Source organism: Oncorhynchus gorbuscha, linkage group LG04 (assembly GCF_021184085.1).
Source record: "Oncorhynchus gorbuscha isolate QuinsamMale2020 ecotype Even-year linkage group LG04, OgorEven_v1.0, whole genome shotgun sequence".
In the NCBI taxonomy this organism is placed as follows: domain Eukaryota; kingdom Metazoa; phylum Chordata; class Actinopteri; order Salmoniformes; family Salmonidae; genus Oncorhynchus; species Oncorhynchus gorbuscha.
Window position 1 is genome coordinate 34,455,756 of NC_060176.1, and position 144,179 is coordinate 34,599,934.

At 42.6% G+C, this 144,179-nt stretch overlaps 4 protein-coding genes across 15 annotated transcripts in view; 3 read left to right on the forward strand and 1 right to left on the reverse strand.

Moving 5' to 3' along the window:
* The first annotated feature begins 5,722 nt into the window (after positions 1-5,722).
* On the forward strand, positions 5,723-40,780 carry LOC124033995 (hamartin-like). 8 transcript variants are annotated; one of them, XM_046346582.1, is made up of 23 exons: positions 5,889-6,197; positions 7,318-7,522; positions 8,129-8,180; positions 9,787-9,890; positions 10,393-10,545; positions 10,832-10,976; positions 11,523-11,677; positions 11,783-11,856; positions 12,062-12,258; positions 12,717-12,829; positions 14,181-14,349; positions 14,539-14,618; positions 15,037-15,094; positions 17,276-17,380; positions 17,653-18,244; positions 18,530-18,600; positions 20,072-20,238; positions 20,577-20,759; positions 24,994-25,104; positions 25,326-25,448; positions 36,610-36,797; positions 37,078-37,254; positions 38,546-40,780. In XM_046346582.1, exons 2-23 carry the CDS (start codon positions 7,475-7,477, stop codon positions 39,189-39,191), a joined length of 3,711 nt encoding a protein of 1,236 aa, XP_046202538.1. In that variant the 5' UTR covers positions 5,889-6,197; positions 7,318-7,474; the 3' UTR covers positions 39,192-40,780. The 8 variants fall into 8 exon arrangements, with proteins under 8 accessions (XP_046202537.1, XP_046202538.1, XP_046202535.1 ...); XM_046346578.1 differs by lacking the exons at positions 5,889-6,197; positions 8,129-8,180 and adding exons at positions 6,358-6,502; positions 6,603-6,674; XM_046346581.1 differs by lacking the exons at positions 5,889-6,197; positions 8,129-8,180 and adding an exon at positions 5,723-5,806.
* A 2,045-nt stretch (positions 40,781-42,825) lies between these two features.
* Positions 42,826-44,153, reverse strand: spaca9 (sperm acrosome associated 9). The gene is given in 5 exon segments (XM_046344917.1): positions 42,826-43,313; positions 43,394-43,563; positions 43,625-43,698; positions 43,700-43,878; positions 44,139-44,153. Coding segments are annotated over 5 exon segments (816 nt in total). The 3' UTR covers positions 42,826-42,935.
* Positions 44,137-114,207, forward strand: ak8 (adenylate kinase 8). Of its 5 annotated transcripts, none has more exons than XM_046346585.1 (14): positions 44,137-44,226; positions 44,603-44,707; positions 45,217-45,301; positions 45,731-45,780; positions 54,840-54,950; positions 56,253-56,321; positions 68,201-68,282; positions 68,409-68,480; positions 72,220-72,420; positions 92,188-92,319; positions 93,046-93,135; positions 95,520-95,661; positions 112,841-112,921; positions 113,842-114,207. In XM_046346585.1, exons 1-14 carry the CDS (start codon positions 44,152-44,154, stop codon positions 114,074-114,076), a joined length of 1,530 nt encoding a protein of 509 aa, XP_046202541.1. In that variant the 5' UTR covers positions 44,137-44,151; the 3' UTR covers positions 114,077-114,207. The 5 variants fall into 5 exon arrangements, with proteins under 5 accessions (XP_046202541.1, XP_046202543.1, XP_046202542.1 ...); XM_046346589.1 differs by lacking the exon at positions 44,137-44,226 and adding an exon at positions 44,833-44,906 and having other exon boundaries at positions 44,610-44,707; XM_046346587.1 differs by lacking the exon at positions 44,603-44,707.
* Positions 114,208-128,939: 14,732 nt separating this feature from the next.
* Positions 128,940-144,179, forward strand: part of LOC124032973 (probable ATP-dependent RNA helicase DDX31) — an 18,252-nt gene continuing 3,012 nt past the window's right edge. Inside the window, exons 1-6 of the mRNA XM_046344918.1 lie at positions 128,940-129,218; positions 129,355-129,486; positions 130,173-130,502; positions 130,804-130,879; positions 135,969-136,012; positions 143,930-144,000. Of these exons, the coding sequence (XP_046200874.1) occupies positions 130,234-130,502; positions 130,804-130,879; positions 135,969-136,012; positions 143,930-144,000 (460 nt within the window). The 5' untranslated portion in view covers positions 128,940-129,218; positions 129,355-129,486; positions 130,173-130,233. The remainder of the gene's footprint in view (positions 129,219-129,354; positions 129,487-130,172; positions 130,503-130,803; positions 130,880-135,968; positions 136,013-143,929; positions 144,001-144,179) is intronic.

Below are 144,179 nucleotides of genomic sequence, written 5' to 3' on the forward strand. Positions count from 1 at the left end.
AGACTAGTCAGGATTGAAGGAAAGATGAACAGAGCAAAGTACAGAATCCTTGAAGAAAACCTGCTCTAGAGTGCTCAGGATCTCAGACTGGGGCCGAAGATTTACCTTCCAACAGGACAACGAGCCTAAGCACACAGCCAAGACAACACAGGAGTGGCTTTGGGACAATTTAATAAATTTTAGAATAACAAAATGTGAAAAAGTCAAAGGGTCTGAATAGTTTTCGAATGCACTGTATACATTAACCTCTCCCATAGGCACTCCTGTGTCTTCAGCTACTGCTGTGTCAAAGGAATGATCTAAGTGAGTCTCAAAATTGGCTAATATATGAATGTTATGTTAGAAATAAAGTTCATGAAATCAATAACTTGCTAAGGCTACATTATCAGAGATAGACATAATATGGAAAAGAACAAACAAATCAAGAGAATAAAAATAACATTTTTCAGAAGTCCATCAATCAGTTGGTGTGTGTTGCAGGGTTGACGCTATGAACCCACAGGCTTGGCTCGGTCATCCCTTTCAGGCTTTTGGAAGGGAGGGTGGACAGACAATGAGCCTGTCATAGTGGATGTAAGATATGTCCCCATGCGCTCTGACAGCTTTCATGGCTGGAATAAGTTCTTTCCTCTTCTGGCGCACAGCTTCAGGACAGTTCTAGACATTCCGCTCAAGTTCTTGGCTCTTTACAGAACAGCTACCTTGTCCTTGATCCTCAGGAACTTGACCACGATCGGCCTGGGCCGGTGTTGGGTTTCCAGTCCTGTTGGCGGACTCCACCTCACTCTTCTTGTGGTCCATATTCTGTTTCTAAATGATAATTTCCCTCACTTTGTCCTCAGATTCTGTCCAGGTCTGGAGGAGATTCTGCAATTCCATCCACAACAATGTTGTTTCATGAGAATCTGAGTTCTCTGTCATTGTTATTATGCATTCACATACAGAACTGATGTCCTCACTCAATGACTTACAGATTGCTGTTTAAACTCATCGAGCTAACCCTGGGAAAACTGCTAACTGTTCTTCAGGTCCTGGACCTCTCTGGTCAGATTGTCCATTCTTTTATTAGTTGACTCCACAAGTATTTGGACACAATACTAGCTATTTTCTTATTATAACAACTGCGTGTAGAACTCATTTTGTTTGTTTAAAATATCCTTCACCTTTAATAGACACCCCCCCAATGTCCTCAACGGTACTCCAACCGGCTTTTGTCTGTGTCATGGTAGCAACGTAGGCTACGCAGTTACTCCTCACAGTTCCAGAAAGGGCAGATGGAAACAGCAACAAACAGCAGGGATTCAAACAGTCACACTCCAGGGACAATCCGTGATTCTAGCCTTATAGGCTGTGGGCTGTGTACAAGCTGCTAAGAAAAGCTTGATAGCTAGCTAACATTAGTTAGAAGCTAGGCTAGCGTCTGCGCCAACAAGGGAATGAGCTATTTCTCTTGAGCAAAATAGACCTATTGTTCACTGTAATACAGTGAACGTCCTACACTTTTGTGATGTTATATGTTAGCAATTATTTGAAAATAAGTCCATTAATTCATAGTTTTTGCAAAAGAAAGCCACAAGAAAGAAACATTTCAATGCATTTACATCAATGTTTTATTAAAATATCACAAACAGCAAATGAGTGAACCCCTTTTTTTAATTCTCTGACAATTTGTGTCCCGCTGCTGTTAAAAACATTTGGACTGATTATGTGCGATGCCATTGCATGAAAGGTGTCAGTGACTGTAGGAAGCCTGTTTAGGAAAATTTAGTTATTTAAAAAGACTGCTTATTGCTTTTTATTTTTTTATTCTGTCAAAAAAAATATGCATCTTCCACTTTTCTCTGTTGGTCCTAACTGTCAAATTGTTCTGAATCCGCTATATTTGCCTGTTGGTTTCCCTTTCACGTGACAAAAGTTACTACTTGCCATATCAACAGCAATGGTAGGCCTTCAAAGTATTCACACACCTTTTTCCATATTATGTTGTGTTACAGCCTGAATTTAAAATTGATTACATTTAGATTTTTGTTATTTTGTCACTGGCAACTGAAATTGTTTCTCAAAATGTTTACTAATGATTAAAAAATGAAAAGCTCAAGTGTCTTGAGTCAATTAGTATTCAACCCCTTTGTTATGGCAAGTCTAAATAAGGTCAAGAGTAAAAATGTGCATAACAAATCATATATGATGTTTAAGGGACTCACTCTGTGTGCAATAATAGTTTAACATGATTTTTGAATGACTACCTCATCTCTGTACCCCACACATACAATTATCTATAAGGTCCCTCAGTCACACAAAGAATTTCAAACACAGGTTCAACCACAAAGGCCAGGTTTTCCAATGCCTCGCAAAGAAATGAAATCCAATCTTATTGGTCAGATACATGTGACCAATACACCCAGTCACTTAAAGAATACAAGCTGAAAGATTTAAAAAATGTTTGTCTAACAATGATCAAACAACCAACTTGACAATGCTTGAAGATTTTTTTAAAGATGAATGTGAAAATATTGCAATGCTCTTAAGAGACTTACCCAGAAAGACTCACAGCTGTAACTGATGCCAAAGGTGATTCTAACATGTATTGACTCAGGGGCTTGAATCTAATCAAGAGTGTTTTATTTGACTTTTTATAAATGTTAGAATTGTTCTTCAACTTTGACAGAGTATTTTGTATTGATCATTGACAAAAAAAATATGAAATAAATTCCAATATATAACAAAATGTTGAAAAGGTAAAGGGGTATATACACACACACACACACACACACACACACACACACACACACACACACACACACACACACACACACACACACACACACACACACACACACACACACACACACACACACACACACACACACACAGTGCCTTCAGAAAGTGTTCACACCTCTTTACCTTTTCAACATTTTGTTATATATTGGAATTTATTTCATTTATTTTTTGTCAATGATCAAACAGGCTGAGATTACTACACACTACTAGGGAGAGAATAGGTTATTTAAAGCAAGTTGCTTTGTTTTATTCACTGCCGATTTGTCTTTAATTTAATCTTTCTTATTGAAAAAGTTTGGCATGTCCATGGCTCACATATAATGCATTTTACAGTAGGCCTATATCATTGTGGATTGATGGCAGCATTCGCGTGAAACTGAAAGCGCGAACCACTGCTTTTAATCAGGGCAAGGTGACTGGTAACATGACCGAATACAAACAGTGTAACTATTCCCTCCGCAAGACAATCAAACAAGCTAAGCGTCAGTATAGAGACAAAGTAGAATCTCAATTCAAAGGCTCAGACACAAGAGGTATGTGGCAGGGTCTACAGTCAATCACAGATTACAAAAAGCAAACCAGCCCCGTCACGGACCAGGATGTCTTGCTCCCAGGCAGACTAAATAACTTTTTTGCCCGCTTTGAGGACAATACAGTGCCACTGACACGGCCCGCAACTAAAACAGGTGGACTCTCCTTCACTGCAGCAGACGTGAGGAAAACATTTAAACGTGTCAACCCTCGCAAGGCTGCAGGCCCAGACGGCATCCCCAGCCGCGCCCTCAGAGCATGCGCAGACCAGCTGGCTGGTGTGTTTACGGACATATTCAATCAATCCCTATCCCAGTCTGTTGTTCCCACATGCTTCAAGAGGGCCACCATTGTTCCTGTTCCCAAGAAAGCTAAGGTAACTGAGCTAAACGACTACCGCCCCGTAGCACTCACTTCCGTCATCATGGAGTGCTTTGAGAGACTAGTCAAGGACCATATCACCTCAACCCTACCTGACACCCTAGACCCACTCCAATTTGCTTTACCGCCCAAATAGGTCCACAGACAATGCAATCTCAACCACACTGCACACTGCCCTAACCCATCTGGACAAGAGGAATACCTGTGAGAATGCTGTTCATCAACTACAGCTCGGCATTTAACACCATAGTGCCCTCCAAGCTCGTCATCAAGCTCTAGACCCTGGGTCTCGACCCCACCCTGTGCAACTGGGTACTGGACTTCCTGAAGGGCCACCCCCAGGTGGTGAGGGTAGGCAACAACATCTCCACCCCACTGATCCTCAACACTGGCGCGGTAGCGCCTCTTCAACCTCAGGAGGCTGAAGAAATTTGGCTTGTCACCAAAAGCACTCACAAACTTCTACAGATGCACAATCGAGAGCATCCTGGCGGGCTGTATCACCGCCTGGTACGGCAACTGCTCCGCCCACAACCGTAAGGCTCTCCAGAGGGTAGTGAGGTCTGCACAACGCATCACCGGGGGCAAACTACCTGCCCTCCAGGACACCTACACCACCCGATGTCACAGGAAGGCCATAAAGATCATCAAGGACAACAACCACCCGAGCCACTGCCTGTTCACCCCGCTATCATCCAGAAGGCGAGGTCAGTACAGGTACATCAAAGCTGGGACCGAGAGACTGAAAAACAGCTTCTATCTCAAGGCCATCAGACTGTTAAACAGCCACCACTAACATTGAGTGGCTGCTGCCAACACACTGACTCAACTCCAGCCACTTTAATAATGGGAAATGATGGGAAATTATGTAAAATATATCACTAGCCACTTTAAACAATGCTACCTAATATAATGTTTACATACCCTACATTATTCATCTCATATGTATACGTATATACTGTACTCTATATCAGCTACTGCATCCTTATGTAATACATGTATCACTAGCCACTTTAACTATGCCACTTTGTTTACATACTCATCTCATATGTATATACTGCACTCAATACCATCTACTGTATCTTGCCTTTGCCGCTCTGTACCATCCCTCATTCATATATCTTTATGTACATATTCTTTATCCCCTTACACTTGTGTCTATAAGGTTGTAGTTTTGGAATTGTTAGCTAGATTACTTGCTGATTATTACTGCATTGTTGGAACTAGAAGCACAAGCATTTCGCTACACTCGCATTAACATCTGCTAACCATGTGTATGTGACAAATAAAATTAGATTTGATTGCGAATCATATGTTTAACAATATATTTCCATAGTGAAGCCATGCTATTATTTAGAACATTGTGGACTGCAAACATGTTAAACATTCTTAGCAAATATGGGATATGTCTGCATTTAGTTACTTAGTTTCTGTAGTCTAATTAACAAACTAAGCTATAACTGACTAACATAATTAGAGTTGCTGAAAATACAATACATAAAATACAATAAATACACATCTTGAAGCAACCACATATTTAGCCATGGAGCACGTTCTGATTGACAAGTGAGGAATCACTCCTCCACACACCTACAATTGTTAATTCATCAAAATCCAATTGTATTTGTCACACCTTACTGTGAAATACTTACAAGCCCTTAATCAACAAAGCAGTTAAGAAAATATTTACTAAAAACTGAGGTATTTTTTTGTTGTTATAAGAATTGCACAAAATAATGAGGCTATATCCAGGGGGTACCTTGGCAATGTGTGGGGGTACAGGTTAGTCGAGGTCATTTGTACATGTAGGTAGGGGTAAAGTGACTATGCATAGATAAACAGCGAGTAGCAGCAGTGTAAAAACAAAGTGTCCTGGTGGCCATTTGATTAATTGTGGGGGAAGATTAAGGAGCCTTTTGAGACTAGTTGACGCTCCATTACCGCAGCCTTTTTTCGTGCATAATTCTGGTTGTAAAAAAATCCGACACACCCCCAAACCTAAATCTTAGCCAGTGCTAAGATTTGACATTGCGTTTGGTTGGTTAAAATAGAGCCCATAGGCTACTATTGAGAGTTTGAATCGTGGGCCTGGAATATACTATTCAAATACAAGGTGCAATTTTGAAATTTGGTAGTGCATCAGCAGTTTTCTTCATGTTATGCAGTGCGGCTTGGTAGGATCGTGTTTCGGACGCATGGTTCTCAACCTTCGCCTCTCTCTAGTCCGGGGGATAAAACCTTTTTTTTAAAATTAATTATGCTCGCTCTCGAGTCATGACTTATGTCCATATAAAAAAACAAGCGTTGTGAGCTCAACTGGTGCTTTGGTTCGATGGACTACAACTTTGCTTGTTGAGTAACCTTGCCTGAGACCAGAATACTTGTCAGCTCCCCAAATATGCCAAGGCTTTACATCAGCAGGTTAAGTATGCAGGCCTAGGCAACTCCAATGTTTCGTTTTTTTTACGTACCTCCACAAATTCACCATTGCAAGTCAACACAATGTAAGTGCGACTTCTGAGCAATGCCAATTCAACAGTGATATACTGCAGCACCATTTACAGTTACTGTTTGTCGAGGTACCGCATATGAATTTAAATCTGTTGGTAGGCCTACGGTCTGGAATGGATAGGTTTACAGAACTTTGCCCTTGTGCGTAGGACGCTTGCGCAGACAGGCTTGCTATGTGAGTCACGAGAAGTCCAACTTGCCTGTCAACCAACAAGGCAGTCCCCCTGCAACAACGCCATAGTCAACGGAGCACAATTATATTATTTTAAAGTGTTATTGTTCCAATAAAAAAGGAATGGTATGTATTATAACTTTCGTGCCAGATTTGAAGGTCAGAATTTAGTCGGACTCGGATTGTAGTTGACAGCTGTGGATAATTTTTCCTGAGTGCTGCGTAGATTTCAGGAGAGGGAGGGGCTTTTCGGTTGCTCAACATGGCTGCGCCCTGTGGAGAACAACAAGTGTAGAAGGTATTAAAATGTATTCCATGCATTTACTTTCGCCGTGACAAATATTTTTGTCTAAAATTGGAACTTTGCTGGTACATATTTGAATTAAAAATAAGTCTCCGCAAAATAGTTGATGAACTAATCGAGTTTGTCAGTACGGTACTAGCCAATGGTAACAGTTGACGTTAGCTAGCCAGCTAGCTGGATGGCTAGCTAGCCTGGTTGTAGATAGCTAACATTTTGGGGCAGCGTTCAATCAAGTTTGTGCATTAACGTCAGCTGTCTTCATTAGCTACTTCTTCTCGATTCATTGCAAGATGTCTTTATGTTGCAATGGTAATAACTTAGAAATATGTTGACACACGTACTGTGCCGGCTACTCATCTCTTCCCAACTACTGTAACTAGCTAGCTCACTTGGATTCACAAATAACGAACTGTACACACGCGCTCAATTCCACCAGGCAGGCACCACTGATCATCCTTTATGTTGTAGTTGAACATTAAATAGTCAGCCTTTGCATAATAAATATTATTGATAGTAACTAGTAAATGGTCATATGATGTAAGTTCCTATTAATAGTATTGATGTGTAGCTAACTGCACAGCTGTGTGAATTATTCCATTTTTTTTTAGCTTGACCACATTTTATTTTCTGTCCAAAGTGCCTGCAGTGGCCACCCCATTACAACAGTACAGCAGGTTGCTGGCAGGCTTTACCTTGAGAGGGAGGACAGTTCCATAGGCATCCCAGCGGCACCATGGCAAAGGAGCAGTCGAATGTGAGCGACCTCCTCCCGCTCCTGGAGTCGTCCGATCTGCATGAACTGGATCAGATCAAAAGTGTCCTCAATGACCACCTCGGCACAGGTCAGTACTCAAAATTCAGCATTATCCCCCCCCCCCCCTCTTCCTACTAGCCACTCAACAACAACAGGCTGAGATTGCTACACGCTACTAGGGAGAGAATAGGTCAGTGTTTGCATGGTTTTCTGTAGTTCTCAAACTAGGTGACATTCTGCCGCATTTACTGCAGAGCAATTAAGTTTTGGTTATTAAAAAAAATAAAATGTAAACAACTTATTTGTTTTTGTTCTGAATCCCTATTAGCTGCTGCCTACTCTTCTTGGGACCCAATTACATACAATACACAACACATTATTGCACACCACTCTACCATAACATATCTACAATACAAAATCAATAATACAAGTAATTGACTAACATTAGTTAAATTTATTTGAATTCCATTTAATTCCTTTGTCTGTGCCCACAATGCGCACGTTGCATAGTTTCTCTAGAGATAAATCAGATCAAGCCCAAACTGTGTGGTGTAATAGGGTGTTGTAGTTTCCAACAGGCCAATATTCTACATAGTTTAGTGCAGAAAAATGTTGTAATTAGCTACAATGACCATAATCCATTGTGAGCCTACTTGTCTGGTCTGTGTGTTTATTTTACGCATGCTACGAGAAGAGACAGAAGAATGCACAATGGAGGGAGGGACAGAGAGCAGTTGCTTCGCAAGGTATCGCTACCTAAAAGTCAAAAGCCCCCAGTTTGGGTATGCCTAAAATGACATGTGTGCAAAGTGTGGTGGTTAATTTCTTTACTATCAAATGAGAGACAAACTTATCACACACGTCAGAGTCATACATCAACTAAATCTTTATTCACTTATTAATAAGGGAGCAGGTCAATACAACACACGGATAAAGTGAATCGATTAAGTGCTTTACGATAATGATGGCTGGTCAACAAATCACTCTTAGGTTATTAATTGAGAGCCCAGAGGTACAAAGGTCTTTTATAGCCAAGATACACCCCCTTCAGTCTACTTGACAAACAGATGTATGGAATGGGTCACAAGGTTAAGATTGGTATGAAATAGAGGTCGACCGATTATGATTTTTCGACACCGATTATTGGAGGGCCATAGAAGGCGCTGCCGATTTCTTTTATTTAGTTGTAATAATGACAATTACAACAAGGGGTCCTGTAGAGGTTTTAAAAAGCATATGGAAATTAAAATAATAATGAATGTCCATCTTGGGCTCATAAATTAGTTTATTATGAAGTTTCGATGCCCACTGAGTTATATATATTTTTGCTTCAAATCCAGATAATTAATTAAATAGTGATCTATTATGGTTACATTTGACATCACACAGGACCATGTGCTGACACAGACCAATCACATGCCGGCAGGCTACGAGGTCACTTGCGCCCTCATGCCATCGACATTCAGATTGACTTGCTCAGGCAGGATGAAAATGACTACATCGACCATGATCCTTTGATAGTTACGGCCACTTTCACCATGTTCCTTTGCGTTTTTTGGGGGATGGGAGAGGGGTGCCATTCAGCCCAATTCAGCAATATGGTGCACAAATTCAGTCACTTCTGGTTTCATGCGCCATTGGGAGTTTTCCATAGGAATGCGTGGATGATGTCAGTGCTATCACTATCTACTGGTTTTGTCTAAAGAAAATACATTATTTTATTAATTGATAGTTGGTATTCAGCAGTCAAAAGTATGCCTTATTTACTTTGAATAACTACTAAAATAGTGATTTCTGTCAGACAGCTTAGAGGTGTGTATCAATTTAACCTTATTTCTCACAGATATGAAAGATAAGGTCATTATGCTTCCCAAACCGTGCAGCAAGCAATGCGTGTTAATATTCAGACCGAGCATTGAGGCTCTTAACAAAGCTCCCCATACAGAAGCTGCCTTTTCCATTACATTATACAAGAGTAATTAGACACTGAGAGTCATGATCAAGGGCTGGGTTCTCTGTAGCTCAATTGGTACTGCATGGTGCTTGCATCACCAGGATAGTGGGTTCGATTCCCGGGCCCACCCATACTTAAAAAGTATGCACGCATGATTGTCACTTTGGATAAAATGGTCTGCTAAATGGCCTATATTATTAACAAATAAACTAACATCTAATGTATTGGCAGGATCTCCTCCTCTCTATGTTCTTGATGTTGTCTCCAGAGCTATATATTGAGAGATATAATAGCCATGTATTTATTTATCTATTAAAAAAAATACATGGCTCTGGTTGTCTCTAGTCATCAACATGTTACATACATTGATTAGTTGATTCTTCCCTTCTGAATAACAGAGCGAGGATCTGTGCTGCTCAATGGCCTTGTGGATTACTACCTTGAGACCAGCTCTCCACAGGCTATACTCATCCTCTGCTCTGTCAGGGAGCCTCATGACAAGGTGAGCACTGTAGGGTAAAGTTGCCCAGAGGCTCTGATCTTGGGTTAGTTTAGCATTTTCTCCGGGGAAGGTGATCCCTGATCTGTACTTAGGGGAATCTTCACCCGGATCACCAATTGATCGGTGTGCTGTCCTGCCAACTCCTATTATCATTGGCATGAGTTGGCAGGATAGCATAAACAGAAATTCAACCAGTCTATCAATCTGGCTTCTGGATAAAGTGTGGTTTACCACAGGGATCTCAAAACATAACATTGTGCTCTGAACAATTGGATCATGGCTGTTTCACCACCAACCTTAAACAGAATTATTTATTAATTGACAATATCGCACGGAAGCCATTGTTGACATGTTGAATTCCATGAGCAGCCATTAAGTGCTCACTGTAGCAAAACGTTTTCCAGCGGGAGAAATACTTTTAGGTTAGTCCCTCTGTTTCGTCCAGTTCATTGTGAATACACCTTTGCACTGGATATGTTAACTTGTCTGCGTTGTCCCACAGCACCTCCTGGACAAGCTGAACGAGTACATGGCCAAGCCAGCCTGTCGGCTGCCCACCCTTACCCTCCTGGGGCACGTTATCCGCAAGCAACCCCCCTGGATGCACAAGATAACCCGCTTCCCTCTGCTCACCTCCTTACTCAAATGCCTTAAGGTACATGAGTTAGTGCCTTGGTCAAAAGTAGTGCACTTTATAGGGCATGGGAGGTTGGTGGCATCTTAATTGGGGAGGACTGGCTCGTGGTATTGGCTGGAGCGGAATGAGTGGAATGGTATTTAATACATCAAACACATGGTTTCCATGTGTTTGATACCATTCCATTAGCTCCGTTCCAGCCATTATTATGAGCCGTCCTCCCCTCCGCAGCCTCCACTGATATAGGGAATAGGATGCAATGTGGTACACAGCCATTGAGTTTGCACTTTTTTGCCAAATCTAGACGGACTCTGATGTGGTGGTGCTGATAACTGGAGTCCTAGTGTTGATCACACTGCTACCCGTGATACCCCAGGCAGGGAAGCAGCACATATACGACTTCTTTGACATCTTTGGCCGACTGGCGTCCTGGAGTCTGAAAAACCCAGGTGGTTTAACATAGATCAGTATTGCCCACATAGAAATACAATTACTAGAGGGCGTAGCCCATCAGACCACAGCAATTTGACACAGCAAATCACGCCTCTGGGACTACCAACCGTTTCACCTATTTGATCTATTCCATCACTAGATTCAGCTAGCTATTCATGGCTTTGATGATTATTTGACCAATTGAATCAGGTGTGTTAGTAATGGGATAGATGACATAAGCGAAATGAATGGAGGTTGTCGAGGAGAGGTTGGAGGAACATCCTAAGATCAAACCCATAACCTGCCCCATGGGAAGGAGTAACTGGGATGAGGGGACAGTAGCTCTCTGTGTACTATCTGATATTAGATTTTCCCATCATTAAATGTGTGGTGAATTGTAGTCACAGCCAAACTATTGAATAGTTAAACTACTAGAGCATCCATGCTCATCTAGCTACAGGACAGGATCTATTTCCATGGGATCTCATTTGGTAATTTCCTTGGAATTGTGAAATGTTGCCTAACCCCTGTTCTTGCCCCACTCCCCGCCCTGTGTGCCATAGGGCATGTGCACGGGGTGTATCTGATCCACCTCCATGCCAGTGTGTACTCCCTTTTCCACCGGCTCTATGGCATGTACCCCTGCAACTTTGTCTCCTACCTGCGCTCCCACTACAGTATGAAGGAGAACGTGGACACCTTTGAGGAAGTAGTGAAGGTTAGTACAACAGGACACGCCATACTCACCCCATCCTACATAAATGTATGTTGTGTGAAGAGATGTCTCGTGGTCATCCGTCTCACCAATTTGTTCGTTTCTTAGCCGATGTTGGGGCACGTGCGGATACATCCCGAATTGGTCACTGGAACCAACGACTATGAGCTGGACCCCTCCAGGTAAGCACTCAGAAAGTAAGATTCCCAAATGGCACCCTATTCACTATATAGTGCACTATTGTTGACCAGGGCTCTGGTCAAAAGTAGTGCACTATATAAGGGTACCATTTGATGCAACCAAAGACTCTTTCGACTTGTAAGGTATGACTCGACAACAGCCAAGTTTACACTAATAATAAGGGGTCCTGTCAAACCCCTTGGCCAGGTGGAAGAGGTTTGAGATCCACGACATTGTGATTGAATGTGCAAAAGTCTCCCTGGACCCCAAGGAGGCGTCCTGCGAGGAGGGTTACTCCAGCATGCCAGACCGCATCACGATCCACCATCACCCCATCACCCCGGACCTGCGGTCCGGTCTCGACTACACTGCCAGTCCCTACACCGACTTCCTCAGCAGCTTCGGTCAGAGCTCTGACACATTCACTTTGATACAACTCAATCCTAATAAAATATGACCATCTCTGTCCTTAGCCTTGTCCCAGGTCTGTTTGTGTCATCATGTCAACTCCTTGGCACTCATTGAGTTGACATGACGGCACAAACCTACCTGGGACCAGGCTACTCCGTTGTTTGTAATGACGTAATGCAGTTACAGGCTAGAACAACATTTGGGCCAAATACCACTTGGTTACTTAGTTGTAAGCCACGCTTAAGCCACTGCTGTAATTCACAGGTAGAAAAACAATGGTTAAATATTTAATTTGCTTATAACCTGCCTTTTTTGTATTTTTCTACCACACAGTGTCTGTTACTTCAGGGGGTCGAAAGAGGCTTTGAGCTGTTCATCAGCGTGCCTGTATTTACAGGTTGTGTGTACATTAATGTTCCAGTTGCATGTTTTTTTTTTCCTCCCCACACAGGTAGCTCTGCCTCTACCCCCCTATCGGTTGGCCGACCACCTCTCTCCCTGTCCTTACCCCAGCTACCAGGGACCCAGTCCTCCCTCTGCAGTCCCCACACCACTTTCCATCACGTAGGTCACTGTTCTCCAAGCGAAAGCAACCCATTAGTGAGATTACATTGAAATCTTTGTTTATATTTATACTTAACAAAAATATAGATGCAACAATTTCAAAGATTTACAGTTCATATTAGGAAATCAGTCAATTGAAATACATTTATTAGGGCCTAATCTATGGATTTCACCTGACTCGGAATATGGATATGCATCTGTTGTTCACAGATACCATTAAAAAAAATGGGCCGATGAACGATGGTTCTCAGGATCTCGTCATGTTATTTTTGTGCGTTTAAATTGCCATTGATAAAATGCAATTGTGTTCGTCGTCCGTAGCTTATGCCTGCCCATACCATAACTGCCACCATAGGGCACTCTGGGTCTGTGGTTGTGACGCCATTTTGAATGTACTGCCAAATTCTCTGAAATGACTTATGGTAGAGAAATTAACATTGAATTATCTGGTAAACGCTCTGGTGGACATTCCTGCAGTCAGCATGCCAATTGCAAGTTCTCTCAACTTGAGACGTCTGTGCCGTTGTGTGACAAAATCGCACATTTTGGAGTGGCCTTTTATTGCCCCCAGCACAAGGTACACCTGTTTAATGGTCATTCTGTTAATCAGCTTCTTGATATGCCACACCTGTCAGGTGGCTGGATTATCTTGACAAATGAGAAATGCACACTAACAGAGATGGAAACAAATTTGTCCACAAAATTTAAGAGAATTAAGCTTTTTGTGCATATGGAACAATTCTGGGATTTTTAAATTTATTATATATATATTTTTTGTTGAATTTGACCCCTTTTTTTCTCCCCAATTTCACAGTATCCAATTGTTGTAGTAGCTACTATCTTGTCTCATCGCTACAACTCCCGTACGGGCTCGGGAGAGACGAAGGTTGAAAGTCATGCGTCCTCCGATACACAACCCAACCAGCCGTACTGCTTCTTAACACAGCGCGCATCCAACCCGGAAGCCAGCCGCACCAATGTGTCGGAGGGTACACCGTTCACCTGGCAAGCTTGGTTAGCGCGCACTGCGCCCGGCCCACCACAGGAGTCGCTGGTGCGCGATGAGACAAGGACATCCCTACCGACCAAGCCCTCCCTAACCCGGGTGACACTAGGCCAATTGTGCGTCTCCCCACGGACCTCCCGAGCTTGGGCGCGAACCCAGGGACTCTGATGCATTTATATATTTGTTCAGTGTATCAAGTATATAACGTAAAACACTGAAGCTCCCACTGAAAAATTAAGTTATTCTACTCAATTGTATTCTATTCTGTATTCCCATTGATTGTGATTCATGTAAATTATCTTGAGACACACATGGCCCTCTTGTCCCCTGTGCACATGTTTCCAGAACCAACACTGTGAAGTCGACCCTGCTGGGAATAAAGTGTCGATGTGGAGTCCGTGCTCGGATTGTGGAATGACCACACCTCCCACCTCGAGGGGTATCTCCCCTGCCAATGTTCCAGAGCTATCTAAAAGTGCCTCCCATGCCCCCAGCCAAACTGCCAGCACATCAGGTCATTTTTGTTCATTTTTTATTTTACCTTAGTTTTTGCTGGTCAAATACCAGCTGGGGAAAACATTTGAAGATCTAGTGAAAGTAAAGAACCGTTATAGTTAGTATACTTTCCGGTGCTACGAGAGTGTTTTGATGGACTGTCATAAGGACTTTTCACTCAGAATTGTGTGTTCTTGTTTCATCGCAGGTGGTAAATGTCTCAGTCCTGCCCCGACTCTCTCCAATGAGTTTGAGCATCTTTGTTCACCCCCCAACACAACCAACCAGGTGTGTACTATAGCACACAATTCTTACTACCATAATCTTTGTACAAGAACCCCTAAGCACTACTCGTAGTAGCTAATTACTGAAGATGTTCTTCAATTATTTAATTGGCTAGTACAGATCATAGCAACGAAAGGAAAGTATCTGCAGAGCCAGAGTGTACACTGAGCACAAGCAGAGCTGGAAATGCCATCTTCAGCAGAAGTGGTAAACTGAACTCCCTCTAAAAGTCATGCAAACAAAGCAATCACTCCACCCGCAGAGGAGTGCCCAGCCTAAGGGAGTTTGTTTGCTCCAGCCAGTGTTGACTGTATTTAGATTATGGTTGTACCCAGTGCTGTTTGTGCGCTGGTTGTATGTTTGAAGCCAATGGTCCACCCGTAAGACTTTTCATCAGCTGAATTTATATCTGTTCCGACAGCTGAAGCAGAAACCGAGTGGAGAGGCAGAGAGAGGCAACCCTGAGGTCATCAGTAAAGGTCAGCAGCTTTGCTCATCTCCGAAAGAGGAGCAGCTTTCGCTGTCACTATTCAGTGTTTTTTTATGGAGCCAACGTTAGCCTTTAACACTCATACCCATATTCGGGTTGAAAATGGCAGGCTTGGACATTGATAAATGACCTTAATTGGAACGCAGTGGCTGTACAGCAACATGCCATACATGATGTCAGAGCTTTGGTCGGATCTCCGCTTCACAGCTCTTTAAGGGTTTTGACTGACAGTCGTTCTGAACTTGAGTACCCCTCCTGCTAATTGGGCTACTTTTGCTAATTTCTTGTTGTCTGAGTGAGATAAGGACTGTAAATGACGTATTTTGAAAGATGAGATGCTGAGGATTACAATAAATACCGTTTTGATGTCATACAAAGAAGCCAAACACCTGTGAGTCCAAATGTGCACTTCACATTTTCATATCATAAAACTCATTGTAATATGCCGTGTCAATGTTTGATCACTATGTTTGATGACAGTGTTATAACCTGCAATGTCCTGAACAGGAAGAGCCTATTGTGAAGAAAATGTGCAATTGACCAAGCATCTGAATGCACTCATAACTCTATTCTATGCTCACCAAAATTAGGATCTGCTTCTCTGAATTGCCTTGTGAAAGCCTAACACTGTAAGATCGTATTTTATAATTTAGATAGTTATGTTGGCAATTGAACCTGTTTTCAAATTATGCCCACCTGACCCAGGTTGCGATTTATTATGGACCGTTTTTGGATTGCGTAAACAACAGTTATTGTGTAAAGGTGGGGGATGCGGTGCTGTGTTCCAAACAAAAATACAAGTGTGCTTGCTCTAGTTCCTCAATGGCACAGCCAGGTTGAGCTCCAAAAAAACACCTTATGGTTAGACTCTTTTGAGTCACAAAGTGCATTAAAATGACATGTGCACACTTTAGAGAGGTATTTGGACACACCAGTTAGTCCTCTCACTCAAACCCTTGTCATTTCTTTGTTGAACCTATCCCACATTTTCCCGGAATAAGAATTCATTCTTATTTGATTTGCCTAGTTAAATAAAGGTCAAATATTTTTTTAAACATTTTTTACATTTTTTAACCAAATGTATCCAGAATATTTTCAGATTTCGTTATCAACAAATGTGTCAAAGTACAGAATGTAAAATGCACGTAACATCAGTTTAATCAACAGTTTAATGTTTGGATTCAGTCTTTTAAAGTGAACTGTTGTCTTCACCTTTAGTCTAATAATTGTAACATAATCTCCAAACTGTTCCTTTTTTAATTGCTACAATTGTTATGCATATACTTTACATAGTTCTTCTGTAAGAAATATTTCAATGTATCCCTGTCCATATAGGCCAATTCCCACAAGTGTAAGGAGTTAAGAACAAATGTCCTCTTCTTTCGAGCGATCGTTCACTAGACCAGATTTCTAGCCTATTTTATTATGGCTGGCAATTGCTAGGTCCCTCATGATACGATATTATCACAATACTTAGGTTCCGATACGATGGGTATTGCGATTCAATACTACAATTTTATTTATTTCTTCCAAACATATGGCTCACAATATGTCTTCTGCAAAGAGATGAGCATGAGGAAATGATTTTTTTCCACTCGGAAATAAGTGTTGAAAACATGTTGGCTCACTATTTAAAACGATGTAGAATAAGCGATAGGATTTAGAATACTGGAGTTTTGGTGCAGGTACAGCCGACTAGCACTAGCTAATGCTACCTACAGTAGCAAAACATTTGATGTTATATATTAAGTTGAAGTCTATTATCAAGATAATATTGTGATATGTAACTATAGACCCCCCCCCCCATCACTACTATTTATTGCCTAAAATGACTCGTTTGTTCTGTTGACATCGCCAAAGTACCTTGCCTCCCCAATTTTTGGGGGCTTTACGTGACCTTTGCTGTAAATAAAGGCATCATCCGAGACCATTATAGAATAGAGGTGGTGTTGACGGGACCTGGGTTGAAATAGTATTGCTTGTCTTTGGAATACTTTTTGTTTGATTGAGCCTGTCTAGAGTACCCAGATGGGCGGGGTTTGCACTTTTGCTACTATTCCATTAGTTTCATTGAGGCAAGCTCAATTTAGCACAGTGGAAATATTTGAAAGAAAACAAATACTATTTGAACCCAGGTCTGGAACTGAGCACACTCTATGCTCTTTGTCAGGTGCTGCTGGTGAGAGTGTGAAGACCATGTCGTTGACCGAGTTGTCGGACTTCATCAAAGAGCAGGATTTGGACATTCAAAGGATGGAGAATGAACATGACGAGGGTGAATGGTCTTTCACAATTCATTAAATGGTGTAGGGTGAAGTTGCCCCTATACCAGTGGTCTTTGGTCAGTTTTTCCATTTTCCTCACTAGTGGTTAGGATTGCAGGAGGGGAAGCCAATCCTTGATCTGTACCAAAGAGAAACTTCACACCAGGGCTCATTAAATCCCCCCCAAACCTACTACGGTATTCATATCTTCCCATGAAAATCACTTGTGTTCAGTCAGTGTGAAAAACATTGATTTGTTCCATACGCTCTTCTCCCTGGTCAGATGCCATCACAGAGGAGCTCCTGAAGTTGACTGAGCAGAAGCACAAGGTAGACCACTCTTTCTACAGCACTACAGAGACCCTGACTGGGCCTCAGGAGAAGGAGATGCTACTCACCACCTCCAACCAGAGCCTAAACAGGGAGGCCCCGTGCCTGGTCTCCACACCCGACAAGAGCGAGTGCTCGGCGGGGGGAGGAGATCAGCAGCTCCCCTGGTCCTTCCGGCCATGCTTCACCCCCATCGACAACCTGCTGACCGGATTTAGCACTTCTCAGAGCCCCTACAGGGCCGAGGAGGAGGCGGGCTCCGGTCTGGCAAATTATGGCCTGTTCTCCTCCCCCAGTATCTTCAGGGACCCTGTTAACCCCGTCTACGAGCCTCTGTTTGAGCTGGCCCTGCCCAGGGCTGCCTCTCTGTTCGTGGGGAGGAAGACTTCGGTGGCACTGGCACAGAGGGCCGCTGGCGACGAGGGGGAGAGGAACGCAAGCAAGGGGGAGGAGGAAGGGGACGAGATGGCGGCAATGTCCCCGCTGGAGGTCCTGGATCGCCTCATTCAGCACGGCAACGAGGCCTATGAAAAAGTGCTCAAGAGGTGAGAGGTCATGGCTGGCTGAGTGTGTTTCGCTACTCTGTCCGTATGGACGACGCCCCCTTTATGGAAGTCTGGGCGGGCAAGCCAATTCCTTCCATAGACTAGTACTCCATCCATGTTATTGCTCTCATGTATTCACTGGTAGTCGGTATATCTGTGCATTGTTATGAAGTGCTCATCACCTGGCTGTTTGGTGTGCCGTACTATGTCTGTCGGTGTCTGTTATTGACCCTTCATTGTTATCTTTCCTCACACTCCTCTGTACTCTGTGTGTTCTTGTTATAGATTGCCCATGCCAGACAAGTCAGTTGACTGGACACACTTTGGAGGTAAACAACAGAGTATGAAAGCGAAAGGTATTGCCAAATGTATTGCCACTACGCTATGATGGGGGAGAGGATGAGCCTATCCTTTTTTTCTGTCTGCGCTCTCCTTCCTACCGCATCCATCACTCTATTTGTCGGTTTGTCTTTTTTTTCTATCAGGTTTCTACCTGTATCTTCTTTGAAAAGCTAGATATCAGCTGTAATATATGGAGTAGGGTGAAGTTGACCCTAAATGCTGATCTTGGGTCAGTTTTGCTATTAACCCACTAAGGCTAGGATTGGGGGAGGGGAAGCTGATCATAGATCTGTACCTAGGGGAACTGCCATGAGTGTCTGTGGATCAACCTGTCCTTCTGTTTCTGTCCTCCAAACTCTCCAGGCTAATATTAATTAGATTGACCTATTCAATCCAATGGGATTTAGCTTACTATGTGATCAGAATCTGAGAGCCTCTGCATCTAATTTCTTCTTGCCCTTTGCTATGGAGTCAAAAGTTTGTCTTTTGAGACAATCTATGCATGCAGTGCTTAGGTTAATGCTTAAAATCTATGCAATAAACATGTACCATTTCATTTGGATCTATACTGAACAAAAATATAAACGCAACATTCAACAATTTTAACAATTTTACTGAGTTACCGTTCATATAAGGAAATCAGTCAATTGAAATAAATAAATTAGGATTTGACTGGGCAGGGGCACAGCCATGGGTGGGCCTGGGAGGTCTCCCACTTGGGAGCCAGGACCACCCACTGGGGAGCCAGGCCCAGCCAATCGAAATGTGTTTTTCCCCACAAAAAGGGCTTTATTACAGGTAGAAATACTCCTCAGTTTCATCAGCAGTCCGGGTGGCTGGTCTCAGAGGTAAAGAAGCCGGATGTGGAGTTCCTGATGTGGCGTGATTACACTTGGTCTGCAGTTGTGAGGCCTGTTGCACATACTGCCAAATTCTCAAAAATGACATTGGAAGCTGCTTATGGTAGAGAAATTGGCATTTAATTATCTGGCAACAGCTCTGGTAGACATTCCTGCAGTCAGCATGCCAATTGCACGCTCCCTCAACTTGAGACATCTGTGGCATTGTGGTGTTTGACAAAATTGCCTTTTATTGTCCCCAGCACAAGGTGCACCTGTGTAAGGATCATGCTGATAAGCAGCTTCTTGGTATGCCGCACCTGTCAGGTGGATGGATTATCTTGTCAAAGGAGAAATGCTCACTAACTCAGATGTAAAAATGTACAAATAATTCTGCACAAAAGTTGAAAGAAATAAGCTATTTGTGTATATGGAACATTTGAGACTTTATTTAAGCTCTTGAAATGTTATATATTTACATTTATTTTTGTTCAGTATAATTTGAATCGTTTTAGATACCACAGTACTAATATATAGTTTTCTGTTGAGATGAATAACATGTCCTTGAAAAAATGAGTTTGAAAAGGTAATAAAATAAACGTAATATTAAATAGTCAAACATTTTGCTCATGTGTCCTCTTGAAAGGCACCACGCCGCTGGACGAGCTGCACACGCTGCGCAGTCAGGTGCTGCTGCTCCACAACCAGCTCCTGTACGAGCGCTACAAGCGAGAGCAGCACGCCATCCGCAACCGCCGTCTGCTCCGCCGCATCATCAACGCCACCGCCATGGAAGAGCAAAACAACTCCATGGTTAATTAAAAACCTTGCACTCCCTGCCCAGTCAGAAGCCATTGAATCCTGAAAAGAACATAACTTATTTTTTTAAATTAAAGCATGCATGTTGTTTACCAGGGTCGTATCCATTAGTGCACCCTGTAGCAAAAATGTTTTGCAACGGAAAAAAGAAAACGAGCGGTTCATATTTGTGCCTAATGAACACGAGTATGAGGTTCTTTCGGTTGATGTGGGAGCGGTGGTTGACATATATATATATATATATTTTTTTTTTATGTATGGCCTGCTTGTTTTTGTATCTCTTGAATTTTTTGTTTTACTCTAAGGTGTGTTGGGGTTTTATTTGGTTGCAGAAGGCCCAGCTGAAGCTGCAGGATATAGAGATCCAGTCTCTGCAGGCCAGTCTGGTGGAGGAGCAGCAGCGCTACAGGCGCCTGAAGGAGGATGGAGACACTGAGACGGCTTGCCTCCACAGTCAATTCCAACAGCTACAGCAGGGCCATGACCTGTATCTATCCAAGGCTCAGAAGCTGCAGGTGAGCACACATGAATAACCACATATAGTACACAGTACCACATTGACACAGGAGTGAATGTAATACATTTAACCTATCTTATTTTTATCTATCAACTGCCTTATAACCAGGACTTGTGTCTTTTCAGCACGGGGTCTGTATACTTATTTACTGATGTCCAGGAGCCTCATGTATAACTGACGCATACATTTTACACTAAATATCTACGTGCACCATTTCTGAAAAGGCTGCGCACGCACAAACGTATTGAGATTTATTAACTTGGCGCACGCCATACATACGCATGTTTCCCGTTATAAATCAGACCTTTCGTAAAACTACCCATTTACCAATCATTGAACATCCCTTTGAACATTGTGAAGTTATTGATTACACTTTGGATGGTGTATCAATACACCCAGTCACTTCAAAGATGCAGTTAACCTAACATACACCAAGCAGAAGCCATGGATTACAGGCAACATCTGCACTGAGCTAAAGGGTAGAGCTGCCGCTTTCAAGGAGCGGGACTCTAAGCCGGAAGCTTGTAGGAAATCCCTCTATGCCCTCTGACGAACCATCAAACAGGCAAAGCGTCAATACAGGACTAAGATCGAATCGTACTACACCGGCTCTAATGCTCGTCAGATGTGGCAGGGCTTGTAAACTATTACTGACTACAAAGGGAAGCACATTCATGAGCTGCCCAGTGACACGAACCTACCAGATGAGCTAAATTACTTCTAAATTTGCTTCGAGGCAAGTAACGCTGAAACGTGCATGAGAGCACCAGCTGTTCCGGACGACTGTGATCACGCTCTCTGCAGCCGATGTGATTTAGACCTTTAAGCAAGTCAACATTCACTAGGCCGCAGGGCTATACAGATTACCAGGACGTGTACTCCGAGAATGTGCTGACCAACTGGCAAGTGTCTTCACTGACATTTTCAACCTCTCCCTGTCTGAGTCTATAATACCAACATGTTTCAAGCAGACCTCCATAGACCCTGTGCCCAAGAACACTAAGGTAAACTGCCTAAATTACTACCGACCCGTAGCACTCACATCTGTAGCCATGAAGAGCTTTGAAAGGCTGGTCAGGGCTCACATCAACACCATTATCCCAGAAACCCTAGACTCACTCCAATTTGCATACCGCCAAAAAACATGGTGACTTTAAAACAATTCGAGTTTAATGGCTGTAATAGGAGAGAACTTATGATTGTTCAACAACATTGTAGTTATTCCACAATACTAACCTAATTGACAGTGAAAAGGAATCCTGGCTTCCTGAGTGGCGCAGTGGTGTAAGGCCATGCTTCGCAGTTGTGCGGCGTCACTACACCCTGGGGTGACCAGGAGTCCCATAGGGCGGCTCGCAATTGTCCCAGTGTCGTCCATGTTAGGGGAGGGTTTGGCCAGGGGGGCTTTACTTGACTCACTGCGCTCTAGCGAATCCTTGTGGTGGGCCGGGCGCCAGTTGAACGGTGTTTCCTCCGACACATTGGTGCAGCTGGCTTTTGGGTTAAGCAGTACGGCTTGCCGGGTCATGTTTTGGAAGACTCATGACTCGACCTTGACCTCTCCCAAGCCTGTTAGGGAGTTGCAGCGATGAGACAAGATCGTAATCACGAAAAAGGGGTAAAAAAAAAAGAAACCTGTACAAAAAAAGCTTCCAAATATGCATCATATTTGAAACAAGGCACTAAAGTAATACTACCAAAAATGTGTCAAAGAAATGAACTTTTTCCCCTTAATACAAAGTGTTGTTTGGGGCTAATCCAATACAGCACAATACCGAGTACCAGTTTACGTATTTTCAAGCATAGTGGTGGCTGCATCATGTCATGTATGCTTATAATTAAGGACGGGAATTTTTCAGGATAAAATTAAACTGAATCAAGCTAAGCACGGCCAAAATTGTAGATGATAACCTGGTTTAGTCTGCTTTCTACAGACACTGAGATGAGTTCAACTTTCAGCAGGACAATAACCTAAAACACAAGGCCTGAGTGGCGAGTTAGTTTTGACTTAAATCTATTTGAAAATTTATGGCAAGACCTGAGTGTTTTTGTTGAGCAATAATCAACAACTAATTTGACAGGGCTTGAAGAATTTTGAAAATAATAATGGGTAAGTGTTGCACAATCCGGTTGTGGAAAGCGCTTAGACTTACCCGGAGACTCACAGCTTTAAACGCTGCCAAAGGTGCTTTTACAAAGTTTTGAGTCCAGGGTGTGAATATTTTAGATAAATTCGATTTTCTGCATTTCATTTTCAATACATTTGCAAAAATGTATAGCAACCAACTTTCACATTCTGGGGTATTGTGCTTAGATGGGTGAGAGCAATTTGATCATTTGAATTCAGGCTGTAACAACAATGTGGAACGAGTCAAGGGGTGTGAATTTCTTTCTGAAGGCACTGTATGCCTGGGATCAAATTCAGCACAGGGTAGGCATAACATTATTGCTTTCAAATATGTGTTATTGGTACTGGAAGTTAAACATGTCAATTCCAGACGTAACAATGCACAGTATATTCGGGCATTGTATTCGCTCATTTTAGTAACATGGCTCTGCGTAGATGCGGTAAATAGACTTGCTTTCTAATTTCACGCTGTTGATGCTCTTTTCTGTCACTTTAGTGCATTCTATTTCCAGTGTGTTCACGGGCGTTTAAAAAAAAAAAGGCTTTTTGTTTGAATTATGCTTGACATGCAGTGCGTTTGGAAAGTATTCAGACCCGTTACTCTACATTTTGTTACGTTACAGCCTTATTCTAAAATGTATGAAATTGTTTTCTGCATTCATCTACACACATTAACCCATAATGACAATGGGAAAACAGGTTTTTAGAAACGTTTGCAAATTTATTAAAATTAAAAAATATATTGAAGTCCACATGTGGTAAATTCAATTGATTGGACATGATTTGGAAAGGCACACACAGTCTATATTATGTCCCACAGTTGACAGTGCATGTCAGAGCAAAACCAAGCCAGGAGGTTGAAGGAATTGTCCGTAGAGCTCCGAGAGGATTGTCGAGGCACAGATCTGGGGAAGGGTACCAAAAAATTGAAGGTCCCCAAGAACACAGTGGCCTCCATCATTTTTAAAATGGATGAAGTTTGGAACCACCAAGACTCTTCCTAGAGCTGACCGCCCTGCCAAACTGAGCAATCGGGGGAGAAGGGCCTTGGTCATGAAGATGACCAAGAACCCGATGGTCACTTTGACGGAGCTCCAGAGTTCCTCTGTAGAGATGCGAGCACCTTCCAGAAGGACAACCATCTCTGCAGCACTCTGCCAATCAAGGAAACCAAGATTGAACTCTTTGGCCTGAATGCCAAGTGTCTGGAGGAAACCTGGCACCATACATACAGCGATGCATAGTGGTGGCAGTATCACGCTGTGGGGATGTTTTTCAGCGTCAGGGACTGGGAGACTAGTCAGGATTTGAGGGGAAGATGAACAAAGCGAAGTACAGATTGATCCTTGATGAAAACCTGCTCCACAGTGCTCAGGACATTAGACTGGGGCGACGGTTCACCTACCAACAGTGCAATGACTCTAAGCACACAGCCAAGACAACACAGGAGTAGCTTCGGGACATGTCTCTATATGTCCTTGAGTGGCCAAGCCAGAGCCTGGGCTTGAACCAGATCAAACATCTCTGGAGAGACCTGTGAGTAGCTGTGCAGCAACACTCCCAATACAACCTGACTGAGCTTGAGAGGATCTGCGAAGGGTAGAAACTCCCCAAATACAGGTATGCCAAGCTTGTAGCGTCGCAAGGCTGTAATCGCTGCCAAAGGTGCTTCAACAAAATACTGAGTAACGGGTCTGAATACTTATGTAAATGTGATATTTCATGATTTTTTAAAAATAAACATTTGCACAATGTCTAAACCTGTTTTTGCTTTGTCATTATGGGGCATTGTATGTAGATTAATAAGGCTGTAACTTTACGTTACAGCCTTATAATGTGGAAAAAGTCAAGGTGTTTGAATAATTTCCGAATTAACTGTATATTCCCCATTTGCACAAGGCTACTTTGGCCTTCTTGAAATGCAACACTTCAACTGTTTAGAAACTAAATTTGTGTGACGATAATCATATTCTCACGTCAATTTCAGTTTTTATGAATGACAACTTCTGCGTGAACTGACGCATGCGTGTTTTTGGGCATATTTTGTGTGTATGCAACATTTTATAAATGACTCCCAGGTACTGACTTCTGATTTTGTCTACAGAGTGAGTTACAAGAATGCCAAAGCAACATGGGAGAGCTGGAGGCTGAGCTTCAGAAAGCCAATAATGAGGCATACAACACTGGACACCAGCTCACCCAACTGTCTCTCAAGGTGAGCTTACTAGCACATAACTATTGCCATTATTAAGCATATTTAATTTCTCTATCTTATTCCTCAGAGAGAATAGCGTCTTAAAGCTAGAAGAAGGTAGTTATAGCCTTGTCGAGCAAAATAAAAAAACATTGTTGGTCAGTGTATTTGAACAAACAAAACAAAAAAGTATTGTGCTCCCCAAAAAATCTTTGCTTCCCTCTTCCTCTTCCCCTGTTCAGCTCACCAACAGTGAGAACCTCCAGCAGCAGATGTACTTGTTGAACAAACAGCTGCTGTTACTGGGAGAGACCAACAAGCTGGCAATACAGGAGGTGCAACGCCTGGGACCGGAGAGCAGTAAGGTAGAGGCAGGATTACGCCCCCACCCCCCCCCCCCCTACCATATTCAATACCAAGTAGACCGGTCCACGGACAACCCAAAGCGTGATGTTTCCCAAAGGGGTGTTTGCCGTAGCACTAATATTCAACTCATCAAGCCTTTGATTAGTTGAATCAGGTCTGTTAATCTGAAACTATTGGATAAGGCATACTATGGTCGTATCCCACTTACCCTCTGAAAAGTGAGATGGAATTATTTTTGCCATATTGCTTATGCCTACCCAAACGTTCTAAGATCTACATAAGTTGTTAACCTCTCCTGGGTATGTGGGACGCTATCGTCCCACCTGGCCAACATCCAGTGAGATTGCAGAGAGCCAAATTCAAATACAGAAATACTCATTATATAAATTCAGAAAACAAAACATATTTTACATAGGTTTAAAGATGAACTTCTTGTGAATCCAACCACGGTATCAGATTTTAAAATGCTTTACGGCGAAAGCATACCTTACGATTATTTGAGAACACAGCCCAGCAGACAAATCATTACAAACAGTAACCAGCCAAGTAGAAGAGTTACACAAGTCTGAAATGGAGATAAAATGAATCCCTTACCTTTGATCTTCATATAGTTGCACTCAGAAGACATTCATTTACTCAATAAATGTTCCTTTTGATCGATAAAGTCTCTTTTTATATCCAAAAACCTCAGTTTTGTTCAGTAATCCACAGGGTCAAACACAGTCAAAACAGGCAGACAAAAAAATCCAAATTGTATCCGTAAAGTTCATAGAAACATGTCAAGCGATGTTTATATTCATTCCTCAGGTTGTGTTTAGCCTAAATATTCGATAATATTTCAACCGGACAGTAACCTCTTCAATATAAAAGGCAAGCAGGGAAGGCACTCGGTCGCGCGCATGAAAAAGCTCTGTGACACGTCAGGGTCCATTCATTCAGACTGGTCTTACTCACTCATTTTTCAGAATACAAGCCTGAAACAAATGTCTTTTTACAGATCGACTGCACATGTGACGTGTCTCACTCTACTGTGTGGGAGTCGTTAAAAGCATATCTAAAAGCCAAATTATTTCATACACAGTGTATGAAAACAAACAGTGCACCAAACGCTTATCGAACCTCATGTGATGAAGGAAACATACAGGAACTCAAATCCTTCTGTTCACCTGATTTAGAATTCCTCACAATCAAATGTAGACCGCATTATCTTCCAAGAGAATTCTCTTCGATTATAATCACAGCCGTATATATCCCCCCCAAGCAGACACATCGATGGCTCTGAACGAACTTTATTTAACTCTTTGCAAACTGGAAACCATTTATCCGGAGGCTGCATTCATTGTAGCTGGGGATTTTAACAAAGCTAATCTGAAAACAAGACTCCCTAAATTTTATCAGCATATCGATTGCGCAACCAGGGGTGGTAAAACCTTGGATCATTGTTACTATAACTTTCGCGACGCATATAAGGTCCTGCCCCGCCCCCCCTTTCGGAAAAGCTGACCACGACTCCATTTTGCTGATCCCTGCCTACAGGCAGAAATTAAAACAAGAGGCTCCCACGCTGAGGTCTGTCCAACGCTGGTCAGACCAAGCTGACTCTACACTCCAAGACCGCTTCCATCACGTGGACTGGGACATGTTTCGTATTGCCTCAGATGGAAATATTGACGAATACGCTGATTCGGTGTGCGAGTTCATTAGAACGTGCGTCGAAGATGTCGTTCCCATAGCAACGATAAAAACATTCCCAAACCAGAAACCGTGGATTGATGGCAGCATTCGCGTGAAACTGAAAGCGCGAACCACTGCTTTTAATCAGGGCAAGGTGTCTGGTAACATGTCCGAATATAAACAATGCAGCTATTCCCTCCGCAAGGCTATTAAACAAGCTAAGCGTCAGTACAGAGACAAAGTGGAATCTCAATTCAATGGCTCAGACACAAGAGGCATGTGGCATGGTCTACAGTCAATCACGGACTACAAGAAGGAACCCAGCCCAGTCACGGACCAGGATGTCTTGTTCCCAGGCAGACTAAATAACTTGACACGGCCTGCACGGCCCCTGACACGGCCTGCAACGAAAACATGCGGTCTCTCCTTCACTGCAGCCGAGGTGAGTAAGACATTTAAACGTGTTAACCCTCGCAAGGCTGCAGGCCCAGATGGCATCCCCAGCCGCGCCCTCAGAGCATGCGCAGACCAGCTGGCCGGTGTGTTTACGGACATATTCAATCAATCCCTATACCAGTCTGCTGTTCCCACATGCTTCAAGAGGGCCACCATTGTTCCTGTTCCCAAGAAAGCTAAGGTAACTGAGCTAAACGACTACCGCCCCGTAGCACTCACTTCCGTCATCATGAAGTGCTTTGAGCGACTAGTCAAGGACCATATCACCTCCACCCTACCTGACACCCTAGACCCACTCCAATTTGCTTACCGCCCAGATAGGTCCACAGACGATGCAATCTCAACCACACTGCACACTGCCCTAACCCACCTGGACAAAAGGAATACCTATGTGAGAATGCTGTTCATCGACTACAGCTCGGCATTCAACACCATAGTACCCTCCAAGCTCGTCATCAAGCTCGAGACCCTGGGCCTCGACCCCGCCCTGTGCAACTGGGTACTGGACTTCCTGACGGGCCGCCCCCAGGTGGTGAGGGTAGGCAACAACATCTCCTCCCCGCTGATCCTCAACACGGGGGCCCCACAAGGGTGCGTTCTGAGCCCTCTCCTGTACTCCCTGTTCACCCACGACTGCGTGGCCACGCACGCCTCCAACTCAATCATCAAGTTTGCGGACGACACAACAGTGGTAGGCTTGATTACCAACAACGACGAGACGGCCTACAGGGAGGAGGTGAGGGCCCTCGGAGTGTGGTGTCAGGAAAATAACCTCACACTCAACGTCAACAAAACTAAGGAGATGATTGTGGACTTCAGGAAACAGCAGAGGGAACTCCCCCCCTATCCACATCGATGGAACAGTAGTGGAGAGGGTAGCTAGTTTTAAGTTCCTCGGCATACACATCACAGACGAACTGAATTGGTCCACTCACACTGACAGCGTCGTGAAGAAGGCGCAGCAGCGCCTATTCAACCTCAGGAGGCTGAAGAAATTTGGCTTGTCACCAAAAGCACTCACAAACTTCTACAGATGCACAATCGAGAGCATCCTGGCGGGCTGTATCACCGCCTGGTACGGCAACTGCTCCGCCCTCAACCGTAAGGCTCTCCAGAGGGTAGTGAGGACTGCACAACGCATCACCGGGGGCAAACTACCTGCCCTCCAGGACACCTACACCACCCGTTTTTACAGGAAGGCCATAAAGATCATCAAGGACATCAACCACCCGAACCACTGCCTGTTCACCCCGCTATCATCCAGAAGGCGAGGTCAGTACAGGTGCATCAAAGCTGGGACCGAGAGACTGAAAAACAGCTTCTATCTCAAGGCCATCAGACTGTTAAACAGCCACCACTAACATTGAGTGGCTGCTGCCAACACACTGTCATTGACACTGACCCAACTCCAGCCATTTTAATAATGGGAATTGATGGGAAATGATGTAAATATATCACTAGTCACTTTAAACAATGCTACCTTATATAATGTTACTTACCCTACATTATTCATCTCATATGCATATGTATATACTGTACTCTACATCATCGACTTCATCCTTATGTAATACATGTATCACTAGCCACTTTAACTATGCCACTTTGTTTACTTTGTCTACACACTCATCTCATATGTATATACTGTACTCGATACCATCTACTGTATGCTGCTCTGTACCATCACTCATTCATATATCCTTATGTACATATTCCTTATCCCCTTACACTGTGTGTAAGACAGTAGTTTTGGAATTGTTAGTTAGATTACTTGTTGGTTATCACTGCATTGTCGGAACTAGAAGCACAAGCATTTCGCTACACTCGCATTAACATCTGCTAACCATGTGTATGTGACAAATAAAATTGGATTTGATTCTAGATGTGGACAACAGATATGCCTCTTATACTCCTGAACTCTACAAAGAGACTGCTACACCAATCGGAATTTGACAGTCTTTCCACCAAACAAACGGAGCGGCTTTTGTTTAAGTAGAGGCAAAAATTATATGAACACTGAGAGAAAGCTGGCAAGTTATCTGAAATCTGTTGCAGCTGATTTAACTTCTACCAATCCCAAAGAAATCAACAATCAATTTAAGCAAATCTATTCTGCCCTTCCATCGTCAGAGGCTCTTCCTGACACATCTCGTATGCATGCATTTCTAGACGTCTGGACATCCCCTGTCTCAATTCAGATGAACAAACCAACATGAATGCCTCAATAAGTGATGATGAAGCTACTCTGGTAATCCAGTCCATGCAGAGCGGTGAAGCCCCTGGGCCTGATGGCTTCCCTCTTGAATTTTATAAAGCGTTCTCCTCTAAATTATCCCCTATCCTCAGCTCATTGTACAATGAAGTCCTTTCTAGTCAAAATCTTCCCCAGACACTTACCCAGGCGACCTCTTTCGGTTTTGCTTAAAAAAGACAAGAATCCACTAGACTGTGGAATATACCGCCTTAAGCCTTTTGCGCTGCGATTTATAAAATTCTCACTAAGGTCCTCTCGTGCCGTTTAGAGACAGTGATGCCTAAAATAATTCACTTTGACCAAACCGGATTTATCTCAGGGAGGCAATCTTTCTATAATATGCGCCGGCTATTTAATCGTTATTCTTCCCACAACTCTACAGCCAAAGGTTGTCATTTCTCTTGATGCTGAAAAGGCTTTTGATCGGGTTGAGTGGGAATATATATTTACAGTACTAGAGAGATTTGGGTTTGGCCTGTCATTCCTTTCCTGGATTAAGATTTTGTACTCGTCCCCAGTGGCTTCTATTCGCACCAACAGTGTTACCTCCAGCTACTTCCCTCTCCACAGGGGGGGACTGTTTATCCCCTTTCCTATTTGATATGGCTAATGAGCCTCTTGCTGTCACCCTGCGGCCGGAGGAGAGTATTAAGGGGCAACATTACTCACAAGGTGACCTTATATGCAGGCGGTCTTCTTTTATACAGTGGCAAGAAAAACTATGTGAACCCTTTGGAATTACCTGGATTTCTGCATAAATTGGTAATCAAATTTGATCTGATCTTCATCTAAGTCACAACAATAGCACGCTGTTTGTCTTTAACTTCATTGGGATAGGGGGCAGCATTGTCACTTTTGGATGAAAAGCGTGACCAGAGTAAACTGCCTGTTACTCAGTCCCAGATGCTAATATATGCATATTATTAGTAGTATTGGATAGAAAACACTCGGAAGTTTCTAAAACTGTTTGAATGATGTCTGTGAGTATAACAGAAGAATATGGCAGGCAAAAACGTGAGAAAAAAATCCAACCAGGAAGTGGGAAATCTGAGGTTGGTCGTTTTTCAACTCAGCCCCTATTGAAGACCCAGTGGGATATTGGTCTTGTTGCACTACCTAAGGTTTCCACTAGATGTCAACAGTGTTTAGAATGTTTCAGGCTTCCACTGTGAAGGGGAGCTGAATGAGACAGAGGTCTGGCAGAGAGCCACGGGCTCGTGACGCGCGGTCATGAGAGAGCTTTTCCATTGCTTTTCTACAGACAAAGGAATTCTCCGGTTGGGACAATATTGAAGATTTATGATAAAAACATCATAAAGATTGATTCTATACTTCGTTTGATATGTTTTTAGGAACAGTAATATAACTTTTGGGAATTTTCATCCAACCTTTCCACTGGATTTAAAAACCATTGCTGCACGTCTGAAGTTTGCGAAAGTGAACCTGGATGTTCCACAGCGCTACTGGCAAAATATTCTGTGGACAGATTAAACTACAGTTGAGTTGTTTGGAAGGAACACAACACTGTGTGGAGAAATAAAAGCACAGCACACCAACATCAAAACCTCATCCCAAATGTGAGGTATGGTGGAGAGAGCATCATGGTTTGGGGCTGCCTCAGGGCCTGGGCAGCTTGCTATCATTGACGGAAAAACTAATTCACAAGTTTATCAAGACATTTTGCAGGAGAATGTTAGGCTACCCCTCTGCTGATTGAAGCTCAACAGAAGTTTGCTTACGCAACAGGACAACTCCCCAAAACAGAAGTTAATTAACAGAATGCCTACAACAGAAGAAAATACGCCTTCTGGAGTGGCCCAGTCAGTCCTGACCTCAACCTGATTTGAGATGCTGTGGCAAGAGAGCAGTTCACACCAGACATCCCAAGAATATTGCTGAACTGAAACAGTTTTGTAAAGAGGAATGGTCCAAAATTCCTCCTGACTGTTGTGCAGGTCTGATCCACAACTACAGAAAACATTTGGTTGTTATTGCTGCCAAAGGAGGGTCAACCAGCTATTAAATCCAAGGGTTTCCGTAAATTTCTCACCCTGCACTGTGAATGTTTACACGGTGTGTTAAACAATTATATGTTTTCATATATTTATTTATTAGTTTAAGCAGACTGTGTGTTTGTCTATTGTTGTGATCTAGATGAAGATCAGATCAAATTTTATATTCACATAATTTTTCTTGCCACTGTACATCTCTAACCCTGTGGAGATGTACAGGTTTATGCTACAAGGTTTTGGGACATTCTCTGGTTATAAGTTAAACCTAACAAAAAGTGTGCTCCTCCCATTAATCAGTTAGCAGTAGGAATTGGGTATGCCAATTTCCCATTTAAGGTGGAGCATCAGGTCTTTACTTATTTGGGGATAAAAGTCACACGCTCTGTTTAAAAACACTCCTGCAACACACTAAGCAGGATTTCATAAGGTGGTCGTCTCTTCCCATTTCATTAACAGGTCGCATTAATTCTGTTAAGATGACTGTACTACCTAGGTTTTTGTACTTATTACAAATGATTCCCATTTTTCTGCCAAAGTCTATGTTCAAACAACTGGACAGCTTCATTTCCAACTTCATTTGGAATAAGTCAAGGCCCCCAGGCCTTACCACTTCTTCTTTTTTTACACTACTACTGGTCAGCAAATATCTAAATATGTTTATTGGGTTTCTACATTTGAATACAATGTTGACCCAACTTGGGCCGTCATGGAGTTAGTCAAGCCTTCCCTCTTCTCTGGTCTCGCTCCTGTGCTCCCCAGTGCCCATGAATCTTGGCACCCATGTTTTGAAACCCATTGTTAAGAGCTCTCTTAAAATCTGGTCCCAATTCCTTCAGTCACTTTAGCCTTAAACAAGCAAGTGGCTTCTCTCCATGAACATCTAATTGTCTCTTCCCAGTGTCACAGATTGACACGGCATTCCAGTTCTGGCATAGGAACGGTCTGGTATTTTTTTTTGTTGTGTGACCTATTTGTTGATAAGTCTCATTTGATACTCTTGAGGGTTGACCTCCCAATACCCACTTTTTTTTTAGATGCCTGCCAACTCGCAGCTTTGCCAAAAAAACCATTTTCTTTTATTTCCATTCGAGCCTACTAAGTGTCCAGTTGAGAGGTGCTTAGAACTTAACCCTTATCTGAAAGGCATAATCTCCAGATGATACAACATAATACAGAACATTAATCCGCCTTCCTTTGCAAATACAAAATCTGCATGGGAGCAAGACCTAGGTGGCGAGCTACCTGGTGATATGTGGCTACAAAGTATTGAGCGTATCCACACATCCTTTTGCATAAGGCGTGAGCTTATTCATTTTAAGGGTTTGCACCGTCTCCATTACTCAAATGACAGATTGGCAAAAATATACCCAAATGTTGACCAAGTGTTTGAGATGCCACCAGAGTCCAGTGACTGTGGGACACATGTTTTGGTCATGCCAATCTTTGAGTGGCCTCTGCCTCAAAAATGGGGCCCCATTCTCACATACGTGTAATACAACTGTTCACCCCAACCCATTCACTGCCATTTTTGGGGTACTTCCTCTAGACCAGAATGCTACCTTGCCGCCCTGTCCTCTTTCACTGTAAGTCTGCAAAGCCACCCTCTTTTATGCAGTGGGTTAAGGAGGTGATGTCATCTCTGCCTCTGAAGGAGGTTAGGTACACTGCATGGGCCCGACAAAAGTTTGACTTAACCTGTTCCCCATTAATACAATACGTGGAGAGCCTGTCTTTTACTTTGTGTAACTTGCATAGTGGCCATTTGTGCTGATAAAAATTTGTATTTAACTTTGTTTTCCCCATTTGGTTTTGTTTCTATTATTGTTTGTTTCTGTTTTTCTTATTTAACTTACTTTTATAGATGCTTTGGTGGGTGGGTGATTTGAAAGGTGGAGTGGAGTGGAGGGGATGAATGAAGGGTTGGGGTTGTACTGTTTTTGTCATTATCTGAAAATCTACTAATCGTTAAAAATACAAATAAAATTTAAGTATGCAATCTGGTTTCAGGGCTGGTCATGGGTGCACCTCAACACAGACGACACCATTCTGTATACTTCTGGCCCTTCTTTGGACACTGTTAACAACCCTCCAGGAAAGCTTTAATGCCATAAAACTATCCTTCCGTGGCCTCCAATTGCTCTTAAATACAAGTAAAACTAAATGCATGCTCTTCAACCGATCGCTACCTGCACCTGCCCGCCTGTCCAACATTACTACTCTGGACGGCTCTGACATAGAATATGTGGACAACTACAAATACCTAGGTGTCTGGTTAGACTGTAAACTCTCCTTCCAGACTCACATCAAACATCACCAATCCAAAGTTAAATCTAGAATTGGCTTCCTATTTCGCAACAAAGCATCCTTCACTCATGCTGCCAAACATACCCTTGTAAAACTGACCATCCTACCGATCCTCGACTTCGGCGATGTCATTCACAAAATAGCCTCCAACACTCTACTGGATGCAGTCTATCACAGTGCCATCCGTTTTGTCACCAAAGCCCCATATACTACCCACCACTGCGACCTGTACGCTCTCGTTGGCTGGCCCTCGCTTCATACTCGTCTCCAAACCCACTGGCTCCATGTCCTCTACACGACCCTGCTAGTAAATGTCCCCCCTTATCTCAGCTCGCTGGTAACCATAGCAACACTCACCTGTAGCACGCGCTCCAGCAGGTATATCTCTCTAGTCACCCCCAAAACCAATTCTTCCTTTGGCCGCCTCTCCTTCCAGTTCTCTGCTGCCAATGACTGGAACGAACTACCAAAATCTCTGAAACTGGAAACACTTATCTCCCTCACTAGCTTTAAGCACCAGCTCACAGATTACTGCACATACCCCATCTATAATTTAGCCCAAACTACTACCTCTTTCCCTACTGTATTTATTTATTTTGCTCCTTTGCACCCCATTATTTATATCTCTACTTTGCACATTCTTCCACTGCAAATCAACCATTCCAGTGTTTTACTTGCTATATTGTATTTACTTCGCCACCATGGCCTTTTTTTGCCTTTACCTCGCTTATCTCGCCTCACTTGCTCACATTGTATATAGAATTATTTTTCTACTGTATTATTGACTGTATGTTTGTTTTACTCCATGTGCAACTCTGTGTCGTTGTATCTGTCAAACTGCTTTGCTTTATCTTGGCCAGGTCGCAATTGTAAATGAGAACTTGTTCTCAACTTGCCTACCTGGTTAAATAAAGGTGAAAAAAAAAAGACTCTGAGCTAGAAAATGGTATATCATACACTGCAGTTGAGCAACAATGGGAAAGTAATTCTGCTTTGAAAGTTGATAAACCTGAAACTCCACTTTTGAGAAAATGGCCCTTAAATGTTTTGGAACAGCTACTGGAGCGCTCTTCTTTGTCTACACCCATTCAGCATCATTCACACCCTCTTTAGCCCCACCCATCTCTTTAAGGATTCACATGTGAGGCCATGTACTAAACAATCAAAGATTTCAAGACTAAAGGCTGGTTTATACTACAGGTGTGTTTTGTAAATTTTGCCTGGAGTGCTCTCTGGGCGTTCGACCCTAACGCTGGCTAGCTTGCTAGCTACTTCCAGACACAAATGAGAGAACAGCTCACTCTGACCATTTTACTTGCCCCAGCAGAGATGGTTAGGCTGTTTTTATGTTATCCAGAGTGCTGGTGACTGCAACTGTGCTGCTGGCAACAATTTAATTACACTTTTTTTGCCACCGTTTTCTGACACTGTCCATATTCAGCAGGTGTTGAGCACTAGTAAATTATTCTGAGCTCTGGCACACTCAGACGAGAGTGCTGTGATAGCTGGTAAATTCGCTCTAGATATCTACTCTGTGTATTGACAGTTGTTGTAATGACATCATGAACATTCTGTTGAAATGGTTACTTGCATTCTGGAGTCTTTTTGTTTAGACATGTAGCTAGCTAAACAATGAACCATAATCCCAACTCATAACGTTACTACCCTGCATGAATCGGCAGGTAGCTAAACAACCAGGTTCAATGTTAGCTAGCTAGCTAAAAGTACACTAATTTGAAATGAAAATGACTTTCTGACAAAATTAGAAACGTGTAATATCTGAAAATGTAGCTAGCTAGATTATCTTGCCAGTATACATGTATGGACGCTTATTCCTCTGTTATGGATGCCATGGTTTCCCTTAGTTTGAAGATGTAATCCAGAGACTGGTGTCAAACGCCAGAATATTCCTAGCTATCATACTCTAATTCCAAGATTTCAAAAATTGGTCCTCCAGAAATTGGAGAGCAACACTTATGTAGTTCTACTATGTGATATCTTAAATAAAAAAAACATGTTAGAAAGGATGACCTACTCCTACTGACCAGCTCATGTGATAGTCAAAAGCGTGCTAAATGGCAGACCAATCCAAACTCATCTCTCGGCATGTCCAGCCCGCTCATTATCTCCAACCAATCATGGATAGCTGGAAGGTTGCGGACTTTTTCCGTGGCTAAACCAACTGGGCTCGTAATTTAACAATTTTATTCGTATTTACAGATGTCATACAAGTTTGTTATTAAGGCACATTAAAGTTTACATGTTCCAGAAGGCATTTCTGCCCAACAAATGCATTTTGATTTAAAAAAAGTTGTTTTCAAATGGCTCTTGTGTAAAGTAGTGACGTGTGACCTATGCCTAAGTTCCTGAAACTAGCCAGAAATGTGCACCCCTTTTGCATTCCCAGGACCAGGATAGAGAAACACTGCAATAGACTAAACCATTTCCTGGTCCTATCTGCAGGGACTGCAGATGCTGCAGTCATCCATGGGCAAGGAGCAGGAGTGTCTGCGTCAGAGCATGCTGCAGCAGACCCAGGGGCTTGAGGCAGCCCAGCAGCGCATCGGAGACCTGGAGGCCCAGCTAGCCAAGAAGGAGCACCTCATTCTGGAGCAGAAGTTGTTCCTGGAGGAAGTCAAAGGCCAGACCAAGTAAGGGCCCAATTCCACTCTACTTTTTTTTAGGCTATTGCGAGCTCTGATTCCCTTATGTATTTTATTATTTTTCAAAGAGGTTGTATTTAAAATGGTGGACAGATTTGAAAGGGGAGAACTGGTGGGGAGGCTGGATTCAAGCGACATCAGCTACGTACTTGGCTCCCAGTACCAAACGCAACTCTTATTATTCCACAATGGATGGACTGTATTGTGTACTTTTCCCCCCCGTGAACTTTTACATTTTAAAGGTGTGTCTGTCTATGTGTAACCCCAGGGGCCAGCTGCAGGCGTCGGAGAGCAGGTACCTGGCTATGCGACGGGTCACCCAGGTGCTGCAGACGGAGATGCTGCAGCTCTACAGCCAGCTGGACGCCGAAATGCTGACCACCAACCAGAGTCTCTCGGAGTCTGACACCATCGAACCCTCCAGCGCTCCTCCTGGCACTTCCAGGTGAGACCCAGCACCTCCTTTGATCCCTTTCCCACAGTGTGAGGGATGGTTCCAGCTCCCACAGAATGGATATAACAGCCAAGGGCCTTCAAAGTATAATTACGCAATATTGACAAAATGCTGCTGGTGTTATTTTTCAACAATGAATGTCTTCTCTCTGGGACAAAGTCAAATGATATAACCGTGCCAAATGCTACTAGCAGGAGATGGTCTTTTAGGTAGGCTATACCCAGTGCAGTGCAATTTGAGCCATCTCATCATCGCTACAGTCTAGAAATACAGTACTATTGAAACTCAGTCAACTCAGTTAGGGGTGTGAATGTTTTAAACTAAATTGTGATCCTCACAAAATTGAAATCACTGTGCAGCTTGCTTGCCAGCTCTTTCTCTTTGCTAATAATGCGACTGTGTGTGTGTTCTGTCTTCGATCTGTTGCCTGTAGAATAACCTAGCCTATTTATTAATGATTGGGCCCTGTTTTACTGAAGTTGCAAGCCAAGAAATGCGAAATGTACATTCCATTGTGACAGAACGCTTTTGATTGCCGATAGATAGGCTTAGTGCACGGTTCTGCCTGGTGGCCGACCTGCCTATACTATGCCCATTCCCCATCTCTCCGTTCCTCGGTAGCTTGCTATGAAAGATGCAAGTGTTTGTTCTCAGAAGTACGCCAACTAATCAGTCTCTTCCGTGCCAAAAATACTGAATCTTAGGAGTCGATTCCTAGCGGAAGATGTTTTCTTTCTACTAAATGTCTTTTTTAGGAGAGCATGGCCTGCATCAGGCAGTTTAAGATTGTGATGGATGTCAGTCCCCATTTCAGAAGCTGCATTCCTTTACCGACAAGTAAAATGCCCATTTAAGTGGGGCTTCAAAACTTATCTCCAGATAAGGTTTTGTTTCTCCATTTAAAAAGCACCCTTGGACAAACAAACATGCTGTAAGCCGAGGTGCTTTCAAGGGTTATATGACTGCGGTAGATATAACTTCATTGCCTGGCCCTAGCGTTTATACATAAGTAACTGGACCATAATTCTGCATTGTGAGTTGACGTCAAAATAATAATCTTGTTTTAACAGAAAACCGTAAATGGCCGTTTTAAACGTCAAGCAAAATGGTAAATTTGTCACAGGATAAGGGAGAGGTTAGCCTGTATATAAATTAAAAGTAGGTACTATGGACTAATCCCAGAGAGATACAGCTCTTGAACAGAATGTTTTGTTTGATGGAGTGAAGCTGAAGACCAATGTAAAAAGATGAACAATAGTGTGTGTGTCTGTGTGTTTGCTAGGCCAAATGGCAGCAGTAGCAGAACTGTGCCAACTGCTCAGGGCAGCTCTGACCGACGCACCCAAGCGTGGCCGCCTGGCAACGGAGGCACTTTACCACCCGGGGGTGGAGCTCAGTCCACTACCTCGGTGACCCTCAACGGCAGTCTGAAACAGCCCCCTCTCCTGTCAGAGATGTCCCCTACCCACCTGGCCGCCTTTCCGCTTTCCCTATCCCCCGCTGGCACCCCCTTCACTGTGGGTACCTACCCCAGTGCCAAGAGCTTCCTGGGAATGCATGCCCGAGAGCTGTTCTGCAACAAAAGCGATAGCCAGTGTGACGGGGATGAGGACACCCAGCTCAGTAGTCTCTCTCACAGCCTGGTCGGCGGTGAGGAGAGCAGCGAGTCGACAGAGAACGTCCAGTCCAGCCCATTTCCTCCTCCTGCCACAGGCACCCCCCCCAATTCTCCTGCTGCTGCTCCTCCATCACAGGGCTCTGCTCAGTCTGCTTTGGCCCAGGAGCCACGCCCGTCAGACAGCCAGCAGCTTAGGGCACACCACGGGCAGGGGGCAAGGCCTCGGGCCAGTGCTGCTGCTGCCGCCCGCCAGAGGAGGAAGGACCTGCGGATCATGGACTACAATGAAACACAGCAGGAGCACATCTGACGACGACGAGAGAGGGAGGGGTGGGGCAACAGCTGCTGATGAGCTGCCACTGTAACAACAGATGTAAGAAGTATCTCTAAATGCAGTGTTATTTTCGCTGTTTCCCCAGTGGATGGGCACATACAGGTTCATACAAAGCTATATTATATAAACAAGAAAAAAAAAACATTTCCCTAAGCAAGGGACAATGAGCAAATTTGGCCTCATAACCAGCCTTTTAATTGATTCTGTCGAAGGGCCACTGCTATATGTATCCATTAGGGGGAGCAAGAGTGAACAAAGTATTCAACAGTGAACTTAACATGGATTCCTTATGGCAAGTCCTATCACACAGAATTGGTCTATTGGGTGTGTAAATCTATATATTGAGGCTATGTCGGTCTGTGTGATGTAAAACGAATAACAGCAACAGGAAAACGAGCAAGAATCTTTTGTTAGATGTTTTAATAAGCTATTTATTTATGGTTTTGGCACACCCCAATCTAGAATGGCCTGAACTTTCTGTAGGGTTCGGAGGGTCCTACTCACAAGTGCAATACTTTTCTCAAATGGATTCATCTTGTTTTTTTGCTGCTTGGTCAAAGGCTTCACAGCCTCAGCTTTTCAGAACACTTTTTGAGTTGTTCCATCACATTTCCCTTCCCAAAACACTGAATGCCTCTTGTTTTAACACATATAGCTCTACAAATAGGTACTAAAGTTATTGCAATAATTAGTTATAATTTAAACCAGCTAAAGAGAGCTTAAAGAGTATCAATTAACAATTTTGTTTTGTTAATTCAATGGGCATGATCCCACCAGCAATAACTCATCTTGCCTAGGTTTAAGCTAAATCTCTAGCCCAGGTCGTGTTCCTGCAGCAGTGAAGGAACGTGCAATAACACCCTAGACCAGAGCTTGTTAATTCTCATACATTCTCTTGAGTTAAATGTGCCACGTGGCATCCATCTTGTTTTTGGGGGTTTATTGATCAAGTTGATGTGGATCACTGCATTATTTTGTCTTAGCTAGAGGCCTGAGAGGACTGTTCTTTTGGATATTCAGTGCCTTGATGGCTGCACACAACTGCCAGAATTCCTGCAGTGGGACTCTGATGGCGCTCTTGATGTCTTGGCATTGAAGCTATGCCAGTTATATGTCCCTCTTCATAGAGGTCCTTCCTCACCCAATGCCTTTAAAGTGAATCGGGTCACATTGTAGTTCTTAACATGGACATATTGTGAGTTTCTGTTGCCATATAGCCAATTGTGATCTAAGGTGACCATCATTATTGTTCCATCCCCTACTCAGGATCAGGGCTTGCAAGCTAGTCAGTTAAGTCGCATATCGATGAAGTCAGTATTACCCATCTCCAGCTGTTATCCTCAAAGCATGGTCTCTGTCCAAGATCCTGGTGTCAATTCAAGTGTCCCCCCCCCCCCCCCCCCACCACATCTTTTGTTATCAAGCATGTAAATCAATGTTAAACACCATCGGGATGAGGAAACTATGGTACAGTGAATCTGACGGTATGTTAAGACAGTTCTGATTACAAATGTTCTGAAAACAAAAAAGGGGGAAAATGAACTGAATATAAATCAATACAAATATTTTGCATTGTCTCTTTTTCTTCAGTTTGCCGAGAGCACACACACATTGCTACATGGTAATTTAACAAGATTTGGTTATGGACGCCGAGATAGTTATTTACCGTCTTATTCTACAATGTCAGTGGGGTTTAGAAATGCCACCGCATTGTTTTGATGGAAATCACTTATGTCTCAAAACGCAAATGGTGTTGACTATTTGTCCAGTTTGTCTGTTGTATGAAACATTGTGTAATATGGTTGCCAAGTTGAGTAATAGTTGATCACAAGTCAAACCAAGAGAAACCAACTTTATTGCAATGCTGATTTATGTAAAATACAGGAAAATCAAATCCAATTTTATTTGTCACATACACATGGTTAGCAGATGTTAATGTGAGTGTAGCGAAATGCTTGTGCTTCTAGTTCTGACAATGCAGTAATAACCAACAAGTAATCTAACTAACAATTCTAAAACTACTGTCTTACACTTGTGTGTATAAGGGGAAAAAGAATATGTACATAAATATATATACATTTACATTTAAGTCATTTAGCAGACGCTCTTATCCAGAGCGACTTACAAATTGGTGCATTCACCTTATGACATCCAGTGGAACAGTCACTTTACAATAGTGCATCTAAATCTTAAGGGGGGGGTTGAGAGGGATTACTTATCCTATCCTAGGTATTCCTTAAAGAGGTGGGGTTTCAGGTGTCTCCGGAAGGTGGTGATTGACTCCGCTGTCCTGGCGTCGTGAGGGAGTTTGTTCCACCATTGGGGGGCCAGAGCAGCGAACAGTTTTGACTGGGCTGAGCGGGAGCTGTACTTCCTCAGTGGTAGGGAGGCGAGCAGGCCAGAGGTGGATGAACGCAGTGCCCTTGTTTGGGTGTAGGGCCTGATCAGAGCCTGGAGGTACTGAGGTGCTGTTCCCCTCACAGCTCCGTAGGCAAGCACCATGGTCTTGTAGCGGATGCGAGCTTCAACTGGAAGCTGCTGCGCCTTCTTCACGATGCTGTCTATGAATGAGTGATGGTACAGAGCGGCATAGGCAAGATGCAGTAGATGGTATCGAGTACAGTATATACATATGAGATGAGTATGTAAACAAAGTGGCATAGTTAAAGTGGCTAGTGATACATGTATTACATAAGGATGCAGTAGCTGATATAGAGTACAGTATATATGTATACATATGAGATGAATAATGTAGGGTATGTAAACATTATTAGGTAGCATTGTTTAAAGTGGCTAGTGATATATTTTACATTTCCCATCAATTCCCATTATTAAAGTGACTGGAGTTGTCAGTGTGTTGGCAGCAGCCACTCAATGTTAGTGGTGGCTGTTTAACAGTCTGATGGCCTTGAGATAGAAGCTGTTTTTCAGTCTCTCGGTCCCAGCTTTGATGCACCTGCACTGACCTCGCCTTCTGGATGATAGCGGGGTGAACAGACAGTGGCTCGGGTGGTTGTTGTCCTTGATGATCTTTATGGCCTTCCTGTAACATCTGATGGTGTAGGTGTCCTGGAGGGCAGGTAGTTTGCCCCCGGTGATGCGTTGTGCAGACCTCACTACCCTCTGGAGAGCCTTACGGTTGTGGGCGGAGCAGTTGCCGTACCAGGCGGTGATACAGCCCGTCAGGATGCTCTCGATTGTGCATCTGTAGAAGTTTGTGAGTGCTTTTGGTGACAAGCCAAATTTCTTCAGCCTCCTGAGGTTGAAGAGGCGCTGCTGCGCCTTCTTCACGATGCTGTCTGTGTGGGTGGACCAATTCAGTTTGTCTGTGATGTGTATGCCGAGGAACTTAACTTGCTACCCTCTCCACTACTGTTCCATCGATGTGGATAGGGGGCTGTTCCCTCTGCTGTTTCCTGAAGTCCACAATAATCTCCTTAGTTTTGTTGACGTTGAGTGTGAGGTTATTTTCCTGACACCACACTCAGAGGGCCCTCGCCTCCTCCCTGTAGGCCGTCTCGTCATTGTTGGTAATCAAGCCTACCACTGTTGTGTCATCCGCAAACTTGATGATTGAGTTGGAGGCGTGCGTGGCCACGCAGTTGTGGGTGAACAGGGAGTACAGGAGAGGGCTCAGAACGCACCCTTGTGGGGCCTCAGTGTTGAGGATCAGCGTGGTGGAGATGTTGTTGCCTACCCTCACCACCTGGGGGCGGCCCGTCAGGAAGGAAAAGGCCTAATCCTGGTGGTGAGGCTAGGAGGTCTCCAGGCTGGCTTGATTGCATGCCACGCGCCTGTTCTCTTAGCTTGGGTCTTCTTAGTGTTATGAGCACCAGTAGCATACCCAGTCGGGCTGAAATACACGTCTCCCACACCAGCCGTCCCACCTCGCTGTCCTGAGGACTCAAGCACATCCACATTAGGATTCCCAGCAGATGTGGTGTCCTGGCCGCAGTAGGTGTAGGAACTGGCCATCCTTTGCAGTAGCTCCAGTGCTAGTGGGATAAGGCTTACTACACCACTGTAGTAGTTCCTGGCCTCGTCACAGCTCAGTCGATTCACTTTATCATGTGGGTAACTACAGACAAAATAAAGGACCTGGGTTAGAAAACAGGCAAAATAGTCCAACCTCACAACTCCAGTTTAAAATGCAACTGTTATTCTGCAACATTTACCACGTCTATTGTCAAACTCGGTCCTTGATGTAACACGAGCCTGCAGTTTGCTGATGTTGTAGCTGAGAAGCCCTTCAGGAGCCTCAGAACAGCCCTCTACTCCTCCACAATTTTCAAGAAGAGGGTGAAAATGTGTAGATCTGTGGCATTAATACAATGGTGCTCCATGTACCCTTGAATGTGTGCAATAAGGGATGGGTATATATATTTTTTTAAAGGACCTGTGAGGAAAACTGTTGAGAGATTGTCTCACCTGCATGACTGTTGCCACTGGTTCTGTCCTATCATGAGCATGCTTGTGTGACCTCTAGGGCTGCTATGAAAAGGACCTGCTGCAGTTTGAAGAGGTTGTGAGTGTGTTTAATGGCCTTCAACCTCTCCCTTGCCAGTTGTGCACACGTCAACAGGAAAATGCCATTTGAGATGGTTAAGTTTACAATATGGAGCTGCAGCACAATACATATACTCTGCTGCTCTGGACAAAGTCTCTAGACAGACAGCTTTGTACCAATGTAAGTACTGGATTTTCGAGACAACTCTGGAAAGGTCCTGATAAATACAATTTACCTGCGGGTCTATGTGCCGAGTCAGTCTAGCAGTATCAATATTTTTTCCTTGGATACAAAGTTACAAATAGCACAGAATGTTGCTAAATGATAGACACTAATGTGTGTAGTACATGATTGACAACGAAGCATTGTGGTCTCAGAATGTTGTCTTGAGAAGTCGAATCACCGAGCGTTCTGACGTTGCTGGGCAACATGACACCAATTACGTTTTCCTTAGCAACGTGTGAATCCGCTTTGGCAAGCGACTTGGATTCATGTTATAAGCGGGTAAGAAAATATTTTACAGTTTTCCCAAAGACAGTTCCAAACTAAGCTATCTACTTAGCCACATTTCATTAGATATTGTACAATAATTGTACAAGTTAATGAGTTTTGTCTAAACGCCATATTTATTACTGAGTCAGAATTTGCTAGTTAGTTAGCATTTTGGTTAGCAAAGAGCAAAAAAAAAACACGTAACGTTAGCTTGTTTACTTCGACTAGCTTGGTCAGTCAATCTCTCAGCCAGGGGGCCTAGAAGTAGGACCAACGGGGTCTCAGAGGGCTTTCAGGGGGTCCCTGAAAAAACAGAGCTAAAAAAGTTGTTTCGTATTCATTTTATGTTACTTGTTACGCAATACCCCACCTTTTCCCCATCAAACAGACTGCAAATCACCTTATTGCAATGGATGAAACGGCAAAACCCCTAAGAATTCCACCTGAAATGGCTATTTATGCAGAGAAGCATGAAATATTTGATTTAGTCCAGGTAAACCTATTTTCTATTTCATTTGACAATAACATTGCAAAAGTTCCCACTAGTTACCCACCACCTCACGAGTCTGGTCTCAGATCTGTTTGCTATCATGTCAATGCCCTGTCATGCCAAAACAGATCTGTAACCTGACTACCGGTTTGACAAGAGGGAGTACAGCTACAACCGGAAGTGACTCTTTGTAGCAGGTTAGGTGAGCATTTCAGCTAACCCTAACCTTTTCCTAACCTTAACCCTAGTCTCCTAACCTGCTGTGTAAATTCTCCTAACCTGCTATGAAAAAATAACTTCTGGTTGTAGCTGTACTCCCTCGAGTCAGAGCCCAGGCTACCTCTGCTCTCCTTTTGCTTCTACTCCCTTCATCCTGACTGATCTGTCATCTTACTCTTTTTCATCAGAGCTGGTGATGAAGACTACTGCTTTCATCCCTTGTTTACATTTTAAGAAAAATACAAATAAAACATGCTCAAATGGTAGAAAGTTATTATGATTTTTTTTTTTAGACATTGGTGACAAATCTTATGGTTGATAAGCCAGAGGATCCCATCCAGTATCTAATTGTTCTTCTCAAAAGGGGGAGTGTTGAGGGTAAGTGCTCTCTGGTCCACATACAGTAGGTATTTCATGATGGTAACAAATTCAGGTTGGACCCTACCCGTTTGGTTCTTAAACGATTTCCGTAATGAATACACCTGTGATGTGCATACTGATTTCGTGTAGTGTTGTTATTCTACCACTAGGTGACACTATATGAGAAGTTTGAGCCAATAGCTGTGTTTACATTGGCAGCCCAATTCTGATATTTTTCCCAATAATTGGTCAATTGACCAATCACATCAGCTCTTTTTCGGAGCTGATCCAATTGTTCAAAAAATATCAGAATTAGGCAGCGTTTACACAGGTACCGATGAGGCGCCTGGCGTTCACATCCCACATGTCAATATCATGTCTTTTCGTTGAAGATTGTTTCCTGAAACTAAATTGTGGTCGTAATACATGTTTATTTTATTTTTGCAGTACCCAGAGTGATGTTGTTAGGTCCACCTGCATCAGGGAAAAGAACTGTTGTGAGTAGATGTTTGTTCTCAACTGATTTTAAATCCTACAGTATTAGGATGAATTGAGATGTCATGAAAATTGATGGAATTGATAAGACAGTAGCTGTGCTACTCCACACCTTGGTTTACACCGGATGAAAGGGAAGCTCCAAAATGCTAAGCCATAAGGTTCCCAACACAGGCCCACCAAATGAATGACAGAAGTACACCAAAATACAAAAAAAGCTTTTATTTGGAATGTAACACTAATGAACAATGGTAAACTGCTCATATTTGATCAGGGCTATCTTTTTACATGACAACTTTGTTTCAGTACTAAAAACGAAGAGCAAAGAACAGGCTGGCATTTCACTTCTAAAGAGAAGGATGATATGACAAAAAAAAATGAATACATTTGACCATTGACAAAATTCAAGCTTGCAAATGTTAAGAAAAATTTGAAAATAAGTTCTTTACAGATATGAGTCCCAAGATATCGCTAATGTCCTTTACCCTATATATATATATATATATATATATATATATATATATATATATATATATATATAGTGCATTTGGTAAGTATTGAGACAGACCCCTTCCCTTTTTCCACATTGTGTTACATTACAGCCTTATTCTAAAATTGATTAAATTATTTTTCCCTTAAATCTACACACAATTCCCAATAATGACAAAGCAAAAAATGTTTTTTATAAATGTTTGCTAATGTATTACAAATTTAAAAACAGATACCTTATTTGCATAAGTTTTCAGAACCTTTGCTATGAGACTCGAAATTGAACTCAGGTGCATCCTGTTTCCATTGATCATCATCCTTGAGATGTTTCTACAACTTCATTGGAGTCCACCTGTGGTAAATGCAATTGATTGGACATGATGACACGGCAGGGATGGTCCCACAGTTGACAGAGCAAAAACCAAGCCATGAGGTCGAAATAGTTGTCCGTAGAGCTCCGAGACAGGATTGTGCCAAGGCACAGACTTGGGGAAGGGTACCAAACATTTCTGCAGCATTTAAGATCCCCAAGAACATAATGGCCTCCATCATTCTCAAATGGAAGAAGTTTGGAACCACCAAGACTCTTCCTAGAGATGGCTGCCTGGGCAAACTGAGCAATAGGGGGAGAAGGGCCTTAGTCAGGGAGGTGACCAAGAACCCGACGATCACTCTGACAGAGCTTCATAGTTTCTCTGTGGAGATCGGAGAGCCTTCCAGAAGGACAACCATCTCTGCAGCACTCCACCAATCAGGCCTTTATGGTAGAGTGGCCAGATGGAAGCCGACGCTTGAGAGGATCTGCAGAGAAGAATGGGAGAAACTCCCCAAATACAGGTGCCAAGCTTGTAACAATCATACCCAAGAAGACTGTAATCGCTGTCAAAGGTGCTTCAACAAAGTACTGAGTAAAAGGGTCTAAATTCTTATGTAATTGTCATATTTTGCGGTACTATTTAATGAAGCTGCCAGTTGAGGAATTGTGAGGCGTCTGTTTCTCAAACTAGACACTCCAATGTACTTGTCCTCTTGCTCAGTTGTGTACCTTGGCCTCCCACTCCTTTCTATTCTGGTTAGAGCCAGTTTGTGCTGTTCGGTGACTGGTGTAGTACACAGCGTTATACGAGATCTTCAGTTTCTTGGCAATTTCTCGCATGGAATAGCCTTAATTTCTCAGAACAAGAATAGACTGACGAGTTTCAGAAGTAATTTTTTTTCTGGCCATTTTGTACCTGTAATCAAACCCACAAATGCTGATGCTCCAGATGCTCAACTAGTCTAAAGAAGCCCAGTTTTATTGCTTCTTTAATCAGAACAACAGTTTTCCTCTGTGCTAACATAATTGCAAAAGGGTTTTCTAATGATCAAGTAGCCTTTTAAAATTATAAATTTGGATTAGCTTAGACAACACAGTTACACATGGAATAAACAAGCGTACAATCAATAACAATAGAAAAAAAATAGTCTATATACAGTGTGTGCAAATGGCGTGAGGAGGTAAAGGCAATAAATAGGCCATAGTAGCAAGTAATTGCAATTTAGCAAATTAACACTGGAGTGATACATGTGCAGATGATGATGTGTAAGTAAAAATACTGGTGTGCAAAAGAGCAGAAACGTAAATAAAAACAATATGGGGATGACGTAGGTAGGTTACATAATTTTACAAAGTAACTAGCTAGCTACAGTTAATAGGTAAATTAGCTAGCTAATAATTGTAGCTAGCTAACGTCATATCTGTCATTGACTTGGTACTCCCCTTCATAGTTGTCTATGTAGCTTCCTATATATACATCTTGAACCCCTTTTCATTCTTGCTAGCTGGAGTCTCGGAGGCTGATTTAACAATTTGATGTACATCATTAATATTAATTTGAGGCAAGTCCGGAAGACACCTAGTAAAAAACTTCGACATAGTTTTAGTAACGTTATATCGTCGACAACAACTAGACTGACCGGAAATTGCCAAACCGATAGGAAGTGTGTTTAGAACGTTCGATCATTGAATGTGCATAAGGGCTATTGGGCTACATTGGTCATTGTCCCTATACCCATCAAACAACGCCAAGCTGTATATTTATCAATAGCAATTAGACATGCAAAGGCAAGTAGCCTAATGACATTAAGAATCACAGATACAACTAAAATATCCATTGAAGTAAAAAGCAAAGGCCTAAACTACATTACGTATCTTTTTTTTGTCAAACAACTAGTAGGCTTACATGCGGAAAAACCAAGGAATAAATCATTCTTGCACGGCGGCCAGGGCCATAACCTGTTTGGGCGCATGAACCGCTAGCACGACACATATGACAACATCCGGTGAAATTACAGAACGCGAAATTCAAAATACAAAAATTGTAATATTAAACATTCATGAAAATACAAGTGTCATACATCATTTAAAAGCTTAACTTCTTGTTAATCCAGCCGAGTTGTCTGATTTCAAAAAGGCATTACGGCGAAAGCATACCATGCGATTATCTGAGGACAGTGCCCCACATCTAAATACTTTTTCAACCAGCACAGGCATCACCAAATTGCAAATAGCGATTAAATAAATCACTTACCTTTTGAATATCTTCCTCTGTTTGCAATCCCAAGGGTCCCAGCTACACAATGAATGGTCGTTTGTTTGATAAAGTTCTTCTTTATATCCAAAAAAGTCTGTTTAGTTGGCGCCAATGATCTCAGTAATCCACTTGTTCAACATTCATACAAACTCATCCAAAAGGTTACCGGTAAAGTTCATCCAAATAAGTCAAACAATGTTTCTAATTAATCCTCAGGTACTCTAATATCTAAATAAACAATAATATTTAAGACAGGGAATAGTATTTCAATAGGGAAGATGAATAACGAAGAGTGCGCACCTCATTCTCACGCCAACAAGACTACTTTTCTCATGAGAGAGACCTTGGAAAAACTACAACTACTTGCTAATTTTTCAAAAGCTTGGAACCCTATCTGAAAACTTGACATTGAGTGGAAGCCATAGGAACTGCAATCTGGGTCCTATTTATTTGTATTTCCCATAGGCTAGCATTGAAATGGCCAGTGACCTTCAAAAAAAATCTGGATCGATTTCCCTCGGTTTTTCGCCTGCTATATCAGTTCTGTTATACTCACAGCAATTATTTTAAATGTTTTATAAACTTCTGAGTGTTTTCTATGCTACCAAGTATATGCATATCCTAGCCCTTCTGGGCCTGAGTAACATGCAGTTCATTTTGGTCACGTCAGTCATCTGAAATTCCAAACAATAACCAGTATGCTAATGAAGATAAAGTTTGTAGCTTACCATTTAGAAGAGTTGCAGCCTATTTGATGCTGTCTTGAACCTCATGAGAGGTTTCTTATTCCATTCTCCTTCCTGGCTAAATGTACTTGTCAGGTCCCTCTCAATTGCCAGCTGGACAATCTGAGCTTTTCATTGATGTAACATTTACATTTACATTTACATTTTAAGTCATTTAGCAGACGCTCTTATCCAGAGCGACTTACAAATTGGTGCATTCACCTTATGACATCCAGTGGGACAGCCACTTAACAATAGTGCATCTAAAACTTAGGGGGGGTGGGGTGAGAGGGATTACTTAACCTATCCTAGGTATTCCTTAAAGAGGTGGGGTTTCAGGTGTCTCCGGAAGGTGGTGATTGACTCCGCTGTCCTGGCGTCGTGAGGGAGTTTGTTCCACCATTGGGGGCCAGGGCAGCGAACAGTTTTGACTGGGCTGAGCGGGAGCTGTACTTCCTCAGTGGTAGGGAGGCAGCAGGCCAGAGGTGGATGAACGCAGTGCCCTTGTTTGGGTGTAGGGCCTGATCAGAGCCTGGAGGTACTGAGGTGCCGTTCCCCTCACAGCTCCGTAGGCAAGCACCATGGTCTTGTAGCGGATTTCAACTGGAAGCCAGTGGAGAGAACGGAGGAGCGGGGTGACGTGAGAGAACTTGGGAAGGTTGAACACCAGACGGGCTGCGGCGTTCTGGATGAGTTGAAGGGGTTTAATGGCACAGGCAGGGAGCCCAGCCAAGAGCGAGTTGCAGTAATCCAGACGGGAGATGACAAGTGCCTGGATTAGGACCTGCGCCGCTTCCTGTGTGAGGCAGGGTCGTACTCTGCGGATGTTGTAGAGCATGAACCTTTGCCTTGATGTTAGTTGAAACGACAGGGTGTTGTCCAGGATCACACCAAGGTTCTTGGCGCTCTGGGAGGAGGACACAGTGGAGTTGTCAACCGTGATGGCGAGATCATGGAACGGGCAGTCCTTCCCCGGGAGGAAGAGCAGCTCCGTCTTGCCGAGGTTCAGCTTGAGGTGGTGATCCGTCATCCACACTGATATGTCTGCCAGACATGCAGAGATGCGATTAGCCACCTGGTCATCAGAAGGGGGAAAGGAGAAGATTAATTGTGTGTCGTCTGCATAGCAATGATAAGAGAGACCATGTGAGGTTATGACAGAGCCAAGTGACTTGGTGTATAGCGAGAATAGGAGAGGGCCAAGAACAGAGCCCTGGGGGACACCAGTGGTGAGAGCGCGTGGTGAGGAGACAGATTCTCGCCACGCCACCTGGTTGTCAGGTAGGACGCAATCCAAGCGTGGGCCGCGCCGGAGATGCCCAACTCGGAGAGGGTGGAGAGGAGGATCTGATGGTTCACAGTATCGAAGGCAGCCGATAGATCTAGAAGGATGAGAGCAGAGGAGAGAGAGTTAGCTTTAGCAGTGCGGAGCGCCTCCGTGATACAGAGGAGAGCAGTCTCAGTTGAATGACTAGTCTTGAAACCTGACTGATTTGGATCAAGAAGGTCATTCAGAGAGAGATAGCGGGAGAGCTGGCCAAGGACGGCACGTTCAAGAGTTTTGGAGAGAAAAGAAAGAAGGGATACTGGTCTGTAATTGTTGACATCGGAGGGATCGAGTGTAGGTTTTTTCAGAAGGGGTGCAACTCTCGCTCTCTTGAAGACGGAAGGGACGTAGCCAACGGTCAGGGATGAGTTGATGAGCGAATGAGGTAAGGGAGAAGGTCTCCGGAAATGGTCTGGAGAAGAGAGGAGGGGATAGGGTCAAGCGGGCAGGTTGTTGGGCGGCCGGCCGTCACAAGACGCGAGATTTCATCTGGAGAGAGAGGGGAGAAAGAGGTCAGAGCATAGGGTAGGGCAGTGTGAGCAGAACCAGCGGTGTCGTTTGAAGCAAACGAGGATCGGATGTCGTCCTTCTTTTCAAAATGGTTGACGATCTGCAGAGAGGGAGGAGGGGGGAGGGGCGGAGGATTCAGGAGGGAGGAGAAGGTGGCAAAGAGCTTCCTAGGGTTAGAGGCAGAAGCTTGGAATTTAGCGTGGTAGAAAGTGGCTTTAGCAGCAGAGACAGAGGAGGAAAATGTAGAGAGGAGGGAGTGAAAGGATGCCAGGTCCGCAGGGAGGCGAGTTTTCCTCCATTTCCGCTCGGCTGCCCGGAGCCCTGTTCTGTGAGCTCGCAATGAGTCATCGAGCCACGGAGCGGGAGGGGAGGACCGAGCCGGCCTGGAGGATAGGGGACATAGAGAGTCAAGGGATGCAGAGAGGGAGGAGAGGAGGGTTGAGGAGGCAGAATCGGGAGATAGGTGGGAGAAGGTTTGAGCGGAGGGAAGAGATGATAGGATGGAAGAGGAGAGAGTAGCGGGGGAGAGAGAGCGAAGGTTGGGACGGCGCGATACCATCCGAGTAGGGGCAGTGTGGGAGGTGTTGGATGAGAGCGAGAGGGAAAAGGATACAAGGCAGTGGTCGGAGACTTGGAGGGGAGTTGCAATGAGGTTAGTGGAAGAACAGCATCTAGTAAAGATGAGGTCGAGCGTATTGCCTGCCTTGTGAGTAGGGGGAAGGTGAGAGGGTGAGGTCAAAAGAGGAGAGGAGTGGAAAGAAGGAGGCAGAGAGGAAAGAGTCAAAGGTAGACGTGGGGAGGTTAAAGTCGCCCAGAACTGTGAGAGGTGAGCCGTCCTCAGGAAAGGAGCTTATCAAGGCATCAAGCTCATTGATGAACTCTCCGAGGGAACCTGGAGGGCGATAAATGATAAGGATGTTAAGCTTGAAAGGGCTAGTGACTGTGACAGCATGGAATTCAAAGGAGGCGATAGACAGATGGGTAAGGGGAGAAAGAGAGAATGACCACTTGGGAGAGATGAGGATCCCGGTGCCACCACCCCGCTGACCAGACGCTCTCGGGGTGTGCGAGAACACGTGGGCGGACGAAGAGAGAGCAGTAGGAGTAGCAGTGTTGTCTGTGGTGATCCATGTTTCCGTCAGGGCCAAGAAGTCGAGGGACTGGAGGGAGGCATGGGCTGAGATGAACTCTGCCTTGTTGACCGCAGATTGGCAGTTCCAGAGGCTACCGGAGACCTGGAACTCCACGTGGGTCGTGCACCACCAGAGTAGGGTGGCTGAGGAGCGTTTGTATGGTCTGTGCAGAGAGGAGAGAACAGGGATAAACCGACACATAGTTGACAGGCTACAGAAGAGGCTACGCTAATGCAAAGGAGATTGGAATGACAAGTGGACTACACGTCTCGAATGTTCAGAAAGTTAAGCTACGTAGCAAGAATCTTATTGACTAAAATTATTAAATGATACAGTACTGCTGAAGTAGGCCAGCTGGCAGTGGGTGCGTTGTTGACACTACACTAATCAAGTCGTTCCGTTGAGTGTAATAGTTTCTGCAGTGTTGCTATTCGGGGGCTAGCAGGCTAGCTAGCAGTGTTGTTTACGTTACGTTGCGTTAAAAGAACGACAATAGATGGCTAGCGAACCTAGAAAATCGCTCTAGACTACACAATTATCTTTGATACAAAGACGGCTATGTAGCTAGCTAAGTAGCTAGCTACGATCAAACAAATCAAACCGTTGTACTGTAATGAAAATGAAGTGAAAATGTGATACTACCTGTGAATGCGACCGGGTAGTTGAGTTCTATACAGAAGACGTTGGCTAGCGTTGGCTAGCTGTTGGCTAGCTAGCAGAGTCACCTACGTTAAGGACGACAAATAGCTGGCTAGCTAACCTCGGTAAATTAAGATAATCACTCTAAGACTACACACTCTAAACCTAAACAACACAATTATCTTGGATACGATGATACGATGATACGAAGACAGCAAAGACAGCTATGTAGCTAGCTGACACTAAACTAATCAAGTCGTTCAGTTGAGTGTAACAGTTTCTCCAGTGCAGCTAATCAGTGGACGTTGCTCTCTGTTCAGAGTCTGTGTTCACTGAATATGTTATTCAGGGTGGAGAACACATTTTGACTTGTACAATTTATCACCTGTGCAATAAATGCAAAAAATAACCACCTTCACTATCAGTACTGCAAGATCCCTCAACTGATGAACAACACTTTCTGCAGGCTGCAGGGCATGCATTACTATTTATTTCTCAGTTGCTCACTCCCTTTGCTATGAAGCCCCTAAATAAGATCTGGTGCAACCTTCAGAAGTCACATAATTAGTTAGAGTGCACACACGTGGACTTTATTTAAGTGTCACATGATCTCAGTGTGTATATGTATATATATATATATATATATATATATATATATACCTGTTCCGAAAGGCCCCAGAGTCTGCAACACCGCTAAGCAAGGGGCACCACCAAGCAAGCGGCACCATGAAGACCAAGGAGCTCTTCAAACAGGTCAGGGACAAAGTTGTGGAGAGGTACAGATCAGGGTTGGGTTATAAAAAAATATCAGAAACTTTGAACATCCCACAAAGCACCATTAAATCCATTATTAAAAAATGGAAAGAATATGGCACCACAACAAAACTGCCAAGAGAGGGCCGCACACCAAAACTCACAGACCAGGCAATGAGGGCATTAATCAGAGAGGCAACAAAGAAACCAAAGAAGGATCTGCAAAGCAGTTTTGGTGTTTTGGTTTTGCCTTGAAGAATGGGCAAAAATCCCAGTGGCAATATGTGCCAAGCTTTTTAAGACATACCCCAAGATACTTGTAGCTGTAATTGCTACAAAAGGTGGCTCTACAAAGTATTGACTTTGGGTAGGGAGTTGAATAGTTATGCACGCTCAAGTTTTCTGTTTTTTTTGTGTTATTTCTTGTTTGTTTCACAATAAAAAATATTTTGGATCTTCAAAGTGGTAGGCATGTTGTGTATATCAGATGATACAACCCCCCCAAAAAATCTATTTTAATTCCAGGTTGTAAGGCAACAAAATAGGAAAGATACCAAGGGGGTGAATACTTTCGCAAGCCACTGTATGTACAGTATTCCCCAAGGTTTACATATTTTCTTTTTACACGTCACCGCACAGCAGATCATGCTGCACTTGCCTGGGTCTGTGCTGTGCTGTGATGTGCACACAAAAAAGACTGCATCTGTACCAGGTTTGGTTGTCCGGATATTTATGCTACTCAGTGTATCATACAGTAGAAGCGTGTAGCACACCTAATTTTCCTAGAGAGTAGCACAACTATCTCAACAGGTGGTAAATTCAACATGGATGGCAAAGTTATATAAATAGCCTCTATGAACTGATAGCCTATTTGTCCTTTCATTTTGAAGCCATTTCTTTTTGTCCCCACAGGCCAGGAAGTTGTGTGAACACACTCAAGTGATCCATATTACAGACAGCAACATTCTGAAGGAAGACACTGACCTAACAAAGAAGGCACTACAATACAAAGCCAAGCAACAGGTACAGTTCAGGTGATTTTATTGTGTCTGTGAAGAACTAGAGACACTATCCTTATTTCTGAATTATCATTCCTTTAAAAAAAAGTGGAATAGAAAATTATTAGATAGAAATAACACTACCATGATCTTACTTCGTATGGAATATGGGATTGAAGTATGACAAGTATTTTTGATATATTTCCTGTGCTTCTGAAGAGGTGAGAAAAAGAGTAGCTGGCAACATTGTTCGACTTATGTGGATGCAAATATCTCAGCACATTAGAAAATAAGTTAGATAGGAGAATGGGGAGGAAGAATTCACAGGGCCTGCAAAAGTATGTCCTCGTGGTATTATTATTTTAATTATCCTTTCCCCTCCAGTCTTTCAAGGTCCTTCCCTTGACTATGAACTGCCCCTTAAAAGGCCTATTTGGGTGATAATATTTAATAGCCATGGTGGAGAGAAAGATGAAAGGTAATAAGTGTCTCTGAATCAGGGCCCGTATTCATAAAGCACCTCAGGGTAGGATCTAGGATCAGACCATACTTGTCCATATAATACTATTCATTATGATCGAAGACGCTTGATACATACTCCATGTCTTTCGTAGAGGTAAAACTGCTTTTAATTGTTTTAATATATGTATTTACTAGAGTAGTACTGAAGTCATTATCTGCTAATGGAAGTGGGAGATGGTTGAAAACTTGTATCTGTCGAGCAGGAGATTTCAAATATACTCTCCTCTTGAAGCTGTGCAAGCATTCTCACACTTTTGGCTGCTGGCGCTTCTCTCTCGGTGACACTTCAAAGAGTATGTGCAGACACTGCATGCTGTGTGGCAGAAACTAATTGACTTGAGGGCATTTTGGGAAAATGCTCGGTGAGGCGGTCCATGTTAATTTGTCGAAATTGTTAGTTTTGTCATATAATGGTCATATTTTGGCTTCACAATGGGAGCCCTGTGGAAAAAAATGTGCTGTTGTGGGGGCCTTGAAGAAGAATAGTGGAGCGGTGTTATTAGAAGTGCCCGGGACTATTTCTGGTCACAGTCCAACCCTGCCGTGTCTCATAGCATACCCTGCTAGCTCAGATCAGAGCCAATATTTACTCCCCACAAAGGCCCATTGGTGTTGCCACAACACATCTAGCATAAGAGAAATCTGTCTAGAGGAAGACCAATCAGAGATACAGTAGTTGTTCCTGTGCCGTTTGCGATGTGTCCTGGATTCACTCTGAGGCAGAGGGCAACTTGGGTCCCTTTTGAAGTGAGTATTGGAATGACAATCAAGAGATTAAAAGGTTTTGTTGGATTTGTTTTTTTAGGACATCCCAGGTGATCTTTGGATCAAGTTGATTCAGCAACGGCTGTCGAAAATAGACTGTGTCCGACGGGTAAGCGTGCACATACGCACGAAGGCATGCACCCACGCATGCATGTGCACACACACATTACATTTGTAGCTCTTTATTGAAAGTAAAGGTAGGCCATAGTTTGACATTGGAGATATGCATGTAACCGCCAAAATAATGGAAACACTTGAGTAAATAAGGGATACAAAGTATATTGAAAGCAGGCGTTTCCACACAGATGTGGTTCCTGAGTTAATTAAGCAATTAACATCCCATCATGCTTAGGGTCATGTATAAAAATGCCCTGTTGCCCATTTATTTTGGCTAACATAACATGATCTCATTGACTTTGAAATAGGGGTCTCAAAGGAGCATAGGGGTTTAAAGGGTTTGTTTGTGTGTCTCAGTCACCAGATCTCAACCCAGTTGAGCACTTATGGGAGATTCTGGAGCGGCGCGTGAGACCATGTTTTCCACCGCCTTCAACAAAACACCAAATTATTGAATTTCTTATGGAAGAATGATGTTGCATCCCTCCAATAGAGTTACACATACTTGTAGAATTTATGCTACGGTGCATTGAAGCTGTACTGGCGGTTTGTGGTGGCCCAATGCCCTATTAACCTCTTGCTACCTGGCACGCAGGCGTCCCATCTAGAGCTCTGGAAATACAAATGCGCTACGCTAAATGCTAATAGTATTAGTTAAAACTCAAACGTTCATTAAAATACACATGCAGGGTATTGAATTAAAGCTACACACGTTGTGAATCCAGGCAACAAGTCAGATTTTTAAAATGCTTTTCGGCGAAAGCATGAGAAGCTATTATCTGATAGCATGTAACACCCCAAAAGACCCGCAGGGGACGTAAACAAAATAATTAGCATAGTCGTCGCTACACAAACTGCACAAATAAAATATAAAATATTCATTACCTTTGACCATCTTCTTTGTTGGCACTCGTAGATATCCCATAATCACTATTGGGTCTTTTTTTCGATTAAATCGGTCCATATATAGCCTAGATATCGATCTATGAAGACTGTGTGATAAACAGAAAAAAATAGCGTTTCATAACGTTACGTCATTTTTTTAAATTCAAAAAGTCGACGATAAACTTTCACAAAACACTTCGAAATACTTTTGTAATGCAAATGTAGGTATTAGTACACGTTAATAAGCGATAAAATTCATCAGGAGGCGATGTAAATTCTATAGCTGTCCATCTCTAAAAAATGTCTGGAGAGAGCTCGACCAAAACATCCGGTCGGAGACCGGAGGGAATCGATTCCCTTGATTCGGTTTGACCAAGAATCAAAGCTGAATCAAATGACAAGACTCTAGACATCGTGTGGAAGCTGTAGGCACTGAAACCTCGGCCTCATGTAATTCGGTTCACTTTGAACAATTCCTGGAAGTAGCGCAAGGATATTTATTTCCATTTTCAGTGATCAGATTTTTTTGCACTTTTCGATGAAACGCACGTTCTGTTATAGTCACAGCCGTGATTTAACCAGTTTTATAAACGTTAGAGTGTTTTCTATCCACACATACTAATCATATGCATATACTATATTCCTGGCCTGAGTAGCAGGGCGCTGAAATGTTGCGCGATTTTTAACAGAATGTTCGAAAAAGTAGAGGGTCGACTGAAGAGGTTAAGACACTTTGGGCACAAACGTCAGTTCAATGTCTAGTTATGATTTACATTTGGTTAAGTTGTCAACTAAAGTGAATTCAATGTGAAATCAACCCAGAAAATTCACATAATTGGATTTAGGTTAAAAGTCCAGGAGAAAAAAAATACGCAATGCCCTTACTTTAATGACTTTTTGAAAATCCAATTAGCTTTCCACGTTGATTCAATGTCATCACATACTGCTGATTTTTGGGATTGAAATGACGTGAAAAAAACAAGTTTTTGTCCAGTTGGTTTATGTTGGTGTTTCCTTTATTTTGGTAGTTACATACATGAAGGGAACATTTTGACATTTGCCGTATGGTTGATGAGAAACTCCATATTGCAAATGTACGGTCCCATACTAGACACCCGCAAATGTTCCTAAAATTCCCGGACGGCAGCGGGCTGTGCATGGGGGCCAGATCTTCCGGGAAGTCATCGAACGAAGTCTCTCTGACATTCATTTTCCGTTTTATAATTTTGGTCATTTTTCTGCTGTCCCGGTAAATCCCACCAAAGGGCGAATGGAATCATATTGCAAATGTACAAAACATCACCAATCACGACGTGGCTTTTTCTCCTAAACGGAAAATACTTCAAAGACGAAACTTGGTGAGCATAGGTTTGGCATAATGGGCAGTTGGCCCCGAACAAGATGGTGTCGAGGCTTCAACGCTTTTTGAGTTATGGCCGTTATTCTGGGATTAAAGGTCAAAAACTAAAATAGAGCGCAAATTTGACCGCTTCACGTCAAAGTACATGAACCTACGGTGTCAGAAAAAAAAGAACCAGTCATTTATCATAATTTAAGAGAAACATTTCAGCGCCCTGCTACTCATGCCAGGAATATAGTATATGCATATGATTAGTATGTGTATAGAAAACACTGACGTTTATAAAACTGGTTAAATCACGGCTGTGACTATAACAGAACGTGCGTTTCATCGAAAAGCGCAGGAAAATCTGATCACTGAAAATGGGAAAATATATCCATTCGCCACTTTTCTCACGGGACTGTGAGCTCTATGATGTACACAGCCTTTCGTGAAGGGGACCAGAGTACCATGTCTGGCCTAAGGTTGGTAGAAGCAATCTCAGGTGGAAAAATGAATTGCTGGCCAATATCGTCAAACATCTTCAAATCCCGGGCCATGGCTAGGTGTCCAGTTTCTGGCTTTGTAGGAGGATCCTTGGGCCTTTTCTGTCCCTCCCGGATGAATGTTGTTGTGTGGACGGGATTGCTTGTTTTTGGAGGTAATGAATTGGTTGTACTTGGTCTCAAGTGCTGCAGCCAGGCTCTTGAGGACCTGATTGTAACTATGTGTTTTATGTTTTTATTATGGTTTGAACAGAAGGCGCTGGGCCTGCTCTGAATTTTGGGCCTGCTCTGAAATATGTGATAGTTGGCTTCTAAACAGGTTGGAAAAAGTGGGTGTGGTGTTAGTTTTTGTATCAGTTTGGTGTCAGAATGATATCTAATTTACTGATGGACTGTGACTTGCTGGCTTACTTTTGTCCATTTGCAATATGTTTAAACAGTGAAGTACCATCACCAAAATGACATTCTGAAATCAACACCAACGAGCGATGGAGAGGAACCAGAATCACTGCCCGGTCATCCCGAGTTCATCGGCCCAGTCAATTTTGCATTTCTGCAGTATTTTTGAGCATGTCAAATTCGTGATGGTAAATGCCCATTGAAACATATTGCAAATGGACAGCCGTGCACCTGGTGATTGGAACGGGTTACCAGGAGCACATTTTTCAAATGTTTTCTAACCTCTTATGGTATAGGAGACTGTTGCGTCCCACTTGGAGAAAAAAAACAGGGAAAATGCAGCGCGGCAAATTAAAAAAATGATATAAAAATCTAACTTTCATTAACCTCTTCAACCTATGGGGGCGCTATGTCATTATTGGATTTTTAAAAACGTGCCCGTTTTAAGCGCAATATTTTGTCACGATAAGATGCTCGACTATGCATATAATTGGCAGCTTTGGAAAGAAAACACTCTGACGTTTACAAAACTGCAAAGATATTATCTGTGAGTGCCCCAGAACTGATGCAACAGGCGAAACCAAGATGAGACTTCAAACAGGAAATGAGCAGGATTTTTGACTCTGTTTTTCATTGTCCGCTTATATGGTTGTGAAAGCGCCACGAATTAGCCTGCCCTTTCTATCGTTTCTCCAAGTTGTGTGCAGCATTGTGATGTATTTGTAGGCATATCATTGGAAGATTGGCCATAAGAGACTACATTTACCAGGGGACCGCCCGGTGTCCTTTGTTGAAATTGTTGCGTAATCTCCAAGCTGCTCGCATGCATTCATCCATGTGATTGAGACAGAGAGGAGACTTCCAGGAATGATATATCATGAAGAGATATGTGAAAAACACCTTGAGGATTGATTCTAAACAACGTTTACCATGTTTCAGTCGATATTATGGAGTTAATGTGGAAGAAAGTTTGGCATTTGGATGAATGAATTTGTTTTTTTTTTGGTAGCCAAACATGACGCAGAAAACAGACCGATTTCTCTTGCACAAATAATCTTTCAGGAAAACTGAACATTTGCTATCTAACCGAGTCTCCTCATTGAAAACATCCGAAGTTCTTCAAAGGTAAATGATTTATTGAATGTTTTTGCTGGTTTTTGTGAAAATGTTGCATGCTAATGCTAAATGCTAACGCTAAATGCTAGTTTGCTATGGTTGAGAAGCATATTTTTTTAAAATCTGAGATGACAGTGTTGTTAACAAAAGGCTAAGCTTGAGAGCTAGCATATTGATTTCATTTGCGATTTTCATGAATAGTTAACGTTGCATTATGGTAATGGGCTTGAGGCTGTAGTCATGATCCCGGATCCGGGTTGGCTCAACGCAAGAAGTTAAATCACACATGTAAGATACTCAATTAAAGCTACACTCATTGTGAATCCAGCCAACATGTCATATTTTTAAAAGTTTTCGGCGAAAGCATAAGAAGCTATTATCTGATGATAGCACAATGTCAACAAAGAGAGTAGCATATTTCAACCCTGCTGGCGCTACACAAAACGCTGAAATAAAATATAAAACATGCATTACCTTTGACGAGCTTCTTTTGTCATTCCAATATGTCCCATAAACATCACAATTGGTCCTTTTGTTCGATTAATTCCTTCCATATATATACAAGTCCTTTTATTTGACACGTTTGATCCAGAAAAAAAAAACAGTTTCCAAAAAACTCAATGTCACTACAAAATATTTCAAACTACTTTTGTAATACAACTTTAGGTATTTTAAATGTTAACAATCGATCAAATAGTAGACGGGGCAATCTGTTTTCAATACAGGAAGAAAACAAACCATGCCCCGTCTTGCGCAACTCTCAATAGTGTAACGTTGTTCCTGGATGTGCTTCTTCTTCGTTGCACAAATTAATAACCTCAACCAAATTCCAAAGACTGGTGACATCCAGTGGAAGCGGTAGTAACAGAAAACAGGTTCCTAAGAAATATCCCTTGGCAATGACAAGTCGGAACAGTCAGAGGCAAAAATAATAATCATTCTGAACAGTTAGTCCTCAGGGTTTTGCCTGCTACATAAGTTCTGTTATACTCACAGACATTATTCAAACAGTATTAGAAACTCCAGCGTGTTTTCTATCCAAATATACTGATTGGGGATGAGTAGCAGGCAGTTTAATTTGGGCATGCATTTCATCCAAAATTCCAAATGCTGCCCCCTATCCGAGAGAAGTTAAGGGGGGTGATAAGTTTTTGCAAAAATGTTCAAATTTAATAAATTTGAATTGTTACATTTGCAATATGAAAAATTACAGTGGAGCGCAATCGCCATCTATTGGATTTTTGCAGTGTTACACTTGGCATTTGCCATATGGCATTTGCAATCAGTTTTGAATGAAACAACGTCCAATTGAGTGGTATTGTACATTGTGTATATGTTTCGTACGGTGCCAATAACATCCCATTTATTTTTGTCCATTTCAGGGGGGTGTTCCCTTACATGTAGCTAGTCCATGAGGAGCGGCACGGTAGCCAAGTTCAAACCCCCGAACAGGCAGTTAACCCACTGTTCCTAGGCCGTCATTGAAAATAAGAATATGTTCTTAACTGACTTGCCTAGTTAAATAAAGGTTTAAAAAATGTTTTAACAAATAAAAGATTGTGCAGTTCCAAAAAGACTTGTATGAGTTACCAGGCATGGGAAAAGATCAATAGAGCGATGCTGAGTTCTAATGTGAGATGTGTAGACTTCCATACCCCTCGTACTTCTCGGTCTGTCACTTTCAATTACAACAGTTAGACATGCCTATGGACTAGCTGCTTTGGGACTGTGCCAACACACACACACACACACACACACACTTGGAAATAAACAGAATTTTAACGGATCAGCAAATGCTAATAGTAACAAATACCTGTATATTATCTAGCCCTTCTCATTTGATGTGTTTACTTAATGATGTGAATTACACCAGTGTACAGCTCCATTCCCAGCGGATCAGCCCCTTCCTCCCAGGGGGATTTGGGCCTCTTGTGATAGAACATGATGACTCTTTGAGCAAAACCCTCATCACACACCTGTCACCCGCCTCCACCAGTCTGTGTTCTCCTCTCTAATGTGACATGGGTAACCCACAACATAGTCAGCCATACCCCCAAACCTAGGCCCTCTAATCCTGACACACTCTATCACACAGTCAATAAGCTCACTATCAAACACACAGCAACCATTCTTGTGATGGGTATCTTATCTCTGAAGTGTCAGTTTTCCCTGTAGTGGTGTGGAAAAATATGGAAATAGAAAAAAAACTGCTCTTTTTTTCTTACAAACTTTGCTTAGGCTGAATACATTACTTTTTCGCTTGGCATCCTTTAACTTTCGCCTTTTAAGTGTTGTAGTTTGTGATTCTTTTTTTTTTTACATTTGGTAATGGCTGTTTATCCCTTTAGGCTAAATGTCTGATGGTGTTTATTCATTTGTTTAATTATTTTCCTGTACATCTGCATAAACGGCTGAGAATTCAGTCAGGAACCAGGGCTAGTTCTCTGTTGCAGGAAACAAAGCAGTGCTGTTGCAGCTTTACCAGATCTGCATCGGATTGGAGTCTCTCTGTCACACAAAGGCACTCCTTCATCTCGTGCACAAAAATGGAGTAGCGACAGAATGATTGACACTTTGCATTACAACTGAAGTCAAGGCCTGTCTGCTTAATTGCAGCTCCACTCTTTATCGGCTGTTTTTCGTGTGCTCTCTCTCTCTCTGTTTTTTTTCCTCTCAAATTAAAGTGATTGTGGAACGTTAATCATACCTAATCTAGGTCGCTCGGGTTCAGTCTCTTTTTTTACTCTTTATTCTCGAGGCTGTTGTTTGTAAAACTTTAGACTTGTATTCTACAGGGAAATCATAGAAGGGAAAGTGGATGGAAGCGTAATAATGAACGAAGTGGAAATGGAATAACAACTGAATTAGTGCAGTACTCCTGCTGATTTAAAAGAGGTTGAACTCTGTGAAAAGAGGTACAAGCCACAAGGATGTATCAAAGAGCTCCGTCAATCTAGACCTCTAGCACTGGTGTAATGCAGTTTCTCTGGAATCCCGCAAGGTCTAAGTTTGCCTGAAGCCTAACATTTCACAAAGCTATACACGGTGTAGCTACCAATTGATGTTTTAGAATATACAACGGTCCTGTATAGACTAGATGAACCTGCATGACATCCTCATGCTCTCACCCAACTTGGATAAAAAGTTGTTAAAGCAGTCTATGAATGGCAAATAATACAGTCCATCCTAATTTTCTCCCCTTCCATTATGCATTGTACTATTGATAACTATATACCATATTTAGCTGCTATTTATAAACTTTTTAAAATTACTTTTTTGTGTAGAAATGTTTTCATGTCCTGTAGATCCAGGTTGCGGGCTCAACTGTTGATTTTTTTTATAGAGTATTGCCAACCCAGACAGTGCTTCCTGAGACATTGTGCATTATATGTCCATTGAGCTGCACACAATTTAAACTTAGTCTTGAATGATGCATGCCAAGATGTACCAGAGATAAAGGACTATTGATATTGCAACCACACAACTCAAACGCCGGTTCGCCAGTATGAGCAAAATCGCAAACCGCTTTCTTTGTTCAAGCTCTCAAGAACTGTTGTCCACTAAAGATGGTAATCTGCTTGCATCTGCCAATTTATTGGCCATCCAGTATCCAAATTATCTGTCCCCAGAACTTCCTATATAGTACATCTCTTTCCGCAATGTGTTGAGGCCGGCAGTTAAGGAGAATGATAGGCTCAATGAAAGATGTTGCAGAATTGCTGTATTTGAAGCAACACTCTCTTCAGCCTAGTTTCCCTGATGATGCTGCGGAATTAAATATCCCTGTAACTGACGCTTCTGCAGAGAGATTGTTTTCTAAACTTAAACTCATAAACTACCTAACTCCCTAAGAAGCATTAGGCTCTCTGTCTGATATGTGCTTTTGAATACCTGAGTAAGCTCCAATCATTGCACTGGCACTGTTGTAGCCTTGACCACGGTATTTGTTCATTGATATCCCCTTTACTTTCAATCAGTTTCATTTGGTGTTTTTCAAGGCCTGGAGCACTTTTTCAATCACATTCCTGAAGCCCAAGAAACAAACACTGAACTTCTTAGTACATATAGAAATGAAAAATGTTTATACAATATTTTTTTGTCTTTTCTTTTACTGTCAAAATGATTTATAGAAATAGACATCAATGACAGGCGCATACGATTTGAAATCGTATAAAAATATATATTTAGATTGTGAAGTTTGCCAATGTGTTATTAACAAGCACCTTATACAGATAAATACTAAGAATAAGCCTAATTTATTTGTCAATTTTCCAAAAAACGGTTTATACAGTATGTGCTAAACTTTAAAAATATTAACCCAAGATGGGATCTAGGCTATTATTTAAACACCCTAAAAACGGAATGTTCAACAAAAGAAGCAAAGAGCAATCGGAGCACTGCACTTGAAATCAAACTTTATTTGTATAGCACAGTTCGTACAATACAATGCAATGCAAAGTGCTTGGGATTTACAAGGAGTATAAAAGTCTGACCTGCTAAATGTGAATATCTTTATCCATGAGGTATCTCAAAATTTATTAATCAATGCTTAACATATTTACATTTTTCGAGTATAGCAATAAAATGTATTTGTCATTTAAAAGGCATTACCCTGTTGTGCTATTATGCTATTACATAATGGTGAAAACAGTTAAGGATGAAGCTGTCTCTGGAAGATTAGGATAAAGGCTGATTAGAACAATGGTTGTTTGTAACAATGTTATAGATTTTTGTTTTGATAGTGTAGATTGAATTGATCATTTATAAGTAAAGGTTTGATCCAGTTTACTAAAATAGATCATTTTAAGTACAATATAGTACAGTTATTATAACGTTTCCTCAACATTGAATGTTGGTTCATCAAATGTGGTGCGCTTTAGATATTTTCCATTGCCAAATTATCAAGATCCATTTTTAGATTGAGCTTTGATTTGGTGTAACATTTGTAGGGTAATTACAGTAATAACCACACTGTAGTATCTAGTTTTGCACTAAGTACCTTTTAATTGGTGCCACATGACTATCCTATAGTAGATAGATATACAAAGCCTCCAGTGCACAATGGAACTAGCATAGCTCCTAGTGGACATGTCCCGTGCAGGACATGGCTCCTTAGTAACAAAAACACACAGACAATGATTATCTGATTAGCAGCAGGGTGACTAATTGGCTGATTGTAATGTCAAAAGGACCTTGTTAGCGAGCCTTCGCGACAGGGCCATGGACTATTTTGTGCACGGAGCACAGCAGACTGCTAAGGTCTCTCTCCGGCTTGTCGAGCACTGCTCCCCTACACTCCCCCACATCGTCCCCCCCAGCCTGCTGTTGAGCGCCCCGTGACATCTGCTTCATGCGTGTCCATCCTGTGATACATCTCCCTCCTCCCCACTGCAGATGTTGTGGTCCTGGAGTTCTGTATGAACGCCGAGCCCTTTTGATGTAGGGATGAAACGGAATGGAGGGAGCCACTGTGTGGGACCCCAGTGATGGAGGCAGGGCGGAGGAGTGTGCTGGGGAGAGGGAGTTGGGGGTGTTGATGTTTTGACGTAGCTCATTAGAATTTCAATCAGGCCTGAGCTTTTGGGGCCTGGCTGAGAGGGACTCCCCCTGCCTTTTCACAGCCCTGGCCTTGTCTCCCCTGGGAGGGAGTGGTGGAGAGGTAGAAGGGTATTACCAGGAGCTGGACTGGCCTGGTCTGGCTGGAGATTGACATCTTTCCTGTTCTCCACTATTCCTCATGTTTGTATGGGCTCCGTTACTTCTCTATACTTTACTAACTACACACTTTCATTTGCAACCATGTACAGTGGTTACCACTTTACCCAGTCGTTTTTAGGGTGCATTCATAAAATTTGCAGAATAAATTATGATTTTATGAACGCTCAACACCCCATTGAATATGGCGGTTGTCAGTAAACCTCAGCAAAAAAGCGTAATTACATTTTTGCCAGCTCAGTTACAGTCACCAACGCTCTGGATAACATGAAAACAGCTTAACCAGCTCTGCTAGGGCAAGTAAATTGGTCAAAGTGAGGTGTTCTCTCATTTATGTCTGGAAGTAGCTAGCAAGCTAGCTAACTTTAGCCAGTTAGCTTGGGTGCTTGACTGCCGTTGTGAGGTCCGAATGCTTGGATCAACCCTACTCCTCGGCCAGAGCATCCAGTGTGCACTCTGAACGCTCCGAGAGCGAGACGCTATGAATTTATGTATGGACAATCTGACAACATTTACAAATGCACAGAGCGCACTCTGGCACTCCAGAGTGAATTTACAAATGCACCCTTAGTCATGGCAGCACTATCATTTTACTAAAGTGAAGAGGCTACTACTGTGTATATCCAGTTTGTCTTGGTTTTCATTGTGATATTATTGTAGTACAAAGGAGCCAATTACAAAATGCTGCTCGTGGTTATGGAAGTGGACTCTCACTTCTATTATCAGCTCGTGGACAGCACTGCCACAGAGACAATCAAAGGTTTAATGGGAAAGTAAGTGGGAGGAAGAAGTGCGCGTGTGTGTGTGATTTAGGTGAAGTGGTGATTAGTGGTTAAAGATCAAAGAGGAAAACAAAGGCGGATTTCAAACAGGCCAGGGAAACTTGGCAACAAACCCCATAACTATAAATGTTTTCCATAGTTACATATTTATTTGAAGATTATTAATTGAAATAATAATTTGGCCCAAACAAGCACTTGAGAGAACTGGTTTCTTTTTCTCGTCTTTATTTTCCAGCTCCATTGAGCTGTAAAGCCCTGGGATTTCGGAGGCTATTAGAGAGGTTTTTTTGTGGCCAAGGAATGATATGCATTTTGCCTCTTTCTTCTTCTGTTTATTTTTATGGCAAATTGGGGATAGGAACTGGATAATTAGCCACATTTTCAAGGTTTAGGAATTTAACCCACCTATTGAATCACTACTTGAAGTGGTAATTGTTTTCCTCTCTCTGTTTGTACAGATATTTATCCATAGAGTTATTGTCTCTTAAGGTCTCAGGACATGGTTTAACTGCATAGTAAAGAGACAGCGTCTAACTTCTTTAAACAACCAACTATTTACAATGAGAGAATGGGACAGTTTAAATGAAGTGATGAATATAAAAATAGGCCACTAAATAGAAATAGGGTGGAGTAGAAATGCATTGAATTGTAATCATATTACTGTGTACAGTCATATGCCATTGTAGAGATGTTTTTAAACAGAATTACTTACTTAGAAATATAATGACTATTTCTTAAAATTATTCAGCACAGGGCACAGAGCTAACCCTGTCGTTTGGGCCCACAGAGCTAACCTTGTCAGGCAATGATAATCTCCAGAATTATTTTTGGATTATTGTGTCATCTCAGGAGAAAAGAAAACCACTCCATCAGAAGAACTATACTTTATAATTGATATATTATACATATGATAAATAATATATCTGGCGGCTGTTTCCTGGATGCAGATTAAGCCTAGTCCTGGAAAAGAAAATTCAAGTAGAGGCTCCACTGAGTTTGCTTTTTAGTCCAGGACTAGGCTTAATCTGTCTTCAGGAAACTGCCCCCTCATGTCCTATGAGAAATCTTCTAGTCTTTTGACCCCAGTTTGAGCCACGTTGTTTATTGCTTGTGTTTGTTCTGTGTTCAGGGTTGGGTGTTGGAGGGGATACCTCAGACACGAGAGGAGGCCCTGTCCCTACAGGAGGCTGGAGTTGCCCCAAATCATGTGGGTTAGTACCTCAGTTTACCTCAGTTATCCATTTATGTTTGGTTATTTCCATGTTGCGTTTGTGTTTGTACGTGCGTGCATTTGTGTGTGTGTATTGAAGGAACTGTTTGTGTGTGTTCTCTGTCAGTGTTGCTGGAGGCACCCGATGCAGTTCTGATTGAACGGAGTCAGGGCAAGAGAATAGACCCTGTCACAGGAGGTAAGATGAAGAACCCTGGAGATGTATTCCAGAGTGCCCGATTCTACCAAGGGGAGGGGGGTGAAAGTGATACAGAGAGACATTCCTTTTTTATAATTCACATCATAACCACAAACCCACATCCATATTGAACCTGGCTTTCAAGGAGCGGGACACTAATCTGGACGCTTATAAGAAATTCCGCTATGCCCTCAGACAAACCATTAAAGTGGCAAAGCGTCAATACAGGACTAAGATTGAATCCTACTACGCTCTGATGCTCGTTGGATGTGGCAGGGCTTGCAAACTATTACGGACTACCGCGATCTGCCCAGTGAAGCGAGCCGACCAGACGAGCTAAATGCCTTTTATGCCCGCTTTGTGGCAAGCGACACTAAAGCATGCATGAGGGCACCAGCTGTTCCAGACAACTGTGTGATCACGCTCTCCGTAGCCGATGTGAGCAAGACCTTTCAACAGCTCAACACTCACAAGGCCAGACGGATTACCAGGATGTGTACTCAGAGCTTACGAGAACCAACTGGCAAGTGTCTTCACTACATTTTCAACCTCATCCTGACCAAGTCTGTAATACCTACATGTTTCAAACAGACCACCATAGTCCCTGTGCCCAAGAAAGCGAAGATAACCTGCCTAAATGACTACCGCCCCGTAGCACTCAAGTCGGTAGCCATGATGTGCTTTGAAAGGCTGGTCATGACTCACATCAACACCATCATCCCAGAAACCCTAGACCCACTCCAATTTGCATACCGCACCAACAGATTCACAAATGATTCAATATCACTCCACACTGCCCATTCCCACATGGACAAAAAGAACATCTATGTGAGAGTGCTGTTCATTGACTACAGCTCAGCGTTCAACACCATAGTGCCCACAAAGCACATCACTAAGCTAAGGACCCTGGGACTAACACCTCCTGCAACTGGATCCTGGACCCCCAGGTGGTAAGGGTAGGCAACAACACATCCTCAACACTGGTGCCCCTCAAGGGTGCGTGCTTAGGTCCTCCTGTACTCCCTGTTCACCCAAGCATGACTCCAACACCATCATTAAGTTTGCTGATGACACAACAGTGATAGGCCTGATCACTGACAACGATGAGACAGCCTAAAGGGAGGAGGTCAGAGACCTGGCAGTGTGGTCCCAGGACAACAACCACTCCCTCAATGTGAGCCAGACAAATGAGCTGATAGTGGACTACAAGAAAAGGAGGACCGAGCACACCTCCATTCTCCGCGACGATTGCTGCAGTGGAGTAGGTTGAGAGCTTCATGTTCCTTGGTGTCCACATCATGGTCCAAACACACCAAGACAGTTGTGAAGAGGGCACCACAGCAACTTTTCCCCCTCAGGAGACTGAAAAGATTTGTCATGGGTCCTCAGATCCTCAAAAAGTTCTGACTTCCAGGACTTATATAATAGTTGGTGACAGAGGAAGGCCCAAAAAATTCTCAAAGGACTCCAGTCACCCAAGTCAAGGACGTATCTCTGCTACCGCACAGCAAGCGGTACTGGAGCACCAAGTTTAGGTCTAAATGGCTACTTAACAGCTTCTACCCCCAAGCCATAAGACTGCTGAACAGTTATTGAAATGTCCACCCGGTTATTTACATTGTTTTTACACTGCTGCATCTCGTAGTTTATTATCTATGCATAGTCACTTTACCCCTACCTACATGTACAAATTACCTTGACTAACCTATACCTCCGCACATTGACTCAGTACCGGTATCCCCTGTATAGCCTCGTTATTGTTATTTTGTTACTTTTAATTATTTTTTTTACTTTTGTTTATTTAATAAATATTTTCTTAATTCTATTTATTGAACTGAATTGTTGGCCTTGTAAGTAAGCATTTCACTGCAAAGTTTACACCTGTTGTGTTCGGCGCAAGTGACAAATACGATTTGGTTTCTTTGAATTCCCAACATAGCTCTCCAGGAGAACAGGTCCTTAGAGTATAGCAAAGCTGTGCTATAATTAACAAAAGCCTCAGCTCCCAATAGGTTGGTTTGTTATGGTGAGGATGTACGAGATCAAAATAATTGCCATCTCTGTTTTCATTGTGCCGAGGTCTCATTTTGCCTTTGTCAGTAGAATTGCATGCATTGTGCAAATGAGCTCTGGTTTTTTCAAAGCTGTCCAAATATTTGTTTGTCAACGTGACGAAATGATTGGTACCTGTGTAAACATTATCAGAATTACTTTATTCACCTCAAATATTTACAGATACCCAAAATGTGAATTGTCAAAGTCAATATGCATAAATACAGTAGACATAGAACTCTGGAGTACAGGCTGATATACAATGAGGATATACAGGTAACTGCCAAAATAATGGCAACACTTGAGTAAATGAGGAATACAAAGTGTATTGAAAGCAGGTGCTTCCACACAGGTGTGGTTCCTGAGTTACTTAAGCAATTAACATCCCATCATGCTTAGGGTAATGTATGACAAAATGCTGGGCAGGTCATTATTCTGGCTACCATGGCTATTTCCCCATAGGATGACAATGCTTCCATCCACAGGGCAGGAGTGGTCACTGAATGGTTTGATGAGCATGAAAATGATGTAAACCATATGCCATTGCCGTCTCAGTCACCAGATCTCAACCCAATTGAACACTCATGGGAGTTTCTGGGGCGGCCACCACATACAAAGTTTTCCACCACCATCAACAAAACACCAAATTATAGAATTTATCTTGGAAGAATGGTGTCTTGTCCCTCTAATAGAGTACCAGGCACTTGTAGAATCTATGTCAAGGTGCATTGAAGCTGTTCTGGCTCGTGGTGGCCAAACGCCCTGTTCATCAAATCACATTTTGTCACGTGCCGAATACTACAATACCTTACCGTGAAATGCTTACTTACAAGCCCTTAACCAACAATGCAGTTTTAAGAAAATAGAGTTTGAAACATATTCACTAAATGAACTCAACTCATTTCTCGGAACAAGAATAGACTGAGTTTCAGAAGAAAGTTTTTTGTTTCTGGGCGTTTTGAGCCCGTTTTGAGTCTGAACCCACAAATGCTGATGCTTCAGATACTCAACTAGTCTAAAGAAGGGCGGTTGTATTGCTTCTTTAATTAGCACAACGGATTTCAGCTGTGCTAACATAATTGCAAAATGATTTTCTAATGATCAATTAGCCTTTTAAAATGATAAACTTGGATTTGCTAACACAACGTGCCATTGGAACACAGGATTCCAATGATTGGTTGCTGATAATGGGTCTCTATACGCCTATGTAGATATTCCATTAAATCTGCCGTTTCCAGCGTCAATAGTCATTTACAATATTAACCATGTCTACACTGTATTTCTGATCAATTTGATGTTATTTTTAATGGACAGAAATATGTGCCTTTCTTTCAAAACAAGGAAATGTCTAAGTGACCCCAGACTTTTGAACGGTAGTGTATATTATCCACTTTATGTTGGTGTTTCCTTTCTCATTTTTTTGTGGGGATATTTTACAGTGGGAAGATATCTAGAACATGAAGTCTATGAACAAGAAGAGAGAAATAGATCCCACCCTCCCTGTCATTGGGCCATCAGGGCCTGTATTCATAAAGTGTCTCAGGGTAGGAGTGTTAGGATCAGTTTGCCTTTCAGATCATAGTAAATTTGGTTACATGGATAAGAGAGACCTGATACTAGATCAGCACTCTTACTCTGAGACACTTGATGAATACATACCCTGATCTTCTCTGTATTACCTGTGTAGATGTGTACCACGTCACGTTCATTTGGCCCGAGGACAAGGAAGTGGTGCAGCGGTTAGAGCACCAGAAGGCCGTATCAGAAGAGCAGCTTGTCGCCCAGCTGATGCAGCACCATCGCGAGGTTCACGCCCTGCGTAAGACCTACCGCAACTGCCTGAAGGGCATTGATGCCGACCAACCGCATGTGGACGTATTTGACCAAGGTGAGAAGGCCACTCCCAGCTAGCACATTTGGTTCCTTGGAAGTTGTGGGAAAGTATGTTTTTAGATTCACATTGGTTGTGGGAATTAAACCATACATTTCCTGACCGGTAAAACTGTTTTTTTAAATATTCTGGGAACTTTCATTTTTAGTTTGAAGGGATGTTCTGAGAAAGTTTAACTCTGGTTCCTTGAAAGTTTCACTAAGACACTGAGAATAGAAATGATAGGTTGGGGGCCTCCTGAGTGGCTTTGGGGGCCTCCCGAGTGGCAGTCTAAGGCACTGCATCGCAGTGCTAAATGCGTCACAACACAGGCTGTGTTACAGCCAGCAGCGACCGGGAGACATATGAGGTGGCGCACAATTGGCCGAGCGTTGTTCGGGTTAGGGGAGGGTTTGGCCGGCCAGGATGTCCATGTCCCATTGCGCTCTAGCGACTCCTGTGGCCAGGCGCATGCACGCTGACACGGTCGCCAGTTGCACAGTGTTTCCTCCGACACATTTGTGTGGCTGGCTTCCTGGCTAAGGGAACAGTGTGTCAAGAAGCAGTGCGGCTTAACAGGTCGTGTTTCGGAGGATGCATGGCACTCGGCCTTCGCCTCTCCCGAGTCCGTACGGGAGTTGCAGTGATAGAACAAGACTAACTACCATTTGGATATCATGAAATTGGGGAGAAAAAGGGGTCAAAAAATACAAATTGGTTATTTGGAGGTTTTTGTTTCAATAAGACTATTAGCTCCTGTTGGGTTCACTTTTTTTTAAACTCCAAGCACAGATTGGACAAATGGAAATAAATGTCCTTAGGCATTAATCATTATGACACAGCATCAGTGAAATTCAAACTCAGAATCTTCTGTTCTCTATCCATGTAATTAGTCCACTGCGCCACCAGGATGAAGCTAACGTGTCTTGTTTTTTTACATATACAAAGCTGTCCATTTTAGTCTATTCAAACAGACCCCATTTCAAAGGAAACAAGCACTCATTAAGATCAGAGATGCGTTCAGTTCGATTGAATGTTTGCTGAACGACAGAATGGTTTGTACTGAACGACACGTTTCCCCAAAACATTCTTGTATGTTTTTGAACAGACTTTGAGGTTTGTTTGCTCCCATTTGGTGGGTGCGTTGAGGTGTGACTTGAAGCAATGAGTGACGTATTTACAGTGCCTTGAGAAAGAATTCATACCCCTTGACTTATTCTGCATGTTGTTGTGTTACAGCCTAAATTCAAAATGGATTAAATATGTTTTTGTCACCCATCTACACACAATATCCCATAATGACGAAGTTAAAAATGTTTTTGCAAATTTATTGAAAATGAAATACAGAAATCTAATTTACATAAGTATTCACATCCCTGAGTCAATACTTTGTAGAAACACATTTGGCGGCATTTACAGCTTTGAGTCATCTTGCACATCTGGATTTAGGGATTTTCCCCCATTCTTCCTTGCAGAAGTGAACAGCAATCTTCAAGTCTTTCCACAGATTTTCAATGGTATTCAAGTCTGTGATTATGGTTGGGCCACTCAAGGACTTTTACGTTCTTGTTCTGAAGCCATTCCAGCGTTGCGTTGGCTGTATACTAAGGGTCATTGACCTGTTGGGACTGGTCGTTTGCACTCAAGCAGGTTCTCATCAAGGATTTGCTTGTATTTGGCTCCATTAATTGTTCCTTCTATCCTTACCAGTCTCCCAGTCCCTGCCTCTAAAAAGCATCCCCATAGCATGATGCTGCCACCACCATGCTTCACGGTATGGATGATGTTAGATGGGTGTTAAACTGTGCCTGGTTTTCTCTAGACATAGTGCTTTGCCATTTGGCCAAACAGTTACTTTTCTTTCTCATCAGACCACAGAGTCTTTTGCCTTATGATCTCAGTCTTTCCCGTGCATTTTTGCAAACCCCAGGCGTGCTACCATGTGCCTTTTTCTCAGGAGTGGCTTCCGTCTGGCCACTCTCCCATAAAGCCCAGAATGGTGCTGTTGAGACCGTTGTCCTTCTGACAGGTTCTCCCATCTCAGCCAAGGAACGCTGTAGTTCATTCAGAGTCATTGGTCACCTCCCTTACCACGGTCCTTCTTGCCCGTTTGTTCAGACAACCAACTCTAGGCAGAGTCTGGGTAGTTCCATATTTTTTCAATATCCCAATGATGGAGGCCACTCTTGGAAACTGTCAACACGAGAAACGGTTTTATACCCTTCCCTAGATACAGTGGGGCAAAAAAGTATTTAGTCAGCCACCAATTGTGCAAGTTCTCCCACTTAAAAAAATGAGAGGCCTGTAATTTTCATCATAGGTACACTTCAACTATGAAAACAAAATGAGGGAAAAAAATCCAGAAAATCACATTGTAGGATTTTTAATGAATTTATTTGAATATTGTCTCTGATTGGAAACCATATTTAGGTAGCCTGTTTTGTTGTTGTGGATGATTGTCTATGTAGTGTTTGTGTCAGCACGATTGTTCATTAGCTTCATGGCTGTCACGTTGTTGTTTTGTAGTGTTCAGTTTTTCCATTACAATGACGAACACTTACCACACTGCGTATTGGTCCTCCGATCCTTCTCGCTTATCCTCGTCAGATGAGTATGTTTCTTTCTAAATCATGTCCAAACAATTGAATTGGCCACAGGTGGACTCCAATTAAGTTGTATCAAAGGAAATTGGATGCACCTGAGCTCAACTTAGTGTCATAGCAAATACAAAAATATCAAATTTAAATAAGTATTTCATTTTCAATACATTTGCTAAAATTTCTAAAAACATGTTAAAGTAATGAAATACCAAGAAAATGTTTTTTTGTTAAGTTCTATAAATGTGCTGAGAATGTTCCAAAGCCAAGCAACTATCCTGCACCATTCTCAGAAAGTTGTGGGAAGGTTGCATGCAAAATAACCATAGGACAACCACGCTCTCACCAAGCTCTAAGAAATGCATGGTTCTCAGAACGTTATGTGCTAGCTGGGGTGTATGACTGTAGATTAGAACAACACTCTAAGGGGTCCAACAACAAACAATGTGTTGTTTTCATTCGCGAACATATGCTACATGTTTCCAATTGTCTGTTCTTCCTCCCAAGTGTGCACTTGTTCCTTTCATTTCAAGGAAATGACTGGTGTAAGAAACATGGTGGAAACTCAAGCCCATGCCTTCACCAATCCAATACTTTTAGGTTTGTGGGAAGTAGTGAACGAGTGTATTTTTTATTGGGACAAAGGACACAGCCATAAAGGGGACACTTTTTTAAAACCAGAAGCAAATACTCACTGACTGACATGTCTCCATATTCCACAGTAGTACACTGAACAAAAATACAAATGCAACATGTAAAGTGTTGGTCCTATGTTTCATGAGCTGAAATAAAAGATCACAGAAATGTTCCATAATGCATCCAGTTTACAGGTGTGGCATATCAATAATCTGATTAAACAGCATGTTCATTACACAGGTGCACCTTGTGCCAGAGTGTTTAATGTTAATTTCTCTACCTTAAGCTGCCTCCAATGTCATTTTAAAGAATTTGGCAGTACATCCTCACAACCACTGACCACATGTATGGCGTTGTGTGGGCGAGCAGTTTGCTGATGTCAACGTTGTGAACAGAGTGCCCCATGGTGGCGGTGGGGTTATGGTATGGGCAAGCATAAGCTACGGACAATTGCATTTTCTCGATGGCAATTTGAATGAACAAAAATACTGTGTCGTGAGGCCCATTTTTGGAGGGGTATCTGTATTCCCTGTCGTGTGAAATCCATAGATTAGGGCCTAATGCATTTATTTCAATTGACTGATTTCCTCATGTGAATTGTAACTCAGTAAAATCTTTGAAATTGTTGCATTTATATTTTTGTTCAGTATAGTAAGGACTTTGATGCCCCTCTCCACCTGAGACAGTGATTGACGATGGATGACAGTCTCTCCCATCACAGGCCTCAGAGGCTTTGTTGCACAGCATCAAAGCCTCATCACAATATAATCTCAGGCTGCGTCCTAAATGGCACCCTATTTCCTATATAGTGCACTACTTTTGGCCAGAGCCCATATCAGTAATAGGGTGCTATTTTAGGCCCCTCCACAGCCACGCATTCTGGAGGGATGTCAGCACTGCACTGCAGCAGACCCATGGGGAGGTTTTGATTCCCCTCCCTGTCAGCCCAGCTGATGGACAGGGAGTTTGCCTAAGGCTAAGCTACAGGCAAGGGGAGGAGGAGCAGCCGTTGCAGCCTTCAGCCACACCATTAAAGCCATCTGAATACTACCTGTCTGAACATAACACCACTCAACTTGACAAAATAGTTCTGTCATTTTCTCTCTTAAGATTACTTTAGCCCAACCCCTGCAAATGATACACATACAGGTTTTGGAGAGGTACGGGGGTCTGCCACACTGGGTGCCTGTTGTGGGGGGTTAAGTGCTTTGTTCAAGGGCACAAAAGCAGGCAATGTCATCTTGGATTTGATACCAGCAACCCTCCAGTTGCCAGCTCAATTCTCAACGGCTTTTTCCTCTCTGACCCGGGATTTGACCTGGCAATCCTCCAGCCGTTGGCTCACCTCTCTAACCACTAGGCTACCTGCCGCCTTAGGTTTGTTGTGTGTGGCAGGGCAGTGGTGACGGTAGAAGGCTAGAAGCAGGCGGATGTGAATTGGGTTTAAACAAGTTTGAAATATATACACTTTAGTAAAGCAATCGGAGTGTCTGGAATCTTACAAAGAAAGCTAACTGATAGATAGTAACAAAGTTTTTTTCTGCAGAGAAAAGTCTTGGGTGGCCGTCTGTAAAAAAGATAATGGATCTATATAATTGTAAATAAGATCATCTTGGAGAAGTAACAATGACCCAAATAAAAATGATTGCATTCAGGAGTATTAGCTTTAAAACTGGAACATTTTCACTCTACCCCATGGCAAAATGTGTAGAATACCAGGAAATTTTCTTTCAACTACAATTCAACCATTTCTACATCCATTTTTGGATGTATTGTAACGTAGGCGCTGGTAGTCGAGAATAGGGGAGGAGCGGGAGTAGACGTGACACATATATTAGTGGTTGAGAGATGCCAAGATTGTGTAAAGCTGTCATCAAGGCAAAGGGTAGCTACTTTGAAGAATCTCAAATATAAAATATATTTTGAGGTGTTTAACAATTTTTGGGTTACTACTAGGTTGCACATTTTGGGGAATATTCAGAGGTGGAAACTTTTTGTGGGAATTAACGGAAATACCATTTAAATGTAGATGTTTTTTGCATTGGATATATTTATCATATGGAAACAAACATAAACCTTTTACCTTATCATAAGTAGACATAATTGCAAATTATTAAATCCTTCCATTAGATATAAACATAAACATGTAAAAAATTGTTACGAATTTATCTTTAATTAAATGAATGGACTCTTCACATGGGATGATTTCACTGAACAACAAAAGAAAGGGAATATTGAATGATCCCCAATGATCCATCACATCTTCCAAAAACGTTTTCAACATACATCTATAAAATGATAGTGTAGAAACTAAAGCTTTGGTTGCCTTTTGTCTCAGGCTTCCATATTCTTCTCCCTGGACCTCCTCAATGTCCACCTCTTGAACATCAGACTCAAAAAAAAAAAGACTCCTCATCGTCACTGTCACTTTCCAAACTTGTTGAGGATGGCTCATTGCCAGGCTTAAAAAGCCTCAAATTTGCTCGACTGGCCACCAATTGTTCAACTCTTGTATTGGTCAGCCTGTTGCGTGCATTGGTGTGTGTGTTCCCAAACAAGGACCAGTTGCTCTCTGAGGCGGTTGATGTTGGTGGGATTTAGAGGATGATGGAGGCAACAGGGGAAAGAGCCTCAGATCCATGAAGTCCCTTCCACCGGGTGGCTGATGAGATATGTTGGCACGACTGCCATGTTGCATCTCCATCCCAAAGCCCTTGCTTGGAAGTGTACTTCTCCAGACTGCCAAGAACCTTGAACTCATCCATGCTAAGGTTGTGAGACATGGTAGTGATGGCACTATAGGCCTTGTTGATCTCTGCACCAGACAGGATGCTCTTGCCAGCATACTTGGGGTCCAACATGTATGCTGCAGCGTGTATGGGCTTCAAGCAGAAGTCATGCTTTTTGATGTATTTCAGAACTGCAGTTTCCTCTGCTTGGAGCAACAGTGAAGTGGGCAGGGCAGTACTTCTCTTACACCTGAAAGCAGAGTCTGAACAACACACTATGGCATTGTCTCCCTCAATCCATGCAATGGCTACTGCTGTAGGTTTCAGGAGTTTCAGGCTGCTTACCACTCTCTCCCAAAATACATCATCCAGGAGGATCCTCTTGATGGGACTGTCCACATTGGCAGACTGTGATATGGCCATTTCTTTGAGAGACTCCTTCCCCTCCAGGAGACTGTCAAATATGATGACAACACTACCCAAATGGATGTTGCTGGGCAGCTTCAATGTGGTGTTCATATTCTTCTCACTTTGCTTGGTGAGGTAGATTGCAGCTATAACTTGATGACCCTTCACTTACCTAACCATTTCCTTGGCTCTCTTGTAAAGTGTAACCATTGTTTTCAGTGCCATGATGTCCTTGAGGAGCAGATTCAATGCATGAGCAGCACAGCTCATGACCAAGCAGCCTTCATGTTCACAGCATTGTCTGTGACCAGTGCAAATACCTTCTGTAATTAATTATTCCTTGTCTACGCACATTCAACCACCCATCAGAGATGATTGCAATACAGTCTGCTTTTTCTATGATTTGCTAGACCTTCACTTGAACTATGATGAACTTTGCATCCAGCAAATGAGTAGATAAAGCATGTCTGGTTGGAGTGGTGTATGATGGGCATCATTCAGAAATCTTTTCCAATACACATTGCCTGTGAGCATCATTGCTGAACCAGTTGCATACACAGCTTGAGCAAAACATTCATCAGCATTTCTCTGACTACGTTCCTCCATTAGGTCAAAACACTTCTGATTCTAGGAGGACCATGAGTTGTTGCTATCAATAAGGTGTCTGATTCATCATTTTCACCTCGAATAGAAGTAGAGGTTGCTTGTTCTGAGCACTGAGGGAACTTTATGCACTTGGCCAGATGATTCTGCATCTTTGTTGCATTCTTCACATATGATTTGGCACAGTATTTGCAAATGTACACAGCGTTTCCTTCTACTTTAGCTGCAGTGAAATGTCTCCACACATCAGATAGTGTCCGTGGCAATTTCCTGTAAAGATTATAAATAAAAAGTAAAACAAATAAAAATACAATTGCATGTACAGATAAATAGTTAAACAGTTAGATTAAACAACTCCTTTGTGAGATAAATGTTTTAAAATTAAACATGTAGGGAAACAGGTGAATTAACACTCCACAGTTAGCAGGCTCAAGCAAGCTAAAACCCACATGGTAGCAAAACTAACCAGCAGAAATTGTTAACAAGTTAGAAATGATTTAAACACACTTTGCTGTAGGCTACTATCTACTAGTTAACAAAAAAATCATGTATGTCATTTAAAATATATTCACCCCACCCAGTATTGTTATCAAAACTTAGCATGTAGTCCTTGGCTCAGACGGTGTAGTAGTGTGGGCTCAATAGCATCTCATTAGTGTGCAATATCTTGAGAATCAGCTGTACATGTGATGGAAGAATGCATGTGCATGCAGAGGGTTGCAATTCCATTGGATAGTTTAACCAAAATATGCCTCAGGACCTAGAATTGCCTTATGTATGTCCCACAAAAAAAGGTTCACTGTTATAAGCTAACTTTTCTGATGAATTTAAGCAAAATTCCCCAGATTCCCAGAAAATTCCCTGAAAAAATGTTGTCAATTTACCGGAAAGTTTCCGACCCTTTTCAACCCTAGTTACTCCATGATTCCACATGTCTATTTCATAGTTTTGATGTCTTCACTATTATTCTAAAATGTAGAAAATAATAAAAAATTAAGAAAAACCCTGGAATGAGTAGGTGTGTCCAAACTTTTGACTGGTACTGTATACCCATTGCTTCCTGAAGAATATAACTTCTAAATGGCTCATGAGGTTTAGTTCAACTGTCGTACCACATCAGAACCCAAAATATAAGCTTGTTTGATTCCAATATTTGTAAACAATGTAATCAAACACTGTATAGCCTCAAAACATATTTAAAACTATAATTTTATGGATGGTCAGTCCTTGAATCCATATCTCTGTCTATGAATCTGAGAGTTGTTACATTTCTGCAGGCCATCCCTCAGCTTTTTACCAAAACTGAGGTAGGGTGCTGCTTTGTTATTGTTTCAATTACGGATTGTAGCTTTAAAACAGCAATATTTTGTTTCCACACCTCCGCCACTCCCACCACCTAAGCCCCATTTTGATCCTGTGTAAGAATTACACGCGTCATCTTTTTTTTAGGTATTTTCTTTTTTTTTTGCCTCTCCATCCTGTGGTATTAGTTACCAACAGTCCTCCCTCATTGCCAGAATCAGCCATGTATGCTGTCTTTCCCCAGATCCTCTCTGATTTAGAAGCAGGCCTGCGTCCTAAATGGCATCATATTCCCTTTGATCAGAGCCCAAGTAGTACACTATAATTTGGGACGCAGTCCAGGTCTATGATTGCAGATAGAGATTTAGAGGAGGCTATGTGTGTTTACTCTCCCGTGCTGTGTTTTCAGCTTGATAAGTAAATGAAAGGTTTCTGTAATGGCACCATTTATAATTAATCAACTTCTTATTTGCTCAAGTTAAACTGAGGGCATAGAAATGTTTCGAAAATGTCTTTGCGATGAACTATTCATATGCTGTCGTTGAAATACCAAATGTGCTAAAACTGTTTCTTTGAATATTGATTATTACGCTAATTAAGATGCGTCCTTTATTATGATCTGACTGGCTCCCTCTGCCTTAGCCATACGAAAATATGATGTTTGCCCTATGTATGCTTGTCTGAAGTCAAATCAAATTGCATTTGTCACATGCACCGAATACAACAGGTGTAACCTTACAGTGAAATGCTTACTTACAAGCCCTTAACCTACAATGCTTTAACAAGTTAAGAAAAAACTAGAAAATAAAAGTAACAAATAATTAAACGGCTCAGTAAAATAACAAGTGGGGCTATATACAGAGGGTACCGGTACAGAGTCAATGTGCGGGGACACCGGTTAGTTGAGGTAATATGTACATGTAAGTAGAGTTAAAGTGACTCTGCATAGATTATAAACAGAGAGTAGCAGCAGCGTAAAAGAGGGGTCTGGGTAACCCTTTGATTCGCTGTTCAGGAGTCTTATGGCTTGGGGGAAGAAGCTGTTAAGAAGCCTTTTGGACCTAGACTTGGCGCTCCGGCTTGCCGTGCGGTAGCAGAGAGAACAATCTATGACTAGGGTGGCTGGAGTCTTTGACAATTTTTAAGTCTTTCCTCTGACACTGCCTGATTATAGAGGTCCTGGATGACAGGAAGCTTGGCCCCAGTGACGTACTGGGCCGTACGCGCTACCCTCTGTAGTGCCTTGCGGTCGGAGGCAGAGCAGTTGCCATACCATGCAGTGATGCAACCAGTCAGGACGCTCTCGATGGTGCAGCTGTAGAACCTTTTGAGGATCTGAGGACCCAAATCCTTTCAGTCTCCTGAGGAGGAATAGGCTTTGTCGTGCCCTCTCCACGACTGTCTTAGTGTGTTTGGACCATGATAGTTTGTTGATGATGTTGACGCCAAGGAACTCGTAGCCTTCAACCTGTTCCACTACTGCCCCGTCAATGAGAATGGGGGCATGCTCGATCCTCTTTTTCTTGTAGTCCACAATCCTCTCCTTTGTCTTGATCACGTTGAGGGAGAGGTTGTTGTCCTGGCACCACACGGCCAGGTCTCTGACCTCCTCCCTATATGCTGTCTCGTCGTTGTGTCATCGGCAAACTTGATGATGTTGTTGGAGTGGTGCCTGGCCATGCAGTCATGAGTGAATAGGGAGTACAGGAGGGGACTGAGCACGCGCCCCTGTGTTGAGGATCAGCGTGGTGGATGTGTTGTTTCCTACCCTTACCACCTAGGGGCGGCCCGTCAGGAAGTCCAGGATACAGTTTGCAGAGGGGTGTTTAGTATCGGGGTCCTTAGCTTATTGATGAGCTTTGAGGGCACTGATGTTGAACGCTGAGCTGTAGTCAATGAATAGCATTCTCATGTAGGTGTTCCTTTTTGTCCAGGTGGGAAAGGGCAGTGTTGAGTGCAATTGAGTGTTGGGGGCGGTATGCAAGTGTTGAGTGCAGTGTTGAGATTGCATCATCTGTTGGGGGCGGTATGCAAATTGTAGTGGGTCTAGGGTTTCTAGGATTTTGGTGTTGTGAGCCATGACCAACCTTTCAAAGCATTTCATGTCTACAGACGTGAGTGCACTATGTAGTATATATATTTTTGCATATTAGAGGCATATTAGAGTGATTAGTTCCAATTAGCTTGTTGTTAATTGCAGTGTGTTAAACGCAAGGCCTATCATATTGACGAACAGTGGTTCGACCCAAATCCCTCTTGAGTGTCACACTTCAAACAAATACTCCCCTGGAACCAGGGGAGGGAGGGAGCGAGCGTTAGACATTTAAGTCATTTACATTTACAGTTAGAGAGAGAGACTCAGAGAGAGAGACTCAATTTATTGATCACCTCCTTTAAAATCAGATTATTCCACTGGCTCGCTCTTTATTACTCCATGGGAGAGAATAGGGCTTTAAACAATCCCCAGCCAGCCTCAATGCACTGGGATACCTCTGCATGTTAACAGCTGGCTTATTATACATGACAGTGCAAGTAAGCTAACAGAGTTATTGTTAAGCACAAGAGATTTAGTTATTTGTATTTTTAATTTTTAATGGTTTAGTGTTATTTTTGCATTGGGGAAATAATATTTTGAGGTAATGTTAGTTTGACTTTGCCAATGTTAGTTAGATTTAGATATATTTGATGTTTATAGTGTAAATAATGTCATACCTTTTTGTATAGAAATGTGAACGAGTGATCCCTCTTTATAAACACTTAACCAACATCATACTTTGGGAATTAGATGTAATTTATAACTATCTTTGCAGATTCGTTCTTTTTCAAATGTTAAGAACTAATTGTTTGTTTTTAACTATTTACGAACATCGCCATGCTGAGATATTTGTAAATATGTATGTACAGTGTGGTCTGAAAGTATTGAAACCCTTTATGAAGATGAGCAATAATGACTTTTTAAAATAAATAATTCAAATACTGAGCTATATTGTATGCTCATATATTGTGGAATTAACTTATTTTAATTTCTCAGAGAAAGAGATTTTGCTTAACAAGTAATGTATTTTTCTCAAAGATAGGGGTCACAAGATTCTTATAAAGTATTTCAAATATGTATTACTTTAGTATTTGGTTCCCATATTCCTAGCATGCAATGATATTGTGACTCTATAAACTTGTTGTATGCATTTGCAGTTTGTTTTGGTTGTGTTTCAGATTATTTTATGCCCAATTGAAATTAATGGTAAATAATGTATTGTTTTTTTTTTTGTTGGGAGTCACTTTTATTTTAAATAAGAATAGAATATGTTTCTGAACATGATCATACCCCCAAGATATGCTGACCTCCCCTGTTATTGGTAATGGTGGGAGGTTAACATGTCTTTTGGGTATTACGTTTGACCCTCTGTAACTTTCTCACTCATTATTATTCACGGTTCATTCAGGATTATCCGTAATCATGGTAGCATCCACATTAATGTAAGTGTTTTAGAACATATTCTGTTCTTATTTATAATAAAAGTGACTCCAAAATGACTCAATACATTATTTACCATAAATCTATATTGGGCACAAAATAATCTGAAACACAACCAAAACAAACTGCAAATGCATCCTACAAGTTTTTAGAGTCAAAAGCTTGATGTAGTCATTACACGCTAGGAATATGGGACCAAATACTAAACTTTTGACGACTTCATTTATTTATAACAATCTTTAGGGGTGTCAATACTTTTGACCCCTACCTTTGTGAAAAAAAGTATTACTTGTTAAACAAAATCTCTTTCTCTGAGCAATTGTATTAGTATAGAATAATATAATTCCCCCTTTTTTTGTTGCATACAATATAGCTCAGTATTTGAATTGTTCATTTTATAGGGTGTTTAATTATGCCTGGACCCCACTGTATTTTATTAGTAGTATTAGTAGTTGTAGCAGATTTTTTATTAGCTGTAGGCCTATTAGTAGTTGTACAACAACAGTTCTTTCTGTTAATGTATGTTTTTGTTATTGACTGTTTTATTGTTATAATTATTATTAGACAGTAGTTTCCATATTCTTGTTACTAAGTATTGTCTGTTCATTTTGGGTTTTATTTGGACACTTGAAAACAAGAGGGTGCATCTCAAGAGATTTCATCCTGCCAATGTTTTAATAAATAAGTGTAAATGAACCCATGTTCTAGCTATGCCTCTATCAAGATAGCCTTTGATAAAGAAAGTTCTTAGCAATACTTTTGCTAAAATAACTGAATAACTAATAATTGAAATTGCAACACACTAGAGACGAACATAATTTAGCTGTAGTTTACAAATTATCAACAGGAAATAACTGATACTTGTTAACCATCCCTTACAACTTTAACACAGTTTCCAAGGTAACATGTGCTTACTAGGCTAAATGTATAACTTAAAAGAAAATACTTATGTGAATCCCCTCATTACAGAATCTACCACAAAGCACCAGGCAAACATTTTCAACATCTAGTTTTCATTTACATTTGGTTGAGTTGTGAACTAATGTGAATTCAACATGAAAGCAGAAAAATATATATTTACCATGTCATTGGGTTTAGGTTAAATGTTGGGTGAAAAAACAATGAAATTCCCAAACGTGAAGGACTTCTTTCAAATCCAATCAGTTTTACACATTGATTCAATGCCATCACCCTTTCCCACCTGGGCAAAAGTAACACCTATGTGAGAATGCTATTCATTGACTACAGCTCAGCGTTCAACACCAAAGTGCCCTCAAAGCTCATCAACAAGCTATGGACCCAGGGACTAAACACCTCCCTCTGCAACTGGATCCTGGACTTCCTGACAGACCGCCCCCAGATGGTAAGGGTAGGAAACAACACATCCGACATGCTGATTCTCAACACAGGGGCCCCTCAGACTTTCTGCATGCTCAGACCCCTCCTGTACTCCCTGTTCACTCTGCATGGCCAGGCACGACTCCAACACCATCATTTAAGTTTGCCGATGACACAACAGTGGTAGGCCTGATCACTGACAACGACGAGGCAGCGCATAGGGAGGAGGTCAGAGACCTCTCTGTGTGGTGCCAGGACGACCCTCTCCATCAATGTGATCAAGACCAAGGAGATGAATGTGGACTACAGGAAAAAGAGGTTTGAGCATGCCCCCATTCTCATCGACGGGAATGCAGTGGAGCAGGTTGAGAGCTTCAAGTTCCTTGGTGTCCACATCACCAACAAACGATCATGGTCCAAGCACACTAAGACAGTCGTGAAAAGGGCTCGACAAAACCTATTCCCCCTCAGGAGACTGAAAATATTTGGCATGGGTCCTCAGATCCTCAAAAGGTTTTACAGCTGCTCCATCAACCTGACTGGTTGCATCACTGCCTGGTATGGCAACTGCTCGGCATCCGACCGCAAGGCACTACAGAGAGTAGTGTGAACTGCCTATTACATCACTGGGGCCAAGCTTCTTGCCATCCAGGACCTCTATACCAGGCAGTGTCAGAGGAAGGCCCTAAAAATGGTCAAAGACTCCAGCCACCCTAGTCATAGACTGTTCTCTCTGCTACATCACGGCAAGCGGTACTGGAGCGCCAAGTCTAGGTCCAAAGGGCTTCTAAACAGCTTCTACCCCCAAGCCATAAGACTCCTGAACATCTAGTCAAATGGCTACCCAGACTATTCGCATTGCCCCCCCCCCCCTTTACATCACTGATACTCTCTATTGACATCTATGCATAGTCATTTTAATAACTCTACCTACATGAACATACAGTGCCTTGCGAAAGTATTTGCCCCCCTTGTACTTTGCGACCTTTTGCCACATTTCAGGCTTCAAACATAAAGATATAAAACTGTATTTTTTTGTGAAGAATCAACAAGTGGGACACAATCATGAAGTGGAACGACATTTATTGGATATTTCAAACTTTTTTAACAAATCAAAAACTGAAAAATTGGGCGTGCAAAATTATTCAGCCCGCTTAAGTTAATACTTTGTAGCGCCACCTTTTGCTGCGATTACAGCTGTAAGTCGCTTGGGGTATGTCTCTATCAGTTTTGCACATCGAGAGACTGACATTTTTTCCCATTCCTCCTTGCAAAACAGCTCGAGCTCAGTGAGGTTGGATGGAGAGCATTTGAACAGCAGTTTTCAGTTCTTTCCACAGATTCTCGATTGGATTCAGGTCTGGACTTTGACTTGGCCATTCTAACACCTGGATATGTTTATTTTTGAACCATTCCATTGTAGATTTTGCTTTATGTTTTGGATCATTGTCTTGTTGGAAGACAAATCTCTGTCCCAGTCTCAGGTCTTTTTCAGACTCCATCAGACTCCATCAGAATGGTCCTGTATTTGGCTCCATCCATATTCCCACCAATTTTAACCATCTTCCCTGTCCCTGCTGAAAAGCAGGCCCAAACCATGATGCTGCCACCACCATGTTTGACAGTGGGGATGAGGTGTTCAGGATGATGAGCTTTGTTGCTTTTACGCCAAACATAACGTTTTGCATTGTTGCCAAAAAGTTACATTTTGGTTTCATCTGACCAGAGCACCTTCTTTCACATGTTTGGTGTGTCTCCCAGGTGGCTTGTGGCACACTTTAAACGACACTTTTTATGGATATCTTTAAGAAATGGCTTTCTTCTTGCCACTCTTCCATAAAGGCCATATTTGTGCAATATATGACTGATTGTTGTCCTATGGACAGAGTCTCCCACCTCAGCTGTAGATCTCTGCAGTTCATCCAGAGTGATCATGGGCCTCTTGGCTGCATCTCTGATCAGTCTTCTCCTTGTATGAGCTGAAAGTTTAGAGGGACGGCCAGGTCTTGGTAGATTTGCAGTGGTATGATACTCCTTCCATTGCAATATTATCGCTTGCACAGTGCTCCTTGGGATGTTTAAAGCTTGGGAAATCTTTTTGTATCCAAATCCGGCTTTAAACTTCTTCACGACAGTATCTCGGACCTGCCTGGTGTGTTCCTTGTTCTTCATGATGCTCTCTGCGCTTTTAACGGACCTCTGAGACTATCACAGTGCAGGTGCATTTATACGGAGACTTGATTACACACAGGTGGATTGTATTTATCATCATTAGTCATTTGGGTCAATATTGGATCATTCAGAGATCCTCACTGAACTTCTGGAGAGAGTTTGCTGCACTAAAAGTAAAGGGGCTGAATAATTTTGCACGCCCAAGTTTTCAGTTTTTGATTTGTTAAAAAAAGTTTGAAATATCCAATAAATGTCGTTCCACTTCATGATTGTGTCCCACTTGTTGTTGATTCTTCACAAAAAATACAGTTTTATATCTTTATGTTTGAATCCTGAAATGTGGCAAAAGGTCGCAAAGTTCAAGGGGGCCAAATACTTTCGCAAGGCACTGTACTACCTCAACTAACCAGAGCCCCCACACATTGACTATATATTGGTACCCCCCCCCCCCTGTATATAGTCTCGCTATTGTTGTTTTACTGCTGCTCTTTAATTATATCTCTTCTTCTTATCCATATTTTTTTTAAACTGCATTGTTGGTTAGGGGCTCGTAAGTAAGCATTTCACTGTAAGGACTACTTCACCTGTTGTATTCGGCGCATGTGACAAAACATTTGATTTAGATTTTTTTTTTTATTGGTTAAAATGACGTGGAAACAACGGTGATTCAACAAGTTTTTGCCCAGTGGGTAGGATTCAGTTATCATTCTTAAAGACGTCCTCCAGATATTTTTTTAAAGTACACAGTGGGGAGGACAAGTATTTGATACACTGCCAATATTGCAGGTTTCCCACTTACAAAGCATGTAGAGGTCTGTAATTTTTTTCATAGGTACACTTCAACGCTGAGAGACAGAATCTAAAACAAACATCCAGAAAATCACATTGTATGATTAAGTAATTAATTTGCATTCTATTGCATGACATAAGTATTTGATACATCAGAAAAGCAGAACCTAATATTTGGTACAGAAACCTTTGTTTGCAATTACAGAGATCATACGTTTCCTGTAGTTCTTAACCAGGTTTGCACACACTGCAGCAGGGATTTTGGCCCAGTCCTCCATACAGACCTTCTCCAGATCCGTCAGGTTTCGGGGCTGTCGCTGGGTAATACAGATTTTTAGCTCCCTCCAAAGATTTTCTATTGGGTTCAGGTCTGGAGACTGGCTAGACCAGTCCAGGTCCTTGAGATGCTTCTTACGGAGCCACTCCTTAGTTGCCCTGGCTGTGTGTTTCGGGCCGTTGTCATGCTGGAAGACCCAGCCACGACTCATCTTCAATGCTCTTACTGAGGGAAGGAGGTTGTTGGAAAAGGTCTCGCAATACAGGGCCCCATCCATCCTCCCCTCAATAAGGTGCAGTCGTCCTGTCCCCTTTGCAGAAAAGTATCCCCAAAGAATGATGTTTCCACCTCCATGCTTCATGGTTGGGATGGTGTGTTGGGGGTTGCACTCATCCTTCTTCCCCCTTCCAAACACGGCGAGTGGAGTTTAGACCAAAAAAATATATTTTTGTCTCATCAGACCACATGACCTTCTCCCATTCCGCCTCTGGATCATCCAGATGGTCATTGGCAAACTTTAGACGGGCCTGGACATGCGCTGGCTTGAGCAGGGGGACCTTGGGTGCGCTGCGGGATTTTAATCCATGATGGCGTAGTGTGTTACTAATGGTTTTCTTTGAGACTGTGGTCCCAGCTCTCTTCAGGTCACAGGGCTCCGGGCAGCCGAGCGGAAATGGAGGAAAACTCTCCTCCCTATGGACCTGGCATCCTTTCACTCCCTCCTCTCTACATTTTCCTCCTCTGTCTCTGCTGCTAAAGCCACTTTCTACCACTCTAAATTCAAAGCATCTGCCTCTAACCCTAGGAAGCTCTTTGCCACCTTCTCCTCCCTCCTGAATCCTCCTCCCCCTCCCCCTCCTCCCTCTCTGCAGATGACTTCGTCAACCATTTTGAAAAGAAGGTCGACGACATCCAATCCTCGTTTGCTAAGTCAAACGACACCGCTGGTTCTGCTCACACTGCCCTACCCTGTGCTCTGACCTCTTTCTCCCCTCTCTCTCCAGATGAAATCTCGCGTCTTGTGACGGCCGGCCGCCCAACAACCTGCCCGCTTGACCCTATCCCCTCCTCTCTTCTCCAAACCATTTCCGGAGACCTTCTCCCTTACCTCACCTCGCTCATCAACTCATCCCTGACCGCTGGCTACGTCCCTTCCGTCTTCAAGAGAGCGAGAGTTGCACTCCTTCTGAAAAAAACTACACTCGATCCCTCCGATGTCAACAACTACAGACCAGTATCCCTTCTTTCTTTTCTCTCCAAAACTCTTGAACGTGCCGTCCTTGGCCAGCTCTCCCGCTACCTCTCTCAGAATGACCTTCTTGATGCAAATCAGTCAGGTTTCAAGACTAGTCATTCAACTGAGACTGCTCTTCTCTGTATCACGGAGGCGCTCCGCACTGCTAAAGCTAACTCTCTCTCCTCTGCTCTCATCCTTCTAGACCTATCGGCTGCCTTCGATACTGTGAACCATCAGATCCTCCTCTCCACCCTCTCCGAGTTGGGCATCTCCGGCGCGGCCCACGCTTGGATTGCGTCCTACCTGACAGGTCGCTTCTACCAGGTGGCGTGGCGAGAATCTGTCTCCTCACCACGCGCTCTCACCACTGGTGTCCCCCAGGGCTCTGTTCTAGGCCCTCTCCTATTCTCGCTATACACCAAGTCACTTGGCTCTGTCATAACCTCACATGGTCTCTCCTATCATTGCTATGCAGACGACACACAATTAATCTTCTCCTTTCCCCTTCTGATGACCAGGTGGCGAATCGCATCTCTGCATGTCTGGCAGACATATCAGTGTGGATGACGGATCACCACCTCAAGCTGAACCTCGGCAAGACGGAGCTGCTCTTCCTCCCGGGGAAGGACTGCCCGTTCCATGATCTCGCCATCACGGTTGACAACTCCATTGTGTCCTCCTCCCCAGAGCGCTAAGAACCTTGGCGTGATCCTGGACAACACCCTGTCGTTCTCAACTAACATCAAGGCGGTGGCCCGTTCCTGTAGGTTCATGCTCTACAACATCCGCAGAGTACGACCCTGCCTCACACAGGAAGCGGCGCAGGTCCTAATCCAGGCACTTGTCATCTCCCGTCTGGATTACTGCAACTCTCTGTTGGCTGGGCTCCCTGCCTGTGCCATTAAACCCCTACAACTCATCCAGAACGCCGCAGCCCATCTGGTGTTCAACCTTCCCAAGTTCTCTCATGTCACCCCGCTCCTCCGCTCTCTCCACTGGCTTCCAGTTGAAGCTCGCATCCGCTACAAGACCATGGTGCTTGCCTACGGAGCTGTGAGGGGAACGGCACCTCAGTACCTCCAGGCTCTGATCAGGCCCTACACCCAAACAAGGACACTGCGTTCATCCACCTCTGGCCTGCTCGCCTCCCTACCACTGAGGAAGTACAGTTCCCGCTCAGCCCAGTCAAAACTGTTCGCTGCTCTGGCCCCCCAATGGTGGAACAAACTCCCTCACGACGCCAGGACAGTGGAGTCAATCACCACCTTCCGGAGACACCTGAAACCCCACCTCTTTAAGGAATACCTAGGATAGGATAAAGTAATCCTTCTCACCCCCCCCCCCCCCTTAAAAGATTTAGATGCACTATTGTAAAGTGGCTGTTCCACTGGACGTCATAAGGTGAATGCACCAATTTGTAAGTCGCTCTGGATAAGAGCGTCTGCTAAATGACTTAAATGTAATGTAAATGTATTTACCAGGTCATGCCGTGTAGTTCTGGGCTGATCCCTCACCTTTCTCATGATCATTGATGCCCCACGAGGTGAGATCTTGCATGGAGCCCCAGACCGAGGGGGATTGACCGTCATCTTGAACTTCTTCCATTTTCTAATAATTGCTCCAACAGTTGTTGCCTTCTCACCAAGCTGCTTGCCTATTGTCCTGTAGCCCATCCCAGCCTTGTGCAGGGCTACAATTGTATCCCTGATGTCCTTACACAGCTCTCTGGTCTTGGCCATTGTGGAGAGGTTGGAGTCTGTTTGATTGAGTGTGTGGACAGGTGTCTTTTATACAGGTAACGAGTGGAGAACGGAAGGGCTTCTTAAAGAAAAACTAACAGGTCTGTGAGAGCCAGAATTCTTACTGGTTAGTAGGTGATCAAATACTTATGTCATGCAATAAAATTATAATTATTTACTTAAAAATCATACAATGTGATTTTCTTTATTTTTGTTTTAGATTCCGTCTCTCACAGTTGAAGTGTACCTATGATAAAAATTACAGACCTCTACATGCTTTGTAAGTAGGAAACACAGCCGATTTGGCAGATTATCAAATACTTGTTCTCCCCACTGTATATAGTGCAAAGTACACACACTGAAGGTGTGCTATAATGACATACCTGAACCACCTCTTGAGTTCATGTAAATCATGTGTTAAAATAGGTGAAAAGGAGAACTGGATTGCCACTTTAATGCTGTGGTTGTTGTCTCCTCCCACAGTTCTGAAGTACATTCTCTCGCGGCACTGTTCTGTGGCCCCTCACACCCCCAGGGTACTCCTATTTGGGCCCCCTGGCTCAGGCAAGAGTTTGCAGGCGAAACTTATCTCTCAGAAATACAACATTGTCAATCGTAAGTTTTCACACAGAACAGTCCTTCACTGTCCCTCTCAATGTGTTCCCCATATTATTGCCTTTACCTGGCTCTATAAAATAGTAATTGATTGAATTTGTACTATGATTATGGCGTTAAATTCAAAATTGGCTTTAGAAGTACTTATGATACAACTTTTTAATGTTATTTTGACAAAGTATATTTTGCCATGTTCTCTAGAGTAGCCACATAAACTGACAGAATGTGGTTATATTAAGTGCAGTTTTCCTCACTCCCAGTTTGCAAACCAGAGAAATGATTTAATACGGTAGATTTATGCCTGAAGTGCTGGAGAATAGAGCCAAAATTAAAATTGTAGCTTCACTGTCCAAATATATATGGAGAGGACAGTATGTACAGTATATGATATATATTTGTTTAGACACAAACATGATTAAAATGTTCTGTTTTGACATAGAGTCTTATGTCACTGCCATTTTTTTGCACAGACTTTCATTTTCCATCCTCCATCTCTCCTTGTTTACTGTGTATGGTTGCATCCCAAATGCAAGCTATTCCTATTTAGTGCACTACTTTTGACCAAGACCGCTCTAGGGAATAGGGTGCGGTTTGGGACGCAGCCTACAGGAGCTGTCATTTTTCCTATTCTGTTTATTCCCTGTCTGAAAGGTTACATTGTGTATTCTGTTTATTTCAACATGAATGTCTCCCCTTTCTTGTCCCGACTCTCCGCTTCCCTTGTAGTTTGCTGCGGTGAGCTTCTGGAGGCGGTTTCTGCAGACGCGACCAATATGGGAGAACTCATTAAACCTTACTTGGAATCTGGACAACAAGGTACACAGCTAGTCATACAAGAGGGTGCACTCATACTCACATGCTCACACACACCTTTGTGGCCATACAATTTACCTGGTTCCTCCTTCAATTAGTTGCTTTTAGCATCAGAGCCTGCATGTAAACAGTGTTACAGGGGGGAGTAAAAATGGAGACCCTGTATCCCTGCCCATGCAATAGTAATGAACAGCTCTGGAATGGCTAGAGTCATTTGCCCAAAATAATTAGATTAGCTCGGTTAGCTCGGGCTACTCATCATCAGACAATTCTCCGATGTGAATAATAACTAAGGAGACATTCTCTAGTACTACATTTCCAAATAGTTCAAATCAGGTTTTGATCTCGGTTGTGTGTCTCATCTTGATTGGAAAAAGATACATATTTCAGTCAGTTTTGATTTATTTAATTGTTTTGCTACTTTGGAATAACATCTTGTGGAAAATAATATTAGACATGATATAAGGCGGTTGCCATTTAGCTGGAGCTACTGCTCCACTCTAGAGGGTGTATGTAGCTGCCAAAGCGTGCCAATCACTGCAGTGCCCAGGGCTTGTGTCTGGGCCACTTGCCTTGAGCAACATTTTATTAATTGAATTAACATCCCCCGGGGAGTGGGCTCCATGCAGATGTGTCGAGATTGTGCCGCCAATGCATACTGAGTTCAAGCCTAATGAAGGCCTTGACTCGCACACTTATTCCTCACACGCGCACACACACACATTTGCACATACACATGCATAGGCTACACAAACCTACACACACACAGGCTTAATCTGGGTCTGGTGGGAAAATTACCCATAGAGTCCATTTGCAACTATTTACGACCAGAAGAACCACTGCTGGCCACAGTGGGAACCAACTCACATTCTTATTGTTACCAATGTACATATTGGAGTGGAGAATATGCATGAAATATGTTAATTGTTGTGTTCAACTTCTTGTATTTTGTTGTACTGGGCTTTATGTTATCCAGTGAGAGAAGGCGGCTTTTGCTATTTGAAGACATCTCTTTCTCCCTAACCCTCCCTACATCACTCTCCCTCTCTGTGACAGTGAGAATTGCAGGGAAAGGAGCTTGCTTAAGTAATTTACATTGATTAATAGACTCACTGGGGTATAATTAGGGTATGGAGAGATTGTGGCTAGTGTAAGCAATACAGTGCTTTAGGGATTTGGAGAGCCACATTAAGGAAATAGAAAATATGAAATGGTGTTACGGAGGAGTGGATGGAAAGGAGGGAGTGGAAACGAAGGGAGAAGAAGAAACCTTTTCAGGCTGCCTGATGTTTGAAGACGTTTCTGCAGGAGGGAGAAGCTCAGATTGTTTGTTGTGGAAATTGGACATTTCAATCCATCAACTTACATTTTTCCCAGGCTTCTTCATGGTCCCCTTGGGTTTTGCTCTTATTTTTTCTCAAATAATATAATTATATTTGTATTACCTACCCCCCTTTTCATTTTCTGCTATTTTCTCTCTACCTTTCACACATACTTTACTTCTCCCACCTCCACCCACTGTTTTTCTTCTCTTGTTAAAAGCAACTTATTCACCTTACTTTTGGAATGCCATCATCAACATAAATAAATAATAATTAAACTTATGCTGCCTGTCATGCTGCAGCTAGCTGATTTCAGAGTGAAAGGTGTGTGGAGTGTCTTCAAGAAATGTAAACATGAATTTGTCTGATTCCAACTTAATTATTTTGTTGCCGGATACATTCCTCCTTGGTTCATTCCTCCTTGATTTAGAAGAAAATGCATGTAGTGATAAAATCCTGTCTCTGAAGATATAGCCTACACTTAATAGGCATGTTTATTTTTGGAAACAAGACAGATTTCTGGCTCAAGGTGCAATAAGTGTGGTGGAAAAAACAAGACCAAATAGAAAGTATAGAGGGGGATCAATTATACCAGACAAGTTAACATAAAGGTTGATATCCATTTTCTTGGGGGGGAGGGGGATTTGCATCACAAGCCTTGTCAGAAAGGAAGAGCACATGTATAAGAATCCTCTGGACCCAATCTGCCGATATGATCATAAAGCCAGGAATTAGACTAATCAATTAAATGTTATATTTCTAAATGAAAAGATTATTAAAGAGTAGGCTATAGTGTTTATTCAGGGAATTCCTGAAGAATCCGCAAAAACAGAAGTAATGAGAGAAATATGTTCATCGTGAATACGTCCGTAGAAAACACAAATTGATAGATACAGTATAAGCAATGGTTCTATCACATCTTACACCAATCTAGTCATGTCAAAAAAGGGATCTCTGTCAGATGTCTGATCAGGAAGGATGCATTCTTAAAGTCTTAAGAATTCTGAAAGAACAAGACCAGAGTCTCTAAGGGAGTGTGTTATGTGTGTCCCTGTGTTTCCTTAGTGCCTGATAGTATGGTGCTGCAGATCCTGACGGAGCGTCTCAGTAGGCTGGACTGTACCACACGAGGCTGGGTGCTGCATGGCTTTCCCAGAGACCTGGAGCAGGCAGAGAAACTCCAGGAGTCCAACTTCATCCCCAGCAGGTAGGCCTATTTACCTCTAGTTCTGGTCCAGGGTGTTAATGCCTGTTCCTCTACTAACGCCTCTAGTTGCATAGGCCACACGTTGGAACCCGAGCTAATTTACCTCTAGATCCCCTAGAGCAGTGGTTCCCAAACTTTTTATAGTCCCATACCCCTTCAAACATTCAACCTCCAGCTGTGTACCCCCACTAGCACCAGGGTCAGCGCACTCTCAAGTGTTGTTTTTTACCATCATTGTAAGCCTGCTACACCCACACTATAAGAATGAGTGTGAGTTTTTGTCATAACCCAGCTCGTGGGAAGTGACAAATTGCTCTTATAGGACCAGGGCACAAATAATAATAATCAATCATTTGTCTCTTTATTTAGCCATCTTACATATAAAACTTTATTTGTTCATCTAAAATTGTGAATAACTCACCACAGGTTAATGAGAAGGGTGTACTTGAAAGGATAATGAATCCAGTTGATTGTGTCATCCTTTTCGGAAAGTACGTAATTGCGCACCCAACTCACTCAGGTGGTTCGCTATATCACATTTGACATTGTCCGTAAGCTTGAGTTCATTTGCACACAAAAAAAATCATACAACGATGAAAACGATGAAAAGACCTGTGTTAATGCAAACAGAGAAGAGCTCCAACTTCTTAATCATAGCCTCAATTTTGTCCCGCACATCCTAGATTCAGATCATTCAGATGAGAAAAACATCAGCCAGATAGGCCAGTCGTGTGAGAAACTCATCATCATGCAAACGGTCAGACAAGTGAAAATTATGGTCAGTAAAGAAAACTTTAAGCTCCTCTCTCAACAAAAAAAAACATGTCAATACTGCGCACTTCTGTATGTTGTAAAATAGTTACATGGTCGCTGCCCATACCATTGCATAGTGCAGAAATACATGAGAGTTCAGGGGCCTTGCTTTAACAAAGTTAACAATTTTCACTGTTGTCTAAAAATGTCTTTCAAGCGGTCAGGTATTCCTTTGGCAGCAAGAGCCTCTCGGTGGATGCTGCAGTGCACCCAAGTGGCGTCGAGAGCAACTGCTTGCACACGTGTTACTACTCCACTATGTCTCCCTGTCATGGCTTTTGCGCCATCAGTACAGATACCAGCACATCTTGACCACCAAAGTCCATTTGATGTCACAAAGCTGTCCAGAACTTTAAAAATATCCTCTCCTGTTGTCCTGGTTTCCAGTGGTTTGCAGAAGAGGATGTCTTCCTTAATTGACCCCCCCCCATAGACGTAAAAGACATATAACAGGATCTGTGCCATGCCTGCTACATATGTTGACTCATCCAGCTGTAACGCATATAATTCACTGGCTTGTATTCGAAGCAGGAATTGTTGAAACAAAACATGCCAATTTGAAAATAAGCCACGGCGTTTTTGAGAATTAAGACGACTTTCGGGTAGTAAGACATGTATAAAATCAACAGATAACATCAAAAGAAGGGTCTAGAAGCTTCGTATATGGTGAGCTACTGAGTGGCCAGGACAGGCAAGCCCCATACTATTGTGGAGGACTTAGGTCCAATGTCCCTGTCTGTTGTTCGGTGCTTTCCCACCTAAGGGGTCGGTAGCTCTTCGGCTGCATCAGATTCACAACTGTCAGTGTCCATGCTAGCTGGGCAAACAACAAATGTAGAATTACTGATGTTAGCATTGGATGTGCTCGTGAAAGCAGAACAACTTGTGTCATCGACAGGTGCAGGTGTAGTACTGCTGGTAGTAGCAGTACTACCAGTAGAGCTGGTAAGTGTTTCTATGGATGCGGGACTTACTTTTTTTTTAACCATTCATCCATTTTCAAGCAAACGGAATGAGCAGCAGCTACGTTTGGCTGCATATGGACCGTTAGTGGATTTCCCGCGAGAGAGTAACTGTTAATGTGATTGGATGTTAATTATTTGACGATGCTAACTGCATTTGACTTTGTTGTTATTTCGCTGAACATTAGATGGTTTCATTTAAAAAAACGTAAACATTTTTTTTTTAGTTTAAAAAAGTAAAGCTGGCCGCCATTTGACTCAGTGAAGCAAGTGAAAATGCGTTCTGTAGATTGATGAATCACCCTTCACCATCTGGCAGTCCGACGGACAAATCTGGGTTTAGTGGATGCCAGGAGAACGCTACCTGCCCCAATGCAGTGCCAACTGTAAAGTTTGGTGGAGTAGGAATAATGTTCTTGGGTAGTTTCTCATGGTTCGGGCTAGACGCCTTAGTTCCAGTGAATGGAAATCTACAGCATACAATGACATTCTATATGATTATATGCTTCCAACTTATGCTTCCAACTATGCTTCCAACTTTTTTAGGAAAGGCCCTTTCCTGTTTCAGCATGACAATGCCCCTGTGCTCAAACGAGGTCCATACAGAAATTATTTGTCGAGATCGGTGTGGAAGAACTTAACTGGCCTGCACGATTACAGCCTCGAGTCTTCTTGTGTATGATGTTACAAGCTTGGCACACCTGTATTTGGGTGGAGTGCTGCGGAGATGGTTGTCCTTCTGGAAGGTTCTCCTATCTCCACAGAGGAACTCTGTCAGAGTGACCATCAGGTTCTTGGTCATTCCCCGACTAAGGCCCTTCTCTCCCGATTGCTCAATTTGTCCAGGCGACCAGTTCTAGGAAGAGTCTTGGTGGATCCAACACGGTGGCCTCCATCCAAGAATGATGGAGGCCACCGTGTTCTTAGGGACCTTCAGTGCTGCAGAAATGTCTTGGTACCCTTCCCCAGATCTGTGCCTCAACACAATCCAGTCTCGGACAATTCCTTCAACGTCATGGCTTGGTTTTTGCTCTGACATGCACTGCCAACTGTGGGACTTTATAAAGGCAGCTGTGCGTCTTTCCAAATCATGTCCAATCAATTGAATTTACCACCGGTGGACTCCAATCAAGTTGTAGAAACATCTCAAGGATGATAAACAGCATCTGAGCTCAATTTCGAGTCTCATAGCAAAGGGTCTGAATACAGTACTGAATACTGTTTTTGCTTTGTCATTATGGGGCATTGCGTGTATTCAAAAAATATTGAAAACATTTTATAATAAGGCTGTAATGTAGCAAAATGTGGAAAAATGAAAGTGGTCTGAATAATTTCCAAATGCACTGTACCTACCTCTGGATGCAGATCACCCGCCACGGAGACTCCAGTTACTCCAAAGTACTCTATCCAACCCCCTCGGATCTGATGGCACTCTCTGGCTGTGTACCAAATGGCACCCTATGCCCATGATATACAGTGCACTACTTTTGTAGGCACTGGTCAAATGTAGTGCAATAAATAGGGAATAGGGTGTCATTTGGAATGCCAACTCTCTCTGTGGGTAGTGTGGGTATGTACCAAATGGAAATTAAATGAGGTCATTATGGGTGTAAAGATATTGCTAGTGGCGTATTGTGGACTGGCCCAGTTGAGGTCTCACAGGTCAGTGCTCCGTTGGTAGCTTGGTCCTAAACCTGTTTGCTGTCATGTCAACTCCTTGTCATTCATCATGACAATTCTAGGCTATTCTTCACTCATTGTCATGACACTTCGACTATTCCTCCACCCAGGCTATTCGGTTGACACAGAGCCAGGGATGGTCATAATTCCCCCAAGGTGTACTCCTCTTTATCTAACCGTGCCAGAAACAGAGGAACTATGCTGTTGGAAATGCTGTGGAATTGAATCCTTATTGTTGCCTGTACTGGTGTACAGATCCTTTCTGTGTCCACGAAGGATTCTATATCATTCCTTCCCCAGTGTAATCAAACATTAATCGTGTTTATCTTCATTGTGTACACACACATAGTGTTCCTTCTCACTGGGCAGAAACTGGTTGAACTGCCTTTGTTTTGTTTCTTTATTTACTAGCATTACGAACAAAATAAATTCCTCAAATGAACTTTTAACAAGGCACACCTGTTAATTGAAATGCATTTCAGGTGGCTACCTCATGAATCTGGTTGAGAGAATTCCAGGAGTGTTGCAGCGTTTAACAAGGCACACCTGTTAATTGAAATGCATTTCAGGTGGCTACCTCGTGAAGCTGGTTGAGAGAATTCCAGGAGTGTTGCAAACTATGGCTACTTTGAAGAATCTCAAATATAAAATACACTGCTCAAAAAAATAAATGGAACACTTATTAAACACAATGTAACTCCAAGTCAATCACACTTCTGTGAAATCAAACTGTCCACTTAGGAAGCAACACTGATTGACAATAAATGTCACATGCTGTTGTGCAAATGGAATAGACAACAGGTGGAAATTATAGGCAATTAGCAAGACACCCCCAATAAAGGAGTGGTTCTGGAGGTGGGGACCACAGATGACTTCTCAGTTCCTATGCTTCCTGGCTGATGTTTTGGTCACTTTTGAATGCTGGTGGTGGTTTCACTCTAGTGGTAGCATGAGACTGAGTCTACAACCTACACAAGTGGCTCAGGTAGTGCAGCTCATCCAGGATGGCACATCAATGCGAGATGTGGCAAGAAGGTTTGCTGTGTCTGTCAGCGTAGTGTCCAGAGCATGGAGGCGCTACCAGGAGACAGGCCAGTACATCAGGAGACGTGGAAGAGGCTGTAGGAGGGAAACAACCCAGCAGCAGGACCGCTACCTCCGCCTTTGTGCAAGGAGGAGCAGGAGGTGCACTGCCAGTGCCCTGCAAAATGACCTCCAGCAGGCCACAAATGTGCATGTGCCTGCTCAAACGGTCAGAAACAGACTCCATGAGGTCCCGACGTCCACAGGTGGGGGTTGTGCTTAGAAAACACAGATTTGCAAATTCGCCACTGGCGCCCTGTGCTCTTCACAGATGAAAGCAGGTTCACACTGAGCACATGTGGCAGACGTGACAGTCTGGAGACGCCATGGAGAACGTTCTGCTGCCTGCAACATCCTCCAGCATGACCGGTTTGGCAGTGGGTCAGTCATGGTGTGGGGTGGCATTTCTTTGGAGGGCCGCACAGCCCTCTGTGCTCGCCAGAGGTAGCCTGACTGCCATTAGGTACCGAGATGAGATCCTCAGACCCCTTGTGAGACCATATGCTGGTGCGGTTGTCCCTGGGTTCCTCCTAATGCAAGACAATGCTCAACCTCATGTGACTGTCAGCAGTTCCTGCAAGAGGAAGGCATTGATGCTATGGACCGCCCGTTCCCCAGACCTGAATCCAATTGAGCACATCTGGGACATCATGTCTCCACGTTGCACCACAGACTGTCCAGGAGTTGGCGGATGCTTTAGTCCAGGTCTGGGAGGAGATCCCTCAGGAGACCATCCGCCACCTCATCAGGAGCATGCCCAGGCGTTGTAGGGAGGTCATACAGGCACGTGGAGGCCACACACACTACTGAGCCTCATTTTGACTTGTTTTAAGGACATTACATCAAAGTTGGATCAGCCTGTAGTGTGGTTTTCCACTTTAATTTTGAGTGTGACTCCAAATCCAGACCTCTATGGGTTGATAAATGTGATTTCCATTGATACATTTTGTGTGATTTTGTTGTCAGCACATTCAACTACGTAAATAATAATGTATTTAATAAGAATATTTCATTCATTCAGATCTAGGATGTGTTATTTTAGTGCTCCCTTTATTTTTTTGAGCAGTGTATATTTTGATTTGTTTAACACTTTTTTGGTTACTAAATTATTCCATATGTGTTATTTCATAGTTTTGATGGTACTGTATACAAATAATATCTAAAGAAATCCACTCACACAGACACAAACACACTACTTGTCTACACGCCCCTTGCACAGTCTTCACATTTTGTTGCCTTAAAATGTAATCTAAAAATGGATTACATGTTTTGTTGTTGTAAGCAAATCCAAAGCAAGTCAATGGAGAGTGAGGCATGTTACAGCATTCTCCCTCGTTCTATCCCTTTCTCACAAGCACATGTGTGTACACACATCCAACCATTATTGTTTTTACAAATACAGGTCTTTGAAGTTTCTGGGAACTGTAGACTTGTTATTTTGACCTTTTCCTGTGGAATGTGTGGGTTGTTCATGTTATGAGTTTAATCACTTTTTAACTGCACCCTTTTTTATTTGAACGAAACATTCCATACCTTTTTGTCCATGGTAGAAGGGGTTGAAAGTGCTCAAAGATGACCATTTTGCATACCACACTCTACCATGAAACAACCGTTGCACACCTGTGTGTGTGTGTATATCTGTGGTATGTGTATACACGTGTGCTTGTGATTTGCTTATACTGTGTAATATTCCCTAGGAGTGTGTGTGTATAGATAGATAGATAGACAATTATTAATATTTGGACATGTTTAAGAGAGAAAACGCTGCAAAAAAAGACTACTGTCTCCATTGAATTTACTTACACTGCGTATACTCCAGGGGTGTGAGAGAGGGAGAACGTGTGGATTTCTTTAGATATTGTTTTTATATACAGTATATATACTACATTACCAAAATTATATGGACACCTGCTCGTCGAACATCTCATTCCAAAATCATCTTCATTAATATTGAGTTGGTCCCCACTTTTCTGTTACAAGAGCCTCCACTCTTCTGGGAAGGCTTTCCACTAGATGCGGGGACATGCTTCCATTCAACCACGAGCATTAGTGAGGTCGGCAACAGTTGTTGGGCAATTAGGCCTGACTCGCAGTCGGCGTTCCAATTCATCTCAAAGGTGTTTGATGGGGTTGAGGTCAGGGCTTTGTGCAGGTCAGTCAAGTTCTTCCACACCGATCTCGACAAACCATTTCTGTATGGACCTCGCTTTGTGCATGGGGGCATTGTCATGCTGAAACAGAAAAAGGCCTTCCTCAAACTGTTGCCACAAAGTTGGAAGCACAGAATCGTCTAGAATGTCACTGTGTGCTGTAGCGTTAAGATGCCCCTTCACTGGACCTAAGAGGCCTAGCCGGAATCATGAAAAACAGCCTCAGTCCGTTATTCCTCCTCCATTATACTTTAGTTGGCACTGTGCATTCGGGCAGATAGCGTTCTCCTTGCATTCGCCAAACCTAGATTAGTCAGTCACTGCCAAATGAGTCATAATTTGAAGCATGGTGAAGCATGAGTCATCAGTCCAGAGAAAGCGTTTCCACTGCTCGAGAGTCCAATGGCGGCGAGCTTTACACCACTCCAGTCAACACTTGGCATTGCGCATGGTGATCTTAGGCTGCTCGGCCATGAAAACCCATGTCGTGACGTTCTATTGATTGTGACGACTGCTGTTCATCGAACTGTTCATAATTATGTGATTAAATGAATCAGGCAATTATTAACTCATTAACGTGGCACCATGGGAAAGTTTGGTTTTATTGAGTGTATTTCCCAAATTAACAACAAAAAAAACTGAATATCGATTTTACAACAGTCGCTAATTAATTAATTTCCTCTACAGTCTCATCCTGAATGACTCATAATCTGGGAATCTACACAAACCCGAGTCCCACTAAATAAGTCCTACCACACCAATTGAGTTGATCATTTATTTACTAACAAGCTAAAATGATAATATACGGTTTACACACACACACACACACACACACACACACATACACACACTCACACACACACACACAGTCTACGCTATTGATTAGAACTTAGTACAATGAAACAGGTCCCTAGCGGACCAACACAATATGACACGTGTTACACAAAATGGTGATTTCAAAGAGAGTGAAAGAGTGAGTGTGCACAAGAGAAAAGCGCACTTGGGTACATTTGTAAACTATTCTTAGTGTAATCCTAACCTTGCCCCGAAATGGCGCTCTTATGGATCAGAATTTAATGATGTAATTACGTGTCGAAGGTCTCTGATGGTGTATCTCCTCTGGTGACAAAGTTCCTCCTCTGATGGCGGCACTGTTGTTACAGGGTGTAACTCTCTGATAGGGCACTGACATCGTGTGGACATTCTCTTCGTGGTCTGTTTCCTCGTCCTTGTTCTGAAAAGGGCATCTTCTGAGTACGGACAGCCGTGTAGCTCAGGGTTCCAGCGTAGGAATGAAAGCAGTGTAGACACCCGATTCCTTGGAGAGTGGTGTCATGACGTTGTATTAGTTCATGTGACGACTGTTGCTCATCGAATGATTAAAGGTTTCTAATTGCGTGATTAACTGAATCAAGCAATTATTAACTCATTAACCTGGGGCACCATGGGAAAATTAGTTTTATTGAGTTTCTATTTCCCAAATTAACTCAAAGAATATCAGAATATCGATTTTACAGCCGTCGTTAATTAATCAGTTTCCTCTACAGTCTCATTCTGAACGTCACATAATCCGGGAATCTGCACCGACCCAGGTCTCACCAATGAGTTCGTACCACACAAATCTTAGTTGAGTATTTATTTACTAGAAAGCTAAAATGATGACTAAAACACATTCTAGGCTATTGATTAGAACTTAGTATAACGGGCCAACACACTATGGCGCGTGTTACCCAAAATGGGGATTTAAAAGAGAGAGAAAGTACACGAGAGAAATATACATTTGGGTGCATTTTTCAGCTATGCTTATTTTAACCCTAGCCTTGCCCCAAACTGCTGCTCTTATGGGTCAGAATATAATGATGTAATTACGTGTGGGAGGTCTCAGATGGGAAGCTAAGCTTGGGTCACTTCTCAATGACGCACTTCTCCGGCGCAACTCTCTGGTCGTCCTCACGATGTCAGTGTCCTTTTGGTCTGATTCCTCGCCCTTGCTCTGGGAGGGCTCTTCTGAGGACAGACAGCTCTAGCTAAGGGCTCACAGCGTAGGAATGAAACCGTGTAGATACCACGATTTGATGGAGAGTGGAGGTTAGGTGGTAGCATGGGTAGAAAAAGATTTCTTTGTCTTCAACCTTGGGTTGAGTTTTGGGTTCGTTGACTTTTTAGACCTCTGCTGCAGCTTCGGTCACTTAGTCTATGTTAATTCTTCATTCACATGTCTTATACCCTCGGGTCAGAAGTGGGCGTAACCGCCTTTAGGGCAATTCTCTGGCCGTACCAAATTAAGAGGCACGGTCTAGATTTGACTCAAATCCAATTTTAGACACAACGTACAATGTATAAACACCAAGCATATCCTAGGAAAGCTCTTACAATTACAATGTTTTCGTAATAACGTCATCTATTAGCCTTTAATAACAAGACAAAAATGACATACATTTTCATATTCCATCTATCATCATGACCACCATTGTGGCTGATGGAAACCATTGTTCCAAAGTCCCTTTATTGCATGTTTAATGTTCTGAGGCTGGTTTTCCATAGTGAGAGAACACAGGAAAGTTGTCTGTGGCCTAAGGTTTACCATGGGCGTGAGGGGGTCATAAAACCCCCACATCTTCAGACCCCTAGATCTCTCCCCCTCTGTTTGGGTTGAGAGATAATCTCTAGGGTTGTGGTCTCCTGTAACCTGACCTGATCAGGACAGTCATGACAGTGGTAACCGGGTGGTCCTGTTTGAATTCACCCTCTTAGACACTTCTACTCATCCGTAGCATAGATTGTTTTAAGGTTCCTTTGTCTTCCCTTTGTGTCCTTCAACCTCATGTTGCGTTTTGGGGTTACAACTAATCCGACCTTGGCTGCAACTCATGGTCACATGGTCTGATATGTTAATTCTTAACTGTTTTATACTTTCGGGTCAGAAATGTGCTTTTCCGCCTTTAGTGCAAGTTCTCTGGGCGTAACTCGTTACGAGGCAAGGTCTGGATATTACTCAGATCCAATTTAGACAATAACTTCACACTTCATCTTTACAAAAACATTCTCTTTATCTGGACATTTTCCACACAACGTACAGTATGCAGGTTCATATTGTGAAAACTCTTCAAGTTAATGTTTATATTTTAACGTCATCGTTTAACTTTTAATAACATAACAAAAACGGCATTCATTTTCATATTCCATCTATCGTCACTACAACCATTTTGGCTGACGAAACATATTGTCCCAAAGTCCATTTATTACATGTTACTGTTCTGAGGTAGGTTTTCCGTAGGCCCATCATACATTCCATTCCTCCATACTGAGAGGACAAAGGATTTTGTCTGCTGCCTTAAGATTTACAATGGGCGGGAGGTGTCATAAAAAAAACACCTCCATACCTCTCGATTTCTCCCCCTCTGGTGGGTGTGAGAAATGTCTCTGTAGGATTGTGGTCCATGGAAACCTGACCCAAACTGGCCAATGATGACACCCATTTCATGAAGCTCCAGACGAACCGTTCTTGTGCTTATGTTGTGCTTATGTTGTGGTCCTGTGTAGCTCAGTTGGTAGAGCATGGCGCTTGTAACGCCAGGGTAGTGGGTTCGATCCCCGGGACCACCCATACGTAGAATGTATGCACGCATGACTGTAAGTCGCTTTGGACAAAAGCGTCTGCTAAATGGCATATATTATTATTATTATTATAGTTTGGAACTCTGTAGTGATCCTTGCAACCGAGGACCAACGATTTTTACACTCTACGTGCTCAGCACTTCGCGGTCCCGGTCTGTGAGCTTGTGTGGTCTACCACTTTGTGGGTGAGCTGTTGTAGCACATAGATGTTTCAACTTTACAATAACTGTACTTACAGTTGACCGGGGCAGCTCTAACAGGGCATAAGTTTGACGAACTTACTTGTTGGAAAGGTGGCATCCTATGACGGTGCCACATTGAAAGTCACTGAGCTCTTCAGAAAGGCTGTTCTACTGCCAATGTTAGTCATGCAATCTCCATAGACAATCTGTTCAATTTTATACACCTGTCAGCAACGGTTGTGGCTGAAATACCCAAATCCACTCATTTGAAAGGGTGTCCACATATTTCTGTATATACAGTGCATTCAGAAAGTATTCAGACCCCTTGACTTTTTCCACATTTTGTTACGTTACAACCTTATTCAAAAATGGTATACATTTTTTAAAATCCTCAATCTACACACAATGCCCCATAATGACAAAGGAAAAAATATATTACAAGTAAAAAAATCTGAAATACCTTATTTACATAATATTTACATTGCTATGAGACTCGAAATTGAGCTCAGGTGCATCCTGTTTCCATTGAGATGTTTCTACAACTTCATTGGAGTCCACCTGTGGTCAATTCAATTGATTCGACATTATTTGGAAACGCACACAAGAACCACCAAGACTCTTCCTAGAGCTGGCCGCCTGGCCAAACTGAGCAATCGGGGGAGAAGGGCCTTGGTGAGGGAGGTGAGTTCCTCTGTGGAGATGGGAGAACCTTCCAGAGAGACAACCATCTCTGCAGCACTCCACCAATCAGACCTTTATGGTAGAGTGGTCAGACGGAAGCCACTCCTCAGTACAAAGGCTCATGACAGCCCCCTTGGAGTTTGCCAAAACGCACCTAATGGACTCAGACCATGAGAAATAAGATTCTCTGGTCTGATGAAACCAAGATTGAACTCTTTTGCCTGAATGCCAAGAGTCAGGTCCTGAGGAAACCTGGCACCATCCCTACGGTGAAGCATGGTGGTGGCAGCATCATGCTGTGGGGATGTTTTTCAGCAGCAGGGACAAGGAGACTACTCAGGATTGAGGGAAAGCTGAACGGAGCAAAGTACAGAGAGATCTTTGATGAAAACCTGCTTAGGACTGCAGACCGGGGCGAAGGTTCACCTTCCAATAGGACAACAACCCGTAGCACACATCCAAGACAACACAGGAGTGGCTTCAGGACAATCTCTGAATGTCCTTGAGTGGCCCAGCCAGAGCCCGGATTCGAACATCTCTGGAGAGAGGGCCAAAATCCCTGCTGCAGTGTGTATGATCTCTGTAATTGCTAACGAAGGTTTCTGTACCAAATATTAGGTTCTCCTTTTCTGATGTATCAAATACTTATGTCATGCAATAAAATGCAAATTAATTACTTAAAAATCATACAATGTGATTTTCTGGATTTTTGTTTTAGATTCCGTCTCTCACAGTTGAAGTGTACCTATGATAAAAAAATAGACCTCTACATGCTTTGTAAGTAGGAAACACTGCCGATTTTGCAGGTTATCAAATACTTGTTCTCCCCATTTGTATATGGCATATTTGGGCAATTTTATTGTGTTCTCCAGACGCCTCAAACATTTTAAGCCATCATTGAGCTTTATGCTATACTCCGCATTGGCCACACCTTGGCTCCTTAAAGGCCTTACACGAGTTTAAACAATCAGTCTTTGTGAACAGTGAAATATGCATGAAGATTTGTGACACGCAGATAAAGCAGGGCAATTAGCCATGTAATCCAAGAGAGCTGTGGAGAAATGTCAGCTTGAGCTTTCCTCTTTCTACCCCAACCCCTCTCTCACTCAGATGTATTTTAACTATCCAGCAGACCGTATCAAATTAACACTTCCTCTAATTGGCTTATAAATAATACAACAGGGCCTGCATTCTAATTTAATCAGTGGTAAACATTGCCAAGGCGGGCTGTAAAGAATATGCCCCTCATTAATTTCTTAATTTGGGTAAGATGGAATGGGGGGAAATAAGGACAGGGGGTTGGGAGGGGGAGGTGGGTGGTTCTGGTTCTAGACAGGAGGATGAGTGGAGCCTCTTGGTTTAGTTGAAGAGGCCTGCGTCCCAAATGGCACCCTACTTCCCAGTGCACTACTTTTGACCAGAGCCCAAAGTGCATTATATAGTGTATAGGGTGCCATTTTGGTATGCAGACAGGGTCTTTGTGCAGAAAAGAGATACTTGTACAGTGTGTACGTTCCTCACTCATCAAATTTAGGTTATATACCCACATGCCTAAAACACAAAGACAGAAATGCATGTGCATTCATTCAAGTGTGCACACACACTTTATGTTTCTTTACAGTTTTTCCCCATATCTCCGCTTGTGAGCACTCTTGTTTATGTAAGTCATTTGTTTTAGAGCATCAAGCTGTTCCACAAACAACACCCAATGTAAATTATCTCTTCTCTTACAACCCCCCTACCCAGACTGACTCTCCTATCAGTCTTTTTTTTATCTTCTTGGTTTAACCATGAATATTTCATGTAGTGGCATAAATATTAATTCTAATAGCTTTGCAGAGTAGTTTTTTTTTTAAGGCAAATATTCATAAAAAATTCAAGACACTCTTCCCCCAAATAATTGACCATAGTCACACACACACACACACACACAAAGCTTTCTCCGAGGCATACATTTAAAATCTTCGTCTAGAAATGTTTTACAGTGGAGATTGACAGCTCTGTGACATGTTGTTCAGTATGTGCCAGTCAGGACATCCCTGCCACAGTCGCTTAATCTGTAACAGTTAGGAACACTTGGGGAACATCATGGAATAGAAGGCATATCAAAGGGCTTTAGTAGGCCTATATTTGATCACACAGTATATTCCGAGGAGTGTGTGTGTGTGTGTGCCATTGATCCTTTGTAATTTGAAATGTTCCAAATGGTCCTTCTATATACTCTCCTCTTGAAGTAAATGTAAAACATTTATGATACGGTGAATGCAGTCAAGAACACCATCCTATGATCCTCCAGAGACCACTATGGGGCCGGTGTTTAGAAGGGGATGACGGGGACTAGGGGGTTAGGACAGTTAGCATAGTGTTCCTCCACCTGACCACACCATTAGAGGCACTTTACGTAAGCAGCAGCGTGTCCTGGGAGAGACACGTGTGGACAATCCCGCGACTATTAAGTTGTGCCTGCTCAGGAGACCGTCATGATCCATTCACTTTCTCTTAGCTGCCCTCATGATTATTTCAGTTAGGCACAGTGATATTCAGGCATTAACATGATTGTTTTTATGGGACATTTCGAAGACAAAATCATTTAGGAGTAGTAAGTATGCATACCAACCGGCATCTTCTCTCAAGTGGAAGTAAAGGGAAGAGAAATGGTCTCTACGTGATTGTTCCTTGACGATCCCAAACCGGCCACTGGCTTATGTGGCTTACTTTGGGGTTTTATATCAAGAAAGGTGACTGGTCATCATTGTTTGTCTGGAGGAAATATATTGTATATTTATCTAACAATGTATTGTGACAAACCTCTTCATGTATTGTGACAAACCTCTTCAAGATTAGTAGAGTTTCACAAATTAAGCGGGAAACCGTCACCAAAATAACCCCAGAGTGAGAGTTCTTTCGAACAGGACAGTACCTGTGTGTTTCCCTGTCCTGGTCCACCCAGGCCTCTGGTGAAGTCAAGGATAGCAGGGTTCGGTACACAAATTGGGTTCTCGGTAGGTCCAGGTCCAAACGCCAACAAGTAAGTCCAAACAGTCCAGCTCATACACGGTAAATCCAGCTGATATACACTGTTCAAAAAATAAATGGAAATTAAACAACACAATGTAACTCCAAGTCAATCACACTTCTGTGAAATCAAACTGTCCACTTAGGAAGCAACACTGATTGACAATAAATTTCACATGCTGTTGTGCAAATGGAATAGACAACAGGTGGAAATTATAGGCAATTAGCAAGACACCCCCAATAAAGGAGTCCACTTCTCAGTTCCTATGCTTCCTGGCTGATGTTTTGGTCACTTTTGAATGCTGGCGGTGCTTTCACTCTAGTGGTAGCATGAGACGGAGTCTTACAACCCACACAAGTGGCTCAGGTAGTACAGCTCATCCAGGATGGCACATCAATGTGAGATACGGCAAGAAGGTTTGCTGTGTCTGTCAGCGTAGTGTCCAGAGCATGGAGGCGCTACCAGGAGACAGGCCAGTACATCAGGAGACGTGGAGGAAGCTGTAGGAGGGCAACAACCCAGCAGCAGGACCGCTACCTCCGCCTTTGTGCAAGGAGGAGCAGGAGGAGCACTGCCAGAGCCCTGCAAAATGACCTCCAGCAGGCCACAAATGTGCATGTGTCTGCTCAAACGGTCAGAAACAGACTCCATGAGGGCCCGACGTCCACAGGTGGGTGTTGTGCTTACAGCCCAACACCGTGCAGGACGTTTTGGCATTTTCCAGACAACACCAAGTGGGTCAGTCATGGTTTCGGGTGCATTTCTTTGGGGGGCCGCACAGCCCTCCGTGCTCGCCATTGGTAGCCTGACTGCCATTAGGTACCGAGATGAGATCCTCAGACCCCTTGTGAGACCATATGCTGGTGCGGTTGGCCCTGGGTTCCTCCTAATGCAAGACAATGCTAGACCTCATGTGGCTGGAGTGTGTCAGCAGTTCCTGCAAGAGGAAGGCATTGATGCTATGGACTGGCCCGCCCGTTCCCCAGACCTGAATCCAATTGAGCACATCTGGGACATCATGTCTCGCTCCATCCACCAACGCCACGTTGCACCACAGACTGTCCAGGAGTTGGCGGATGCTTTAGTCCAGGTCTGGGAGGAGATCCCTCAGGAGACCATCTGCCACCTCATCAGGAGCATGCCCAGGCGTTGTAGGGAGGTCAGGTCATACAGGCACGTGGAGGCCTCACACACTACTGAGCCTCATTTTGACTTGTTTTAAGGACATTACATCAAAGTTGGATCAGCCTGTAGTGTGGTTTTCCACTTTCATTTTGAGTGTGACTCCAAATCCAGACCTCCATGGGTTGATAAATTTGATTTCCATTGATAATTTGTGTGAGATTTTGTTGTCAGCACATTCAACTATGTAAAGAAAAAAGTATTTAATAAGAATATTTCATTCATTCAGATCTAGGATGTGTTATTTTAGCGTTCCCTTTATTTTTTTGTGCAGTGTATATTGTCTCTTTCTCTGTGGTTCACAGATCCTTTCAGCCCTTCCCCTCTCTTCCTGGTTTGTCTTGACCCGTTATCTGTGGGTCGGCCCCACTTTCTGAGCGTTCCCCTTGCTTCTGGGAATAGTAGTTTTGGTGGTCAGACATTTTGATCTGTAGTTCTGATCGGGGTGGCCATTTTAGTGAGAGGGCAGAGCCCGTTTATTAGTTCTGCTCTCACATATCTGCCATTTATTACTCGACCCCCTTCTTTGGCACACCCCCCCCTAGATTCGACCCCTAGGTTGAGCTACCGGAGCAAAATATGCGTGCTTGCGGGATAACCCATCCACATTTTCCATTTCCTTCTCTGCTCTGGGTTTAAGTCAAAGTGAAACGGTTGGAGACTCAAAAACCACCGCATCACCAGAGCGTTCTTCTCTTTAGCCCTATGCATCCAAGTGAGTGGGGCATGGTCACTGATGAGGGTGAAGTGGCGCCCTAGCAGGTAGGATTTCAGGCTTTCTAGAGCCCAATTTACTGCCAGCGCCTCTTTCTCAACGACTGAGTAGTTGGCCACTGTGGCATAACTTGGAATGAATTTCCGGTAGTAACTGGTCAACCATAGGAAGGCTCGAACCTGCTTCTTATTTACTGGTTTCGGCTATCCTCTAATTGCTTCCACCTTCTTAAGTTGGGGTTTGATTAACCCTCTTCCCACGGTGTATCCCAGATAATCTGTTTCCTCTAACTCCACGTAAAAATTGGCAGGTTTCGCCGTGAGAAGGGTTCGCCGTGCCTTCCTAAGGGCGTCTAACACTACCTGTACCCGGGTGAAGTGGGATTCCCAATCTGGGCTGTAGATCCCCATGTCATCTAAATAGGCTGCGGCATACGCTTGGTGCGGTTTTAGGACCTTGTCCATTGGCTCTTGAAAGGTGGCTGGGGCCCCGTGTAAGCCGAATGGCATGACAGTGTTTTGAAACAAACCGTCAGGGGTTGCAAAGGCTGTCTTTTCTTTGGCTCTGGGGGTCAGAGGAATTTGCCAGTAACCTTTGGTTAGGTCCAGGGTCGTACTGTACCGAGCTTTACCAATTTTCGTTACAAAAGTCGTTACAGAACCGCAAAGACCATCACAATTGGGCTAGACCATTCACTATGTGACTCTTCGACCACTCCAGCTGCCAACATTTTCTCTCTCTTTGTTCTAATTGCGGCCTGTCGAACCTCCGGTACCTGATATGGCCTCATGCTCACTCTTCTCCCTGGTATGGAAACAATATCATGAGCCATAACCTCAGTTCGGCCTGGCACCTCTGAAAACAAGTCTGGAAAACAAGTCTTTACTTCCTGTACTTGTGCTGGGGACAGAGTAGGTGAAATATTTACTTTGGCTGTCTCCTGAGTGGGTGTGGGGTACATGACCATTAGTGGTATGTGGAGAAATGTTTTTAGACCTATCCTAAAATGAACCTAATACGAAGCTCGTACAGCTAATTACAGTCCTTGCAACTATTTCTGGATGGATATCTAATGTTCTTTTCCTTTCTCGCCATAGGGTCTTCTTTTTGGAGATGACAGACGATGTGGCCATCGAGAGAGTCACTCTGAGGTCAATCGACCCTGTCACTGGGGAGAGGTGAGTCATGCGACGCAGTCATTGCTCGGGCTTATGGGGATGTTGACCCTATGACATAGACAGCGGCTGCATTCCAAACTCTTAAGACACACCCTCTCCCCTCAGCCCTCAAATTAGGTGGACACTTCTGATGACGTATCATGATGTCTGACGAGTTGACACTTGCAGGGCAAGGGCCAAGGGAAGAATGAATACATTTTAAATGGACCGCTCCTGACCGGAGATTTGTCACTTGTTCAACCCAAGGTTGTGTTTTCAGTCATCATGGAACTGTTGTGGGTGCCTTATATGCACTACAATCAATTATGATTGCATTTCATATCTTGACGAGAAGACAACTCATCCGCAGACATCGAATGTTAGCCATCCTACTATATCAGGAAAATCGAAAGTTACAATCTGTAAGTGTGACGTCAGGGTAGCAAAATGTCTAACTTATTTACATTCCTTTTACAACTTATACTTGTATGTTGACTTCTCCATATTAATGTTGGTTTTAAGTTTTGGCTGAATTTTTTAGTAGATTTACAATCATCGCGAATTGAATTATGGGTGGTTTCAGGTCCCGGAGTGAACATAATTGTACACTCGCAAACTCCATTTAAAACGAGGGCTGAGGGGCTTATGTTGCAAACTTCCCTTGCTTGGCTAATAATTTGGACCGACGACAAATATGGCCGCGAGGATTCCCCTAAGGGCATAAAGCGAGGTGGATGAGGGTGTGTCTTTTTATAAGTTTGAAACACAGTCTGTGTCCCAAATGTTACCGTGAGACCCATAGGGTTCTGGTCAAAAGTAGTCCACTATATAGAAAAGAGGGTGCCATTAAATGGGGATGTTCCCATAGTCTGATGTACAAAGTTCTCTGTTGTTTATTCCTCGTCCTTTGTTAATTCTTAGTCTTTCTTTTTGCCCGACAGATACCACTCACTGTATAAGCCAGCCCCCAGTCCTGAGGTGCAGACCCGTCTGCAGTTCAATCCCAAGGACTCCGAGGCCCAACTGCTCCAGCAGCTAAAGGAGTACTGGGCCAATGCTTCCTCCCTGCAGGACCTCTACCCTGAGGCGGTGTATATCAACGCTGACCAAGACCCACACACCATCTTTGAGTCCCTAGAGAGTCGTCTAGTCGGACGTCTTCAAAACGACTCCTGAATTCTAATCGAGACCCCCACCCACCCTCATGATTTTTACATTAACACAAGCAGAGTGAAGATCCTTTTTAGTTAGTATAACGTATTGGAATCTTAATTGTAGAAATAAAAGGAGTTTATTGTTCAAACCCACTGAAGCCGTCATCGTTGTCATTTGTTTCCGCATCCACTTTCTGTGGCCTCCTGACCAGTGGTATAAACTTCTTTTAAATACTTTAAAGTACTACTGAAGTAGTTTTTTGGGGTATCTGTACTTTTTAAAACTTTTTTCTTCACTACATCCCTAAAGAAAATAATGTACTTTTTACTCCATACATTTTCCCTGACACCCAAAAGTACTTGACAGGAAAATGGTCCAATTCACACACTTATCAAGAGAACATCTCTGATCCTCCCTACTGCACCTGATCTGGCGGACTCACTAAACACAAATGCTTCATTTGTAAATTATGTCTGAGTGATGGAGTGTGACCCTGGCTATCCGCACACAAAAAAAGGAAAGAAAATGATGTTGTCTGTTTTGCTTAATATAAGAAATTTGAAATGATTTGTACATTTACTTTTGATACTTAAGTATAATTAAAACCAAATCCCTTTAGACTTTTACTGAAGTAGAATTTACTGGGTGACTTTCACTTTTACTTGAGTCATTTTATACTAAGGTATCTTTACTTTTACTCAAGTATGACAATAGAGTACTTTTCTCACCACTGCTCCTGGCCCTAATCTTCACAAGGTGCACTGGTTAACTCTGCTTTATTACCATATAGAAGTAACATTGCTGCTTGGTTCAAGTCCTCTGTACAGGGGAGCCATTAGTTAGCAATCAGGGAGACTTAAGTGCAGCAGTTAAACAAAGATGTTAATATGGCAGATTTTTCAAAGTCCCCAATGACTGGTCCAGGCAGATTTCAATAATGCAGATGAGTTTGAACATAATATGCATCTCCCTTGAATATTTTAGTAGTGGGATTTTTTTTATGTGGTGGTGTTTGAAAGTTTGTACTCTAGAGTAAAGCAACCAAATCCCATGCTCTCTATTTTTTTGTGTTCCACTAATCAGTGTAGTTCTGATTTATTTAGTAGACAAGTCTGATTTCATGATGTGGGGGATTGCTTGCTTGATATTTTAGTCTGTAGTGTAAATGCAGACTACCTGTAAATGCAGGTGAGAAGACAGACTTGTCCATCTTATCATAAGCATCAGAATCTATTTCGAAGTTCTGTATTTGTTGTTGGTCTCAACTCAGAAAATGGACTTGTCAATCAACTCAAACAATACCACTACAAAGCACGTTTTCTGAATGTAAGTTAACAAAGAACTTGCTCCATATTATGTTGTATTTGTCATGACATGACTTGACTTTCATTAATATGATGTCTGTTATTTATCGAATCAACTATGTTTAATTGTTCCCCGATTTAAATTAATAATTTAACAATTAACTCATTAGGAATTTGGGGCACCACGGAAGAAGTTGTTTATAGTTACCATCTCCCGAATTAAACTCTAAATATATGTTATATATCGATAACAGTCACTTATTAATCATTACCTCATGCCAGTCTCATTTTGAATGTGTCACAGACTTGAATCTGCACAAAGCCGAGTTTTGCTTATCCCGTAACACACATTGATTTGATTATTTATTTACTAACTAACTAAATGATAACACAGGATACACACATGCATAGTATAGGTTATTTATTAGAAACTTAATACAATGAAAACAGGTCCCTAGCAGACTAACACAATATGACACTTGTTACAAAAGATGGAGAGTTAAAAAGAGAGACAACATATAGATACATTTGGGAACTACTCTCATAGCAATCATAACACTTTTCCCCGAGTAATGCATGTATTTACGTGTTGAATGTCTTCCTTCGTCGTGTATCTCTGTTGGATCCAGGCCTTCGTGAAAAGGCTACCACTTCGTAAAAAGGGTTCGATTGGGCCTTCACCTTAGTTCTTAAGTGTAAGGCTCTGATTGTCCACAAGAGGTCACAATGTCCTTCTTAGAGTGAAAGTAAACACAGACAACTTTCTGGAAGAGTGGTCTTCTGAGGACAGCTAATCAGCCGTGTCGATGATCCCCATTGGGGTGATGAGAGCAGTGTAGTCGATGATGATTTGAAGAGAATAACTGGATGGTCCTACTTAAATTCACTTTCTTAGATACAGTACTTAGAACAGCTACTCTACCGTAACATTGTTAGAGGCTACTTTGTCGTCTTCAACTCGTTGATTTTCAGGGTCGTGACCTAGCTGCAGCTTAAGTCCTAGTCTGGTATGTTAATTCTTAACTCAATATTTTATACACTTAGGTGAAAAGGGGCGTTTCCGTCATACTGACATGCTTTCTGAGCTCCCTTGGGTGTGGCTAGTTACTGGCAAAGTATCATCAAAACTATGAACTTGTTAGAACACTAAACGATCATTCATATCTTAACAAAAACATCTTCATCCTTGATATTTCCGACACATCATAAAGGATGTAAACCTGACACACACAGTGTGAAAGCTCTTCAAGTTACAATATTTTCATTATATCACTTTTATACCATTTATAATTACGTCACAAAATAGACATTCATTTCCCATATTCCATCTCTCATCGTTCCCCACATTCAGATATTGAAAATATTGTCCCAGTGTTCACTTTTGGACATTAGAGTTTTTGGGCAGCAAAATCTTCTGTACCAAAGCGATTCCAATCACCAGTACTAGAGACCAAAAGGAGTCGTCTGCTGCATACAATTTACGATTGGCATGAGGTGTCATAAAACCCCAACACCAATCCCTCCTCCCCTCTGTGGGTGAGAGGGCTCTGTAGACATTGATCCATTGTAACCTGATCTTTGGGTCCTCACATGAGAGTCATGACACATATTGAATCCCTCCCTCCCAAGGGCCTTGTTGGTCTAATGACATGGCACAGTAATGAGGGCCCGATCCTGTGGGCAGATGTGAGATTCATTTTAATTAGTGAGGTCAGAGTGCACATAGTTAAATATTATTAACCCTTAGTTGAGAACATGTGCCGGGGGAGCAGTAGGCTACATACAGTCCCCAAAGCAAGCAATGGGTTGGGTAACACAGAGGTGACTGCCTCATGATTATAGATGGGACTGGGAGTCGATGAGTAGGGACCCAGAGGATCATGTCCACTTTCATATGTATACATCTCTATCCATACCTCTACAAAAGCAAAGGAAAGGGTTATACTGTAGAAGTGTCTGGAATATGAATAAGATTCCAGAGGAGGATTCCTTTTATGTACAGTATTCAATATTTTGTCTAAGAATTTTCTTGAATAATTATTCTGAGAACATTTCATAAATAACGAGTGTTTCAAAGACTGTCTTATTTCAAAATGACATTTTGACAAATTACATTCTGGTCTATGTCCCAAATGACACCCTATTCCCTATTTAGTGCACTACTTTTGACCATGTTTTTGACCAGTGCCCATAGGGACCTGGTAAAAATGAAAGCACGACAGAGAACACATGAGAAAGTAGGACTATGGATCAGATGATTTGAAAATCCAAATACGCAAACAAATATTGAGCACGGTGTAATATAAAGTACAGTGCATTCGGAAAGTATTCAGACCCCTTGACTTATTCCACATTTTGCTACATTGCAGCCTTATTCTAAAATTGATTAATAGTCCCCCCCCCCATCAATCTACACACAATACCCCATAATAACAAAGCAAGAACTGTTGATTTTGTGCAAATTTATTGAAAAAAAATGGAACCTTAATATTACGTTAACATAAGTATTCAGACCCTTTACTCAGTACTTTGTTGAAGCACCTTTGGCAGCAGTTACAGTCTCAAGTCTTCTTGGGTATGACGTTACAAGCTTGGCACACCTGTATTTGGGAGTTTCTCCCTTCTCTGAAGATCCTCTCAAGCTCTGTCAGGTTGTATGTGGAGCATCGCTGCACAGCTATTGTCAGGTTTCTCCAGAGATGTTTGATCGGGTTCAAGTCTGGGCTCTGGCTGGGCCACTCAAGGACATTCAGAGAATTGTCCTGAAGCCACTCCTGCGTTGTCTTGGCAGTGGCCTTGGATCGTTGTCCTGTTGGAAGGTGAAACGTCGCCCCAGTCTGAGGTCCTGAGCACTCTAGAGCAGGTTCAGCAAGGATCTCTCTATACTTTGCTCAGTTCATATTTTCTTCGACCCTGACCAGTCTTTTAGCACCTTCTAGCTGAAAAACATAAACACCGCATGATGCTGCCACCACCATGCTTCACCGTAGGGATGGTGCCAGGGTTCCTCCAAACGTGACGCTTGGCATTCAATCTTGGTTTCATCAGGCCAGAGAATCTTGTTTCTCATGGTCTGAGAGTCTTTAGGTGCCTTTTGGCAAACTCCAAGCGGGCTCTCATGTGGCTTTACTGAGGAGTGGCTTCCATCTGGCCACTACCATAAAGGCCTGATTGGTGGATTGCTGAAGAGATGGTTGTCCTTCTGGAAGAATATCCCATCTCCACAGTGTGTCAGAGTGACCATCGGGTTCTTGGTCACCTCCCTGACCAAGGCCCTTCTCCCCCGAATGCTCAGTTTGACCGGGCGGCCAGCTCTAGTGTTGGTGGTTCCAAATGTCTTCCATTTAAGAATGATGGAATCCACTGTGTTCTTGGGGACCTTCAATGCTTCAAAAACCATCAAGCGCTATGATGAAACTGGCTTTCATGAGGCCCACCACAGGAAAGGGGGACCCAGAGTTACCACTTCTGCAGAGGATACGTTAGTTACAGTTACCAGCCTCAGAAATTGCAGCCCAAATAAATGCTTCACAGAGCTCAAGTAACAGACATATCTCAACATCAACTGTTCAGAGGAGACTACGTAAATCAGGCCTTCATGGTCGAATTGCTGCAAAGAAACCACCACTAAAGGACACTAATAATATGAAGAGATTTGCTTTGGCCAAGAAACACAAACAATGGACATTAGACCAGTGGAAATCTGTCCTTTGGTCAGATTAATCCAAATTTGAGATTTTTGGTTCCAACCGCTGTGTCTCTGTGAGACGCAGAGTATGTGTGGTTCCCACCGTGAAGCAGGGAGAAGGAGGAGTGAGGGTTTGGGGGTGCTTTGCTGGTGACACTGTCTGTGATTTATTTAGAATTCAAGGCACACTTAATCAGCATGGCTACCACAGAATTCTGTAGCTATACACCATCAAACATGGTTTATGCTTTGTGGGACTGTCATTTGTTTTTCAACAGGACAATGACCCAACACACCTCCAGTAAGGGCTGTTTGACCAAGAAGGAGTGTGATGGAGTGCTGCATCAGATGACCTGGCCTCCACAATCCTCTGACCTCAACCCAATTGAGATTGTTTGGGATGGATTGGGCTACAGATTGAAGGAAAAGCAGCCAACAAGTGCTCAGTGTATGTGGGAACTCCTTTGAGACTGTTGGAAAAGCATTCCTCATGAAGCTGGTTGAGAGAATGCCAAGAGTGTGCAAAGCTGTCACTAAGGCAAAGGGTGGCTACTTTGAAGAATCTAAAATATGTTTTGTTGAACACTTTTTTGGTTCCATATGTGCTATTTCATAGTTTTGATGTCTTCACTATTATTCTAGAATGTTGAAAACAGTAAGAATAAATAAAGAACAGCCCTTTAATGAGTAGATGTGTCCAAACTTTTGGCTGGTACTGTACATCATTGGGTCAGACAGACAGGTCAAAGTGTTAAACAGCAACTAGTTGAGATCAGGGGTCACCTTCATACTAAGGGAATTTAACTGTAACAAAGTTTATCCTCTGTGTTGATGGGGGAATATGCTTTTGATCTGCACAATTAAGCTTATTATAGGTTTAAATTGAACATGAACCCCATATTCATTATTCATGTCCTTGGTCTTCCAGTCTAATTTCAGTGTTTACATTTAAATGTTAGTAGGCTTCTGTCCTGTGCTTTGATATTTTTGCTGTCTTTTAATTTAATGTAAATATATTTATCGACTGAGCTAGTAGTACTTATTTATGTTGTATTTACAGGTAACTGCCAAAATAAAGGATACACACCCATAAAGTGTCTTAATAGGGTGTTGGGCAACCACGAGCTGCCAGAACAGCTTCAATGCACTTTGGCATAGATTCTACAAGTGTCTGGAACTCTATTGGAGTGATTTGACACCATTATTCTACGATAAATTCCATAATTTGGTGTTTTGTTGATGGTGATGGAAAACGCTGTCTCATGCGCCACTCCAGAATGTCCTATAAGTGTTCAATTGGATTAAGTCCTGGTGACTGAGACGGCCATGGCATATCATGAATCATCAGCAAGTTGAGCAGTTTTTGTCACTGAAGCTCCTGCCAAACGTGCCACAACAATCGCCCATCTTTCAAAGCCACTGTCTTAGTCTACATGACGATTGCCCCGTAGCACTCACATTTGTAACCATGAAAGGCTTTGAAAGGCTGGTCATGGCTCACATCAACACCATCAGACACCCTGGACGCACTCCAATTCTCATACCGCCGCACAAGATCTAGAGATGATGCAATCTCTACTGCACCGCACTGCCCTCTCTCACCTGGACAAGAGGAACACCTATGTGAGAATGATGTTCAATGACTACAGCTCAGCATTCAACACCGTAGTGACCTCCAAGCTCATCACTAAGCTCAGGACCCTGAGACTGAACACCTCCCTCTGCAACTTGACCCTGGACTTCCTGACAGGCAGCCACCAGGTAGTGAGTGTAGGCAACAACACATCCGCCAAGTGGACCCTCAACACGGGGGCCCCTCAGGGGTGTGTACTTAGTCCCCTCCTGTACTCCCTGTTCATCCACGACTGTGTGGCAGCACACGGCTCAAACACCATCATTAAGTTTGGTGGTAGGCCTGATCACCAACGACAATGAGACAACCAGAAAAAGGGGGTAAAAATATATATATATATATTTTTTTTTTTAAATAATCAACGAATCATAAAGCTTTGATAATTTGAATCAGTTGTGAAGTGTTAAGGCAAAAACCAAAATGTGCACCCTTTGGGGTTCCGAGGACCGAGTTTGGGAAACGCTGGCCTATAGGGAGGAGGTCAGTGACCTGGTGGTGCCATGACAACAACCTCTCTCTCAACGTCAGCAAGACAAAGGAGCTGATCTTTAACTACTGGAAACAGAGGGCCGAGCACGCCCCCATCCACTTCGACAGGGATGTAGTGGAGCGGGTCGAGTGCTTCAAGTTCCGCTGTGTCCATATCACTAAGGAATTAGCATGGTCCACACACACCAACACAGTTGTGAAGAAGGCATGACGACGCCTCTTCTCCCTCAGGAGGCTGAAAGGTTTAGCATGGGCCCTCAGATATTTGATCTCTTCTTCTAACCATGGTAGCCAAAATAATGGGCAACTGGGCATGCCCAGCATTTTTATACATGACCCTAAGCATGATGGGGACCATGAACCACCTGTGTGGAAGCACCTGCTTTCAATATACTTTGTATCCTCATTTACTCAAGTGTTTCCTTTATTTTGGCAGTCATGTATATATGCCAAACTTAAACATGTCACTGTCCGTCCAATCAGAGAGGAAGAGGCGACGCAAGAGGGTTTACTTCGCACAAAATCTGTCCAGGAAAATAAGACCATGAAGTGAGGAATTTTTGTATTGGGGTCAGTAAGTGTAGAATTTGGTCAACAACAAAAATGTATTGCTAATTTGCTACATGAGGCTTATTTGATTGAATAGAAGTTCTGTAATAGCTAGATTGTTACAAATGCACTGATAAGTTGACACACCTGGGGCATTTCGGCAACTTGGGAAAAAATGACTTGAAAACGGTCCCAACTGATCTCGCCTCCTCTGTCCTCCTTAACTGGCTACCCAAACTCTTTGCTCTGGACAAATGCTACGGTACACCCACGCAATGGGCGGATTCGATTATGCTGAGCCTGGGGGCACCAGTTGCGACGTCATCATCTCAGAGCAGTCAACCCTCAGGGTCTCTATGCCGCCACCTGGGGGTGTCAAGGTGTGGGTGTTTCAAAAGGAACCATATAAGGATACAGTGCCTTGCGAAAGTATTCGGCCCCCTTGAACTTTGCGACCTTTTGCCACATTTCAGGCTTCAAACATAAAGATATAAAACTGTATTTTTTTGTGAAGAATCAACAAGTGGGACACAATCATGAAGTGGAACGACATTTATTGGATATTTCAAACTTTTTTAACAAATCAAAAACTGAAAAATTGGGCGTGCAAAATTATTCAGCCCCTTTACTTTCAGTGCAGCAAGCTCTCTCCAGAAGTTCAGTGAGGATCTCTGAATGATCCAATGTTGACCTAAATGACTAATGATGATAAATACAATCCACCTGTGTGTAATCAAGTCTCCGTATAAATGCACCTGCACTGTGATAGTCTCAGAGGTCCGTTAAAAGCGCAGAGAGCATCATGAAGAACAAGGAACACACCAGGCAGGTCCGAGATACTGCCGTGAAGAAGTTTAAAGCCGGATTTGGATACAAAAAGATTTCCCAAGCTTTAAACATCCCAAGGAGCACTGTGCAAGCGATAATATTGAAATGGAAGGAGTATCAGACCACTGCAAATCTACCAAGACCTGGCCGTCCCTCTAAACTTTCAGCTCATACAAGGAGAAGACTGATCAGAGATGCAGCCAAGAGGCCCATGATCACTCTGGATGAACTGCAGAGATCTACAGCTGAGGTGGGAGACTCTGTCCATAGGACAACAATCAGTCGTATATTGCACAAATATGGCCTTTATGGAAGAGTGGCAAGAAGAAAGCCATTTCTTAAAGATATCCATAAAAAGTATTGTTTAAAGTTTGCCACAAGCCACCTCGGAGACACACCAAACATGTGGAAGAAGGTGCTCTGGTCAGATGAAACCAAAATTGAACTTTTTGGCAACAATGCAAAACGTTATGTTTGGCGTAAAAGCAACACAGCTCATCACCCTGAACACACCACCCCCACTGTCAAACATGGTGGTGGCAGCATCATGGTTTGGGCCTGCTTTTCATCAGCAGGGACAGGGAAGATGGTTAAAATTGATGGGAAGATGGATGGAGCCAAATACAGGACCATTCTGGAAGAAAACCTGATGGAGTCTGCAAAAGACCTGAGACTGGGACGGAGATTTGTCTTCCAAAACATAAAGCAAAATCTACAATGGAATGGTTCAAAAATAAACATATCCAGGTGTTAGAATGGCCAAGTCAAAGTCCAGACCTGAATCCAATCGAGAATCTGTGGAAAGAAACTAAAAACTGCTGTTCACAAATGCTCTCCATCCAACCTCGAGCTGTTTGCAAGGAGGAATGGGAAAAAATGTCAGTCTCTCGATGTGCAAAACTGATAGAGACATACCCCAAGCGACTTACAGCTGTAATCGCAGCAAAAGGTGGCGCTACAAAGTATTAACTTAAGGGGGCTGAATAATTTTGCACGCCCAATTTTTCAGTTTTTGATTTGTTAAAAAAGTTTGAAATATACAATAAATGTCGTTCCACTTCATGATTGTGTCCCACTTGTTGATTCTTCACAAAAAAATACAGTTTTATATCTTTATGTTTGAAGCCTGAAATGTGGCAAAAGGTCGCAAAGTTCAAGGGGGCCGAATACTTTCGCAAGGCACTGTAAGTGGGGGTTTCTAAAGGAGTCTTTTAACACTAGACGTGCTGGAATTACATAACTACTAGAACAGCCATGACTTGATATTTACATTTCAAATATTCAATAATAAATAATACTTCTATTACAAAATATTTTAGTCAGAGTGCAGTTTTACTGCAGTACAATGCAGTTAAAGTGCAATCTTTCTGCAGTATGCTCCAATACTGCGTCCAAAACTTCAACTGCAGTACACTGCAGTTATTCTGCAATTACTGCCTCCAAAATATTACTGCAGTTACTGCTCTACTATTGCAGTTTCAAAACGGCAAACTTTTTTTTGTAAGGGAAAATGAATGCATTTTTTAATAAATTAAGGTAGCTAACATTAGCTACCATTGACATTTATGAAAAACGTAACATTACATACAGTGGGGCAAAAAAGTATTTAGTCAGACATCAATTGTGCAAGTTCTCCCACTTAAAAAGATGAGAGAGGCCTATAATTTTCATCATAGGTACACTTCAACTATGACAGACAAAATGAGGGAAAAAATTCAGAAAATCACATTTTAGGATTTTTAATGAATTTATTTGCAGATTATGGTGGAAATTAAGTATTTGGTCAATAATAAAAGTTTATCTCAATACTTTGTTATATACCCTTTGTTGGCAATGACAGAGGTCAAACGTTTTCTGTAAGTCTTCACAAGGTTTTCATACACTGTTGCTGGTATTTTGGCCCATTCCTCCATGCAGATCTCCTCTAGAGCAGTTATGTTTCGGGGCTGTTGCTGGGCAACGCAGACTTTCAACTCCCTCCAAAGATTTTCTATGGGGTTGAGATCTGGAGACTGGCTAGGCCACTCCAGGACCTTGAAATGCTTCTTACAAAGCCACTCCTTCATTGCCCGGGCGGTGTGTTTGGGATCATTGTCATGCTGAAAGACCCAGCCATGTTTCATCTTCAATGCCCTTGCTGATGGAGGTTTTCACTCAAAATCTCACGATACATGGCCCCATTCATTCTTTCCTTTACACGGATCAGTCGTCCTGGTCCCTTTGCAGAAAAACAGCCCCAAAGCATGATGTTTCCACCCCCATGCTTCACAGTAGGTATGGTGTTCTTTGGATGCAACTCAGCATTCTTTGTCCTCCAAACACGACGAGTTGAGTTTACCAAAAAGTTATATTTTGGTTTCATCTGACCATATGACATTCTCCCAATCTTCTTCTGGATCATCCAAATGCTCCCTAGCAGACTTCAGACGGTCCTGGACATGTACTGGCTTAAGCAGGGGGACACGTCTGGCACTGCAGGATTTGAGTCCCTGGCAGCGTAGTGTGTTATTGATGGTAGGCTTTGTTACTTTGGTCCCAGTTCTCTGCAGGTCATTCACTAGATCCCCCCCGTGTGGTTCTGGGATTTTTGCCAGAAATCTTGCTTGTTTGTAGGTGACCAAATACTTATTTTCCACCATAATTTGCAAATAAATTCATTAAAAATCCTACAATGTGATTTTCTGGATTTTTTAAAATAATTTTGTCTGTCATAGTTGAAGTGTACCTATGTTGAAAATTATACAGGCCTCTCTCATATTTTTAAGTGGGAAATCTTGCACAATTGGTGGCTGACTAAATAATTTTTTTGCCCCACAGTACATGGCTACTGGAAGGTAACGTTCAAAGGCAGCTCATAGTGAGTGAATATACATATTTTTCTGGAGTGCCCTTCTCAAAATGAAAAGTAATCCGCCCGCTCTGTAATGTTGTCAACAAGGCAGTGCATCGTCCAGAAACATACAACAATTATTTGCCATTAAATATATATTTTAATTGTCCAACTAGTTTTCATTGGGAAGGCAGGTAATGCGTTTTTATCAAAAACAATCTGTTTTTCATGTGAAAACAGAATCCTACTCATTACTCCACATGATAATTAAGTCACTTTTGTTTTGAGCTGACTTTGCTGTGCGCATTAATAAGAACCAACTCATGCTTGATCTGAAATGTGTTCAGAGGCGCTGTATGGATGGTGTGCCGCAATTGCTAAGCCTCTGGAGGTCCTCAGTCTGGACAAGAATGAAAACGCCTACAGTAGGTGACATCATCATCCTCCCACAAGTCTCCAGTATAATGTAATTTTTTTATTTTTTTATTGCCGATTTTCTGAATTAATTAGAGTGCCATTAAATAGCCTGATTTCAGATGTGTCCATGTAAACAGGATTATTAGGGACATCGTTCTTCTTTCAAAGCATGTAAACGTTTTAATCAAACTATTATATTAATCTGAATATCCACAATAATTGCATTATTATGTGCATGTAACCTTACTCAGTGAGGGGATTCGATTAATCTGGCACGGCTAGGCCTCCTGAGCGGCGCAGTGGTCTAAGGCACTGCATAGTAGTTGTTAGTTGTGCCACTAGAAATCCTGGCTCGTTACCGGGAGACCCATGGGGCGGCGCACAATTGGCACAGCGTCGTCCGGGATAGGGGAAGGTTTGGCCGGCAGGAATGTCCTTGTCCCATCGAGCTCTAGTGACTCCTGTGGTGGGCCACGGTTACCAGGTGTATGGTGTTTCCTCCGACACATTGGTGTGACTGACTTCCGGGTTAAGCGGGCATTGTGTCAAGAAGCAGTGCGGCTTGGTTGGGTCGTGTTTTGGAGGAAGCATGGCTCTCGACCTTTGCCTCTCCCAAGTCTGTACTTGAGTTGCAGCGATGAGACAAGACTGTAACTACCAATTGGATACCATGAAATTGGGGAGAAAAATTGATAAAAAGTAAAACAATTATTATAATAATCTGGCCCAGCTAAACGTGTTTTGTGCACAGGATGAAAGTTGATCGGGCAGCCTCCTGGACAAGCCAGGTGCCCCCCAAAAACAACATTGCAACACTGTAGTACGCTCCATCTGCCCTGTTTGTCTATTCTGTGCAAACCCCTTGAAGGCACTGCATGGTCAGTCAGACATCTACATTGACCTTGCAGAATTTACTGTGATATGGCCTCTGCAGAAGTCAGGGCATTCATACTTCTTGCGCTTCGCCAAGCAGCGTAGAGCTGTTGTGAAGGAAGTGGTCAGGAAGTGAGTTGGTATTTATACAGGACCTCCCTCCCTCACCAACTGACAAATAATCATGTCAATGCGGAGACCTCCACATTGTTACACAATTTGAGAGAGGTGCATGGCGATGCAGTATGGAGCTCAATTTGGCCTCTGCATGCCTCTAGGCTCCTCAATTCATCACACTATCCATACAGCCTCTGACCACATTCTCGGATACATTTTCGGATCAAGCATAAATTGGCTCTGAGATATCCGCACACAATGCATCATTGACCACCTCCGAAAGTGGTCAACCAGATCTGAACACATTCAGACCACCAAGCAACTTCTGTGCATCTAGACCTGTCTCTTCGATGCAATCTTCATATTCTGATAGTGGCATGTAAGAGCCAATGCATGCTTGATCTGAAATGTGGTATGGCGCCGTATGGATGGAGTGACGCAATTGCGGAACCTCCGGAGGCTTGCAGAGACCCTACCACATTGCAATGTGCCTCTCAAATTTTGTAACAATATGGAGGGCTCGGTAAAGCTTCGCATTGACATAATTGGTTGACGGTAGGTCAGGGCAGTAGGTTCTGTATAAACACAAACTCACTTCCTTGACAACTTCCTTTACAACAGCTCTGTGCTGCTCGGCAAAGTGAAAGAAGTATGTGATACTTCTGCAGAGGCTATATCAGCGTAAATGCTGCTCGGAATGCAGAAGTCGTATTGACAATGAACCTCCGTTATGTTTCAAGTAGGCATAACCTAAGATGCATACATTCAGTTTTTCCGAACTCACTTCACTTGGACTAAAGATTGAAGCTCGCTCAACTAGTGCTAGTACATGCGCTGATCAAATACACATGTGGAACGCTGATCAAGGTGTATACATGTCCTAATAATTTGAAAGATTACTCAGAAAACCACGTGTTTAGCCTCCTGGGTGGAGCAGTGGTCTAAGGCACTGCATCGCAGTGCTAGCGGCGTCACTACAGATCCGGGTTCGATCCCGGGCTGTGTTGCAGTCGGCCAGGACCAGGAGACCCATGAGGCGGCGCACAATTGGCCTACCATCGTCTGGGTTAGGGGAGGGTTTGGCCGGCCAGGATGTCCTTGTCCCATCGTGCTCTAGCAACTCCTGTGGTGGGTCTCCTCCAACACATTGGTGCGGCTGGCTTGCGGGTTAAGCGAGCAGTGTGTCAAAAAGCAGTGTGGCTTGGCGGGGTCGCCTCTCCCAAGTCCGTACGGGAGTTGCAGCGATGGGACAAGACTGTAATTAACAATTTGATATCACAAAATTGGAAGAAAAAGGAGTAAAAAAGACTACTGCTTAATCTGCCTACTGCTATAGTTTAATATTGAATTATTACTTAGCATGTAAATGGTACTTGAGTCTGGAACTGAGTTCCTCCTCAACGATTTCTAGACTGGAATTGTTATGCTATCTAGACCAGTGGTTCCCAAATTTGTTATAGTCCCGTACCCCTTCAAACATTCAACCTCCAGCTGCGTACCCCCTCTAGCACCAGGGTCAACTTACTCTCAAATGTAGTTTTTTTGCCATCATTGTAAGCCTGCCACACACACACACACTATACATTTATTAAACGTAAGAATAATTGTGAGTTTTTGTCACAACCTGGCTCGTGGGAAGTGAAAAAGAGCTCTTACCGGACCAGGGCACAAATAATAATATAATAATAATAATCAATAATGTCGCTCTTTATATAGTCATGTTACATATAAAACTTTATTTGTTAATCAAAAATTGTGAATAACTCACCACAGGTTAATGAGAAGGGTGTGCTTGAAAGGATGCACATAACTCTGCAATGTTGGGTTGTATTGGAGAGAGTCTCTGTCTTAATTCATTTTCCACACACAGTCTGTCCCTGTATTTAGTTTTCATGCTAGTGAGAGCCGAGAATCCCCTCTCACATAGGTACGTGGTTGCAAAGGGCATCGGTGTCTTAACAGTGCAATTTTTCAAGGAGGAATACTCTGAGCACAGCCCAATTCAGAAAATGACAGTGGCAAAAGGTTAGGATAATTAGGTTAATGTTAGGAAAGGGTTTGGGTTAGCTATTTTATTTATCAACTTTTGATGTCAATTTGACAAAAGCTGTATCCCGTCCAGCTTTTGGTCAAAATCGATGCGCTTGAACAGAAGGGAACGCCCAAGGACGTGACGTTGGAAAGGGAAGTTACCAAAATCCAGGACATCCGTGCTTGATCTAAAAACAACAAAAACGTTTTTTGGACTTATTGTGGGTAAATTGAAATTCAGTCGACTAATTGCAGCACTATATTATTTGTGAGACCAACGTGGAGGGGGAAGACTGCTGACTTTCAGGGTAACGTTAGCAGTACACGTTTTCAATAGCTAGCTAGCTAAGTTAGCTAACTGCACACACGTGTGAATCGGTGCCTCAGATCATAGCACTAGACTGGTAAAGGTAACATGTAATGCCTAGGACTGACACATTTGGATTAACTTTACATTCACATGATGTCATAATGTTACATTTAGCTGTAGCAGACATGTACAACTAGCTAGCTATGGGATCATTTTTGTGTGTGTTGCAGAGGGACGTGTATCGCATCCCACCAGTCACCATGGCAGAGGATACGTTGATGTTGAACCTCTCGTCTGACTCAGCTCCAGCATGTCACTCGAAGAGTTATCAGAGACCAACGTCTCAGGAGAAATGGGCTTTGGTAGGTAAACTCCGGTCACAACAATGTCACGAGTTTTGTTAAATCTTTGCCAAGTACCTCAACTCCACGGTGATTTTATTCACGGAGATGAGTACAAACTATAGTTTCTTTAAATGAACCTCCGACTCGCTATGCAGTTGTTCATATACAGTGTACCTATGTTTTCCTCTGTGTGCCTTTATTTGTTTTCTGAAGTCATACTTTTAAAAATAAAACGTGAATCAAATACAACAACCGACTGTTTACTTGTTGAGATTAAATTGGCACATGAATGAACATTCCCGCTGATGTTATATTTGATTAACGTTTTATTATAAAGTATGGTTTCAGCAAATGGTGGCATTAAGCAACAGAGGACAAACATAAGAACATGATAAGTGTTTACATTTTGAAAATATCGGCTGCATAGCGAGTCAGTTTTTATTTTTAGTATTAGTCTGCTCTCAACTCCATGGATGAAATCATTGTGGAGTTGAGGTATTTGGGAAAGCGGGATAACTAGTCAGTTGTACAACTGAATTCCTTAAACTGAAATGTGTCTACCACATTTAACCCAACCCCACTGAATCCGGCAAGGTTGACCAATCATTGTCAGCACAGCACTTGCAAACTACCTAACTCCTTTTGTTACCTTGTTCTCATTTCATCTCTGAATAGATATCGCATGTTTTTGTTTTAATTTGCAGAAAAAAGCACAGAAACGAAAATACTCAGAAATACAGAAAGGGTTACCTAATAAACAGTTCAATGGGCCTAAGACCAAGGACCAACAGCCCCCCCGAGGACATGGAAGAAGAGAATGTACCAACCCATAAAACCCCTGTCCGAAAGCCAGCACCAAAGGATGCAGCCAAAGCCTTGTCCCCTGAGACTCCAAAACCAGCCCAGAGATTCAAAGCCCAGACAAAAATGACTCCAAAAAGAAAACATGTTGGGGAACACAGAGGAGAGGACAGTGTGTTCATAAAGACTTCGTCCCTCTTTAGAAATAACCCAGATATCCCAGACGTCCACAGGTAAGTTCTTTCAATGACGATGGGAGGGTGTTGAGTTGGTAATGTTGCACCTGGCTGTTGGCCTGTGTGGTTTCAATCTTGAATCAAGCCTTTATTCAAATAGTCTACTTTCTATACACCACTAATGGTTTGCTGAAAACATGTCTAAGGTCCAAGACTTACTACAAATACAATTATTTATCATGATAGTAGTACAGTCTAAGAAAAAACAAGCTTGGGTGTAGGGTTAGAGGGTTTGTTACTCCTGTTTAGTGAAATGTTGTTTGGTTAGTATTAACCCCTCCACTGGCTGTGACTGCAGGCCTGCTGTGACCCAGCTGAAGGAGAAAGTCTTCACCAGTGACTCATTTGCGGAGCTGGACCTTCACCCCCACCTGGTGAGCACCTAAACTAGGGATGTGACACAGGGAAAACGTGAATTCATAATGCAGAATATGGTCCTGTTGCCTATGACCGCTAGGGTGCAATGAAATACTATCTACCGCAGTCATAGGCTGAATCATAAAACGAATCCTTGGGCCCCTAAGCCCATTATTGAGTGGCCTCTTGCTGTTGTGTTCGATCGTGAACACTCGAGTCTGAAATTGTTTTGGCCAAAATCAACATTGAGACGATGCATGCTCTACGTCCCAACTGCTACTTATCAATATTTCCAAATCTGTTTGCGAGCATGGTCTCAACTGGTGTTATGCATGACTCATTCGCTATTAAACACGGGCACTGGAACAGACGCACACTCTGAAAGGTGTTGAGAAAGTTGTAAAAACAACATTTATCTTTCTCCTGCCCAAATTATGTGCAAGTATATCGGTCTCCAGGGATTTCATCAACTGATTTAGCTTGTAGCATGCCTGCTGCTAGCTAGCTTCACTGACAAACACATGGATGGGATTTTAGATAGCTAGCAAAGGAGGCGGCAGGGCAGCCTAGTGGTTAGAGCGTTGCAAGTTCAAACCCCCGAGCTGACAAGGTACAAATCTGTCGTTCTGCCCCTGAACAGGCAGTTAACCCACTGTTCCTAGGCTGTCATTGAAAATAAGAATTTGTTCTTAACTGACTTTCCTAGGTAAAATAAATTTTAAAAAACTATAGTTTTGGCCAGTCGGGTTAGGATATCTACTTTGTGCATGACACAAGTCATTTTTCCAACAATTGTTTAGACATATTATTTTACTTATAATACACTGTATCATAATTCCAGTCGGTCATAAATTTACATACACTAAGTTGACTGTGCCTGTAACCAGCTTGAAAAATTCCAGAAAATTATGTAATGGCTTTAGAAGCTTCTGATTGACATACTAATTTACATACTTTGTGTCATTTGGAGGTGTACCTGTGGATGTATTTTAAGGCCTACCTTCAAACACAATGCCTCTTTGCTTGACATCATGGGATAATCAAAAGAAATCAGCCAAGACCTTGGAAAAAAATTGTAGACCTCAAGTTTGGTTCATCCTTGGGAGCAATTTCCAAATTCCTGAAGGTACCACGTGTACTATTGTTTGTACAGATGAACAAGTATAAACACCATGGGACCACACAGCCGTCATCCCGCTCAGGAAGGAGACGCGTTCTGTCCCATAGAGAGGAATGTACTTTGGTGCGAAAAGTGCAAATCAATCTCAGAACAACAGCAAAGGACCTTGTGAGATGCTGAGGAAACAGGTACAAAAGTTTCTATATCCACAGTAAAACGAGTCCTATATTCGATGTAACCTGAAAGGCCGCTCTGTAAGGAAGAAGCCACTGCTACAAAATGTCCATAAAAAAACAGATTACGGTTTGCAACTGCACATGGGGAAAAATCTTGTACTTTTTGGAGAAATGTCCTCTGGTCTGATTAAACAAAAATAGAACTGTTTGGCCATAATGACCATTGTTATGTTTGGAGGAAAAGGGGGGAGGCTTGCAAGCCGAAGAACACCATCCCAACCGTGAATCACGGGGGTGGCAGCATCATGTTGTGGGGTTTCTTTGCTGCAGAAAGGACTGGTGCACTTCAAAATCGATGGCATCATGTGGTAGGAAAATGATGTGGATATATTGAAGCAACATCTTAAGACATCAAACGGCAAGTTAAAGCTTGGTCACAAATGGGTCTTCCAAATGGACAATGACCCCAAGCATACTTCCAAAGTTGTGGCAAAATTGCTTAAGGACAACAAAGGCAAGGTATTGGAGTGGCCATCACAAAGCCCTGACCTCAATTCCATAGAAAATATGGGCAGAACTTAAAAAGCGTGTGCGAGCAAGGAGGCTAACAAACAGGACTCAGTTACACCAGCTTTGTCAGGAGGAATGGGCCAACATTCACTCAACTTAATGTGGAAACTTGTGGAAGGCTACTCAAAACGTTTGACCCAAGTTAAACAATTTAAAGGCAGTGCTACCAAATACTAATTGAGTGTATGTACATTTCTGGCCCACTGGGAATGTGATGAAAGAAATACAAACTGAAATAAATCATTCTCTACTATTATTTTGACATTTCACATTCTTAAACTGTGGTGATTTTCACTGACCCAAGATGGAATTTTTACTATGATTAAATGTCAGGAATTGTGAGAAACTGAATTTAAATCTCTTTTGGCTAAGGTGTATGTTAAGTTCTGACTTCAACTGTGTGTGTGGGTGCGTGCATATATATATATACATATACGTGCATATATATATATATATATATACACACACACATACGTGCATATAATTTGTGTGTGTGTGTGTGTGTGTGTGTGTGTGTGTGTGTGTGTATGTATATATATAATATTAGAGAGAGAGACACACAGACAGACTCATTCAAGGTCTTATCTTTTATTTTTGCTATTTTCTACATTGTAGAAAAATTGTGAAGACACCGATTATGAAATAACACATATGGAATGATGTAGTTACCCAAAAAGTGTTAAACTAATCTTAATATTTTATTTTTGAGATTCTGCAAAGTAGTTACCCCTTGCCTTGATGACAGCTTTGCACACTCTTGGCATTCTCTCAACCAGCATCATGAGGAATGCTTTTCAAACAGTCTTGAAGGAGTTCCCACATATGCTGAGCACTTGTTGGCTGCTTTTCTTTCACTCTGCCATCCAACTCATCCCAAACCATCTCAATTGGGTTGAGGTCGGATGATTGTGGAGGCCGGGTCATCTGATACAGTACTCCACCATTCTCCTTCTTGGTCATATAACCCTTACACAGTCTGGAGGAGTGTTGGTTCATTTTCCTGTCGAATAACAAATGATAGACCCATTAAGCGCAAACCAGATATGATGGCGTGTTGCTGCAGAATGCTGTGGTAGCCATGCTGGTTAAGTGTGCCTTGAATTCTAAATAAATCACTGATAGTGTCACCAGCAAAGACCACCTCAATGCTTTACATTGGGAACCACACATGCGGAGATCATCAGTTCATCTACTCTGCTTCTCACAAAGACACGGCTGTTGGAACCAAACATTTCAAATTTGGACTCCTCAGACCAAAGGACAGATTTCGACAGGTCTTATGTCCATTGCTCATGTTTGCATAAGCAAGTCTTTTTTTTTGTGTGCTTTTCACAATGAAGGCCTGATTCACGCAGTGTCCTCTTGAACAGTTAATGTTGACATGTCTCTTATTTGATCTCTGAATCGTTTATTTGGTCTGCAATTTCATAGGCTGTTAACTCTAATGAACTTATCCTCTGCATCAGATAATTCTGGGCCTCCTTTCCTGTGACTCCTTTCCTCCTCATTGGAGTCAGTTTCAGAATAGACTGCACTTGAAGAAACTTTCAACGTAATTGAAATTTTCCGTATTGACTGAACATGTCTTAAAGTAATGATGGACTGTTGTTTCTCTTTGCTTATTTGAGGTGTTCTTGCCATAAGTGACTTGGTCTTTTACCAAATAGGGCTATCTTCTGTATACCACCCCTACCTTGTCACAACACATCTGAATGGCTCAAACACATTAAGAAGGAAATAAATTCCACTTTAAACTTTTAACAAGGCACACCTGTGAATTGAAATGCATTCCAGGTGACTACCTCATGAAGCTGGTTGAGAGAATGGCAAAGGGTGGCTACTTTGAAGATTCTGAACACTTTTTTTGTTGGTTACTACATTATTCTGTGTTATTTCATAATTTTGATGTCTTCACTATTATTCTACAATGTAAAAATAAAGAATCTTGAATGAGTAGGTGTCCAAACTTTTGACTAGTACGGTATCTTTTTTTGTTTTTTTGTAACAGTATTTTTTTATTGGAATTTCACAATTTTAGCCCATATTAAGAGATACAACAACAGACAAAGCAACAAAAAAAACAGCACTCACTTACACATATATATATATATATATACACACACACATACACACACACACACACACCCACCCATACACCCACCCATACATACGTACACCATTTTCCTCTTCCCGCTCGGTGCTTCTCTCAATACATACATTTTAAACAAACTTACAAACAGAAATTAAACAAAGCTCAGTTTAAACCAAGAAGTTAGGTTCCACACTTGGAACGTACAGTGTAGTTGTGAAATACATAGATCCCGCCATTCTAAGAGAATCCTTGCAGCATAATAGCTGATACCTCAGGTTCTAGGTAATTTAGATAAGGTTCCCATACTTTGTAGAACTGGTCTGTTTTAGAATGCAATGTACATGTCAGATATTCCAGAGGCACCCATTCAAATAGTATCTTATGCCAATCTTTAATAAAAGGAACCTTATCACTAATCCACTGTAAAAGGATGTTTTTCCTCGCTGCGAAGGTAAGGATGTTGTAAAGTCTCCTTTTACCCAGAGAAGTAACATGCTTACTAGGGAGACCTAACAGTAAAGAAACTGGGTCCAATTCTAGATCAACCCCTAGGATCTTGTCATTCTTTTCAGTATCTTTGTATTTTGGTACATGACCATAAACAATGTGTTATGGTGCCTGTTTCAGTTTTGCATTTAAGACTGAGGAGAAGAGGAAGTGGGGCTAAAAGCATGTCTGCGATTTGAGGATGTATGCAATCTGTGTAGTACAGTATCTTTGATGATTGGGACCTGTTAGTAGTGGTTTTGTGATTTTACATTTTGTTGACGGAAAAAAGACATTGCTTTTCCGTTCGTTTTTTTTCTTTTAACATTAGTCCCAATTTCATTTGAATGTTTTTACATTCACACTAAACCTCGACAGTAAATATTTTATCTAGGGTTTTATTCAGTAGGGTGCACTGTAGCAAAACATTATCACAACAGAAAACAACAAGCATGTCTGATTGGACACGGGACAGGTTCAGGTAGTCCCTCCTTGTTGTGTTTTTTCTTCCGTTTTCGTGACTTTTGAATATGACCCAGGTCATCGTAGCTGGAGTCTAGACCACAGTCATTGTCAAGATGATAATTCTCCTTTACAATGTGTCTTATAAGTCAGTGGCCCTGTGAGACTTTGTTGGCTAACTGAGTTGGTTCCCTCATCAGGTGGCGACGCTGACCAAAGTGCTGAATGTGACCACTATGACCAGGTAAAGCCTCCATTAGTGGTTTTCTTTGCTTATTAACCTATGCGTTCCAAATATTGATGATCCAAGCTTCTTTGAAAATATATATAAGAACTTATCAACTACAAGCAACACTAGACTATTATTATTATGGTGGGAGATTTTAATACGGTCTTAAATACCTCTATGGACCGGAAAGGAAATCGGAAATCGCACTACAAACTATCACCCTCAGGCACTTAAGGAAATCATGAATGTCATGGATATATTGGAATTAGTGGATATATGGAGACTTAAATACCCTGAACTAGTGAGACATACATGGCGGAGGCTTAATCAAGCTAGTCGTCTTGACTACTTTCTTATGCCATTCTCTCTGGCACCAAAAGTTTTTAAAGTGTTGATAGGGGACAGAATGCAGTCGGATCATCACATAATTGGCATATATATTACTCTTGCAGAATTTCCACGTGGGCGAGGATATTGGAAATTTAATCAAAGCCTACTTGATGATAAATTGTTTAGTTCTAGGACAGAAGAGTTTTGAACTTTTTCAGACATAACATAGGTACAGCAGATCCCCTTATTGTACGGGACACTTAAGTGTGCCTTTTTAGAGGCCATGCAATTCAGTACTCATCTATAAAACAAAAGCCATTTAGATCAAGAGTCCATATTAACAAAGGATATAGAAGGACTAATGGTACAGTTAGATAGAAATAAAAACTGTACCGTAGAGGCACAGAATAAGTTAGAGGAAAAACAAAGAAATGGAGGAACTTATTCAAGAAAGATCCAATGTAATATATTATAAAAATAAAGCGAACTGGATGGAATATGGGGGAAAATGCGCAAAATTATTTTTGAATCTTCAATATAGAAATGCTACCAAAATAAATGTTTTGAAACTTGTTACAAATGATGGAGTCATTTGCATGAAGTAAAGTACTTTTAAGAATATGTTTTCATTTCAGTCTCCTCCATCTCCACTAACTGAAACTAATTGTATGGATTTTTTTCAGAATAATAATGTAAAATTAACATCTGTACAGAAAGACTCATGTGAAGGCCAAATTACAGAGCAGGAACTTCTTGATGCAGTTAAAGCCTTTAAGTCTGGGAAAACTGCAGGGCTGGATGGCATACCAGTGGAAGTATACCAAACATTTTTTTTATATACTAATGGAGGACCATTATTAGCATGTTTTAACCGCTCCTATATAAATGATAGATTATCAGACATGCAACAAGGTCTGATATCATTATTTCTGAAACAGGACCCACGTGGTATATATAAAGATCCAGTCCAATTAAAACATTGGAGACCTCTTACACTTCAGTGTTGTGATGAAAAAATCCTAGCAAAATGCTTTGGCCATAGAATTAAAAAAGTGTTGTCAGATGTTCATCCTAATCAGTTTTTTACATGGACGATACATTGGAGATAATATAAGAAAAGTTCTGGAAACAATAGAACACTATGACATATCTGGGACACCAGGCCTGGTTTTCATAGCTGATTTTGAAAAGGCTTTTGATAAAGTACGACTGGAGTTTATATATAAATGCTTAGAATATTTCAATTTTGGGGAATCTCTTATAGAATGGGTTAAAGTTATGTATATTAACCCTGGGTGTAAAATAGTACATAATGGCTACATCTCAAAGTTTTAATCTGCCAAGAGGAGTAAAACAAGGTTGTCCACTATCGGCATATCTATTTATTATTGCCATCAAACAATAATATTAAGGGATTAGAAATCCTTGGCTTAACTAAGGTGACGATTCATGTTTTCTTTTAAAACCACAATTAGAATCCACGGCCTCATAGAGGATCTAGATATTTTGCTATCCTCTCTGGATTAAAACTAAATTATGATGAGTTCTATATTATGTATTGGATCACTAAAAAAATGCAGATTTTACATTACCATGTAGTTTACCAATTAAATGGTCTGACGGAGATGTGGACGTACTCGGTATACAAATCCCAAAAGAAAGAAATACAATACATTTTTATAGAAAGCTGGCAAAAATAGATCTTGCTTCCGTGGAAAGGAAAATACCTGGTATTTGTGGAAAAATCACCCTGGTTAAGTCTTTAGTTATATCACAGTTTACCTATTTGCTTATGGTTTTTCCTACACCCAGTGACCTGCTTTTTAAATTAAATGAAAAATTTATTTTTACAATTTTATTTGAAATCGGCAAGCCAGACGCAATTAAAAGGGCCTATTTATATACCGAATATGAATTGGGAGGGCTGAAATGATTCAATATTAAAGCGTTAGACCTCTCACTAAAGGCATCAGTCATACAAAAGTTATACTTAAATCTAAACGGGTTCTCTAATAAATAGGATGAGACATTCCTACCAATGTTCAATAATGGCCTTTTTCCCTTTATTCAGATTACACCTGCTCACTTCGGTTGTTTGAAAAGGAAATAATCTCCAAAATATATATATATATATATTTTTAAACCAGCCTTAAATTGGTTGCAATTTCAGTTTAATCCACCTGAAAAGACAGAACAAATAATACAACAAATATTGTGGTTGATCTCAAACTAATTGATTAAAATAACGTATAAAAAAAGAAAGAAAAATGTATAATTTTAGTGAATGATATCATATATAGGACTGGTGGAGTTATGTCACACATGCAGCTAACACAGACATATGGAAATGTCTGCTCTACCCAAAATTACAACCAATTAATTGGAGCATTACCACACATTTACATTACATTTAAGTCATTTAGCAGACGCTCTTATCCAGAGCGACTTACAGATTGGTGCATTCACCTTATGACATCCGTTGGAACAGTCACTTTACAATAGTGCATCTAAATCTTAAAGGGGGGTGAGAGGGATTACTTATCCTATCCTAGGTATTCCTTAAAGAGGTGGGGTTTCAGGTGTCTCCGGAAGGTGGTGATTGACTCCGCTGTCCTGGCGTCGTGAGGGAGTTTGTTCCACAATTGGGGGGCCAGAGCAGCGAACAGTTTTGACTGGGCTGAGCGGGAGCTGTACTTCCTCAGTGGTAGGGAGGCGAGCAGGCCAGAGGTGGATGAACGCAGTGCCCTTGTTTGGGTGTAGGGCCTGATCAGAGCCTGGAGGTACTGAGGTGCCGTTCCCCTCACAGCTCCGTAGGCAAGCACCATGGTCTTGTAGCGGATGCGAGCTTCAACTGGAAGCCAGTGGAGAGAACGGAGGAGCGGGGTGATGTGAGAGAACTTGGGAAGGTTGAACACCAGACGGGCTGCGGCGTTCTGGATGAGTTGAAGGGGTTTAATGGCACAGGCAGGGAGCCCAGCCAAAATCGAGTTGCAGTAATCCAGACGGGAGATGACAAGTGCCTGGATTAGGACCTGTGCCGCTTCCTGTGTGAGGCAGGGTCGTACTCTGCGGATGTTGTAGAGCATGAACCTACAGGAACGGGCCACCGCCTTTATGTTGGTTGAGAACGACAGGGTGTTGTCCAGGATCACGCCAAGGTTTTTAACGCTCTGGGAGGAGGACACAATGGAGTTGTCAACCGTGATGGCGAGATCATGGAACGGGCAGTCCTTCCCCGGGAGGAAGAGCAGCTCCGTCTTGCCGAGGTTCAGCTTGAGGTGGTGATCCGTCATCCACACTGATATGTCTGCCAGACATGCAGAGATGCGATTCGCCACCTGGTCATCAGAAGGGGGAAAGGAGAAGATTAATTGTGTGTCGTCTGCATAGCAATGATAGGAGAGACCATGTGAGGTTATGACAGAGCCAAGTGACTTGGTGTATAGCGAGAATAGGAGAGGGCCTAGAACAGAGCCCTGGGGGACACCAGTGGTGAGAGCGCGTGGTGAGGAGACAGATTCTCGCCACGCCACCTGGTAGGAGCGACCTGTCAGGTAAGACGCAATCCAAGCGTGGGCCGCGCCGGAGATGCCCAACTCTGAGAGGGTGGAGAGGAGGATCTGATGGTTCACAGTATCGAAGGCAGCCGATAGATCTAGAAGGATGAGAGCAGAGGAGAGAGAGTTAGCTTTAGCAGTGCTGAGCGCCTCCGTGATACAGAGGAGAGCAGTCTCAGTTGAATGACTAGTCTTGAAACCTGACTGATTTGGATCAAGAAGGTCATTCAGAGAGAGATAGCGGGAGAGCTGGCCAAGGACGGCACGTTCAAGAGTTTTGGAGAGAAAAGAAAGAAGGGATACTGGTCTGTAATTGTTGACATCGGAGGGATCGAGTGTAGGTTTTTTTCAGAAGGGGTGCAACTCTCGCTCTCTTGAAGACGGAAGGGACGTAGCCAGCGGTCAGGGATAAGTTGATGAGCGGGGTGAGGTAAGGGAGAAGGTCTCCGGAAATGGTCTGGAGAAGAGAGGAGGGGATAGGGTCAAGCGGGCAGGTTGTTGGGCGGCCGGCTGTCACAAGACGCGAGATTTCATCTGGAGAGAGAGGGGAGAAAGAGGTCAGAGCACAGGGTAGGGCAGTGTGAGCAGAACCAGCGGTGTCGTTTGACTTAGCGAACGAGGATCGGATGTCGTCGACCTTCTTTTCAAAATGGTTGACGAAGTCATCTGCAGAGAGGGAGGAGGGGGGGAGGAGGTGGCAAAGAGCTTCCTAGGGTTAGAGGCAGATGCTTGGAATTTAGAGTGGTAGAAAGTGGCTTTAGCAGCAGAGACAGAGGAGGAAAATGTAGAGAGGAGGGAGTGAAAGGATGCCAGGTCCGCAGGGAGGCGAGTTTTCCTCCATTTCCGCTCGGCTGCCCTGAGCCCTGTTCTGTGAGCTCTCAATGAGTCATCGAGCCACGGAGCGGGAGGGGAGGACCGAGCCGGCCTGGAGGATTGGGGACATAGAGAGTCAAAGGATGCAGAGAGGGAGGAGAGGAGGGTTGAGGAGGCAGAGTCAGGAGATAGGTTGGAGAAGGTTTGAGCAAAGGGAAGAGATGATAGGATGGAAGAGGAGAGAGTAGCGGGGGAGAGAGAGCGAAGGTTGGGACGGCGCGATACCATCCGAGTAGGGGCAGTGTGGGAGGTGTTGGATGAGAGCGAGAGGGAAAAGGATACAAGGTAGTGGTCGGAGACTTGGAGGGGAGTTGCAGTGAGGTTAGTGGAAGAACAGCATCTAGTAAAGATGAGGTCGAGCGTATTGCCTGCCTTGTGAGTAGGGGGGGAAGGTGAGAGGGTGAGGTCAAAAGAGGAGAGGAGTGGAAAGGAGGCAGAGAGGAATGAGTCAAAGGTAGACGTGGGGAGGTTAAAGTCGCCCAGAACTGTGAGAGGTGAGCCGTCCTCAGGAAAGGAGCTTATCAAGGCATCAAGCTCATTGATGAACTCTCCGAGGAACCTGGAGGGCGATAAATGATAAGGATGTTAAGCTTGAAAGGGCTGGTAACTGTGACAGCATGGAATTCAAAGGAAGCGATAGACAGATGGGTAAGGGGAGAAAGAGAGAATGACCACTTGGGAGAGATGAGGATCCCGGTGCCACCACCCCGCTGACCAGAAGCTCTCGGGGTGTGCGAGAACACGTGGGCGGACGAAGAGAGAGCAGTAGGAGTAGCAGTGTTGTCTGTGGTGATCCATGTTTCCGTCAGTGCCAAGAAGTCGAGGGACTGGAGGGAGGCATAGGCTGAGATGAACTCTGCCTTGTTGACCGCAGATCGGCAGTTCCAGAGGCTACCGGAGACCTGGAACTCCACGTGGGTCGTGCGCGCTGGGACCACCACCAGATTAGGGTGGCCGCGGCCACGTGGTGTGGAGCGTTTGTATGGTCTGTGCAGAGAGGAGAGAACAGGGATAGACAGACACATAGTTGACAGGCTACAGAAGAGGCTACGCTGATGCAAAGGAGATTGGAATGACAAGTGGACTACACGTCTCGAATGTTCAGAAAGTTAAGCTTACGTAGCAAGAATCTTATTGACTAAAATGATTAAAATGATACAGTACTGCTGAAGTAGGCTAGCTGGCAGTGGGTGCGGTGTTGACACTACACTAATCAAGTCGTTCCGTTGAGTGTAATAGTTTCTGCAGTGCTGCTATTCGGGGGCTAGCTGGCTAGCTAGCAGTGTTGTTTACGTTACGTTGCGTTAAAAGAACGACAATAGCTGGCTAGCTAACCTAGAAAATCGCTCTAGACTACACAATTATCTTTGATACAAATAAGGCTATGTAGCTAGCTATGTAGCAAGCTACGATCAAACAAATCAAACCGTTGTACTGTAATGAATTGAAATGAAAATGTGATACTACCTGTGAATGCGACCGGGTTGTGAGTCTATTCGGTAGACGTTGGCTCGCTGTTGGCTCGCTGTTGGCTAGCTGTCGGCTAGCTGTTGGCTAGCTAGCAGAGTCTCCTACGTTAAGGACGACAAATAGCTGGATAGCTAACCTCGGTAAATTAAGATAATCACTCTAAGAATACACACTCTAAACTACACAATTATCTTGGATACGAAGACAGCAAAGACAGCTATGTAGCTAGCTAACACTACACTAATCAAGTCGTTCAGTTGAGTGTAATAGTTTCTCCAGTGCAGCTAATCAGTGGACGTTAGCTAGCTGGCTAGTGAAGACTACGTTAGGACGGCGAAATACGATAATTACGCAATTATCTTTGATACAAAGACTGCTATGTAGCTAGCTAAAATAAATGGAAGAGGCAAATAGAAGGGAGAAAGGGAGAAAAAGTAAGGAACTTGTATGTCGGCCCTGTATTAAAGAAAGTAAATTGTTAAAGAAAATTGTGATAAATAAAAACATATACCAATTTCATTTAAGGACCAAAAAACTAACAGCTGTGCCATATAAATTGCATAATAGTTCCATTCCATGGCACATGGTTTATGAATTGATACGCAAAACAACGCGGTATTCAAAACTTCAAATTTTTTAATTTAAATTACTATACAAAATTATTGCAACCTTATATATTTGGGGGATACAATCTTCCCAGCTCTGCAGATTTTGCTGTGAGGAGGCAGTCATTTATTTTGGTATTGTCAAAATGTAGCTTGTTTTTGGTCACAGGTCCAGGAATGGCTGAAGAATTGCAACATTTGCCTAGAACTAACGCTGCAGATGGCAATATTGGGTGATTTGGAAAGCCATAGTCGCGATCAATAATATGATTATTATTTTAGCAAAAAAATATATTTTTAATTTACCATCTGTAGAAGCTATGAGAATAGAAAGGTTCAGTACTTTTGTGAAGCATCACAGCACCGTTGAAAAATATATGGCAAATAGAAATCCAAAATGGATCATGTTGAGAGATAGATGGGAGGGGGTCAATGGAGCTGAAGGGTGGGACTAATAACAAGGAAACCAATGTAAAACATACGGGGTCTGTAAAATGTATATAGGTTCAGAAATGTTGCGAAATAGCAAATAGAAGTCAAACTGGGTGGACATCAGAAATGGAGGAAGGCCTAAATCAAACAAAATATAACTATTGTAAAATAGATTGTCTGTAAAATTTGTAAATGATGTCAAAACTGAAGGTAGAAGCGTAAGTGTTTATTAGTTTACTCCAATTGGGGGAAGGGTGGTAGGGTTTGCGGGGAATAGTAAAGGTATATTCTTAAAGTATGTATATGTATATAGGTATGTATACATGTCTATGTACAGTGGGGGGGTGGGGGGGGTATTTAGTCAGCCACCAATTTTGCAAGTTCTCCCACTTAAAAAGATGAGAGGCCTGTAATTTTCATCGTAGGTACACTTCAACTATGACAGACAAAATGAGAAAAAAATCCAGAAAATCACATTGCAGGATTTCAGGATTTTTAATGAATTTATTTGCAAATTATGGTGGAAAATACTTTACTTTATAGTGCACTGTAATATAGGGAATAGGATGCCATTTGGAACGCATAGCTGCCAACTGTCCTCAGCATTCAAGATGCTCACAGATCAATCGGCACAGTCTGTATACTAACGCTGTTTTCCTCGGCAGTGTCCAGAAAGAGACCATTCCTGTCCTCTTGTCTGGTCAAGACGCTGTCGTGCGCTCTCAAACAGGATCGGGTAGGATGCATTTCCAGCTCTTTATGCTTCCTTTTGATGTTTAACTGCATATTATTTTTATATATTCCACATACAGTGCATTTGGGAATTATTCAGATCCTTTTACTTTTTCCAAATTCTCTTATTACTGCCTTATTCTAAAATGGATTAAATACATTTTTTTCCCTCATCAATCCATC

What these genes read in the sequence shown, in the direction of transcription:
- ak8 (XM_046346585.1), top strand. Translation starts at nt 44,152, where the DNA reads ATGACACCAATTACGTTTTCCTTAGCAACGTGTGAATCCGCTTTGGCA. An exon ending in CAAAAGGGGGAGTGTTGAGG is followed by an intron (nt 45,302 to 45,730) that starts GTAAGTGCTCTC and finishes TTATTTTTGCAG; the next exon opens with TACCCAGAGTGATGTTGTTA. An exon ending in AGTTGCCCCAAATCATGTGG is followed by an intron (nt 68,283 to 68,408) that starts GTTAGTACCTCA and finishes GTTCTCTGTCAG; the next exon opens with TGTTGCTGGAGGCACCCGAT.
- LOC124033995 (XM_046346581.1), top strand. Translation starts at nt 7,414, where the DNA reads ATGGCAAAGGAGCAGTCGAATGTGAGCGACCTCCTCCCGCTCCTGGAG. An exon ending in CCTTTGAGGAAGTAGTGAAG is followed by an intron (nt 11,678 to 11,782) that starts GTTAGTACAACA and finishes TTCGTTTCTTAG; the next exon opens with CCGATGTTGGGGCACGTGCG. An exon ending in TATGAAAAAGTGCTCAAGAG is followed by an intron (nt 18,245 to 18,529) that starts GTGAGAGGTCAT and finishes TTCTTGTTATAG; the next exon opens with ATTGCCCATGCCAGACAAGT.